Raw genomic sequence first — 144,179 nt, 5'->3', positions numbered from 1 at the left:
GAAAGTTGATGGTTAGAAAAGGAAAGGATTGAGAGGGTTCTTCTGGAGGGGGTGCTGGGTGGCTTCAGCTACGATACAAAGCCAGGCACACACTTTCTGCCTGGAGAAACTTTTGAGATTAGGCCAACTAGAACCAGTCAGGTGCCAGGATATCCTCATTAGGAGGAAAGAGAAGAATGTAGGGAATTCTTTCTTATTTCCATTTTCCCATACCCCCTAACAGAAAGTAAACCAATTTGCCTTAAGAGTCTGGCTTATACCTACTATTGTGTTAGGAATTCCTGAGCTCCACTCCCGCTAGCTGCTTGTTGTCAGGAATACCTTGGATGGAGCATAAAACCTTTTAACTCGATAGTTAGAAATTAAAAGCAGGTATTATCTGGTTGAGAGGGTACTTTGCCACTCATTCATGCTGAAAGGGAACCAATGAGTGAGTGAATGAATGAATGAAATAAAAGGCCTAAATGTGCTTTTCATGTCCACTTTTGTGCATGTGGATGTATATTGCCATCCAGCTGCATACAAAGATCTTAGTAGGAATACTTCCAGCAAACTAGAGCACACACACTCATACACCACCCTTCCACTCTTTACATGATTTATGAAGCTAACTCCATGGCAGAGGAGTTTGAGTTTTAGAGGGTTTATTAATAAGAATTTTCTGACAGCTTGGGCTCCCTTAACTTAACTGCCTTCCAGGTTTACAAAGCATGTAACAACAGAGGAGCATGTAACAACAGAGGAGCAGAGAGTACATGACGTGGGCAATAAACAAACAGTTAAAGGATCAGGCTGGGGCTCAAGTCCAGGTCTCCCAACTCCTCACACACTCCCAGGTGCCTCGCGTCTCACCGATCTTTTATTAGTCAAGCCACCGTATCAGTGTTCTTTATCTTCACACTTCCTTTAAGTTTAAACAAACACCTTATCCCATTTGAGTCTCTCTGAATTCTGAACCCTTCATGTTGTCATTCAAGTTGACTTTTGTCTCCTTTTCAACATTTCCTGTCATTTCATTAACATACATCACTAATCCATTAACAAACCAATCCTTCCTTTTGTACCTTTTTTTCAATAACCACATGACCTTTTATTAATATTCTTTGTTTCAAATCATTGGGTAGATTTAATAAATGTGAGGCTGGTACGTCCTTCAGCTTTGCTACTCTGGGGGACAGGTGCCAAAGCTCTATAAAACAGTTCAAGAGGGAATTACTGGGATTCGTGAGTGAAAGTTAAGCACAGGACATTTTAGGTTTTTCAGTTTTTTACATTTTGGTGTCTTTATCATTCAAGAGAAAAATGTGAATGTCACAACTGCCTCGTTAATCAAGTAGTGAAGACTAAAGAGAGCAATGAGTTTCATCTTAAGTTCCAAAATCAACTGGAGCGCCAGCTAGGGCCTGTGGCATGATGGCAGAGCTCAGACGAGATAAGCAGAGTTCCAATGCTGGCAACTGCCTCCTTAATGTTGAGAAATCTTTAGTTCAAACACAAAACTTCATCTTTGGTTACTGTTTCGAGCCACACCATCACAGAGAAATGTATCTTTAAACTGGGATTCTATCTATTATCAGTCATCCTCAGGCATTTTTCCTTTCTGCTTGTAGTTCACCTTGGACCCACATCCTTCCATTCATACTTTCCATGGGGGAAAATATGCCTAGAATTAATGGAACAAGTGGTGCTCGGTTACCAGTGAAATAAGCCTTATTTTTTATTGTATAAAAGTATACTGTTAATTCATATCAGTAAAACGATAAAGTCATATTTTATAAACATGAGTCTTGTAAGAGACAAGACTAAAGAACATTGATGAACCTTCAAGGTCATCTAATGGGAGGGCTGTCACTTGCATCAAATTACAAGGGTAATGGGACTATCGAAATGGTCTTCAATATCCAGGTCATGGGAACCTAAGATTATGCTTCCAAGAAGTGTTCCTTATCTGGCACATAGCGTTATCAGAAGACTTAATAGCTTATACCAAGTCTTTAAAAAGCTCTTAAGGACATTTTTTAGTTTAAAATATGCAATCTGAATTTCTCTCTTTCTAATTGACTACCTGAGATATGTTTTTACTGTAAAACACCAACCAAATATAAATGTGATCATGACTAGATACTACAGACAATGCCACTTACTGCTGCAAGTTTGTATAGAAACACACGATAATTTTTCCAGGTGAGTGAATGAACACGTTTGGGACATTCTTTGGGAGTATTCTAAGTAGGTCTTGGTTATCAAGTTGGCAACTTTATTGTTGAGGAATTTTGATGTTTGATGCATAAAGAAGGAGAATATATTCCTATAGAGAACATAGTCTTAAAATCTAGTAAGTAATGGGGAAAAAGCCAACAACTAGTAAATGAAGAGAAAAATTCCAACTTCTGTTGAGATAAGCTAGATGATCTGAACTTAATTCATTTTCTTGTCCCTCAGAATCTTATTTTGACAAAAAAAAAAAAAAAGTGGAATGTATAAACAGTATAAAGATGAAAGGAAAAATCACATATAATTTATTCATTCAGAGATGTTGGCTAACAATTATTTGATTTGTTGTCTCTTAATTCTTTGCCTTCTTTCATTGTTTTGAAATTTTATATTTGCATGAAAACAGTGAACTGTTGATAAAATCACCTCCTCATCAGTTTAATCAAATTCGTGCTCTGTCAAACCTCTCATTTTTGAACATGTAAGGTCATCGTTGGGAAAACCTGTCTATCTTCTTCCAGTGCCAATCTTGAATTTAAGGACCATACTTACACAACCAATTTTCTCAGCTTTCTCCATAGTTTCATTGTGGAACTATCAAATTGTATCCAATGGTCTTGGGCAGAACATAAATTACAACCCTCAATAGGATGCTTATTAGAATAAGAACAAGTGTTTGTTGGCTGCTTACTATGTGTCATCTTGCTTAATCCCCACAAAAATTTCATAAATGAAGATAGGACCACATATTTCCTCTGAATTAACTGGGTACAGGGGAGATAAAGGTACTTTTGCAAAGTCACACAGCTAGTAAGCAGAAAATCTGGGATATGGATGTAAGTCATCTGACTCCAGAGTCTATATGTATATAGACTCAAAAACTATATAAATTTAGTTCTTAGGTACTTCAAATCCTGTATTTTTAGGGGGCATTCCAAGCTGGCTTTTGCAAAAAACCTTTCTGTTTCTATTTGGGGAGGTGCTGGCATCTCTATTTTTATGTCACCACAGTATTTATTCTGGTGCCACAAAGTTCATTAGATTTAGCCAGTTTTATTTAATCTTAGTAAAATCTAAAATTTGTGCATGGACAAACTTGAATATAATAAGAATTCTAACCCTTTCACTTTCAACCTTTTAAATTATTCTCATTGGTTACCTCCCCCCCCCCCATCTCCTCCTTGACTGGAGAAACTCAGGTCCCTTTACTTTTGTCCCCAAAGTGTCCCCAAGGAAGGCGTTAAGCATGTGTGGAGATCCATAAGCCCCCAAGCCTGGCCTCACAGAAGATCCCTGTCTTGTTAGTTTTTCTTGCATGGACTCTTCCATGCTTCTGGGAAGTAAAAAAATAATAATTGTCTCAAATTTTCCTATAACCATTTCTAATATTTTCCCTCAGGGAATAGTTTCTATTCCAGCACCTTCTTTCCATTTAACTACAGTTTTGTTTTTTCTTTACATAAATATGAGTTCTGATTCCTGTATGTCTGAAAGCACATAATTATATCTCTGGTTTATTCCACAGATACTGAGCACTGTTGTAGGCAATGAAAATAGAGAGATGAGCGATACAGTTCCTGTCCTAGAGGAGCTGCATGTCTAGTGGGAGAGAGCGAGGCTGGGACAGAAATGACATCGCAGAATAATAGGTGCTATGATTGGACTGAGTGTGGTGTAAACACAGCTCAGAGGATACACACAGATGCTGGGGGTGTCAGGGAAGCTGCTCTCTGTGGGGGAAAAAAGCTCACCACATAAATTTTATTCATAACACGACTTCCACTTCTATTCTTGAATTTTTTTTTTTTTCTCCCAAGCTCCGTAACCTCAATGACAATAGTGTACACACAGGAAAAAGGCAGAAGGGATTGAAAACCGTGCTCCAGAAAAGCAATTCAATGTTTCTTTTGAAAATAATGAAAAGAAATATATCAAACTCAGCAGAACACATTTTATTAATAGAAACAGCCATATACAACCCTGGGTGATTCAATATCAAAAAGTAACAAAAATCCTACAAAGATCTGACATCACAAGAAGATAATAATTTGCCCTGGCCTGCATACCCTGACAGGCCCCAAATTGAAAATGGAAACACAGACACGCGGCCCGTGGGGAGTGGTCCATGCCCTTTCATGAGACGCTGGGCCGCGTTGTAATTTCACGTTGCTAAGCATCGCCTGCCCTGAGCTGAACCATCTCTGCTGGAGTCCTCTGCTTTCTGCAGAAGCTCAGTGGAAATTACCATTCTGGAAACTTCTTCCTTTTAGGAGAAGCAGTCCAGAATGATTCCGTGGAATGCTAGTGATCTGTAAAATGAATTTCAAATAGCAGATAATTTCTGTTTTCCCTATAAATGTTCAAGTCACAACGTGCTCACATTTTGTGCTTTATGATATTGTATAAGCTTCATGGATCTCGACGCTTTCATGGAGCTGGGGGTCCCCTCAAGTGGGGGAGCTATACTTTAATTTTTAGTCTTTTATTTTAACTGCATTTTCAGGATGTGCCACCTTTCTAGGGCTCAGTTATTCTGGGGCACTGCTCTCTCCTGTTTCCTGTTACTCTGGACTTCCTTGGAAAGAGCAGCCTTTGAGGTTAACAAGAGGCACCGGATCTGTGTCAGCAGAACTGGACCTACGTAGGTGGTTCCAGTGGAAATGGGTGTCAACGCCATGGCTGTTCTTCATTCCATCTGAAACCTAAAATGCAGTTTGTGATTTACTTGACAAGATTAGTCATCAAATATTAAGGTCAGCCTACTTCAGTTCTTGTACTGAGCTTCAAGGCCAGGGCACTTTGTGACGACGGCTTTTGTATTTATGGGGCGCTTAAGCATAGGTAGGATTTTCTGGGTAAGCAGGGGGGAGCAAGTCAAGGCTTCATTGGAGAAATAAAGGAAGAAATGCCTATGGAAGGAGTTGGAAATGTAAGATTTGAAAAGCAGTGCACAATTGATGGATGATGTCTTGAAAAAGAGAAAGTTTAGTTTAGAAGCTGTAAAAAATAAAAGTTGCGGGAGGTTTATGAATAAGAAAGTGGCAAGATGAAAAGTGCTCTCAAGCAAGTGCTGAGATGGATAAAAGATCCTGCGAGGAGGGGGGAGGCAGCGTACGGGTGATAATGTTTAATAATTCACACGTGGAGGAGGAGGGGGGTCTCACACAGTGTAGTTTGCACAAATGCACAGGAAAGACGCACGTTAGACCATTTCTGACTTGATCCAGGAGAGGGGGAAATTGACAGAAAGGGACTGCGAGCTTTGAACTTGGGCAGAGGAAGACATTGTGGAGCCACTGGGGAGCCGGTGGAATGAAAAGGGCTGAAGTGGTGTAGTGCATTCAGCATGCGCAGACCTGGGGCTTGAATGGGACATTCAGTAATTGGAAGGTTTCCGTAGAAGGGAGAAAAGGGGAGCAAAAAATATGAGAGGGATCCAAAAATCCTGTTCTCCCTCCAGCCTGAACAGGAGTTTAAGAAAAAGTTTTTGAAGGGTTGATACTTCTGAACCTGAAAATTCTGAGTAGCAAAGAACTTCCTTATCAAAGATTCCTCATAGTCTCTGATTTATGCTCAGTCTTAGTTTATGTAGTATAATTTGACTAATTGATCTCAGGATACCTCTGACTCAGAAAGCCATGGTCAGAGATGAGAAGAACTCTATAGTCTTGGAGGTTAGTTTTAGCCCTTCGGTTTCAGGGTTTTTTATTACTGAGGGCCTGGCTCTAATTTTTCCACCATGGTTTTTCTGGAAAGGAACTGCAAGAATACAATGACAAATATGGATTAGTAACCACAATAGTTCTCACTCCCAGGTGCCTAGTAGAATCCCCTGGGGTTTTTTTAAATAATGCTGATTCCAAACCAGTAGAATCAGTGTCTCTGAGGGTGGTATCTGGACATCACTGTTTTGTAAAATCTCCCCAGGTGATTCTAATGTAGATGGAGTGTTGAAACCACCCGACAAAAGGAAGCGGTGACTCTGAACCTTAGGTGCATATTGGGATCACCTTGGCAACTTTAACAAATACATAGATACCTGAGTCCTGTTCCCAGGGATCCTGAGCATTAGGAGTTTTAAAAAGATCCCAGGTGACAGTGTGCGGCCAAGGTCGATGGCCACTGAGCAGTCCCTGGTTGTCTTAAAGCACATTTCCCAAGGTCACTCTCTCAAACCTGTCCAGGATGGAAGAACTAGGGCCACTGTTGGACAATGTGCTTGTTATTTTTGCCATCAGCATAATGATGTCAGCTAACTTTTGGTCAGAGTTTTTCTTCCTGGTAATAATGATGTAAGAGGCAGAAAAACATCATTAGAATGTTCAGATCTCAGGTTGAGTTTGTTTGTTGGCAGTTGGAAAGTTCATGTTTTAACTTGTCAAACTGCACTGATTTTGAACTAAAACCATGGAGACAAAAAATGTCATTTACCAGTGCTGCTCTGGTGGAAAATTCTGCCTAAAATTCTGTGACAAAATGAAATGTACAAATCATAGTCAGCAACTCCAGTTTGCCACAGGAAAATTTAGGATTTAACAAAGATTCTCCTCCAATATTATAGAAAGAGAGCTACACATGGTACTGTCTCACTCATTCCTTTTTCTAGTTTATATAGATATATTATTCCAACCTCTCTAAATCTATATACGTTTTAGATTTGTTATGAATATCTTTAAAGAACAACACAACTATTTGTGGTCTTAAGTTGTTTTTTAAATCCAGTTTTATCTGGACTTGTTTAATATACTACAAATCTATGAACTGATATGCAGTTAAAAGGAAATACTTTCCCTGCCTGGAATGCCCTTTCATTTATTAAAATGCTATTTCTCACCCTGGCCAGTATGGTTCAGTGGTTGGAGCATCAGCCTGGGAAATTGCAGTTTAGATGGGAGACAGCAAGTACAAAGGTCCTGAGGTAGGAATGGGCTTGACACACTAAAAGTATGAATTAGGGACTAATGAAAGAATGTCAGACTATTTCCTAGCTCTTGGAACAATGGATGGCGCATAAAACATTCCCTCTTCTATGAATTAAATGTTAAGTTTTAAGAACAAGAACTTTCCCTCCAACTTTTTGTATATGTGCGATATATCAACACTTTTCAATGACAGCGATGGGAGGCAAGTGCATGTGGAGCAATCTGACTCCAGTGACTGTCTCTGTGTTAGTGGCCAGAATGTATTTGGCTTAATTTATTCTACTCTAGGCATGTATCTTTTCCTTCTCTTTCAATACTAGGTGTATTCCTCCAGAAACTGTGTCCTAGCTTGAGGATGATGTCAAGTACAAAACAGATGAACTTGAATTAAGAGTGCTTGAACAGTTTTATATTTTTTCTGTGCTTCAAATAAACTCTCCTAATCCAAATGAGCTAGGTAGGACAGATGTTATTATCTCCACTTTATAGTTGAGATAACTGGGACAGAAATTGCATATTTTTCCAAGCCAATCCAAGTATACATGTTTTTACATAGGTGATTTTAAAAAAATGGTTTGTATACATGGCAAATATATACTTAAGCTTTTGTCATGAGATTCTATAATTTCAAGGCAAGAAGACCTTTCAAGAGTTATTTTGGCTGTTGAAAGATTGTCCCTTTGCAACATTTTTTTTTTTTGGATGCTTTATCAAACTCATATGTGAAGATGGCCAGCCTATGGTGAATTTCACACAAGTTTGAGAAAACGTTGTTGTAAAACTGTAGTTGTGTAGCATATAAGTTACTCAAAAAACAATGTTAAAAAGGATATGATGTTACGATTAATTTTACCTGTGTTACCTGCAGAGAGTTCATTGTCACAGTTCGTTTACTATGCACTTTCAAAATAATGTTAGACCAGTTATTTTAGAGCCCAGCCAGAGACCATGTCACCAATGATAGATGTGGTAAGAATTGCCATGCTGGATGACAGCCACCAAAGGGAGGTTTCCTGAGAGATCATTTGCAAAATCAACCCCCACCAACTGAACAACTATTCCTAATATCTCCGATCCTTCCTTAGCAACTCATTCTAGCCTTATTATTCTTAATTGCGAATCTTCAGGTATTGGGGGCTGTTTTATAAAAAGCAACATACTCTGCTTACCTATCTAATTTGGGGTTTTTGTGCATTTCAGTTGTATCTTTCTTTTCTTCCTCTTCTTTTCCTCCTTTGCCACAGAGTCCTATTTATTTTTATTTCTAAAATAAAAGTGATCCCCTTTCCTGTTGGCATTAATAAGGAAGTGCATAGCAGGCCTACTAGGACTGTGCAGGGTGCTTAAAACTAGCCAGCACAGCAAAAGCCACAGAGAGAAGGAAAGAAACTGGCTTTGAGGTTCAGCTCTGGGCTGCTGAGTCAAGCTTGACTTCAATCAGATTTTCTCTGGACGCTTCAGGCAAAAGGTCCTTTCATCACCATTGAAACAACAGCGTACCCAGAGCAGCAGCAGCAGCAAGCTGTCCTTGCTTTCTTTAGAACTGGCACTACTCTTCCAATTTTCTTGAGTCTGCATTGAACTTTATTCAAGTTCAAGAGGCATTTTTTTTTTTTTTCCTGATGCATATGCATATTTTACAAAGTCTAGCATTTTGTATGTATTTTGTATATATTTTTTTGCCTACAGTTATAGTTAGAAATTATTTTTAGAAAACAGTTTATGGTGATTCCTATATTTTTTCATGGCAGACTAGAGTCCATAAACTTTGGGTTATTTTGCTTAGCTATTGATCATATTCCATACTGAAAAGAAAAACACGCACCAAAATCGAAATTGATATTTGTGTTCTAATCTTATCAGAGGAGGTTGGAGAAGAATTCATATATACATATATATATGACTCTCAAAATATGTTAATAGGATCACTTGGTTATACCAAGGATTAACATTCTTAAGGTGATAGTACAGTAGTATTCACCAGGCATTCTGAAATAGGCCGCGCTCATTTCTCTCTGTTCGCTTGCCAATAAGTTCCATCACTTAAACGATGTCCTAGGGCCAAACTCCCCACCTGGGGAGGAAAAGTACAGAGGTTTGATGTTGTCATTATCTCCAGGAAACTTCATCCAGAAGTTCTAAAGCCAATAATCCATCTCTCACTGCCCCTCCCTCCCCCAGCTGTTCCACACACAGACACTCCCTGATTTAATAGGGAAAGAAAACAAGAACACCATTCAGACGTTTAGCAATAGGAGAATATATACTTCTGTGTGTAAACAAAAAACTTGTCTATTAAACAATGTAGCTCAAGCTTTTTAAAAATGAAAATAATTCCAATATGTAATATAGCACCACCATAACCAATTTTTGACTATATTCAATAAAAATGTTCATGTTTTTTCCATAGAAGAAATGTAAATTTTATGTCCTGTGTTCAAACTAAAATTATTGTAGCATTTTCTCATGGCAGCTAGGGGGTAAGTAGGCAATATTGGAGGGTGTAAGGTTTAGCAGTTGAGAGAAGGGGTTTTTGTTTCCAAAAATCTGGGTTCATATGTACAGCTCTACAGTTTACATGCTGTGTGACCTTGGGCAAATCAGTTATTATCTGTATTTCTCAGTTTCTCACTTGCAAAATAAAATTTTTAAAAAGTCCTTCAGCCCAGCTGGGCGTGGCTCAGTGGTTGAGCATGGACCTAGGATCCAGGAGATGGGGGTTCGATTCCCGGTCAGGGCACATGCCCGGGTTGCGGGCTGCAGCCGATCAATGACTCATCATTGATGTTTCTATCTCTCTCTCCCTCTCCCTTCCTCTCTCTGAAATCAATAAAGATATATTAAAAAAAAAAAAAGTCCTTCAGTTATGCTAAAACAGTTCATTGCAGATGCAAAGAACCTATATCCATCATCCTCTCATTATATAGGAAATTGGAATAAATTGATTGGCAAATTTAGGGAAGAACAATGAGAAGTTGGAAGGAGATGCAGCTTTAAAAATCTTGTGTCAGCAGATCTGTTAAATTACCTGGTAGCACAATTTTGATTACCTACAGGTCCAAAGTAGGTACTGAATTCAATCTGCCTAATGATATGGGGTTTAAAAAAAGTAATAAATAAAATCATTTTCCATCAATGCTAAAAAAAAAGAATTATTGAGTGAATTTAATGAAATTAAGTCAGTTAGGTAGTACCTAACTAAATGCTTCATGAATGTTGACTATTATTATATTTTGTCATATTTATATATTTATATAAATACATTTTATTTATATATTTTATTTTATATAATAAATATAAATTTAGTTCACACATTTTAATTTACATATTAATATAGTATTAATATTATATATTTAAAAATATACTGGAAAATATATACTTGATAACATATTATTTAGAGACCCAATGTCAAAGCTTGTACAAATGATATTCAAGTCATGACCAAATGTAGCCCTGTCCTCCTTAACTCTTCCATGCTCCTGGAGAAAGTGCTGGTGGGTAGCTATGTTTTAACAATCAAGAGTGAAATGTTGTCAGAGATGGTCCCTACAAACTAGCTGGGACTCATGATAGATCCAGAGGGAAGAACGCCACCTACTGAACAGCAGCTTTCAAAACTTATCTCTTCATCATGAGAACTTAATGATCATAATAAACTTAATAAGATGTACCACTTTACAATCATTAATTAGTTAATCTGTGAAACATCTTTGTGAAGTAGAAAAGGGTCATTACCCCTATTATTATTACTCACAGGATTCAAAGATAAAGCTGTTGAGACTTAAGCCATGACTACCCAACATCCAATGTTCAACTTCCTTGGATGACTCAGGGAAAATCTTATCTGGCAATAAAGATTGGAATTTAGTGTTCGTGGTGAAGTCCTCAAGTACTTCACTAGGTTTCACATTCTCTGTTTCTATCTGCCTTCGAGATCTGCAGAGCTACTGATCTCAGTTCATACTTCGTTCTTCTAGTCAATTATTATCAAGAAAAGCAACACCATAGAAGGAAAGACTTTCCTTTTTGTTGTGTCAGCGGATAGTCCAAGAAATTATGGATGTCTTCAGCTGGTTTTTGTATATGTGTTCTCCTAGCTTTATGAAGGTAATAGGTCTCCTACTTCTCTTTCTTGAAGGTAAAAGGAACTTGATCACTTTCCAAATTTCCTGATATTTTTCCAAATTCATGATCACAAGACAAGTTTACTCTGGATTTCTTTGTATTGCAAATATATTCTCCTCTAATAGGTTTAATTAGAGAATGCATCCTCATTCATCTGGTCTTCATTTATGCCCTTATATGTTATAAATAAATAAATGTGTAACCTACAGCATTGTTACACTGAAATTGAGACCTCAGGGTAAAACTGACTTTATAGCACCTGGCTTGACACAGACTCTGCTTTCTCTGAACTATTTAACTTCAAACTGTAAAGCAATTTTACAACATGTACCAAAATCAAAGCAGAAACATTGAGCAACAGTATGTTCAGTAAGTTTAAAGTTTCCTAGTTTTTTTCATTTAGTCTTTTCTCAATTATTTATTCACTCAGTAAACATATATTTAAAGGCCTGCTACCAAGAGATGCACCAAATATGGAAAAATCATATAGTGACTTCAGCTTCTAAACATTTTCAAAAAGGTGATCAATAGTATAAGATAGATAGAGCAGAGCAGTGGTTAAGAAAACTGGTTGAAGACTCATTTTAGTCTAAATTCAAATTTCCACTTTGCTACATTTGCCTCCCTGAGCTTAAGTTTAGTCATCTATAAAATGGAAAGTGGCCCGGACGGGCGTGGCTCAGCGGTTGAGCGTCGACCTAGGATCCAGGCGATCGGGGTTCGATTCCCGGTCAGGGCACACGCCTGGGTTGCGGGCTCGATCAGTGACTCTCTCATCATTGATGTTTCTACCTCTCTCTGTCCCTCTCCTTTCCTCTCTCTGAAATCAATAAAAATATATATTAAAAATAAATAAATAAATAAATAAAGTGGAAAGTGTAAATAAGATAATACAAGTAATGCAATTGATGTATTGATTAAAGCACTGCAGTGTTAGTAAAGGCCAACTAGATTTTTTTTTTTTCCTTTTTTTAAATTAGGGACTCCCTTTAGATTTACTTGGAAGCAAATCTTTTAACTAGACCTGGTATATCTTTAGGCCAAGAACTTCAAGCCCCCTTTCTATCTGTGATGCAGTGAACAAAATTGCCCTAAAGGGAATCTGGGTATTTGTTTTAGATTACCTAGATCATTGCCTGAGACCTGGAGATGTCCCCTCTCCTAGTGGAAAAGACTACAACCAAGCTCATCTTCCCAGCAGATCTGAGCTACCTCCCCAAAATAAGGGTTCTACAAAATTCTATTTGCCTTATTGATTTCAGATGCTGGGTAGCTGGCATTACCAGACAAATCCAGTAAAAATCGGTATTCTCATCTACAAACTACTGATTTCCAAATAGTGTGTGTATTGTCCCACTGACAAGGCTGCTTTCTCATTTTTACCCTATAAAAAGCTTAAACAGCAAGAAGCAATAGCCTTCTAGTGGAACACAGACCCACACTACAGGAGGAGAAGCTCTCCGGACGTTGTGTTTCTCTCTGTGGTATAACAGCAGTCAGAGGACGCATACCTTCTCTCCTCTGGCTGATCCAGCCACACAAGTTTTTCTTTTCCCAGTAAAGCCCATTCGCTGTGATGATGTGAAATTCCTCCTGAACCCTGGCTGCACCACAAGTGGTGGCTCCGAAGGGACTCACCTGATACACATTGCCAGCATTCCCAGGTCCACCCCATTTGGGGGTCTTACCCCATTTTCCTGTCCTTCCAGGAATTAAAAAAAAAAAAAAAGGAACTTATTCACTATTATCATCACACAAAACTTTTATTGATTCAAAGATAGTAAAGTCTCTTGATTAAAAGAATGCAAATAATTCGGTAGATTTAGGAATGTAGCCTTTTTTAGTTGTTATTTCTGTATTAATGAGATAACTTGTTTTGTCTCATTCTCATGGGTGGAATAAAGAGTATGATTCTAATCAAGTTCACTATTTTGTTTGGAGACATAAATGAGCAAAGCTATTATAACATATTTTTCTTGTGCTATAAAGTTAAAAACAATAATGCCTCTAACTTGATGAAATATTTGTATCGTGCGCATACATGTTTTTTTAGGTAGATACAAGAAACAGTGGGGCACAGTTTAAAGAGGACAAGCCCTGCGGCTAGTGTGTAAGATTTGAATCCTGTCTTTTTCAGTTTCTAGCTTAATCTCTTTTTGCCTCACTTTCTTCATCTATAAAATGTGTTTAAAAAAAGGTATAACAATTAAATAAATTATATATATATAAAGGGCTTAAAATCTATGCTATATATTATTAAAAAATATATGTGTGGAGTTTGAATTCAATTTCTTCCTTAAAATTGGATTATCAAGCTCCATATCTTCCCTTTTTAACTTATTACTAGTACGTAAAAAAGCTATTAATTTCCATATATTTTATAACTTGCCATCTTAATAAACTTTCTTAGTAATTCTAATATTTTTCAGTTGTTTCTCTTAGGTTTTCTAGGCAGGTAATCATCTGTTAACAACAATATTTGTATCCTCTTTCTTATTTGTTTTTCCTGTCTTATTGCAGTGTCTAAAGCTTCCATAACAGATTAGACACTGTAGAATCAGGCATGTGGGGTAGTCTGTATTTGCAGCTTCTCTCTAGCCAGAATTATGCTTTTCCACTCCAGCGATGCCCAACTTAGCTGTGTGACTGCTCTGGCTAATAATATGTGGGACATTTTTAAAAAGAAGTTATAAAAGCCAGACTTAATTTACTATGTTCTCTTTTGCCTTCTTCAAACAATTATCCATACCCCAGGCAGAGGCTACTGTAAGCCTAACTCCTGAAGTGAAATCATGTGGAGCAGCATTGAGCTGACCCTTAATAGGCATGTAGCATCAGCAGGAAACAAACCTTTGTTGTTGCAGGCCTTTGAAATTTGATGGTCATTTGTTACTGCAATATACATCCTTGATTTAATTTTTCTTCTTAGCAACCTCAATTTTGTTATCCTTAGTGCCTTTTAAGCAAAAATTGTCTTGAATTCCTTTCTTCTCTCCAGATTAAAACTATTCCCAAATTATAAAGCAAATGCAGTATTATTCTTATTTCACATTTAGGATTTGTACGTAATTGACATGAGGAGAAAACTGAGCATAAGTTATCATAAAATTAAAGTTATCTGAGCAATAAAAAAGAAAATACTCTGGTCCAAACTTACATTTTTATCTAAATTAGTTGAATGAAGTCAGAGAACTATTGCAGTACACTCAAATTTCTGTTGTCATTATTTAGGCATCCTTATTGTATTGTTTTAAAAGAGATTTTTTTAAAAATCAGTGGTTATCTTTGGAAAATATAACTGGAGGGTTAAAATTATTTTTTATGTTCTTGTATAACTTTCAGATTTTCTACAGTGATTGTATACATTTCTTTTATGATTAGAATTTTTAAATCTTTAGAAATGGTACCAGGAAGAGTTGGGTGTGAGATGTGTAAAATAATGAGGGTTTAGGCCGAAAATCTCAACACGATAAAAGCAGCAAGGACAGTTAGGAAGTGATGGCAACCGTGCAGATGAGAGATGGCGGGCCAAGGCAGCAGCAGTGGGAACCAGAGCATGAGCAAGAATAGGGTCAAATGGATTTGGTATTTGCTGATAAGGTAGAGTCACATGTGACAGAATTTGGTGATGGACATGGGATGATGGTGAAGGTTTAGTTAGGGGGTTTAAGGGAGAAAAAAAGTTTGAGATTACACCCATGCATTGATTGAGGTTACTAGGCAGATGATGCCATCTCTAAGATAAGCAGAGACAAACGCAAAGAAGGCAGGAATAACTAATTCACAATGGGGCAATTTTAGTTGGAGATGCCTGTGGAAAACATGCGAGTCAGGCTGGATAATTTCCTTCCATGTCAGATGACTTGGTAGAATTTCTATGGCTGGTAGGTAATTGCTACCCTTTGCATCCAACAACAGCGTTGGGAAAAACCGGAGTTGGCTTCAGCAGAACATTTCTGAATATTTTTGTGGTACCTTTTCCTGTTCTCAAGCCTATTCTGAAAAGGTTGATTTCACATCCCTATAGGCTAAATTAGTAGCAGCTATATATAGCCCTTGGGTCATACTTTAATCTTTCATCATTCTATTGACTTGAAAGTAAGGAGCAGATTGAAACTTACTGGTTACTGGTTTTGGCCTCTGCGTTTTCTTCTATGGAATTCTATTCAGATTTCGTCTTTTGGCCATATAGGCATTTTCTTATTCAGGGCAGCAGTCTTGATGCTTCACTTTGCAAGACCCGAGGGTATTTCCCTCTATCTTTAGGGGTGTGGTAGAGTTTTCAAAAGTATCAAAATGAAGTTGGTTTTAGTTCATTGGAGTTTAACAATAAAGTTCTTTATGGCGTATATTTAAAATGAAACACTTTCTTAGGCTTAGCATGGGAATTAGAAGGTGGGCCCTTACTGTTCTAAAATCTTATACTTCAACTCAGTGAGGAATAGGAGAGAAGGCAGGGAATCAAAATCTCTTCCTGGCTCTGTTGCTCAAACTCCTTGCCTCCCGGTTCCTTGATCCATAAAAAATGAGGCAGGTAGTTGCCTGCCCCAGCTCCGTTACACTCGGTTTTGAATTTAAATGTGACTACACATGTGAAAGTGTCTAAAAACTACACCGCACTGTACAAATATTGGTAATTTTTACCATTCCTCAATTATCTTCTTGTTCTTCCCCTCACTTCTGGCCTGTCTTAGGCATCTTTTCCTGAAACGAAGAAGAACCATCTGGCTATCGAGCAGGTTAGGGAATAAGAAATACACTTCTGGCTGTGTCGTAATTAAATGCCTGGTAAACATCAGAGCCAAACAGGACGATTGTTTGTGGCTTTTCGAAGAGTTTTATTTCTTACGTGATATGTTACATTATGTATATTACATAAGATTAATATTTAATTACTATATAATAAAAAGTCAATTTATTTTAATAATTTAATTATGCAATTATAAATGATAATTTAATTCATATTATAATATGCTTAATAATATATTGACATATATTATATATTAGTTAAATATAATATAAAGCCTTTAAGATGATCCTTTATAATGTCTCCATGACTCATAATTTACTATTTTTAAAATGTTCACTTTAGTACCTATAATTCTACTACAAAGTGATAACCATTGTTATTATTTTGCTATAGAAATGTGCAGCCTTAGTCTTTTTCTAAACACATTATTATTATTCTATACATAAATAATGGATGTTTTTTTCTTAAGCATAATTGGAATTGTATTTGTGTATACTATTTTGTAATTTAAAAATATATCTTACAATTAATTACAGACATTTTCTAAATTATTAAGTATGAGCCATATGATTGCTGGTAGCTTTGAAGTATAGTTAAGTGATTGAGTCTACTTCCTTATACTGAAAATTTGGATTATTTATGATTTTTATGTAAATTTGCACTATGTATGTATTCATATATAACATATTTCAAATACATACATAGGTACATACATCGATAATGTACCTTATTGCAATTCAAAGCTTACTTAGAATGTTAACATGTTAAACAAGTACATTGATCTGCTCTGATTGGCATTACAATCTCATACAGACTTTCCTACTCTCTCTCCTCACTTTTCCCTCTCATGTCTCACCTTGAACTAAGTGGGTTTGGAGAGATTATAACTTACACTTCAATATTCTCATTTGTGAATCTTAGTTTGCATACACGATTCTTTCCTTACGATGCACACACATACGTTGTCAATTTGCACACCAGGTTGTACCATTCCCAGCAGCAGTGTGTGAAGTAAGTGCCTATTTTCTGCCCTCTATTATTAAAAGACTTCTTTGTCAACGTGAGTTGCAAAAGATGGCACAGCAACACTGTTTTAATTTTCATTTCTTTGACATAAGTTAAGCTGAACTTTTTCTGATCCATGGAAGTCTTTCTTTTTCTTTTGTGAATTGATTCTTAATACTATCTGAACTTTCAGATATTATTTTATCTGAAAGTATTTTTTAATTTAAAAACTTTATATATTGACATCTGCAATCCATATATTCAAGTATTTTATCATTCTGTCATTAATCCACTTATTTTGTTTCTCAGGCTTTCAAGCATGCAGGCATTTTACATTTTTGCATAATTTAGCCTTTTCTTTAGAGTTTCTGTTTTGCTCAGATGGTTAGCCCATCTTTTTATAATCTAGGATTGCATAACTATTTACCTATATTTCTTCAGTGTTTAAAAATCCCTATTTTATATGTAACTAATTTAAATCATTTTGGAATTAATAATGCTTTTAAATGTAATATAAAAATCTAAATTTTTCTCAGAATAATTAAAGCTTTCTTTCCAGGGCAATTTGTCATATAACATCTGTTTGAATTTTTGATATTAGTACAACTCTCTTCGAGCTTCATCCCTCCCAGAAATCTTTTTTTAAAGTGTTATGTCTGTCATCCTATCATCATTGCCCCAACCACTCTTTATTCTTTTGCTGTTTTTTCTCCATCACACTTTTCATTACATGACATTATTCTTAATATTTTGTACACTTACCTGTTCATTGTCTGTTTCTCTCATAAGAAGGCAAGCTCCATGAGGGCAGGGACTTTTGTGTCTCTTCACTACTGCATCTGAACTCTTTGAAAGGTCCTGCATATGAAAAGCACTTTGCATACAGTTATTAAATAAATGAATACTTAACTGCAATGTAAATTTTCTGCCTTTCATGTTATTAGACCTTGTAAATACTTTCTCCCTTATTCCCCATCTTTCTCCATACAGTGGATCTGATAAAACATGGAATAAATGAATCATTTTACTGTCTGTGCCTCTTTTGAGTAACTGAGTTCATTTGTTTATTCTAGATTTCTCACTCTCTTTCTCTCTCTTTTCCATGATAGAAATTCTGAAAAGGTTATATATTTAATTTAAGTAGTGATTGAATATTCTTTTTATATAGATTGGTAAAGTAAATGATGTTACGTAATTTACTTTATTATTTCAGGTGCTCTTAAGGAAACAAAAGCAGCAAACATGTTGATTCTTCTGTAAAAGAAAATTTAGTTTATTTATCTGGTTTTTCATTTTGTTTTATTTTTTTAAACCCCTTAAAATGGATTGTTATCGTAAGAGGGCCTGATGTTATTTATTTTTAATTTTATTTTCCATGCAAGCTATTTGTCCTTTGAAAGAAATTGGCAGTTAATGGCACGTTTTTTCCTGCCAGTTCTCGGACACATAAAACCATGATAGAGGAAGAGAAGGAAATCGCTCTGACAGGCTGCAATGTTAACTGATTGCTCAGCGGAGACCTAAACCTACATTTGGTTTCTACAGGCTTTCGTGGAGTGTTTTTCTCTGCTGTAAGGAGTTGCAATTGGAATTCCATTTCACTGCTCTCAGGCTAATTGGCTCTATATTATCACAGATCCACGTGGGCTCGACTGAACGTCACTTAGGAAAGGGTGGAGTAGGCACACAATGCTGCAAGGAACTGTGTGTAATTTATTAGGGGTAAGGTCTAAGGGCCAGCTACACAGGCCTTTCAATTTTCTTCCAGATTAGAAGAGAATTGAATCTCTAATTCATCTTACTAATGAATGGATTTAGCTTAATTTTTCTAAGTTTAGATTTTGTGCAGGAGCCCAAGGATCTTAAGGTACCATAGGTGCCATAAACCAATCATGCACATAAGTCAATATGATATTTTTGAGCAGCCTGTTTTCCTATGATGGCAATGTACCTGGACCGTCAACTCAAAATAAGGTGACAGAGCCATTAGAGGAGGGGTTCATTTATTCTCTCCCAAGAAAGATGCCCTGTCTGAAAATAAAAGGTGATTGAGCCATAGAGCAAGTCTGTGCACACCCAAGACAATTTCTTTTGTTTTTCATTTGTTTTTAAAAATCGTTTTACCCTCAGTGTGGCAAATTTTGGGCAACGTTCATAAATCTTGTCCTATTTCCTCATTGGCACAAAGCCAAGGAAGCGGAGATGAGGTTCTATTGTGAAGAGCTGCCAGGCTATGGGTTCAGGAGCAGTACATTGCTTCTCACATGCAAGGTCAGGGAGCCCATCAGCATTTCCTGCTCTGTGTTTGCCACCCCTCATCTCCAGTGGACAGTGCAGATGTAATCCTGAAAAGCTGTACAGGAAGCCAGGTGACAATCAGACCTCTGCAAGGTGGGCCAGACTGTTTTCCAAGGTGGTGGGGCCCCTGGCAGACTGTTCAGAGCTGGAGGATACCGAGTGGCTGCACCCTGGCCACTGTGGAGAGGAAGCGTTCCAGGTTCTTTCCCAAGCAGGCGTTGAAGAAGGGAGGAAAAAGAGTTTGAGAAGTTAGTTCTCCTCTTCCTGCCTCTTCTTCCCATGCCCACATCACTCTTTCCCTCCGGGAAGAGGCTGATAATGTGGAGAGGCGGTGTGGGTGGGGCACATCTCCAGTCACCCCAAAGTAGGGGGAAATAGAAAGTCTCCAAAGCTGGACTATAGTTTTACTCTGTTATAGTTCATGGACTCCTGGGACATGTCTGGCTGTCATTTGAGGCAATTTGGAAAAGAAAAAAAAGGGCAGGGGAAGTACTTTTGCATAAAGTAGATGCTTAATCTAGACTTCTGATTGAGGAACACTATTTTACTTGGCTTCCTTAGCTGATTAGGGGCCTGAGAATGTGACTATGGTTAGGGAAGGTAAGTTCTCAAGATAAGTTAGAAAAAAATGATTCCCTTAATGATACAATTAAATCAAGCAAATATATTTGATGCACTTTTGAAAGTGCTAAATCAATATTCTGTGTACAGTTCTACGAGTTTTAACATACACATGGATTGTTGTAACTACCGCCACAAACAGGATGCAGAACAATTCCAGCATCCCCCAGATATCCCATCCCGCTGACCCTTTGTAGATAGATGTACTGCCCCACCTGTAATAGCTGAATTAGGTAAAGAGTTTTACATATAGCTGACACCAGAAACACTATCCCTAAAAGAAAAAAATTAATAAATTGGACTTCATTAAAGTTACCAAGTTTGCACCTTTTGAAGAACACAGTGAGGAATGAAAAGACAAGCCACAAACTGGGAGAAAACAGCTGCAAATCACTGGTCAGACAAAGGATGCAGCATTCAAAGCACTTTGAGAGAGAAAATTAAATAAGGTACCATCTTTTTCTACAAGAAACTGGAGGTGAGTGAAGATAGAGATCAATAGGTAACAAACTATATATGAAGAAGGATGCAATTAATACTAAAGTAACAGTGATATCTCAACAAGGCAGCAACGTTTGAGGTGGGGAGGGAGCTGGTTCCAGCTTATAGAATTCAGGATGGCACTATGGGGGCCGGGAAGCTGGTGGGAAAGGGTTCCAGAGGAGGAAATCACAGAAGAAAAGCTGTATGCCCGGCCGGGCGTGGCTCAGCGGTTGAGCACCGACCTAGGATCCAGACAATCAGGGTTCGATTCCCGGTCAGGGCACATGCCCAGGTTGCGGGCTCGATCCCCAGTTGGGGGCATGCAGGAGGCAGCCGATCAATGACTCTCTTATCATTGATGTTTCTATCACTCTCTCTCCCTCTCCTTTCCTCTCTCTGAAATCAATAAAGATATATTTTAAAAAAGAAAGAAAAAAGAAAAGCCATAAAAGTGAGAAAATACTGCGCATAAACAGGAAAACACAGGTAGTCCACTCTGACTAGCCCCCAGTATCACTTCTGTGTTGCAAATGGCAGAATGAGAATGAACATAAACCCTCTAATACATATAAACCCACACTTTAATATTTCTACCTTCTAAGGCCATAGGAAAAAATAATAATAAAAGCAGTTCTTCTGCAAGTAGAGGTTACTCCCTAAGAGTGGACTCACTGCTTAGGGTGAAACATAGAAAACCATTAAGGGTAATTTAAAACCAACTGAAATGTCAAGATGGTCCATTAGAAATGCAAATGCTAACTGCACTGTGATAACCACAATAAACAAAACAATGAAACCAATTAGAAGGGACTTTTGAGACTTTTAGGCTTTGATTTGTTATAAAGACAGAAAAAGACCAAATTGTTTGATTTTGTTTATCTTCTCCCAAATCAATAATCTGAACGGTTTTGAAATGTCTTAAATGTTTTGGGTTACTTAGGCCCCGGCCAGGGGCTCATTTGTTGTAAGACAACCTGCAATTGGATCAGTCTCCATAAGCCATTTTTCCTGTGTGCCACCAAGTGTGGACATACATGAAACATCATCATCCATAATACTTAAGTATCTTTTCAGAGTCCAGAGTGCTGACATTACACAACGGGACCTTAAGTGCCTTTTTTCTACTGGGCAAAATTCCTGAAAGAACTGATTCTTTTGCTATTGGTCAACTATTGAGAGTAACATATAATTAGCATATAGATTATGTTAAACAATAAATAAGTGTCAGAATATAAACTTATGCCACTTTCATGCTTATAGATATATGTCAGGGTTAAAGGCTGCATTTTTAAATCCTGTTCTATATCTTCTTTAATAAAAAATAAGATTGTATGCATTAGGAAGCTTTGATGCATGTCATTTACATTCATTTTCATCCCAGATATATTAGTTAGATGTGAAAGAGTTTACTTAATTTACATTAACATTTTTTAGAGTATATTTCTGTGTGCTTAAATATGTACATAGATGGTTTGTAATCCCAACTACAAACAGGATTCAGTATAGAGCCAATATCCTCAAAAATTCCCTCATTCTGACTCTTTGTGACTAAGCCCTGACCACTGGGTTTGGCAAAAACTATCAATAAAAGAAAAATTGGTAAGTTGGATTTCATCAAAATTTAAAAATTTTGCTCTTTGAAGAACACAGTTCAGAGATTTGAAAAGACAACATACATATTGAGAGAAAACATTTGCAAATCACATATTGACCAAGAATTTATATACAGAAATAAAAACTCTCAAAACTCAACAGGAAATAAATAAACAACCTAATTAAAAAACAGGCAAAAGCCCAGCTGGTTGTGGCTCAGTGGTTGAGCATCTACCTATGATCCAGGAGATGGTAGTTAGATTCCAGGTCAGGGCACATGCCTGGGTTGCAGGTTCAATCCCCAGTGGAGGGCATGTAGGAGGCAATGGATCAATGACTCTCTCATCATTTATGTTTCGGTCTCTCTCCCTCTCTCTTCCTCTCTCAGAAATCAATAAAGATATATTTAAAAAAAAACAACAAAAACAGGCAAAAGATTTGCACAGAGACTTCACTAAGAAGATAAAGGGGAGGCAAATAAGCAAATGAAGCGATCATTAGTCATTAAGGAGATACAAATTAAAATCTCAATGAAATACCATTATACACCATAAGAACCACTAAAAAATACTAACCATACCAAGTGATGATGCATGTGGAGCAACTGGAACTCTCTTACATTGCTGGTAAGAATGTAAAATGGTTCCAATACTCTGGAAAACAGTCTGAGAGTTTCTTACACGTATGACTCAGCAACCCCACTTCTAGAAATTTACCATAGAGAAATGATAACTTAGAGCACACAAAAATCTCTACATGGGTGCTTATAGTGGGAATTAATCACCAAAATCTGGAAACAACTTACATATCTTTCAAAAGGTGAATAACCACATTGTGGTACATCCATACGATAGAATACGAGAAATGACATGGCTGAATCTCAAAATAATTATGCTGAGTCAAAGAAGTTATATTTTATTTAGTGCTAATGAGCAATCTCTTAAAGAATATCTCTTTTCATTCTTTTTATGAAATATTTTTTTTTCTCATTATTTCAGGTCTCAAATTGTTTTTCCTTTCCTATCCATGGTGTTTTATTCTGAAACTCTCACCTTAGTGGCATAACATAATCACCAATTTATCATTCTCTCAGATTCTGTAGGTTAGGAATTCTCTTCACCATGAGACCACATTTTCCCAACAGTACCTAGGATTTGAGTTTTGCCCTGAGGCCATTTCTTATTTTGAGGACACTTTGCTAGCAGTTACACTCCCTCCAAGTGTGCTGTTACATTTCCTAAGTGCAGGAGGTCCTTAAGTAACATCATGTCGTTAATGAGATGCCTCAGGAGCTCAACTCTTGCTTATATCAACTAGCCTATGGTAAAATTGATTTTGTTATACGTTGTTTCACTGCATTTCCAAGACCCTTTCCATGATGTTAAATCGGATTTAGTGTATACATATCTTCCAAATTATAGTCAAAAAGAGTAATTCATTAAGTATATCTCTTTTACTTTCATTTTATTTGTGTGTTAAAAGCTGCATGACACCTTCAACACTCATTCTAAAATTCCTCTTGCTTTGTTCTTTGAGTTTACTATGTCTTCACTTTTCTTCCATCTCCCCAGTGACAGCCTCCATGAGGCCCAGGAGGCTTTCGTCCATCACTGGATTCCAAATCCTATGTCACAGTTTTAGATTTAGTTACAGCAGAACCCACTTCACGGAACCAAATTCTGTTCCAGTTATTGCTGTATATTAAACTGCTCTGAACTGGAAGCTATGAAGCATCAACCACTTTATTATGCTCGTGTATACTGTGGGCCAGGAATTCAAACAGGCATGGTGAGCATGGCTCGCTCCTGGTCCACGTTATCATATCAGAAACATGTTGATGGTTGGGATATGATTCAAACAGTGGGAAGCTGGGTTGATTTTAAGGCTTCTATCACATATCTGGGTCTTGGGCTGGGATGACTTGAAAGCTAGTGTCATCTGAGCTGAAGCCATAGCCGCTAGATGTGGCCTCTCAGTGTGGCTAGGGCTTCTCACCGCATGACAACTGGGAACACCCAGTGAGTGAGCAGGCTAAGGGAGCAGGCGGAGGCTGCATTGCATTCTCTGACTTAGCTTTGGATTATTACGTAGCATCACCTGTTCTTTGCCATTCGAGCCATCCTTCCTCCCCCCAGCCATTAAAGTCTGTTCTTGAGAGTAGTTACCAGTCCTTCCAAACTCATGGGTTAGGAACATAGATCTTACTTCTCATTGGGAGAAGTGTCAAAGATTTAGGGGTCATATGTGAAAACTCCTCTTGTGCCCATGACCGCACCCACCTCCCATATTTGCATCTCTCCTGAGATCTGTGTCTCTAACCTTGACTTTTCTCCTGAATTCTAGACTCACAATTCACATGTTTAATAAATATGTTACTTGAATTCACCAGCACTAAACAAACTAACAGAAATAGACCTACCAGGGTTATATTTAAGAGCATCTATCCTAATAAGAGTACACAAATTTATTCAACACAAGATGGTTTAAAATACTAAAAAGGCATAAATAAGCAAAATGCCCAGTAGTAAAAGAAAATACAGTATACCCACTAGGTGAGATGGAAGGAAGCCACGAAAAATGATAAGCATAAAGATTATGTAACAATAACTTTGAAATATCACACCATGCAAAGAAAAAGCCATCTTGCTATGTGCACTTCCACAATAATTAAGAGCAAAAGATATGCATAAAAATACTGGAAGAAAAAATATTGAGGATAATTGTATTGGAAGAGGTGACATTACGGATGATTTATTATTCCTCTTCTGTTCTCCTCCCAATTTTCCTTTCTCTTATTACATTACTTTAATAACCTAAGTATGTATTTTAAAAATCAAAATGAAAACAAACTGTTCCAAACTAAACTTGTCATTTCATACCTCCTGCTATTCTTTTGTTTGTTTTCATTCTTTCCCCATCTCCCTTAAAGCCACTATCATCCTCTTAGTGATCTAGGCTGGATACTTCAGACTTCATTCTGTCTTTTTCTTTTTAAATAGTCTTTAGATATGATTAACCTCTGAATACTCTGAATTCTACTTCTCCAGTATCTTTGCAATGAATAATTGTTAAATAATTAACGGAATAGATGTAAAATTACTTTTAGAGTTATATAGAACTATACTAATAGATATAGGGCTCCAATCCTCACTTCACCACTGAATGATCTTGTGTAAGTTTCCTAATCTTTCGGGACATTGGTTTGCTCATCTGAAGTGTGAGTTTAGTATACTTTGGATATAATTTTGTGAGAGTTAAACTACACTATCTACATAAAGGCTAGCACAGTGCCTGGGATATAGTAGACATGTAATAAACAGTAGTATAACAATCTTTGGATAGAACCATTTATACTCATGCTGTTTCCTAACACTTCCATGAGAAAAACACACAAAACCACTCGTATGTGCACTTAAAAGCAGGATAATGATTGAAATAATTTTTTCTGAATACATTCTCATTCACTCTAATACAATGACAAACCAACCAACCAGCCAACCTCAGGTGGCTGCAAAACAAGTTTACCATCAGAAATAAGACTCAGAGAAAAATCAATAGCCTTGTGGTCAATATTAATCTCCCATCAATAAAGGCCCATATCTTTCACTCTTTATGGTAATTGTCCCACTGATCTGCTTAAAGTGCTTAAAGTACTTAGAGGGGCCTGCAGATAGCATCTTATCAGGGCTCTCTGAGCAGCAGAGTCAGGGAGCTCCCAGGAGCTGGGGCTGGTTCTCCTGAAAGTTTGATGTGACAAAGGGCCCTTGGGTTTGCCAGTGGGCCTGCCTTTCCTCTCTGCTCTCCGAGGTGAAGGTGGCTGTCCTTCCTCCCTCCGAGGCTTTCAGGGTTCACTGAAACAAAGTAGGTGCGGCTCACCACTTAAGCCAGTGTTATTAGGAGTTTCATTGCATGTGCTCTGGAAGGCCTTTGACATTAAACAAATTACTTTTCTGGCAGCAAAAGACTCATCTTCTCCTCAGAAATCTATTAATATGCACACTTAGAGGTTATTGGCATGAGGACTGTTGTCCAAATAGCCCAGTTTCACTTCCAATAAAAGCCCACTATTCCCATAGAAGTCTTACTTCCATCAGGTGACTTGCTGTGTTCTCCAAATTAACATTAAGTCTAAGAATTTATAGATCCACTGTCAGTGGTTAATATTGGTTTGAGATGCTCTGCAGAGTATAAAGACATGACCTGTGAGGGGTGATGTGTCTCTTTCTAGCTTCTCTGTGGCTTCGCTTTCTTTTTCAGCAGCCCACCCCCACTCACACCTCAGCACCAGCATAGCATTCGGCAAGTTATGGAGGCAGGAATCCTCCCTGAGCTTGGTGCTTCCAAAAAAGCACACTTATTTTTGAAGCTGACAACCTATATGAGGGATTTGTAATTGAAAAATGATGACTCCAAGTTTAACACACACACACACACACACACACACACAATCATGTAAAAAATTAATGTCCAATGGGTTTGTTCATTTTCAGAACTATCCTTTAGACTCTATATGGAATTCAGCAATGTACAGGATATGTCATTTTCTATAGGCCTATATTCTATTTCAGTTAGTCGACCACATTTTTATATTTTACCCAAATCTTTCCAAGCGGCACATGCTGTTTGAAATCATAATGACAGACATTACTTTGATGTTACTTTTCATTCTTAACTTAGACATCATTCACAGCTGCTTCTGCTGCAATTGAACAAAACACTTAAAAAAGGGAAGATATTATATAAATTAAATTTTCATTGCTCTGTAACCTATCAAAAGATTGCACCATTTCTGATTTACAGTTAGGATTGAAAATTAACTTCAAAAGGCAAGAAATGGAAAAGTGGAAGTATATTCTTCCCTGGCTTATTACTGAAAAGGGAGAAGTGATGTAATGATAACAAAAAGGTTTCTCTTCTTGAACAAAGCAAGGAATATACATTCTTCTTGTACCTGTGTTTATATCCATTTATACGTTTTTTCTCCCTCCTAACCTTTTGGATTCATAATTATGTTGCAAAACAGGCCTTATAATGCCATCAATACTACACCCTGGATAGAATCATGAAGCAACAGAAATGAGAGCTTGTAGATACATCAAGGGATCAAAAATGTCCAACCTTTTGCTTTCAGTAAAAGTAGTAATAAGATAATGGTTTCTAGATGTGACACATATCAAAGAGTTTATCTGTCTAATTTACACCTGGTTGGTGGTAAAATGAACCCAGAACCAAGTCATCTCATTCATTAAGTTCTATGCTTTTCCTGTAACTGCACAAGAATCTAATTTTGCCATATCAGTCAGTGTAAGAGTTTCATTGGGAAGTTGATTCGGTGCCCCCAAGTGCTGAGACCCTCTGGTTTCCTTGTTTATCTAAAGTTTACTTCCACACCTCACAGGTCCTTACCTTTGTCACCCTGGTTCATTGGCTCCCACTAGCACAGCTGTCTTTGCCTCGTCATAGGTGCCTCTCTAAGATCTCACTTTTGGTGTTCTCATGTCCAACCACACTCTCTTTACTTGTCATTTCTTTCACTTCCCTGTACTCACTCACTTTCTTTTTACCTCTTCTCAATCTTGTCTCCTTTCAATTATTTTTTCTTAACTAGACTGCTCTGTCTCAAAATCCACACCATTAGCCACTTACACAACACCTTCACTAAAATTCTAGACTCCTCCATCTTCTTTCCTTATGCAGACGGTTTTTATCTCCTGAAGACCTCCAGGACTGACTTGGTCATGGCTGCCCATCTTCATAACTTCCATGCCCTTAGGTAATTTTGCTGTTATAGTTTCTTTCCTTCATTTAAAAAATATTAAAACATATTTTATGACAGTTTTGCTATAAAGATGCATATCATCTTTAACCCTAAAAGTTTATTTTCTTTTCCCCTCTGACCTTAAATTAAAACATTTTCCTCAGCTCCTAAAAGTATTCTAGGCAGTGGGCTCTGTATCTACTCCACCTGATGATTGATAAGTTGGTCTGGGATTGAGCCACAAAAAGATACAGCAGATTCAATAGTTTTGGTTCATATTATTTACTTTTTAAAGTTGCTAAAATCTATTAAATATAACAAATGTTAGAAAGTGTAATTAATGCTGAGTTTACCATTTAAAATCATGTGATCTTTATCAAAATCTTGGGACAATTATAATTGTAGGTTCCTTGGTTGTAAATATCATTGTTCTTAAATATAAATTTCCTGTAATTTGAAATTCAATTACAAGAATATTTAATAAAGGACAATGCACAAAGTACTTTCTAGGTGCTGAACATAGAAAGTTGAGTAAAGCACTGTTCTAGCAGAAAGACAAGGTGCCGATAACCATGAAACTGGACTAAGTGTCAATTCCAAAAGGCAAAAAAGACCTGAGGGTTCAAAGTTTAGAGAAAAAAAACATTCTTTTGGTAGTATCATTAAAGGTCAGTGAATTATGTGGCATTTGTTGATTTCTGATTTAAAAAATTATCATATTTATTGTAAAAAATGTACACATTTATAGCCCCCCACATGTATAGTCTCCCCCACTATCAACACCACTCACTAGAAAGGTTCATTTTTTACCAAGGATGAACCTTCATTGACACATCATCATCACCTTATATCCATGGTTTACCTGAGGGCTCACTCTTGGTGGTGTACTTTCTATGGGCTTGGACATATGTATAATGACACATATGCATCATTATAATATCATACAGAGTAGTTTCGCTGCCCTAAAAATTCTCTGTGCTCTGCTTCTTCTGCCCCCAACTCAACCCTGCAACCATGGATCTTATTGTGCCACAGTTTTGCCTTGTGTTACATCTTCTTAACCACTCATCTTATTGAGTGTTTTATTTTGTCTACTAGCTTTCAACTTGATAATGGGTAGAGAAATATACATCTTTTAATACTAATTGTATATATATATATTTATTTATTATTCCTGTACTTTTTACTTTATTTTCTCAACCTTTTAGAAAAATATGAAGTAATAGTCAATTCAGTGAGAATTCCTCCAATAATTCACTATATAAAAAATTTTTATTTTATTCACATATAAAATCAGAAATAGTAATTTCAACCAAATATCATTTTGGCGTCCATTTATAGTAGAACATTATGTGAAAAAAAGCAGGACTCAAAATAGTATATGAAATGGTTACTTGTGTGATGTTTTTTTGGATAATTTTTCTCTATTTTCATTTTCTATAGAATAATTATCACGTTAAAAATGAAAATAAATCACAAGCACTTCTTGGGTTATTAAATATTGTTTAAGTGATTCCATCTTGTATATTCATCAAAATTTATTTGATTAATTGTCTGTTGTGAAATATTTAGGTTGGTTTTTCTAATATAAATAAAGTTGCAATGAACATTTGTATACATAAAGATTTATGCACATTAGTGATTCTTTCCTTAGGACAAGTTCTCAGAATGATTTTACTAGGGAAAAAAAGTATAAGCCTTTTAAGGCTGACTAGTTACAAGATGCTATAAATTTTAATTCCTACTAGCAGTGTATAAAGATACCTGTTTTTCTTCATCTTTGCCAACATAGGAGTTTTGAAAAAAAATATTATTTCTTTAATTTTTTGGAAATATAATAAATGAAAATATTTCTCATTATTGTTTTCTTTAGCCCTCCTTTCATTTTTAGTGAGGCTAATTATTCTTTCATAGTCAAAATATTTTTTCCAAAATTGCCTACTCATATTCTTGGTTTTTCCCTTTGCTTTTATGGTTCATAAGTTTTTTCTCCCCATCCCTCAAAAAACCCACAAAAACACCCACACCCTATTACCCCTTATTTTCTCCTAATTCTTTTATGTTTTTACTTTTTGAATTTAATTCTTTAATTGAGAGAGTAGAATTTTGATTGGTGAATAGGGTGAAATAATGAAAGAATTTTCCTGCTGAAGGAAGAGCAGAAATAAAAGGCAACATGTGTGAAGATGTCCAATATTTTGGGGAAATAAAAATAAGCTAAATTATATATTTAGGTAACAGCTAATATTGAGCAAGGAGAAGCAAATAGAAAAGAAAGAGATACACTGCCATTTAGCACAAGGGAAGATATTTCTAGATCTTTCTAGTGAGCTTCTGATCTATATATCCATCTACATATCTGTTATGTCCACTTGGATGTCACACATGTTATTTATATTAACACTCATGCTTATGTCCAGATTTACACTCATATTCATCCTCAACATGATTAAAATGGAAAACCTGCAGTCATCTCCCCAAGCCTGTGTTTCCCATACCAGTGACAGTGCTCCTCAATTATTGCCTGGCCCAAACCCCAAAGCTGTCCTTCACTCCTGCTCGCCCAGCCCGCAGGATAACATCCTGTCAACCCCATTTCCTCAATAGTTCCTGACCCTGTCCAGCTTGCTCCATGGCTCCACTACCTCAGTTGTGGACCATTACCTTAATGCAAATGCAAATAACTTTCCTCTGTCACCCAGACTAAAGCACCAGTTTCCTACTGGGTCTCCTTGCCCATGGTCTTGTTTTTTCCCAAGTCATACTTCTCAGAGCAGCAGTGGTGAATTTCTAAAATGGAAACCTTATCATGTTTTAAAATTCTCTAGTTGTTTCCAATTTTCCTTAGGAAATAAAAACCCCTGATGACTTTTATGGTCATCCAATCTAAGATAGCCCTCCAATCAGTCTAAATCCCATCTCCTGAGATAATTTTCCCATATTTTTACTCCATTTTAGGTGGCATTGTTGACTTTTTCTTTCTTTCTTTCTTTTTTTTTAAATCCTTACCTGAGGATATATTTTCATTGATTTTTAGAGAGAGAGTGAGAGAAACATTGATGTGAGAGAGAAACATCTATCCCTTGCCTCCCAGACTAGCCCTGACTGGGAAATGAACCCACAACCTTTTGACGTACAGGATGATACTCCAACCAACTGAGCCACTCAGGCAGGACTGTTTCCTTTTTTAAAAATAGGATTTTTGGCTCTCTTTACTAAATGTAAAGTTCATGAGAGCAGGGACTAGCTTTCCTCTTCATAGCTACAGTATACTCTAGCATGTGGAAAGGTGGCTGGCACATAGTAAGTAGATACACATGAATATTTGTTAAGTGCTTTGAAAACACTGAACAAGGCAGGCTACTTACAGCTATTATTGTTTATTTATATTTCTGCCTTTTCTAAATTTCAAGATTTTGACTATTTTTTAACTGAGCTGTTATTGACCTGTTAAGACTCAGCTTTGAGGGTATATTATTGGGAATCTTTCCTGATTCTCTTCTTGTCAGTCAGTGGGTTTCCATAGCAATCAGTTGTAACAATATTGACCATCCTATTTTGTGTCTATTTCTTCTTGGTTCCTGTGGTAGACAGGAACCAAGGAGGAGAGGATTTATATCTTACTTATCATTGTATCCCCAGGACTTGGCAATGTGTTTGGTTTATCATAGATGCTCAGTACATACTTATTTTAAAAATAAATTATAATATGTAACATTTATTATATTATCATTATTTATAATATTTAAATATTATATTATAATGATATCATATTAAATATAAATATATTTCTATTAAGTACATCACAAAAATGTTCGTTATGAATAACTGAAACAAAAATAGTTAAATTGTGCAGAATTTTAAAAAGAAAATGTAAGGATAAAAATAGTCATAAATAATATTTCTAATGCAAGTGGTTAAAATAATATAAAAGGATAGACTTCAATTATTAAGAAAATTCCTTGATAATATTGGCTGGTTAAGTTGTTATATAATAATTCATGTGATTACTTTTTCAATGAACGTTACATTGGCTCATTTCTCTGTTGTCCCCTAAAAAACAAGAAAACCAAACAAGAATTTCTGTAGGGAAAAATGCTTTATCCAAGAAGCTCTTGGCTAGTGGAGAGATACTTTCTTGCTGCTAAAATGATATTGAAAACTGTTTTAGGCATTTTAAGATTTTAGTTATTTCTGTGATTTCGCTGAAGCATTTTTTGAAGTCAGGATCTCCATTTTGGCAATTCATGGTCTACCTAATTGGTGAAATTTGGTGAATTTTAGCCAGTGAACTGAATCGCATTTACATTCTTTAGTTTTTGTTTCGTTTTTAATTCTGCAAGCCTTTCTTTGGGAAGCAGGCAAGCTGCATGTCCACTTAACTGTTAGGGTGGCTTTCATGGTAGGGTGAATTTATATACACAGGATCTACATAACAATGAAACCAATGACAATGGGGGTAAATGGCATCTAAAAAAAACCCAACAAGGCTATTCCATAAAACTACAACTACTGATTTGTTAGTTTTTTAAGATACATTAACCGCTCCCCAAATATCCTTCTGTGCTGTGCCTGTATAATCTTTGCCCTCTTGGAGATGTCTTTTGTCAAACATTGGCATAGGCTGAAATCTTGGCTCACCTGTAGTTTTATTGCTCAGAATAATTAATGTACCTTCTCTTTCAACAAAGAAGAAGAGATATTTACTTATTGCCAACTTACTTATCGAGAAACAAAAATGCTGCTTGTTTGTGACTCTCCATTTGATTTCAGGAGAAATATTGGGGCAGAAGATAGATAAATAGATTGATAACATCTTTTAAAATAATAATTGCCATCATCAGAGTTAACATATTTTGACAGGTTAGTATTATTAAAAGCCATTAAAAAACAGCTGTTTAGCTGTAGGGAATTTTACTCTGAGGCTGAATCCAAAGATACATGTTGGTATTTATTCAGTAATCAATCATAGAAAGAAGAGACTTCAAATTTTAGTTGGAAGTTTTTATTTTTATTCTTTCCTTACTCCTGGTCTTTAAACCTGCTCTGAGGAGAGCTATACATGCCAGGCTAGTGCTCATCAAAAGCCAGCAATCACAGCTAAATCAGCATGCAAAATGCCACTCAACCTTGGGCCTTTATTAAAATTTGCTGGGACTCAATTTGAGATAGCGATCATTCTTATTAAAAAGCAAAATGTAAGATAGTTTTTTTATATAAATCTCTGGATGGAATGGAATTGTTAATCAGCATAGGCTGATGTGATTTCTCTGTTGCAAATCCTGCCGAGGGCTCAGAAGTGGCACATTACCATAATTCGTAGGCTAGAGCTGGCAGCTTGAAAAAGACCTGCAAGAATCTTTAAAATGCTTAAGCAAAGCTGCAAGTCACAGCAAAACAACACAGTAAGAGCTGCTACTGGGTGTTTCTCCTGTTATATAACGAAGTTTGGGCCTTTTCCTCATCACTGACTTTTCTGGATGCCTCTCTTGTTTATGTTGCTGGGCGTTGTTTATAAACAACCTCACAACGTAGCATTTCTGCTGCTGTAAAATCCATCCATTTACTACCATGTGCTGGGTTGGCCGTGGAGGGTGATTGAAAGAGCTTGGGTTTTTCTTTTAGTACAGAAAGTGGAGCCAATCAATTAACCACATGCACTTAATGCATTGTTTGTCTCCCCATCTATATTCTTCCTCCTGTTTGACATCACCCACTGCAATTTTTGTACTTGAAAAAATAGAACAGCTTCCAAAAGATAGAGAACGCTTCTTGGATGCACAAATGGCCTGCTTATGGAATGCTCATTTTTCAGCTCTAGAAAATATTGTTTGATCTGGGGCCCAAACCTTAGATTGAATAAAGTCAGAAAGTTATCTCATTTTTCCCCAGAGGCAGGATGACAATCTCTCACGGTGTTTCCACTGGGAGATGTCAGCATAAACTGCAATGGATGCAACTCAATGTTTGGTGGGAGGATTGACCAACAAAGGCCATCGACTTTGTACTAACTAATGGCGATCTGACAGAACTGTAAGAACTTATAATAATTTTGTAGGTGTTTATGTCCACATGCAAAACAATATACACATCTTTCTTCCAAAAGAAAACTTGGAGAGCTAAATTGCTCTCAAAAGATATGTCTGCTTAGGAGACTGGATGTCTGAGGGAGAGAACTGCTCGGTGTTCTGGGACATGGAGGTGTCGGATGGGATGGAGGGGTATCTTTCTCTCCGTCTTTTGGGTTATAGCTTTGCATTCAGAGGTGTTTCATTTGAACACTAAACTATAGAAAAGCAAAAGACTCAAACTGTTTGTCAGGAATCAATGCTAGAGACAATGATAGGGTCAAGCCGACTTATCTTCAAGAGGCCAAAGGACAGACTTCTGGGCTCCTGTAAGGGCACTGGGTGGGCTGTGACTAGAGACTTAGCAATTTTGAGAGCGTATTTCAATGCACGTCTATCAGGGGATGAGCACATGGGTTTTAATGGACGAATACAATTCTCTTTCTTTCATGGCGGCTGAGTCATGTGGCCCTGATTAGATCCCTCAGGTATACTCAGATCGAGGAGCCTTTGATGTAGTAAAGTGATGTCTAGAGTTAGGGAATCTGAATTAGTTAAAGTTTGAGCTGACATCAGTTAAATGTGTTGGGAATTTATCAACTAGTGGTGGGGAAATCGGGTGGGCAGATTTGGAAGGTAACGTTAAAAATGGGAACAAAATTAGACAAGACCCAGAAAGGAGATGGGAGCCCAATTCAAGTAGCTATTCTATCTGACAGGTCCCTTTGACATCCCATCCGAGTCCCTCATTAAAGCCCAAGAGCTGCAAATGGTTTTCTAGTTAAATACGGCAATCAGATTAAACCGATGAGGTGATTCTAAAGCCCCCCAAACACATTGCGAGGACATTGTTTTAGAGCAGGGGTGCTGGGGGCTTGGAGCATACAGTGCCTGCCTCCACCCACCCACCCCTTCCCATTCCCTCCTCTAAAACCCGACTTGATTGCTTAGCGTCAGCGTGCACAGCTGGACTTCACATCCCCCTTTGCAGGGGCTGCTTCTTCTGAAATGCTGGTAGTATTTGTCAGCCTGGAAGTGTCTTGAGGCTGCTTCTGGGAGATACAAGGAGGAAACTGATAAGGAGAGCATCAGAAGGGCAGTTAATTGCCTCCAGTCTCTCGGTGCCGGGAATATTTAAAATCTATGGGATTAAAGGCAGATTAAAAACTGTGGAAGCAGGGGCCCAATAGCGCTGAAAGATCGCAATCAGCAAGGGTAATGGCAGAGAAAAAATGAATGTGGCAAATAAAATGACAGATAGGAAATTCAGATCCGCTTCTAATGCTCGAAGTTCCATCTTGTAAGCACAATTCATCTACGTGTAAATCATTTTTTGGCTTCAAGCTTATCAGCCAATCGTTGAATTAAAAATGCTCTTTCCTTGGAGGATTAAAGAGGTTGATTGAAGTCAGTGTGAAAACTGGCTAATAAGTCTGGAAATGTCAGGAGGGGGCTTCGGAGGAACTCTGTACTTTTCTCTCAGTGCTATGAAACAGGAAGTTTGTGACGCTGGGTGTTCTGTTACTCTGAGAAATGCTTTCGCATTTTCTGTGGGTGACGAAAGTGGCAGGATGGAGTGTTTGGATTTACAGGGTGAAGGGGATATAGACATTTAGATGCATAGTGGGAAAATATGAATGAAAACAATGGCTACTCCCAGAAATCATTTCTCTAAAGGGGAGGCTTACAAATCTGAGGCCTATCACGTTAGCACTAGAGTCTATTTCAAGTTGTAACACTGTGCCAAGGGTATTTGAATTTGGGACCATCATTTAATTGGAACACTGATGTTTATTTGGGCTCCTGGATTAAAAATGTTATACTTTAAAGTGCTAGGGGAAAAAATACTCCAGTACATAATTTCTCAAAGCAACTGAAATACTAGAGATGAAATAAGTACTTCCTGTACTTTGCTTCCTAAGGCAGCTTTTATTTTCAAATATGTGACTATCTACTATTTGATTCAAATTTTTCTTAGAGGTGGTGTTGGCAAGGAGTCCACCCCGCCCAGGTGTTCCCCTTTCATTCCAAATGCCTAATTGAACAAGGGAACTCCCAGAACAAGCACCAAACTGAGATAAGTTTGTAGGACTCTGAGAAAAATGTCTTTACTTTTACTTTATTATTTTTTTTAACCCCCATCTGCCACAAATACTGGATACTTACTCTGTGTAAACCTTGTGCTGGGGAGCTTTATGTTCAATGTCTAGAATCCTCTCACAGCATTGTGAGGTAGGGTTATAACTCCTGTAGAGATGATGTAACTGTGAGGCAGGGAGGTTTGCAACTTGCTCAAAGTGATCCTGGAGGCACAGGGAGAGATCTAGACTCCAGCCCAGGCCTAGTCTTTCCTTTCACCATACTGCAGTCTCACCTCCTTTTGCATTGTGGAGAATAGGTAACGCACACACACACACACACAGCGTAATATCAAGGCGTAGTCTTAAGATACAAGGCTGACTGATATTGATCCCAGGGCACACCTGAAGTGACAGATACCTTGCCTGATTTGAAGAATCTTGGGAAAGTCACTTCAGCCAGTTCCATCTTTGATTCTTAGGATGTCACCATTGACAATTTGCTTCATGGTGTTAAGATTTTCCTGTCAACTCAACAGTATTTAAAAAATCCTAATCTCTCTTGGTAAACTAACACATCCTGTTCTGAATACTTTAATATATACACATTCATTAGGTTTTGGGGAGGCTAGAAAGAGTGCCAGGACCACCAAAACCCTCGCAAGGCCCGGCTCTGCTGGGGTAGTACAGTCACTACTCAAGTTACTTACTGTATTTTGACCAGTCTTACTTCCCTTTCTTATCCAATGAGCTTACTCATATTTACTTTTTCTGTTTTCACTCTTTAATGTGCACAAACATTCTAGGAGTGGGAAGAATAGCCCATTAGACACTTTGATTTTGACTGTGCTCATTTGGTTGACTTGGTAAAACTGGTTAGTAGGCGGAGTTCATCCTTGATCTTCCACACTTGCCCTGCATAGAGGTAGGGAAGCTGTTGTCTGGAACTCATTATTCAGCTCTACTCTCTGGTCCAGCATCTCGAAATCCCTCCCAGAAGTTTTCTTTCTTAGTTCTCACACTTCCTCAGTCCTTACACATCTAATTTGGGACTAATCAGTGCCAATCAAGAGCAGAGAAAGAGCAGTGAGATGAACTGGTTTTTTTGTCTACTAACTTAATTCCTTGCCTGAATCCCAACTTCTTTATTTTTTGACTAAAACTCTGATGATTAATCTTTATTTATTTTTATAAGTGTTTTATTCTGTTTGAAAAGCATCATGTGTTTGTTATTGAAGATTTGGAAAACATATTATAATAATACACAAGAAATTGAGAGTCTTCCAATCCTGTGATGCAGGGATAATCAGCATTAGTATTTTTGCAGTATATATGTTTTGTTATTTATGGTCAAATAAAACTATATTTAACTTAGTTTTAGCAAACTAAGAATTAACTTTTATTCAGCATTGTTACTAATTTTTCACATACTATATCATAAGTATTTTCTAATGCCAATAAACATTCTTCAACATTGCATTTTAGAATTGTAGGTGCATAATTCTACTATATGGATGAACCATATTTTATTGGCCTAATCCCTATTAATGGGCACAATGTGCTGTTTCCAATTTTTTGTTATTATAAAGAAAATGCAAATGATCATCTTTTACATGAAACATCAATTAGTCTTTTATACATTATTATGATCAAGCTAATCTTATTTATTGTAAGGAACTTAGAAAATGCATTAGGCAAAAACATTAAAAGAACCTGTCATAATTTCTATCACTGAGAGATGGTCATGAATATTCTTCCAAACTTTTTCTATAGATGTGTGTGTTTACAAAACTGAGATCATTCATATAGGTGAATTTATTTATTAATTCAATATTTAATTCAATAGTTCTATAGAGTAGGTACTATGATTATTCCCACTTTACAGATGAAGAAACTGCACAGAAAGGTTAATTTAGGAAGTCATAGAGCCAGGACTCAACCACAGACTATGCGCTTTGGACAACAGGCTCAGAGTCCCAGAGCTCACAATGTGCCTAGGCCAGGGTCTGGGAACCGGAGCCTGACAACCATGTGACTCTCTGATGACTTGCGTTTCTGGGCCAATAGCTTCCTGCCTAGAAGGCCTTTGGTTCTCATTCCCTGTTCCCTGAGGAGTGTGCTCAGTTAGCTTTACCTGTCCACTGTTTCTTTCCCTCGGGGACATACTCTGCTAATCTGATAAACTAATCTCTGTTAATGAGACAATGTGCAGCCCTTCTAGGGTAAAAGCATATTTGCATGTGAAAGGAGGTTTCTGGAGACTTTTCCCTTGCGTAAATGCGTGGGAAGCTGGAGAGAAAGACCTCTGGGGCAGTGGATTCTTTTTTTTGTCTCCGAAAGGGTGCAGTTTAACTAAATCTCTCAAAAGTTTGATCCTTACATACAAAGAGTATATTAACACACAAGGCTTCTTTTACAACAGCCAGTCTCTGAATGGCTTCTGCGTTGGTAAATTTCATTTTAATAAAAGGAGTCAAGAAGTGTTCCCCATAAGTGTATTTACTGTATCCTTAGAGTAGAGAATATATGCTTAGCAATCTTCAGAGGGTTTGAAGTTGAAAAAAGATGGACAGTCTTAAGGGCACAAGGGCTGTGACAACAAACAAAACAAGAAACACTAGATTTTTCTTAAAGAATAGAGCCTGGGAAATAAATACTCTTGACCCATCTTCCCTTTCAGTGGCTGAGAAAGATTCATAATGGTCATTTCTGTTTGGTCATTTATAAATATGAGTTACTTCTCGCTCAGACAAATAGGGAATATTTCTCTCCAGTGATAGATTTAGCCATTTTACACAGCAGATAAGACTGGAATGGATAAGCACTGGAGAAATTCAAGCAGAAGGTCAGCTTTTGGAAAGATCCTGGACCTTAAAGTAAACGAGATTACAGAAAGTCCTGTAAATTGTTCTTGCAGCAACTACCACTTTGCTTTACATTTACCTTTAATTATAACCTTAGTAGAAGGGCAGAATGCTTTTGCATTTGCATCACAAAAATCTTAGGATTTTAGGAATTTTCTATTTATTTTTTTTTTACATTCTGGTAAGGTAGGTTCTGCCATACCCCTGGGGAGCAAATTCAACGTTTATCTCTTTGAGTCCTGGAGGAAAAAGCCTCAACATGTACTGGTTTTCTGAGAAAGGGAAATAGCATACAAAGCACAAACTAGGCCAAAAACATTTTCATTTTTGAGGCAGGCACTGCATTCAGCAATTGCAAGGGGACAACAGACTCGTTCCAATGAATATATATCTGAAAGCAAAGAAAAGGGTTTGTTGGGACCTGCCAGGATACCCTCCTAAATCTCCACCCTTCCTCCAATTCAGACTGTTGGAGGTACTTGTTATGTATGTTACACTGGCAGATACCTGTTTATCTGCTACATAGGTTAAAATAAGTCCTATGTCAACCACTTTTTGGATTTTTCATCATAAACTCCCAAAGAAAGAGAGAAATGTTTTCTCTCATCCAAATCAGAGTTCCGATCACCATCCCTTCTCTCATTCACTGAGCTTAAATGGAGAATTTCAGATGCTGAGAGATCTTCCATGTGCCCCTCCCTCTCTCTGCAAGTTGCCTGCTCAATCAGATGCCCTGTGGTCCCAGAATAGGCTCTGATGATGGGAATTAAGCAGCTGGCTGCTCCATCTAAGTACATGGCAGGCTGTGTACCACCTGTCTGCCCTTTTTTACTTGCAAAATGGAAATCTTTCTAAGCGCTATCATTTTTGACATTGCTGTAAAAAACTAGTTTTAGTGATAAGATGAACCAAGCAGAATGGAAGTATGGGATATGTGGTAGGGATATATTTTTGACCCCATATTTTAAAACTTTGCATGGAGCAGACATATCTAAGTAAAGTTGGGCCTTGCTGCTTAAAGGGAAGATTAATATCCAATAAATTACTTCCCAAGTCCATAGTCCTGAATTTTAGTTCTTAATGCACAATTCTGTGCTCTATCATGGAAAATCAATTCATCTTTTTATTCTATTTTTTTCTCTTTCTCTTTTTGATTAATGTATTTTTATTTTCACAAATGTCTCAAAGGTCCTTGCATATTATGAAATTTTAAATATGTTATTAATACTTGGATTTTCTTTCTTTTTTTTTTTTTTTACCAAAGTCACAGAGTTTTCCTCTCTGAACATTTAAAAGTATAATAGAGTAAAATATTATCATTATTTTAATCCAATCTTTTCTGGAGGCATTAGAATTAATTTCACCTCTGAATGTCTACTTTAGACCTCTACTTCTCTAAAAACACAATCTGAGTTAGGTAAGAGAGATCCAAAAATCTCTGCTAAAATGGGACATAATATATTCATAGGTACTTCATTAAGACACTTCTTAATTTTAAAAATTGTGACCAGATGAAAATTAGAGAGTTCCTTTTTCCCTTTTCATATGCGCTTCTGCATTTAGGGTCCAGTAATGAATACATTACAGGGTTGGATGACAGAATGTGGGTTACTTTCTAATTTGAATCTTACTGTGTGATTGATCTTAGGACATATTTTAGTCCATCTGTCTCATTTCTTCACCTACAAAAAGATATAATGTTATTGCTTTTCACCCTTAAGGCTGTGTAATTTGCAAAAAGAACTTCACTTTCGAAGTCAGGAACACCTGAATTGGGGGTTCATTTTTTCATCTTCACATCTGCTTAATATTTGGCAAATTCCTTAAAACCTCAGTTTTATTTTACTCACCTATAAAGTGAAATAATCATATTTTGACCTTAGTTTTATTATGGGGGTTTAATGGGACTATATCTGGCATACAGTATATGCTCAGCAAATGTCAATTTCCTTCATCCACTCTTGTTGCTCTTGGATCATTGTGATACCATTGTAATTAACCTACTTATCAATAACAGGAAAGGAGAAAATGGAAGACCAAATATCATAGGCAGGCCATTAGGACAGCTTCATCAGGAAGCTACAACTTTACACTCCTCAGGGATCCAATGGAGAGAAGATAGACGCATGCCCAGTAAAGCTGGGGTGATATCCAGAAGATACTCACTTGTCAGTCACACCTGGGAACAAGTCATTGGCCAGAATGGGTATGGCCACTGCAAGGGTGCAAAATTTGGAATATTTACTCCCCTTAAGAAAGGCACTCACTCTCTTGGTTTCTCTTGGCTGCTCTTGTTGCTCTTGATTTCTCTTGGCTCTTTTGGGACTCTTGTTGCAGGGGCACACTCTCTTAGCTCCCTTGCATTGGCCCACACACAATGGACTAATGGGCTGCAACTAGGCTGATGTTGAACTAGACCCAGCTGCAACATGGAAAAGAAACTCTGGACACTGGTTTTGCTGTTAGCTTTACTGAAATCCCATCTACACTTCTTCTATGACTGGAATGGGACTTCGGAAACCCAGGGATTTCATTCCATGCAAATAAAAATCACTCATCCTCCCATGCAAGTCTCAGAAAATTATTTTTTCTCTAGATATTGTAAGAACTCCACCCCCAACACTCAGTGGGGAAAGGGATACCCTAATTTCCCCATAGCAGTTGCATCTGACAAGAGTTTATGATATTGCAATGGTACTGTTAACACTTCTATGGCACTTACTAGGTGTTAGGCCATTTGCTCAGCATTTGACATATATTATTAGCTCATTCAATCCTCATAATGACCCTATGAAATAGATGATATTATTATCTCAGATTTGCAGATGAAGGAACCAAATACAGAGAAATTAAGTGAGGTTGCAAAGCAAGGAAGTAGAGAAGCTATGGACTTGAATCCAGGCTATCTGGTTTCTGAGGTCCCACTTTCAGTCACTAGGCTCTGTGACACCATTGGCAAGTCTGGCCTGTCTGAACATGGGCCAGGCCGATTACAGCTGGAAGTCCCTCTGAAAAATCTCTCCCAAAGCCACCCAAACTGTTTTGAACACACATATTCTTGGCAAAATATGTTTGGGAAACACAATTAAATCAATTGATTTGTTGTGAAGCTTTATTAGAATGTCTTGAGAAGGCATCTGGTATACTAAATGCATATCACAAATCTCTAAGAATGTGTGTGTGTGTGCATATGTGTGTGAAATACAATAATACTTAAAAATTAGTTGATCACACACAAAAAAATTAGTTGACCACATAAATTTCTCTCTCTCTCTCTTTTTTTTTATAGGATATTTTAGAGAGAGGGGAAGAGAGAGAAAGAGAGAGAAGAGAAACAATAATGTGAGAGATACATCAATCAGTTTTCCCCTTACGTGCCATGACCAGGAAATGAACCCGCAACCCTTTGGTGTACAGGGTGACATTCCAACCAACTGGCCAGGTTGAATACATAAATCTTTTCAAGGGAAAACTTAGTTGTATTTCGGAGCTGCACAGTTGAAAACCTGGGCATGTAATCCAACTGTCTCTTCTTAGGGAATGGGAAATAGATATTCAGAGACAGGATGGAATTTGTTCAAATGGCAGAAAGTTGGTGGTAGACTTTAGATAAGAGTCAGGTGTCGGCCTCCAAATCTAGTGCTCTTGTCTATGCTACACCAGGTAATCATGCCCAAGGAAAAGAACCACAATATTATTTTCCAGTGATCCTGCCTAATTCATTTAGTAGATTGACTAGAACTCACATGTGGCCTTACATTGTAATATTTTAGTTTGTTAAAAGGAGACAGTCACTTTATTTATATTTATTTATTTATTTATTTATTTATTTATTTATTTATTTATTATATCTTTATTGATTTCAGAGAGAGGAAAGGAGAGGGAGAGAGAGATAGAACATCAATGATGAGAGAGTCATTGATCAAGCCCGTAACCCGGGCATGTGCCCTGACCGGTAATCGAACCCCGATCCCCTGGATCCTAGGTGGATGCTCAGCCGCTGAGCCAGGCCCGGCCAGGCCACAATGTCACTTTAAAGTGCATAATTAATGTAGTTCACAATTGTGTTATTTTCCTGGTTTTCTTACTCGGGCTTCTGTGTAGAGTTCTTAAAAGCCAGACATCAGCCTTAGGGCTGGGTCTTGCTTGGTGATTCTGCTTTCAAGTGCTTGAAGATCACATCTCTAAACCCTTCCTTAAGAAATGGTTCACACAAATATAACAGCATTAAAACACAATTGTAAAATCTTTGAAACATTTTTAACCCTACCAGAGATTTGAATATTACATTTGAGGTGTTTAACAAACACAGGGTGTCACATAACAATAAAAGGTGAATTCTGAGTAAGGAGTGGATTGACAAACGTGGGCAGGTCAAATCTGAATGATATGGATGGAATTACAGCAGTGCTCATAATTCTGTGCTCACGTTTCTGAATACTAAGAAACCATGGGACTTGATTGGAATCAGTGGCCTGTTCTTCATTAAGGAAGAAAATTGTTTCAAAGGAAGATATATCAAAGCCAACTAATTTCCCAGCGTACCCCAATTCTGTGATAATAATGCTAAGGCATCCTTAGTTGTTAGATGGGGTTTTGGTGACAAGCAACTCAGAGTTTAAATGTTGGAGAATCCTGTGTTGTCATTCTAATTTCAAGGGGGTAGAAACATTAAAAATTGTCAATCAGTCAGTCAGTTAAACCTATGTAAACAGGACGCATATAAGATCGAGATTTCTGGAGGAGAGAATCTGAATGGGAGATGAGGTTAATCCCCTGTCCCCGATTCTTCTCCTGAAATCACGGTGGATTTACAGATGTTTCCCTGCAGCTCCAGTGGGTGACTGGTTCTGTAACTGCCAGTGAGCAATGGCTGTGAGCAGCCTGCTAACAATGATATATTTGATATGCTAATGAAAAGGCATAATACGGAGCAGGCTGATAAGACTCAAGACCAATTTCAAGTGAGGGTCACAGTGGGCGGATAAACAATGATCGAATTCATGAATTAGATTTCTGTTTCCCTTGCCTTTGTCAAAACTAAACATTTATTAATTAAACCCAGGAAGGCTAGTGTGTGTTGATGAGCAAATTAGCACATCAAAACCTTGGATAAGAGTTCATGAGAATCCAGGGCCTGGGAGGAACCTGGGAAAAGAAACAGACACTGGCTTTTCCAGTTCATTTTGGTGTTAATCAGATAACAGCCAAGTGATTTGCTAAATCCAAGGCAAAGACTTTATATAACAAAATTGCCATTAATCAGTTGAAAGTACTTTTTAGATTTTTCTTTTTATTTGTAGGATCGATGACGGGAAATGTACAGAAAATGACAACAGGAAATTGGTAGTAATTACCAACAGATTATAACTATTTCAACTCACTGGCTCTTACAGGATATGCACAAATGACAAATTTTACACAAATGTGGATAAATTGGTGAAACTGTTTTCTATGGAGATTCCCTTACTTTTACCCCTGGGGGATTATCTTAACTATCTGGTTCTGGGTTTTCTGAGTTTGTTCTCCAGTTTTCTTCAAACTTCAAAGTTTTAGTAAGTTTCATAGATATATCTTTCCAAAGCCAGCTCCCTGGTGTACACACAGTTGATAAAGGATTTAAGTAGGATTTACATTTTCACAGGGGACTGCACATCATTTCACAATCTTTACTCTTGGCAGCCATCGCCTTATTTCTTCTGCTTTTGGCAACCCTCTGGCTTCTCCTCACAAGCATTTTATTTTAAATTATTTACTATTTCTTGTTACTTATTTGCAGCCTTTTCTTCTTGCATTCTTGGTTACAAACATAGACAGAGGGTAGGCAGGCCACCTCACTTCTTTGCTTTGATTTCTTCATCAATAAAATGAGCAATGACTCTGTGAGTCTTAACATTGGCTCAACATTTAGAATTGGCTGAGGAAATTCTGATTTGATTGTCTTGGAATGGGGCCCAGGCATTGGTAATTTTTTAAAAAACTCCTAGTAGATTTTAATAAACACCTAGGATCAAGAGACACTGGATTTCTAAAGCCTTGCTACTCAGAGTGTAGCAAATGATTCTCCATCTCAAACCATGCTTCTAAATATGTTTATATATTATGTAATATTTAAAACATTGCCTGAATTACCAATAACATCATACATACATTCATTTCTTGAGCAAATTCTAAATAATGCTCAATAGCAGGTATTTCCTTTATAAAATTATTTGATCAAGTAATCATCATTTCCCCAAATATCACTTTTTGCAAAGTTATAAGATAAATTTTATAGTTAATTCAGATATTTTTCCAGAGTGCCTTGAGAAGTTCTTCCTTTCCTTCTGTTTATTCCTCTGTGATTCTAGAGAAAAAAGGATTTGGGTGGTTAAGCCAAAGAAGAAATAAGAAAAGAGAGAAATTTGTACTCTTATAAGTTCTTAAGGAAAAATAATACTTGAACATTAAAGATCTCCAGTGTGTGGGGATGTAAACAGTGCACACTTAAATGTAGAGCAACTGAGGAGGAAAACATAAAGCTTTGTACAGATGTTCTTTTTCTTTTTTGTTTTGTTAACCCTAACTCAAGGATATTTTTTGCATTGATTGAAAGAGAGAGAGAGAGAGAAGAATATTGATGTGAGAGAGACACATTGATTGGTTGCCTCCTGCATGCAGCTCGGTCAAGGCAGGGATTGAATCTGCAACCCCAGTACCTGTCCTTGACTGGGAAGTGAGCCCGAGACCCTTTGGTGCACAGACTGACACTCTAACCACTGAGCAACACCAGCCAGGGCTTTGCACACATTTTCTAAGTGCTAGATAGAAACAGTGGGGGGACAAGACCAAGGTACTTTATAAATGCATTTTTATATTCTCTTTCCTATGTGAACTAGGACCCTTGTTAATCAGGAAGAAAGAGTACAAGTTAATATGGAAAACTTGGTTTCTCTTATTATTCTTAGCAGAGCTTAGTATGATTGAGAACCAATATTTTCCCTTTTTGATAACTTGTTGGATAGATGTTACACATAGAGGTGAGAAAAGGAGGGTTACAGCTCATGTTGACATCTAACCTTGCCAGTCTTGGATGAAGTTTTACATGGGGCCTGGGACTAGAATTCAAATGAACATTCCTTGTTAGGGAGCAATGGTCACCTTTAAGAGAGAAGCTTCTAGAAGTTAACCTAAGGGGCATGATGATTTGGGACTGTGTTAGGCAGAAAAAAATGACACCCCACTCCCCCCAAAAGATATATTCAATTTTTAATTCCCGGAACCTATAAATGTAGCAAAAGAGTGAATATCACATTATAGAGCAAAAAGATGTTGATTAGATTAAAGATCTTGAGAGGAGGAGCTTATACTGGGTTATCCAGGTGGGCCCTAAGTGCAATCGTGTGTTTCTTTTTGAGAGAGGTAGTAAAGATGAGATAGAGAACTACAGAGAGAAGAAAACAATATGGAGATGGAGACAGAGATTGGAGTAATGTGGCCACAAACCAACGAACACCTGCCTACACCAGAACCTGGAAGAAGCAAGGCATCCATTCTCTCCTAGAGCCTCTGGGAGGGCTGTGGTCCTACAAACAGCTTGATTTCCTGCTTCTGTTCTCCAGAGCTGTGAGAGAATAAAGTTCTGGTATTTGTTTACCAATTACTTTCCACTAACGTAAGACCAGCCAATGGTCTTAAACTACAACCCAATAATATCATCCCTATTGGGTAGATGGTAAGGCTGAGGCACAATTAGATTGAGCAACTTTGGGTCTAGGTTATGAGACTCAAGAGAGTAACCATTCAAGAAAAGATATCTTAGGAAAATGGGGTAGGAACACCACTTAATGGACTAGAGGATTTATTCTTCATCATTCTCTAGGTGTTCAGGAGATAATGTATTCTGGGTTTTGCAGGTCAATCATCAACTGCCCAGGTATGTTAACTAGTCTCTGGTTTATTAGTTTTCTAGCTGCTGTAAGAATACCAAACACTGGGTGGCATAAACAGCAGAAGTGTATTAATTCTCTCACAATTCTAAAGGTTGGAAGTCCAAAAATCAAGGTATCAACGGGGTTGGTTCCCTCTGAGGGCTGTGAAAGAAAGATTCCTTCCAGGCCTTTCTCCTTGGCTTGGAGATGACTGTCTTCTCCCTGAGTCTCTTCACATTGTCTTGCCTCCATGCCTGTCTGCCTCTGCATCCAAATTTCCCCCTTTTATAAGGACACCAGTCATGTTGCATTAGTACTCACCCTAATGTCCCCACTTTAACTTGATTACACCCTGGCCGATGTGGCTCAGTGGTTAGACTGTTGGTCTACATACTGAAGGGTCACAGGTTTGATTCCTGGCAAGGGCACGTACCTGGGTTGCAGGTTCGATTCCCGGTCAAACAATCGATGTGTCTCTCTCACACTGATGTTTCTTTCTGTTTCTCTCTCCCTCCCCTTCCCTCCTTCTCTCTCTTTCACTCTCTCTGAAAAAAAAAAATGGAAAAAATATCATTAGGTGAGGACAACAAAAACAAAATAACATGATCACATCTATAAAGACCCTATTTCCAAATAAGGTCACATTTTAAGGTAATGGGGATTAGGACTTCAAGATTTTATATATATTATATATATATATATAATATATATATGTTATATATTGTATAAATATAATATATATATATAATATATATTATATATATATATAATCTTGAGAGAGGGCGAGAGAGAGAGAATGGAGGGACACAGTTCAATTATAATACCTGGTGACTGGAGAAGACTAAGAAAACTCATTGCTGATTTCCTTACTCATCTTTGCCTGTGCCTCTATGTGATGCAGTGCCCATTGGGTTTAATCTCCCTTTTTGCTTGGCCCTCATTGGAGCTAGAGGTGGTCATCAAGTCAGCACTCATGACCAGATAGACAGCTCAGACAACTTACTGTAAAATGACACATTAACTGCCCCTTGGAAGTCTTAGGTATTGTTTCCTGATGATTTAAATAGTTTTGGAGAAGCAGTGATGATTGCTGGTTTCGGGGGGGGGGAATCTGCTGGATATTGGTAAAGCAATATATCCATATTTGGGGAGCGTATCAAGTTAGAAAATCTGCCTAGTCTAGACTTCATATTCAACAGAGTTAGAGGAAGACTGGCTAGAGCTATAAGGAAAAGAGCCCACTTCAATTTGACAAAGCCTCCCCCTTTCCCCCAGGACTAGAAGAAAGTAAGAATGTAGCATTCTCAGTTGTACCCTCCTGGTAATCCAAATGTTTATGGTTCATTATGCAATATTTTTCTATACAGTGCTTTGAGGTCTTTAAAGGATTCCCAGTCTAAAGACTGAATGAATAATGATTGATTTTAAAAAATGCAAAGCTAGTCTGGAATGGAAAAGGCATTGAAGCTAGAATGTGGCCAAGGAAAAACACAGGTTGGGAAAGAAAGCCTCACGCTGAGATGGAGTATGTGGTTACTTAGTGCAACCTGAGGGCTTCATTGATCAACAATATCACTCACCTTCATGGACCATGTTAGAATTCCCCAGTGTTAAAATGCCCCATGAAAGATTCTTTTGGGTTAGGTTTGGCACAGTGAAAAGCCCATAAACAGTAGAGTCAGACAGACTTGGATTGGAATCCTGAAACTGGCATTTATTAGCTATGCGATCTTAGGGAATTTACTTAACCTCTAAAAAGGAACATTTTGGCTTACAGAAAAAGGATGTTGTGAGGATTAGATGAAACAATCTCTGTGAAAACACCTTGAGTAGTGTCTATCACACAGTGGGGTATCTGTGTATCTGTATATCTTCTCCATTCCCCACCAAGAGACGATCAGTAGATTCCAGAATGTTTTAAACTACAAACATTCTAGAGGGAGTGATATATAAAGACACAGATATGTTAATCTTGGTTTCAAATAATCCTGAATTGTTAAATTGTTTTCCTTCTGAGTGGAAAAGGCTCGAGCAATACGAAAACATCAGAAGGTGAAGTTGGGGCAGGGGTGAGGAAGGGGGAGGGGGATGCTTTGTGTATTAGAAAGTAGAAACTTATTTGGGCTAAAAGATATAAGGAAAGGGTCTTGGGATCTGGAGAAGAGCTACTTTTATATGTATTTTTGGGGGGAACAGAATAGTGTTATTACTTAAAATCCTGTATGTCATTTCTAAGTAAGTTGTTGCCTTACTTTTTTAAATAAAGTATAGAGAAAATTGAAATTATGAACTTTATTAGACCTAATTATTTTGGCAAATAAGAAATTAAGATTATTCCCATTTAACTATAGTTAAATCAAACTCGACTGAAAAATAAAGTGATCTAATTTGTGACTAGTTTAAATAAATGTTCAAAATGCCTAGTAGACACTGAGAGGCAGGAGACCTTCATGAAGATTTTGTGGCAGTCTGTTTCGGTTGCTGCAATAAAAATGTCATATACCGAGTAGCTTAAACAACAAGCATTTATTTCTCACCTCCAGAGCTGTGGGAAATAAATGGAAGTCCAAGACCAAGGTGCTATCAGACTCTGTGTCTGGTGTGGACCCACTCCTGGTTCCTAGACAGCTGTCTTCTTGCTGTGTCCATACATGGCAGAAAGTTGGAAGGGAGCTCTCTGGGGTCTCTTTTATAAGGGCACTGAGCATCTCTCAACCATCACATTCTGGGTTAGGATTTCAATATATGAAGTTTGGGGCAATACAAACATTCACTGTGAAACAGATAGGAAATTGGCAAACTGGATCATCTTCATCTTACCTAATCACCTATAGTTGTGGAAGATTAGCCTCAGACTGCTGTATATCAGTAATGTGAATGTATATAGTAGCTTTTCTATTCTCAATGCCATGCTATTTGTTTAAGTAACAAAAATGTAAGCTCAGTCAAGGCTTTTAGGATGCAGAAATAGAATTTTTGGGCCTGATTTCTTAAATGTAAACAGAACAGATTTGTGTGAATTTGGCCTCCTCAAAGTCTGGATCTTTTACATAAATAATCAGTTTGTGTAGACAACAGAAAATGTAAAACTTTACTACTTTACTCTGGGGCATCACCACTACAAGCATTTAATAATCAACAGAGACTGATGGCGTAGAGGTGACTAGTGAGTGACCATGTCCCACATTTCTGATCCCTGTGGAATGTCTACTTTCAGTTTGAGCACAACCCTGTTTGACAAGGTGAGGCAGCGTGCTGTGCCAAGGGGAAGCCCGAGCTGGGATGTGGCCTCAGCGGGAGAGGGCTGGGTGCTAAGCCTGCTCAGCAGAGCGTACAGTGCCCATCATGGCCCTTTGTTCTGCAAGGAAAAGAAAACACACATTCTTGGAAAGAGCAGGAAAGTGATGTTCCCACTTTATAGCCAGAGGAGGAAATGGAATCAAGGTCAAGTTCTCTAATGACATCACGGCAACTCCTTTCCAAATCATCTTAGTGAGTTTATATTCAGCTGTCTTCCTCATGCCTCAAGATGCAATTTGAATGTGATATTTGACATGCTGCTTTTCTGAAGCAATAAGACGTCCACATGATTCTCTTTCGGCCACAGGTGATTGGCTGCTAGGTGTTACATCTCATCATCGCATTTCAGGTATTTAACCAGGAGTGGCTCAGTTAAAAGTAGCAATTACCTGGGGGAATTTCCTAAAGCCCTTTTAGATTCTTTAATTTCAGTGTTGACCAGGAATAAATTTATTTATCTAGGAATGCTAAATATAGCGGCTTAGTATTAAGTGACTGACATCAGAAGCAGTTTACTTTGAGATTATCAGCTGTTTATTATAACCAGGAAAGTAATGAGAGAAGCTTGAAGAAATGTTTTGAGGAAGATTTTCTTTTTCTCCTCTATATACAGATCGCATAAGACCGCTCTGCACAGCTCAATTCCCGGGGTTCCAGATATTTTTTCAGGGCAGAGTTACGGGCAAAGACACTCTTCTGTTGACTTAGAATCTCCAAATTTTCTTTTCTAGACTATTTCCTGTATGCGGACCTAAGTATCATATCCTTCCTTTTCTCTCTTTCTACCCATATTTAAACCCTGACACAAGAATGGAGGGTAAATGACTGTCACTATTTTAAGTATGGTCTTTCCCGGGGATATTTTGCATTTTAGTAGGAAACCAAATCTTAAGCCAAAGGACTGAAATTTTAATGATATAATTTCAGGAATTAACAAATGAACTGGAGGTACTATGTTTTGACAGTTGGACCAGCTGGCTAAAAAGTTACAGTGGTTCATAGTTGCAGTGTCTATAAAGCCATTATTTTCTAGGCCAGATTTTACTTTCAATGTTTGATCTTGTTTATCCTCTGAATGAGTCTCAAAGTTCAGGAAGTTCCAATTTAAAAAAATCATAATCAAATTAATTAAATTGCAAAGCTTTATAATAAAACTACACTCAAGAAACAAAAGCCCTCTGTCAGGTTATGTTTTCCAACTAGGGATTCAGAAAACACAGATATCAAGATTAATATTTTTCCTAATTATTTGCAAATTTATCTTTATAGCAGATTGAAGCTACTAACAGATTGTATCTTTAAGGCCTGGCGACAATTTTTCCAAGAAGTCCACAAACATTAGTTTGGAATCCATTTATTTGTTAAAAGAAAACATTCTTTCTAGTGGAAGTTAGGTATGTTTCAGTCCAAGTTTTTCATTCAGGGTCTGTCAGGATCCATTTGCCAATGGATACAGATGCTTTTGGAAGCCTTTTGCAAATGTTAGTGTCACGGTTCACTTTAAGTGAACTCTTTCCTTCTTCTTGCTCACACTGTTTGTGTTTGTGAATGGATACACATGGTGGAAATGTGAAAAAAGTCAAAGAAAGGCAAACTTTTTTTTAAGAGACTCATATTGTTCCTAAATCCAGCATTTTATTGATCTGATATCCCAGCATTGTACAAGTGTGACTTTGGATTTTACGTAACAATCACTGACTGAAGACCTACTGTGTATCTAGCATTCAAACCAAATACTGAGGATAAAGAAGCAAAACAAAAAATGTCTCTGCTGTCAAGCTTATAGTCCAGTGGAGGAGAGGGGCAAGTAAATAAGCATAGTAGTGTGACCAATAGGACTGGGTACAGGATTTCAGGGGAGAGAAAGTTGTTCCTTCCTAGGCTGAAGTTGGAGATAGTTCTCATTATCCCTTGAGAGTCACTTTCTCTACAAGGCAGTGATCTCCAAAGAGAGCAGGGACATGTCTTTTCATTTCTGGCACATAGTAGGTGCTCAAATCACATCTATTGACTAGCTAAATCAAAATTGAATGACTAAGTAAATAAGTAAATGTCAGGCACAAGGATTATAGTGATGAGAAAAACTGTCACAGGTTCTGCTCTCATGGACTTTAATGGATGACCGACATTAAACAAATGATTGGTGAACATTGTCATATGCCGTCTGAGAAAAAGTACATGGTACTTTGAAGAAGGTAATAGGAAAAGTGATGTAGTAGGGGTTTCAGGATGGGATCTCTGCCTTCATTCCCTAAATTATTCTGTGTGCATCCATTTGTTAAAAAAGAATTCTGGTTTTCTGGTGCCCATAGAGCTAATGAAATGCTGCCTCTGCAATGTTGTCATCGCCATCTCAATGGGCCTTTCAAACAGTGAGAAGTCAAAGTATCTAAAAGGGTGCAGAGCTACGACTTCAGCAAACTTACCCAATAGAGTGCACACATTGCCCTTCTGCTCACTTGCTGTTATGGGCTAAATCTTGGGCCCTCCGATTTGTATGTTGAAGTCCTAATCCCAAGTACCTTGGAATGTGACTGCATTTAGAGACGATGTGACTAGTATCCTCAAGAAGAGATGAAGACACAGAAGACACACAGATGAAGGAATGACTGTGTGAGGACACAAGAAGAAGGCAGCCATCAGCAAGCCCAGGAGAGAGGCCTCAGAGTTGAAACTAACCTTGCCGACACCTTGATCTTGGACTTCTGGGTTCCAGAACTGTGAAAACGTTAAGTGTTTGCTGTTGAAGACACAGGTCTTTGATATTTTGTTATGACAGCCCTAGTAAATGAATATACTTGCTAATAAAAATCTATTTAATAAATAACTATGTATAGCAGATTTTGGTCTCACACTTACTTTTGTTTCAGTCATGAGGTTGTGGGTAGTAGCTGAACTTACCTACCTCAAAGTTTCTTAGTGGATTTTGCTATTTACCACATAGATTTGAAAGCAGCACAACAAAAGCGTGGCTTAGATCAGTTCACAATAATGGTGATAGAAGAACAATGGCTCAAGGTGAGCTTGGACCAGTCAGTAGGCATCAGATCACATGGGCCATGTTGAAAATTTAATTTTTTTTTTCAAATGGAAGCCTATTCTAGCATTCTCATCAAGGAAGTGGAATCATACAATTTATGCTTTATAAGATTAGTCTGGTTGCTGCATGGAGAATGATTTGGATATGGCCGAGAATGAAGGCAAGAAGACAGTTACGAAGCTATTGCAATCTTTCAAGAAGAAGATGATGAGATGATGGTAGATTAGTGTAGGATGGTAACAGTGGAGATAGGGAACAAGTAGAAATATATTTTGGAAGGAGAATTGGCAAAAGTTGGTAGTGAATTTAATGAGGAAGTTAAAAAGAAGTAGATGTTAGGGAAGACTTCCAGTTTTGTGGCATAAGGAAATGGATGGGTGGAACTGCTATTTATTTAGATGAAGAAGACAAGCAGATGGACAAGAAGAGCAAGGGTTCAGATATGGACCTCTTAAGGTCAAAAGGCTACAAGACATCCAAATGGAGCTGTCAAGCATGTATTTGGATATGTGAATCAGAACCTTCCTGAGAGAAGATGCCAATTTAGAGAAAGCTTAAGACAAAATTTTATTGGAGAAGTAGTGGCTAATTGCTATTTTTGGGGGCTGCCTGGTACCTAAACTATCTTCCTGTGTTTTTGGAATTCAACTCTTTATTAAATTGGTTGGGGACAGAATACCTCACATGATACGTATCATAAATATCACATGCTTGGCTTTGCAGCCTCTCTTGCAGGTATGGGTATACAGTGTAGGTTCACCAACCAGTTACCCTTGTCACTGGGTATAGATTCAGGAGCTAGTGGAGAATGTTGAGTTTTTCTTGGCAGTTTTAGTGGTGGCAACAAAACTGGATTTCACATTTAATGGGCACCAGGGTTAGCAGTAATGAGTTTGTAGCCCCGTGGAGTTTCTGGAGCAGCAGATGGGGTGGTACCAGTCACAGTGTCCAGTGCTTGACTTCCTGATAGAGGTCACCTGCCTTTAAGAAACCAGCCAATCCTTTGGGTATTTTTTCTAGCAGCATAGTTCTGAGCCTCCCACTAATTCTGTGAGTTACTCATAATACTTAATTTGAATTATTTGTCATTCACGTGTGGTTACTGTTCCTTGCAGAACCCTAACTGATTTAGAGGAGAAGAAACTGGCAGGGCCCTAAAAAGAAGTGGCTAGATATAGAAGAGGAAGCCATGACACCAGGAGTGAGGGGTAAAAAGTGTGAAATGCTCCTGAGAAGTCAAGTCAATGAAGGGTGCTGTCCACTGGGATTTATTAATGTGGAGACAACTCAAATCCTTAGTAAGAGAAGTTTTAGTTAAGCAGTAGCTGTGGGAGATGAGCAAGTTAAGGAAATTTATAGGGACAACTGTTTTGAGAAGCTTGACTGTGAAGAAAAGGAGAGAGCTAGAGCCATAGCTTGAGAAGCAGATGAGGGCAAGGTTTTGTACTTTAGGAGTAGAGGATACAAGTATACTTAACATGTGGCACATAGCAATACTCATTAAATGCTGGTGAGTGAGTGAGTGAGTGAGTGAGTGAGTGAGTGAGTGAGTGAATGAACAAATGAGCTGAGTATTGAAGGATATGTAGGAATCAGATGGGAAGATAAGACTTTTTTGGGAGAGAACATATAAGAGTAAAGTTACAGACGTCTGGTAGGGTGTGGCAATTCCATCCACCACAGTTGCTCACTCACTTTTTTTCCCTAGTGATGCATATATTTGGTGCCCTGAACATGATTATTATAAGCCTAACAGATAAGATATGTTTGTAATAAGAAAAGTACTTAAAGTGATAATATAATTTCAATGTTTTCAGTGTAAACTTGGTGAGGAGACTGATGCTCAGAAAGGAATGACTTCATCAAGATCACCCAGGAAGGCAGGATTCAAATTCAGGCTTATCTCCCATCAAATGCTCTGTTTTCTTAAATCTAGCCCACAGAATCCATACAGTTCAGTACACTCTACTACTTATCATGAGGTTGACAACTATACTGATCACCCCTAGAAACGTCGATGTGATGGGGTTTATAATCACTCCAAATCAGTTCATATAATGTGGAAATCTGCAAATAGAACTGACTAGCACTTTGGGAAAAATGCATGTATAAGTATGAAAATATTCTCCTATGCTCCTTCCACTTTAATTCCTTTTGAAAGGCCTAGAGACACCTGACTGCCTCACCTCAACATGAGTGAGAAAGCTCTTTATTTGAGCCCCATCAGTCTGTTGTGATGCCAAAAGCATCATTCCATTTGCCTGGCTCCAGTGGAAATGTCTCAGAAAATCTGACTTTCCAGAGAGACCCTGCCCGATTCCCAGTGTGGAGGGGTTCGTAGCTCACCGCACTGAGGATCCTCTGGGAGTGTGTGAGGAGGGCTGGCCGTCCTGAGCACGTGCAGTGGTTGCCATTCCAAATGAAAGAACTAGTTTGTTTTGTGTTTTAATTATCTCTTCTTACAAGATCTACCCAGCAGTATTGCTCCACACGGCTTCAAAGAATTTAATTAAACTAAAAAAAAAAAAAAAAAGGCCCTGCTTTTGTTGTAGTTACTTGCTGGAATGAAATCAGACCGATTGTGCCAGTGTGTGGAGATTTTGTTTTTCTCATTCTCACAGAGAAACTGCTATTAAGACTAAGGACATAAACACTTAGGAGCATAATACTTTTTTTTAAAATTTTTATTCCATGGAGGGTCTCCCTCATTGCAACTGACCGGAAGAGGGCAACTTCTAGGCAATGAGTACCTTTACTTTCCACAGAAAACACCAGAACTCTGTAGGCTAATTGAAGCAGAATTAGGTTAATAGGGAACTTGAGTGCACTTTTAGTGCTTCAGAAAGGCCACATAGAAATAACAGAAGATATTTGCAGTAACACAAAATATCAGCTCTGGAAAGTTTTGAGACCCTCTGGTCTAGCTTTTCTGAAGGTACAAGGGGAGAGACAGACCAGGGTGGTTTAATTGGCCAAGCGAAGTTGCTCAGCCAACAGTGGCAGGAGACTTTATTAAACAATGAACACACCATTGTCTTCAAAGAGGTAATACTTGCCTATTGTAGAAAAACTACTCATTATAGAAAAGCAATACATAAAGATGCCTCAAACACTCATATCACCTAAATACCTAGAAGATCTTACTGTCAGACTGTTTCTCTTTTTGTCTCACCTCCTTTTATCTCCTCTCACTCGATCTGAGCCTTGGCAGAGAGCAGATGAAAATGAAAGCAGACTATGCTGCTCATTAGAAGTCTAGATAAAATGTTTGCTGCAGAAGAGAGGTGAAGAAGGAGTCTTGCCTCTTAAGAAGCCATCCAGCGTCACATATTTTTATTAAACATGTTCTTGGTGTCACCACCATTCTGGACCTTTGTAGGCAGAAAAATGAAAGAGAAATTGTACCTGCTTACCTTCAAAGAACTTACAGTCTGGTTGGCTTCATTAGCAAAGCACGATGTATTTTTTAAAAAATACTAATTTCTGACATATTTTTTTATATTTGAGAAACAGGAGGAGCAAAGGTGAGACAGAAAAGTTAACCTTTCTTTCAGTTTCATCTGTTGTAGAGTAAAGGTTTGAGTGGTATTTAAAAGTCAGAAAAAAGAACAAACATTGCTCTTGGGTATTTCTCTTAGTTACTCACTTATTTTTTACGTAATGCTTTTCTGTATCACCCCACTGCAGATGCCAAGATATAGATAATAGTTTCTCTACTGTAATAGCTTTTTTTTCCGCATTGAGGAAATGTATTTTACTTTTACTAAGGCCTTCATAGCTGATAACGGAATAGTTGGTATGTTCACTGAGTTGTTGATTTCTCCATTCACCAGATAGTTATTGAATATCTACAATGATTTTGGTGCTAGGTGTTTAGCAGGAAACCAAACAGCAAAGCTCTGACCTCATGGAACTTATATTTTATGTTCAATTCTCTACATGGTGTAGAAAAATGGAAAATTAATTCAATCTCTCAATTATAGAAGTATACTGTTTTCTATGCGATGTATTTGAAGGGTGTTTTAGACACCTTTCTTAACAATGCCTTGTCACTGCACCTGTAGAGATGCCTTAAATTCCACCAGCTTTGCTCCTTTAAAAAGTACCAAACCCTCTGAGACAGACAACCGTCGAAGACTTAGCGGCTGACGGTAATTAAGGAAAAACCCAGTAGATCATTTTTAACCTTATAGGTGGCTCTGGATCAATCAAGTGGGTAGCAGGCGAGTTTTGACTGGAGGGTGGTGTCAGGTGGCAAGAGAGGTGAAAGGAGAAAGTCTCAGAGCCAGAGCCATGATTTGGGATGACAGGCTAAGGGGACAGTGCGAGGAGGGACAGGGGGCATGGAGCAACAGAGAAGGGTGAAGAAGTGTGAGGAGGAGGGCACCAAAGATAAACTCATCCATTCACTGCTTTTCCCCAGGTTGACCTTGACCCCCACCCCCATGCCATTTTGGCAGTCAGCTAAGCCATTGTTCTAGATGGCAGGGGGCTTTGCTGTAGGTCACTTAGGAGAAACCACAGCTGCCTGGTGACCTAAAGTTATAGCTGGGAGAATACAGAACTATTACTGCGTGTGACGAAATAGCTTCTGCCTTGTTCTCACAACAAATGTTAAAATACTGACTCATTTTGCAGATTCCCAGAATGATCACCTATAGATTTTTCTTTTGCTCGAATTATATACGTTATCATCTCACCATTACGTTTTTGCTTTGACTGTGGGACACGGTCTTCGGTATAAAAAGTCTGTGGATATAATTTTCTACACTAGGAAAGGTCAATCGCATGCAGCTTTTAAAAAAATGAATAAAGTAAACACGGATCCTCAAATGACGATCCCACTTTCCAAATTTGAAGCTGGGGAATTATTATTTTCTTCAGCAGACTGTGTACACGCCTCTGGAAGCGCAGGTTTAGAACCGAAATGTTGACACAACCTTAAAGTCTCACAGCACGAGCGGTGTTGTGCTAATAAATCTCGTCCCTAATCCTTGGAGAGAACTTAAGGCAGAGATTCACTTTCTATATCAGGTTTCATTTTACTGAAAGGCTTCTGAAGATAAAGCTCATAAACTACGAAGGGGCAGATACAATGTGGGCTAAAGGGTTAAAGGGCTGGAGAAAGCTTTGTAATTCTCAGAAATGGGAAACAGATGTTGTTTGACATTTTGAAGCACAGTTTCCTTCTCCTTTGCGCACTTTTCTGCTATCATGGTTTTCAAAGCAGAGATGTATTACTGTAAATGAGAATGGCTTTGCAATGAGTTTCCTGCCTAGGGAACAGAGGGACCTAATATTAAGACTAATTTTTTTTAAATATAGTGCCTTTTCGCATAACAAAAAAATCAACAAATTGTGTTAGGGAAGCGAATGGCTTGGGTACAATTTATCACGAAACCTCAGAAATTAAATAACACCTCGTGAAAATGAGTAAATATAATTGGAAGGAAACACTGCGTGAGCCTGGAACTCTCCTGCATATTAATTTCTGCTGCTCGGGGAACTGCCCCGACTTGCACCGCCTGCTGCTGACTTCTGTGCAGATAAACACCTGCAGCTGCAGCTTTGCAGGTGCAGGTGAGACCGGGGACTTGGCATTTTACAGAAGGAGGCGAGGAGGATAATGGTGACAGCAAATGCTTAGTGCAGGGCGTGCAGCACACTGGGAGGCAAGACGCCAAAGGACCCAGTGGGCAGATGAAGCCCCAGGGGACCAATGGCCTCCCCCAAATGGAAGCTGTTAGAGGAGTGGCTGGGTGTAGGGAGAGACTGGGCTGAGGGGAGCCACTGAATGAGCCGGGAGAGCAGCGACCCTGCTGGAGTGTTACAAGCTGTGGAAAGAAAACCTCTTCTCTGTCTATTTAACTTGCATCCCTGCTACCAGCGGTGATATCTATTCCAGCTTACTGAGACATAAAGCACGACCTACTGCTATGCCGGCCCTTTCTGAGGGTTGGTTGGAGAGGGGCGTGAGATCAGAGAGGAAATGAAGGCGATGCAGTGAACTGCGTGCGGGGTTGGCAGCTTGCGTTGGCAGTTTTCCCACGGCCATGGGACACCGTATTTAAGCAAAAGGTGTGGATTTTCTGTGTCTTATAAAGTCCAGTGTATGGAACTATACTTACTATACAACATTTAATACTTAGGGAACTAAAATAATAAAAGCAACAATATTAGCAATGATCTATGTGTGTGTGTTTTTAAAATTGATTTTAGAGAGAGGAAGGGAGAGAGGGAGAGAGAGAAACATAGATGGGTTGCCCCATAGACACCCGGATGGGGATTAGCCCGAGACCTTTCAGTGTATAAGATGACCCTCCAACCAACTGAGCCACACTTGCCAAGGAAACTATCTATGTTTTATAGATAAATGTAACTAACTGACTAAAGCTACCATGGCAGGTGGGCTTAAAAAACCCCACCAAACAATTGGCTTTTTTTAAATGTGGGCAGAGGAAAGCAGAATGACACATTTTTATTAGCTGTGCTTTCTACTCACAATGAAAGAAAGGTGTATCTAAATATTGAGTCTTAGCTCAGGTCTCACCTCCTTGCTGAAGAATTCCTAATAGCCCCAGCCCTCCACAGCTTGTCTTTCCTGGATTGTTGCCTAAGTCATCCACTTGTTGATAAGAATATTACCAAAGCCAAGCACAGAAACAAAACAAAACAAAAAGAGCAAAACATATTGAATAAGACATGTATAAAACCCCTCACAATGCTAATGACAAAAGTAAATATTGCCAAGTGATCTTAGAGAAGTTGATTTGGATAAATTAGCAACAAATACTCAAAGTTTAAATGTTGTAGGCACACATATGCCAATAGTTAGGTATATTAATTCTGAGATCATTTTTACAGTTCTTATCACTGTTTCATCAGAAGCGATCAAATTCTCTTGGAAGTGGAGGGCCAATGCCCGATAAAGCTTTGTTTTGTTGTGGAGTCTTCTTAAAAACTCTTTTGCTTGTTTCTCCTTTATTATTACACCATCCATTTTGGCATTTGGTCCTATTTATTTCTAGGTCTTTCTTCTGTGCTGCTTTCCTGAACACACAGTGAATTATACACCCTGGCATTTGCTTGAGATTCTGTTTGTTCCTCAAGGACAATGTCTTAGTGGAACACCATATAGCATTCGGTCAGCCCTTTCAGCCTTTCCCTTTCACTGGTTATGCGCAGGCACCTCTGCATGCTGAGCTGTTTTGTTTGTTTGTTTTTGTTAATCATCACCAAGGATTTTTCTCCATTGATTTTTAGAGTGTAGAAGGGAGGGAGGTAGGGAGAGAGAGAGATGTGAGGGAGAGATGAGCCCCAAACAGGGGCCGGGGATCAAACCTGCATTCCAGGTACATGCCCTTGACTGGGAATTGAACCCTCAACCCTTCAGTGCTTGGGCCGATGCTCTAATCACTGAGCCACGCTGGCCAGGGCTACATGCAGAACTTTTTTGGTAGTCACTTTGAGTTCATCTATCTTAAATATTTTATTATACTATTAAGAAATCCTTAGGATAAAAAAGTTACCATGTAGTTCAGTCACATGCATAAACTAAAAAGTAAAAGACACCTTCCCCCATCTGGGCTGGCCTCCTTAGCCAGCCAAAATCCTACTTCCCAAGGCATTAAATTTATATCAAACTATATTTATAACAGAAGCCATATTTAAATCTAATGTGTGTAATACATATGACAACGCGTCTCTATAGAAATATTTTTAATGCAAATTTATATTTATTTCACTGAAATTACAGTCACGACTAGTTTCCCAATGCAATAATAATTTCATGAGTTCTCTCTTTATAATCTTTTTATTCCTTTTAATCCACACTCCTCTCCACTTGTGTCTTTTCAGCCTCTGCTATTCTTAGCTCATGGTAACTATCTTAGAGGCAGGAAGGAAGAATTTTGCCCTGTGATCTCTTTACCTCCCCCAGTGCCTTGTATGTTAAGTCAACATCAATAAATATTTGTTAATGATGCTAATGATATTTGTAATGAAATGAATCCCTAGAAAATATAGAAAAACATGATATTTATGAGGTTTCCATTTAAGCCAAACACACCATGGGAACCTATGGTTTAAGAAGGCAAGCGACACGTATTAAATATTTAGAGGCACTACTGTTTCTCAAGGCAGTCACGTTGCCTCTTTGGGCCCGCTGTCTGGAGTGAATGTGTAATGGCCATACTGTGCTCTGGGGTCCAGAGCGGAACCAATAGCATAGCAATGATATTATAATTTTCTCTAGAAAGAAAATAAAAGCCTCTGTCTTTGTGGCATAAAAACATCTATATCGGACCAAAAGCCTTGCAAAATGAGGATCTGAACACTGCTAACAGAATGGTTTCTGCTGTGTCCTTTCTTCATGCTATTATCCTTGTCACCAGGGTTCTGTCAGTTGCCAGGATTTTGGTTTCTACAAGCTGGTAATGCTTACTGGGCATTCCTGTTGGCTAATGGAAATGAAGGAACGTGAAGACCTTATCCTCAAACATGTCTGGAGAAGGCAGAGGAACAACTGAGATTAGGTCTAGACCTGGAGAAGAAGCCCAAGGCTTAGACCTGCAATATGGGCCAAGAAAAACCATACTAAAGAGTATACATTAGTATTACTGTTACTTGTTTATTAAGGTTGTGGACTATTGCCCATGCCTTTATGTGTATGTGTCAAAATTTTGTTAGCATACGCCCCCCCCCGAAGATATGATTGAACAATAAGTTTTATTCTAACCTAAGAATTGGACATTCTTGGTGGAAGGATATCCCTGATTATCTGCCTCTAGTCAACTTGATACTTGTTGCAGTTATGGATGTGGAAAGCACACAGACTCCTGAACTATGAGAATCAGGAGACCAGAGTTCAAGTTCCACAGCCAGTTGGCTGTATAAACCTGGTCAAATGAATTCATCTCTCTGGGTCGAGGTCCACAAAACATGAAAGGTGAGTTAGATGAACTACAGGATTCCTGCCAGACCTAAAATTCTTGATTATTATTATTTTAATGTGAATTCTGCTCAGTACTTCCCAGCTCACCACTGGCAATTACTAATTCGCTTGCAATGGGAAACAGTCCATCAGAGCAAGTATTAAATAGCTCTTTGCTTTGCAGTGACTTGTCTTAGTGAGCATTGCCCAATATTCAATAAGAATCTTAGTGCCTTTTATCACTAGGCTACCTCTTGTGTCAGGAGATATTTTGCCCCAAGAAAGCTTCTTGGCTTTTTCTTTCACCTCCTGCAGGTTTTTGTTCAAATGTCCTCTGCTGGTGAGTCTTTCCTGTCCCTCCTGTGTTAGTTTAAACCCACCCTCATTTCAGCACTTCCTACTTCCTTTCTCTGCTTTATGTTTTCTCCATAGTACTATCACCATGAGACATACTGTATCAGCCAAGATCCATTCCAAAGGCAGGAACCACATGATTAAATTAACAGAGATAATTTAATATAAGAGTTTTAACCAAGTATTAGAGAACTGAAAAGGTAAAAAAAAAGAAAAGGCAATTGAGGGAAGCAGCTAAGGCTGTGTTTTGGGTTGACTTGTGTGTTTCTCAACATTCACGTTAAAGTATTAACACTCAGGACTTCAGAATGTGGTTGTATTTGGGGAAAGGGCTTTTAAAGAGATGATTAAGTTAAAATGAGGTCATTAGAGAGGTCCCTAAACCAATCTGACGGTGTCCTTGTAAGAAGAGGAGATTAGGACACAGACACAGAGGGAAGACCAGGTGAAGACACAGGGAAAAGACAGCTGTCCACAAGCCAAGGAGATTGATCTCAGGAGAAACAATTCTGTCCACACCTTGATCTTGGACTTCCAGCCTCCAGAACTGAGAGAAAATAAATTTCTATTGTTTAAGCCACTTGGTCTGTGGTACTTTGTTATGAAATCCCTAGTGGACTAATACAGGCTTGGAGAACAACAAGATGAGGTTAGGATAATTAAAATTTAGAGGCATGGAAGAGGGGCTCCTGAGCTGAAATTCTCACCTCTGAGCAGGGGGCACTGCTTGTCTGGGGTGGGTGTCTTCAAGGAGGTAGGGTGAGCCTGGTTTTTGAAGTGTGGAAAAATTGCAAATTGGAATCACTTGGTGCTTCTGGTATCAACTGTTGTTGTCAGGGTGGAGCCATTGATGGGGAGCTGTTGACAGGAAGCAAATGGGAAGGAGTGGGTTCCCTCTTCCTCCCCAACCATCTAGTCTCTTTCTGGCACCCTGTGTTAGGAAAACCTAGCAGAGCAGCTGGCCCAATGGAGATGGAGACCGTTGGGCCCCAGCCCAAATGAAATAGAGAATTTCAAAGACAAAAGCTTAATAAAGTTTTCTCCAACACTTTTTGTTTTTGTGTGTGTGTTTTTTTTTTTTAATCTACCTCACTAGAGGTAGATTAGCTCATAAGGGAAGAAACTGTGTTTTATTTGCTTACTTCTGGATCCCAAAGACTGAAGGGAACCTGGAATGTATTGGGATAAGTATTTATTAAATGAATGAATAAACATTTTCGACATTTTGAAAGATATTTGGGAAAAAGTGCAACAGTTTACCAGTGAGAAAACAGAGGTTCAAAGAAACTAAATAATTTTGGAACTCAGTAAGGATTTTAAAGCCATGACTTTCTTCCATCAGTCAAAAGAGCATGGATCACAAGATAAGGTAGGCTGGACCTTTCAGACACTTTGGAACCTTTGAGTAATTCTGCTTGCTGTTTTTATGGGAATTCATGTTGGTGGTTCAATTCTATGTTTCATTTCAGAATCAGGACGTGAGAGATAATAGTTTTGGCTAAAAAGAATTTGGTTGACAAGGAATACAAGGAAGTATGTGAGGATGTTAATAAAATATTTTTGGTGATGTCCTAAGTAATTCTCAGATAATCTCAGAAGGTAAGATCTATGATGTCCATTTAAAAAAGAGGAAGCAAAACAGAGAAAGTTCAAGTAATTTACTCATTGTGTTCAGCAGCTTAGTGGTCAGGTAGGTATCTAATAATTTAAGTGTGTATCCAGGTGTGAAGTACCAGATCATGATAATTTCCCTTTAGGTTAATTACATTAGACTAGCTAACTAAAATTCTGCTATGATATGTTTTTTTCTTTTAAGGAAGATGATTTTCAATTGCAAGTATCTATCCATCTTTCCTTCTTTTGTCTTTTCCTTTCGACTTACCCATTCTCTTCCAATTAATGCATTTATCTTTAACATTTTCATTATTAGGCATTAATTGAAGATTTCCAGATTCATTGCATATATTGGGATTATATTCTGTTATACTCTGATATAAATATCCTAAAATAACAGTGGCTTCAGCAAGATAGAAGTTATTTCTGTCTCACAAAGTAGAGGCATTGCATAATGTTTCTCTGGACATCCACAAAATTCTGCCTTATATCTCATTGACCAGACTTTAGTCACAAAGCCACACCTAGCTGCAAGAGAAGCTGGAAATGTAATATGTTAGCTGTACGCCATATCAATATCAACAAAATTGAGATTCTGTTGCTAAGGAAAAAAGATCAAATAGATGGCAATGAACAGTATCTACCACACACACTTGTCTACTTACTGCCTTCCTCTGCTTCATTGTGTATCTAATTTTGGCCCTTTCTGACTCCTTGGATGGCTTGATGATTTGGCTATTAAAGAAATAGCAAAGATTTGGGAGGAAGAGGAAAAAAGAGTTTAGATGCCCCAAAACTCAAAAGGCTGAAGTTCATTTATGAAGACTTTAGAGCTGATAATGGTGATAAAAGTATAGGTAACATTTACTGAACATTTACTATGTGCCAAGATTTATGCCTAAATATTTTACATATAACATCACACTTAATACTCAAAGTAAACTTACGAGGCAGTCATTATTATTATCACCCTCATTTTATACCTGGGGACACAGTCTTAGAGAGATTTGATAACTCATCTAATTTCAATGGCCAGTGATGCTAGAGGGTTTTTTTAAGCTCACTGAGTCCAAAGGTTGAGTTCAACCACTATGTTCCTCATGAGGCAAGATAGTAAGAAGTTAGGGAAATTTCTTGACAAGTGGAAGAAGGGAAAGTGAGACAAAATAATTAAGCTAGGCCAAACAATTTGAGCAATTTATAGCCAGCTAATAATCACAAAGTTTTGTCTTCCCTAACGAAGAACACTTAGGAGCAAATGGTTTTTGTCCTGGGGCACACTGGCCTTGGTCCCAGTCCCTCTTCAACAATTTTCTTTAAAAATAAAACTAACCAGAAAAAAACCCTGACCCCACTATACACATATTTCAGTAAATCAACATATTGAAGGACACACCTAAAAAGCTAATGAATATTCTCTTAAGACCCTCCCTGATACCTCCCCTTGGATTCCCGCTGGCCAAAGAAAGATAAAAAGCCTCAAGACAGCCCAGCTGGGCGTGGCTCAGTGGTTGAGCGTCGACCTAGGATCCAGGCAATCCGGGTTTGATTCCCGGTCAGGGCACATGCCCGGGTTGCGGACTCTATCAATGACCCCCTCATCATTGATGTCTCTACCTCTCTCTCTCCTTCTCCTTTCCTATCTCTGAAATCAATAAAGATATATTAAAAAAAAAAAAAGCCTCAAGACAAAGGGCCCACAGTGCTCTCTCACTAGAGCATCCCCATACCTTGTATCCCTGCTCCCTTTCTCCTAAACTCTAGTGGTACCCATAAGACTTGCAACCAGGGGAGCAGCAGGCAGTGGCATCTCGTCCCGGGCTTACCTCCTTGTCTCCAAGGCCCTGTTTTTCTCCGACTTTCTAGTGAACTAACAGCAGCCCCACCTTGACTCACTTCTTTTACTGTGACTTCTGTTTCTCAGTGAGCCAAAGAAGCCCTACCTAGGCTCTCTCCTGTTGCTTCTTTTACTGTAAGCCTCTCCTTTGTTTCACTGTCCCCAGCTTTAATAAACATACTCTCAAAATCACCTGGACTTGTGTTGTGAAACCTGCCCTGCACAAAGTCAAGAACCCACACAGTACTGGCTGGCCTGAGGCAGACCAGCTCTGCCCCGTCACTGTCTGAGAACACTCACATCTCACAATGTGAAGGATAAAAGGACAGCCAGGAAATGATGGGAAGGATCTATTTTGAAGTACCTATGGATAGTTCCTTTCTCTAAACCTTCCACTAACAACGAATGTTGGTGACCATGTTTGTGGCCTGAATCCTGCCTCTTTATGCACACCTGACTGGCTCAGGAATGAACCCCACTCCCTCCTTATAAACTGCCTCACGATGATTCCTTTCCTTGGAATATCCAGTTCGATTATGGAGGGATTGAACTGTGGGGGAGCAGAAGCAAAAGATTTAGTAAAGTAAGCAGGAACTTCCATCTGCTGGTGGAAAGAGAAGAAGGTGTACAACTCCTTTGCTGAGGTGCTAGTACTGACTTGAACTCAGAACTACTCTCTGATTCTAACTCCCATGAGTCATGACTGGAAACCAGAGTTTCATGGCCTCTGGAGTCTCTGTTAGGCTTACAATAAACTCTTTGTATTCCATTTCATTTAAGTGTTTCTGGTTTTTAACAATCATAAGGACCACAAGTATAATTGACCTGCATCAGAACACATTTGTCAGAGTGTAATGGTTGGCAGCACGGATTCTGCAGCCAGGCTGCTTGGGTGCAAATCCAGCTTCACCACTTATTAGCTGTGTGGCCTTGTGTAAATTACTTTACCTCTCTGACTCAATTTCTTTACAGAATGATGCATTAACTGTGCATGACACATAGTTAATATTATATCTGTGTTTATATTGTTATTATTACTCTGTCTGTGTTTCTGCTTTGAGAAAAATAACCTTTGCTTCTGAGCATCACAGAGTCAAAAGAAATAGTAATTATAAAATAATAATAAGAGCTACTATGTACTGATAGTTCATTATGTGCCAGAGATTGCTAAATATATAAATTATTTCATTGTGACTTCCAAAGACCTGGGATGGGTTTTATCCCTGTTTTCAAATAAGGAATTAAGGCCCAGAGAAATTAAGTAGTTCATAGTCATTAATAGGAGATCAACTCAGGGTTCACATCTAGGTCTGATTCTAAAATCTGTGGTTCCTTCTCTGGACCACAAATCACCATGTACTTGCTCTGTGCAAAGTAGGCTGGGGAAAATTGTCCAGGGTCCCTGCAGTCTCTAATGAGATATGCCATATAGTTCTCAAATACTTTGCATTTGTATAGTCCCTTTTTTGCATTATGAAATTACTTTAACATGAATTATTTCATTTTCTGTTGTATATCCTAGAGTTCATTGGCATAAAAAGCATGTTAAGTCTTTTGGACAGATAAGAAAAATTCACTCAAGGCTAAGTTAATATCTGTGAGTGTTTTTTTGTTGTTCTTTTTTTCTCCCTCTCTCCTAGATCTGACCTGTAAATGGCCCATTTTGTCCGGATGTTGAGCACAGAACTTTCAGATGATGGGCTGTGAATAGAGTCTGTGACTGGTGGTGGTGGTGTAGGAGGAGGCGGAGGAAGTGAATGATAAAAAAAAGAGGCAATCAATGTTTAAACAATAGCCCAGCATCAGCAAAAGGAATCCTCATGCACTTCAGAACTCTGCTTTGTGTGGTAGGAGCCAGAAAGACCACAACCATAAACTGTCTCATGTCTTTTAAATCTATCTTGGCAAATTAGCTACTCGATGCTTTCAAATGTGCTTGGGCAGCTTGTAATGACTGACAGGCTGGGGAAACCTGGATTTTTATGGAATAATGGTTTTAGGGAAGAGAAAAGAAAATGTTCTGATTAGATGTCATTGAAGGCTTTATTTGTACTATTCATGACACTAAATTATGAGGATACCATCCTGACTTGATCTATTAAAAGGGTTTAAACAGGCCCCAGAATGACAATGCAGGTTTTATATAGTTAAGCCTAAAGTGGAACTGGTTTTCATCCAAATTGGCTTGAGGGTGGGAGGTTAAGTTTGGTGTCAGGTTTGAGCAGACACCGGTACTACTTCCAAAGCCCTAGGAAAATTTCTAAAGAGTCTTAGCTCCAGATATCTCTTATTATTACCTTTATTGCCAGTTTTCATTTCATGTTTCCTTTAGTAAACTTAAAGCATCTTTGTAGTCAGATATTTCAGAGTAATGGACATCAAGATTTAGCTAGTTTTGTTTCTTTACAATGAAATGACATTAGTATTCCACACGTTATTGCAAATATTCCAGTCTGATAGACAAATATTTTAAGACTAGTGAGAAAATCCCACTTAACTTCCTCTCCTGGGACATGAAAGGTTATTAGAGAACACAATGCTGGAGATGCTTTTGTTTCAGTTCAGGCATATTTTGTTTCACCATCTAGGCAGTAACCATGGTTGACTACATAATATTTTTGTACTTAGCTATGCAACGATTTCTTCACATGGCCTTGCTAAGTAACACTTGCGTTCTATATTCAGCCGAAATGGTGCTCCTATAAGCAAGGAGGATAGTAAGATTTTAAAATATGGTGGTTTAGAAAGTTATACATAATAGTTTTTATTTCATAAACATCTAATTGAAAACATTTTAGTGTTTCTTGTGCAATATCTTTCATTCCTATGAACACAGTGTATCGTGTAACAATTATATGGTAGAATAATCTTTTTTTTTTTTTAGCATTTAGAGTTTGCAAAGCATTTTTACATGCTACCTCAATAACAATTTAAATTAGTTATTAGTACCAATTTACAGATGAGAAACCTGAAGTTAATGTTTGATGGGGAAAGTAATTTATCTAAAATCATGCAGATGGCACGTAGGCAAAATTTAGACCCAGGTTGTCAAACCCTTTCATTATTGTGTGAGGACAGCCGGTCAGGAGGTAGTTATTTAGGCAGATATCAGACACAATGGGACAGAGACCACCAGAGCACATGGCATTTCTCCACCTTCCTATATAGGAAGCCTTAAACAAGATGCTACTCAGTCAATTCAAAATCAAATGAAAACAGGTAATTTTATTCATAGATGAGCTCCCAATACCTGTTGTGTTAATCTTCTTCCTTTTAAATGTTTTTATCTCTCTAGTTAAAATCGCCATGGAAAAGATCTTAACTTTGTGTTTCCAGCAAAAGTTCAGATTTTTATGGGTAGATCCCTTCAATGTTTCACAGGGCTCCCTGGTTTCCCAATGAAAGTTGCACAGCATCGCCTTTGTTATCGTGGAGTGGCATGCTCGTAGAGATAGATAAACCATACAATTATGGGGTAGAGCTATAATTACCTCTGCTTTCTAAACCACAGTGCAGGATCTTTATGCTACTTCCTTTTGAATGTGATAGAGTTAATTGTTATTACTATGCTATCATGTAGCATTAACTAATAAACCCAACTAAGCTACCTAGTAATTCAAGAGTCATTGCATAACAAAGAACCTGAGGACTTAAAGCGTGATCAGCGTTTATGAAATGCATGAACTGCTCTCACCACTGCTGTAACCCCTCAAACTGTTGTTGCTGGCGTTCAGCTCGGGATTAGAGCTCCCGTAAAGGCCTCAGGGCAGTGCAGTGTCCTGAGCCTGGTTTTGAAATACCTGGAACATCACATAGGCTTGAAGCTCTAGCACAGCTGACTCAACAGTGTAATGTCACTCACTGTGCTGTTTGTGTGTGTTTAGGAAGAGAGCTTAAAGCTGGAGTTTTTTCTGTGCAAAGATGGACTCAGGGCATTTGGGAAAGGAGTAGGAGTGTCTTTATGTTCAATCAACAGGCAGGACTGCTATACTGGTAATATTATCTAGTGGAGAGATAGAAGAACTGGTTTGGAAAAGTTAGAACTCCTGTTTATCCCACTCACTCTGACCTATCACCCAGTTTTTTAGAAGTGTCTGAAGCCAAAGTTTGGAACATTTTCTCGCTCCTTGTAATGCACCTTTGAGTCGTAGAATAACAAACAGGTATCTTCCCAATTATACATTGTACCTGGATCTATGAGTCGATGTACCTTCATATCAGTCTATCTGGGTATCTTTATATCTGTGTATATGTTTATTTGTGAACTTATGTATCTCCTTTTATATCTTTATGGGACATGCTGGCATGAATAGGCCCAGATTACTAACTCCAGCCTGGAGTTCATGGATAACAAGAGGAAACTGGAAAAGGGCCTTCATAGTTTAGAGCCTGAGGCTTTCTGACTTTCCAGAATCCTGTAACGTTCCGCACCGCGCCCCCCCCCCCCCCAACACGTCTGTGATGTCTCTTACATCTGTCTGCTCCGATTGCATCTATGCCAGCTGAGTTCTTTACTAACCACCAACTGGAACATTATGACAATATCACAAAGGAGCTCCCTGCCTCCTCCTCCTTTCTAACATCCGAAACCACACGTCCTATCTCCTGCTCAGACACTGTCAATGATTTCCTAAAGTTTATCTGGCTGTTCAAAGCCTTTCCAGTTTCTTTCTCCTCATGCCCTGGTCAGGACCCTTTAAGTCCCACCAGAGTGGTTGCTGTTTTTGAGATATTAGGTAGCACCTTCCTTCTTCTGTAGCACTCCTTTTGCTAGGCCTTCCATCTAAAATATTTTCCTGCCCATCTTGAATGACATTTCTTATATGAGAAGCCTTCTTTGATTTCCCCCAAAGAAATTACCTCAGAAAGGCCTTATATATACCCTGATTTAAATTGATTTAATCCTGTTGCAATCATGGGCTCTCAATGTTACAATTCTAAGTGTGTCTCAAATTTGGATGCTTCTTTTTTTCACCCCATTGCTATTGCTTTAGTTTAGGGGATGTCTCCTTTTCTGTAATATTGCAAATTATATTCCTTATCTCCTATCTTCCAACCTTCCACCCATATTGCTACTGTAGTGACATGTTTAAAATGCTAATATAATCATTTACTTATTACTTCTTTATTTAAAATCATGGTATAGGAAGAGGAAGTTTGGGTAGATGAGTGAGGAGGAGCTATCATAATCTATGGGTTTAAAGTTTTATCAAATTTTCGATAATTTTAGCCATTATTTCTTAAAATAATTTCCCTCCTCTTTTCTCTAGTTTGCAGATTCCAATTGCATGTATATTTGGCTGCTTGTGATTTTCTCACAGCTCAGTGATGTACTGTTCTTTTTAAAAAAATTCTCATTTCTGTGTTTTACTTTGGACAGTTTCTATTGTTATGTCTCAAGTTAGTTAATTTTTTCTCCTATAATATCTGATCTGCCATTAATCCATTTCACACATTTAAGTTTTCATTTCTAGAAGTTGGATATGGGCTTAAAAAAAAATATTTTCCATCCTTCTACTTAACTTTTTGAACAAATGGAATATGTTTATAATGATGGTTTTAATGTCCTTGTCTGCTAATTCTAATATCTATGTCTGTTCTGGGTATGTTATGATTGATGAATTTTTCTCTTCATTATGGATCATATTGTCTCTCTTCTTTGCTTGCCTGGTACTTTTTGATTAGATATTAGACAGTGTGAAATTTACATTGCGGAATGCTGGATTTTTTTTATTTCTGTTCTGGGATGTAGTCCAGTTACTTAGAAACAGTTTGTTCCTTCTGGGTCTTGCTGTTAAGGCTTTTAGGTGGATTGGAGCAGTGCTCACTCTAGGGCTAATTATTCTTTCCTACTGAGAAAAGAGCCATTTAAGTACTCTACCTGATGCCCTGTGAATCTTGATGCTTTCTAATCTGGCTTTTGGGAACTATTCCCAAGTCTGTGTGAGTGCCAGGCACTGTTACCTCTAAATCCCTTTGGATGGTTCTTTTCATGGTCTTGAATTGTTTCCTCACATGCATGAGCTGGTCAGTACTAAGTCAGATACTAGAGTGGGTGTTCTCTGCAGATACCTGGCATTCTCTCTCTGAGCTGCGCTCTCTGCTCTGATACTTGGTCTTTAGAACAGGACTGCCTTGGTCAGCTTAGCGCCTCAACGCCATCTCCATGACCATGCAATATGTTAAGCCCCACCTGAGTGACCTCTCCCTGCACTGTGGCCTGGAAGCTCTCTCAGGGCAGTAATCTGTGGCTACTATGAGGCTCACTTTGCTTTTCATCTTCAGAGGGTCAGTGTCCTTCATTATCTGGTATACATGCTCTTACAGACCATTCTTTCATATGTTTTTGTCCACTTTTTGGTTGTTTCAGGTAGGAGGAAAATTTGGTTGCAATTAGTCTATCTTGGCTGGATTAACTTTATTTGAAATTCTATTTTCACATTTATCCTCAAACATATAATTTTTAAAATAGAATTGTCTTGGGTGAAGGCCTGGGGTTGGGTGGGAGCCAGATGGGAGGGGGCAATGGGGGGTGGTGAAATGGGGGACATCTGTAATACCCTCAATAATAAAAATAAATTAAAAAAATAGAATTGTCTTATTTTCCAATCTCCTTTTAATGTTTTTATCTTCTTTGTTTTCTCCAAGAGAATGACTGCAACTTGCTAGAGCAAAGTGAGTCTTCTGAATGACGAATCAATTGTTCTACAAGCTTTTCTCTTCTTCTTTCTCCAAATTATTGCCTTTCATCATTATAGAGTTTTAACACTGACCTACAACTGTCCTTGGCAACACTTGTACGGCCATGTTTCCCTCTGTTATCTCTTTGTATCATAAGATATTTCATTACAGATAGAATATTTGTGTAAGATATGGACTAAGAAGGTTCAGACCAATATTTACAAAAGTAATATGCTTTGGGTAAGTTGAAATCATATTTTTAAAAAATATATGTATATCTTTATTGATTTCAGAGAGAGGAAAGGAGAGGGGGAGAGAGAGAGATAGAAACATCAATGATGAGAGAGTCATTGATCGGCTGCAGCCCTCAACCAGGGCATGTGCCCTGACCGGGAATCGAACCCCGATTGCTTGGATCCCAGGTCGACGCTCAACCACTGAGCCACACCCAGCCAGGCCTTTTTTTTTTTTTTTTTTAGAAATCATATTCTTAATATTTTGTACTATTGAATAATGTTACTATTATCCTATTTGTAATGGTGGATTCATATTTGATTCTTTCTTATCTCTCACTATTACCTGATATCTGATGTCTAATTATGTCCATTGTATTTCTATAAAATTTTCTTTTATTTGTGTGTCCCTGTGTATTTCCACTTCCTAGTTTAGGCTCTAATAAAATATTCCTTAATAGCTCTAATAGTATCTCTTCCCAATCCCCTGTGCACACCCAACAAATCATCAAATGTGTTGAGCATATTCTGTATTTTAGGAAATGTTAAAAGCTGGCTTGGGATGGATCGATAATACTAAAGCAAAGCTTTAACATCTGCCCCCTCCTTGTCCAAAACCCTTAATGCATTCCTCTTCCAAAAAGAATTCTTTTCAAATTTCATTGCACAACAATCATAAAATCTTATACCGCCTACATTTCTGTGAAATAAAATTTCGGTCTCTTTATACATCAAATATCCTCTTTGCTTTACTAGACTTTGATATCATGTGCATTTTTTATTCCCTCCTTCAAGTTCTAACTCAAATGCCTCTTCGCCACAAAGCTGAAGTTGATCACCACCAAATCGGGGGTTTGATTTTCCTCATGGGATCTTCCACTTTTTACCATATGGTATTTATACTTATATCTTATTTCTTCCATTGACTATAAAACAGTTTGAGGACAAGGTTGGCATTGGGCTCATATTTCTATTTTCTGATATGTTTTGCACTTAATCGTAGGTGTTCAATAAAAAGTTGGAGAATGGATGAATAAATTAAGGCAATGGGTCAGTTAAATGATTTTTGTCAAAACAATTTCTAAGTGAACCAAAAACTCAGGAAAGTTTTATCTGGTGCCCACTTGTGACTATGGGAAGAAATGTAACTCATGGCTCTTGGTCTGGGGAGAGGAGAATAGGGCCTGTGGGATTTTTTGACGGTTTCCTTTTGGATAAATGCCCATGACTATATTAGCAATTCAACACTAAGCCTCAATGGGCAAAACATCAAGATAATTGATATAGCAGAATTATAGTCCAGTTTAGTGTTCTTCATATATCCTTTCAGAACTATAGTTTTAGAAGTTGAGCTAAGACCAAGATGGCTTAATAACAAATGAAGACATTTGCTTGGCACACGTTGAGTACAGTTATTTTTCTTTAAAAAAAAGTTATTAATAGGTGCGTTTGAGGTCACAGAAGTGAGAAACTTTGAAAATATTTTAGAAAATTTAAAATTTTATTTAATAAACAAACTCCTAGCTCTGCCACTTTCTATCAGGGGTGGGGAAACTTTTTTTTTTCTGCCAAGGGCCATTTGGATATTTATAACATAATTCATGGGCCTATAAAATTATCAACTTAAAAACTAGCTATGAAAAAAGCTCCTAGATTTATTGGCTTTCTAGTCCTGCCTGCAGTTGCCTTGGCAGGGCCAGACCAAATGATCTCATATACGGCCCTTGAGCTGGACATTCCCCATCCCTGTATCTAGCTAGATGACCTTGAACCTTAAATTAACTGAAGCCTCAATATTCTCATCTGTAAAGTGGGAATAATTACACTCCTTAGTATTGTAGGAATTACTTAATTATTTTGATTAAATTTTTATTATGCTAGTAAGCATTATATAAGTTCTAACTATTGTTATTATTATTATATACCCAACTTATGAAAATATTAAATTTGCCTTTTTTTTCCTTGCTTAATTTTAGGTTTTGTGAAACACTTTATTTGTATGTTGCAAATGTTCAAGCTATATTTGTTCTCGAAATGAGCAAGTCTAGGCCTTCTCTCCTGCCTTGTCATGGGAGGGGCTTAGACTGGAAGGCATTCTGTGACAGTGACATTAAACGCTGAGATGAGAGACTGAGGAGGAATCTTTTCAGGAAGGCCTTCAGGATTAGAAGAGTAGCTCATTTGCATCATCTTAGATAGAATCTTGCTAGAAGCAGTAGAAAAGACTAGAGGGCTGATGAAGTCATATCTATTTCATAATTTTAAAATTGCAAATGTCAATCATTGAACGATACAGACAGTTATGTCTCCCACCACATTACTTGTGTCCAAGTTAACTGCTTGAAAGAATATTGATTAAACATCTTTGGGGGCTTGACACTTGCTAGTCTTCTATAACCTAACATTTCAAACAGCAGGCCCTACTTCCCTTCAATAATGAAATATAAGACAAGAACTGGCAAAAAAAAAAAAAAAATTGTAAGAAATATAAAAGTAGTCACTTAAAGTACTGAGAGGCCCCTTTGTTTCTGAACATACTCCTTTCATGGTTGCTACAATGCCTGAAACTCCCTAGTTGTAAATCTATTCTTTTGAGGTAACTCATTTGAGCAGAATTGTCTATCCCCTTTTAACTTGGTATTAGTATAAAGAGGGTAAACTTTAGCTTTAGAACTGTTAAGACCTTAGAGATGTTCCCTTGGCAGTGAGAGGACAAAACAAGGCACGCAAAAATTTTAATTTTCCATGAAATAAGGAGGAGCAGTATGCTGTTTGGGTAGAGAACACAGGAATTCTTATGCAGGGAGGCCACAGAGATTCCGAGTGGCTTCCATAGCCAGAGTTCAGGGTTGGAGGCAGGTAAAAGTAGAGACAGGAGGCCTAGAAGGTGCTGAATTGGAACATCTCTGGTTTCTTTCTATTGCTAAAGCAGGTCTCATGACACACATATTTCAAATGAAGGTATTGAGTTAGAAACAGTGCTTCTCAGTCCACTTTATACTCACCTGGGTGAGAATATACCTTCGCCTGGGTGAAGAAACGGAAGAGAGGGTTGGGTGTGCATGTTGGTGGGATGAAGACCTGGACAGGCTACAGTCAAGGTGGAGGGCACATGTGGGTCCTTATATTTGCAGAAGCTTGCCTTCCATGCCTGTGGGGGGCATGGGAGGGGGGTTGAAGATCCCCTTTAGCTATAAGTCGCTTGAATTCTGTGTACTGTTCTCAGCACAATATTCTGCCATGTTGATGTGCTAAGTTCACGAATTTGATTGAAATTTATGACGACGACTATTTTCAGCAACTTAAAACTACCATAGAGTATACGTGCATGTGATGTGATAAATTGAGCCAATTACAAACCAACACTGGAAAAACACACAGGAACAGAATTTAGCACTTAGCCTTCACTTATCTCTTTATTTCAAGTTCCAGAGGTTTTAGGGTCTGAATTATCTACATGAATTGTCTCAGCATTTACCTTCAATTTCTGTATGGAGATAACTCAAATTATGGCCAACATTGCCAATGCCCCCAATCTCTTTTTGACTTCAAGATAATAAACATCTCCTAACAACTTAACAAAAAAATCGAGATGCCCTTTTCACTTTGACCATACAGATGGGAAAATTGTAAATAACAGATTCTTGACATGCTTCAGAAATAAAAAGTGATGAAGAGTTCAGTCGTCTGATTAAATTCTCCCAATAAAATCTCACCCAGCCCATTCTTACCCCAGGGATAAAGGGCTGTGCACATAATGGACATTATTTCTCTTTTGAACATACTTGTATCTTGTCAAGATGCCATCAATACAAAGACTTTGACATTTTTAATGCAGTGATTGGGAAGCAGGTTGAATTTTTCAGTCCTCCCAGCCAATATAAGTCGGTGTGAGATACTTAATTTCTATTTGAGACCCTTCGTTTCTATTATAAACAGATCCCGCAGTGGGAGATAAATTTCATGGTAACAGTTTGGACTTTTTTATGAACCACCTGCAAGTTTTCTGCAAACAACATGTTTTATGGGAGCTCAAGGCAATGTTCACCCATCAAGACCTGACAGTAAGAGGAAGATGGATGGGGCCTTATCTCAGGCACACATGTAACCTTCCTTGTCCCCTGGCCTGACCTCCCTCTGCACTCATTTATGAAAATGATTCATCTTTAAAGAGCTTCCTCGCTCTGCCTGCAGGCTGTAGATCTTTTTGCACTGGACCTGCGTAGGCTGAGGTTATAAACTTCAGTGTGTGAGCCATTCGGAGGGGCTTAATTTTGAATATTGGAAGAAGGAAAATGCACAATACGTGTGTTTCCTTAAAGGAACAGTCCTGGGAGCATCTTCCACAGAAAGATGCTCCAAGGGATTCTACCCAAAAGGCTTTGCTGTGATTTCACTTTTATTTATGTTGCTAAAGTGTTGCTACAGTTAGCACATTTAAATAGAGTATGGATTGAGCTTGGAAAATAGTGCTAGCATGAGTGGTGGCATGCACATGCCACCTTCTACGTGCAGAAAGAGACTCTGCAGGTGGTGTTCCATGTTTGTAGAGAGCACTGCAAAAGGTGTTATTTGTGTGAGGACTAGTGGAAATTGCTAGGTTTCTTTACAATATTCTTTTGAGCTGAAAAGCCTTAGAAGGTTAGGGTAAGAACTATTATCGAAGGGAATAAAGATCTAAATGAAAGTAGAAATAGAAAAAGAGAGAAGACTATATGAGGTGGGTTATCCATTGGGGTTGAACCTATGGATTGTGAGAGCCAGAATTATTTTCACAGTTCTCGAAAAATTGGGTCTTCCATCAGAAATATGACAAGGCACCCAAATAAATAAATAGGCATGGGAACTTGGAGAGAGAGAGGGGGAGAGAGAGGGAGACAGAAGATTTAAAAATGTTGATATAATGGCTTTTAAAATTCAAATTTTTTGTGAAGCAAGGTTTAAGTAGAAATGAGATGTCCTCAACCTGGGGTAGGCAATTATTTTCTGTGAAGGGCCAGCTAGTAAGTTTTTTGGAGGTCATGTGATCTCTGACTACTACTCAGCTTTACCTTTGTAGCCTAAAAGCAGATATAAACAAAATGTAAACTCATGGGCATGGCTGTGCTCCAATAGAATATTATTTAGGACACGAGGGGCCTGAGTTTGACCTGCTGGCTATAGTTTACCAACTTCTGTCTTAAACTACTCTGGTTTATCATCAAACTTCAAACAGACCAGAGACTGTTTCCATGTTCCTACATGGAGACCAATGACTGAAAGGAAGCAACAACTAAGGAGCAGCATTTTGCTATGTACAAGTAGCAAAAATGAGTCCAACAAGATTCAAGATGGTAAGTGGTATACTTGAATAAGGGTTCCATGGCTGAGCAAGGATGGTAAATGTAGGCAAGTCTGCTTGGGACTTTTAGTTTTTCAAATGCACAGAGAATGTCTAAGAGAAGATGTAGGAGGTGATATTTCCCACACCTGTTTGTCCATAGAACCTTTTCGTGCTCATGCCTTTACCATCTTTGGGACTCCAGGGTTCCTTGGACCACATTTTTGGTCAACACTGCCCAGGTGGGTTCTCCAGGGAGGTTTGAGTCTCTGAGATTTTCTATCTGCTCTGCCACAAGACAACAACTGGATTATTGCTGTAGGAAGCCAGATGTTAGTTTTACATAGTTGCCTCAGACCGTTCTCCCAATCTTCAGAAGCCAATAGAGTAAAACTTTTTCTATGTCTCCTACCCCGATGGCTGTTTTTCTTATGCCAGTTTGCCCTTCTCCGACAGGTTTTTAGTCATGTGTTCCACTCGCTTAACTGATAATTGCAAAATAGAAGTAGAAAATAGTTATTTCACCCTATTCGAACTCTTTCTAAACTCTACTTAGAGATATCATGAAAAGACCCAGAAAGAATAGCTGTCTGGAAATCTCTGATGCTGTGAGGTCCTATTCTGAGAAACCACGTCCTAAAATCTTACCTTAAGGAAATTTGTTCATCTTCATGAAGAAGAGTGATCAAATCCAATGGCTATCGCCTTGGCCAGTGTGGCTCAGTTGGTTGGGCATTGTCCAGTGCACCGAAAGGTTGCTGGTTTGAGTCCCTGGTAGGGGGCATGCTGGAGGCAGCTTATCGATGTTTCTCTTTCCCTCTTTCTTCCTCTCTCTCTAAAAAAATCAATTAAAAAATATTTTAAAAAAACAATAGGTATACTTCCTGTCTCCATTTCCTCATTTCCCATCCCTCCCTCTAAAAACAACAACAGAAAAACAAACAAACAACAAAACAATGGCTGTGGAAATTTGTAAAGTATGACAGTGTTTCCCTTGTATGATGTTTTGTGTCATGGAGAGATGACTAATTCAGCTCATCTTTACTGAGCACCCTCCATGTTCATGGCACAAACAAGGTGCTATGGAAATTAATATAATTGATAAGATACTATTCTCATCTCTGAGAAGATTTAAATTATGCAGGGGTTAAAAGAGTACAGTCAAGCAGTGTTTTTCAAATCAGGGAGTCCTGAAGGTCTACAGAGCTCCTCAAGGAGTGAAATGAAGGGTCTATGGATCTCTCAGCCCTGCTTCAATCATAGTAGCTCTAATGTTGTCTATTTTATTACTAGAAAAATAATAGTCATTGGAGTCAGAAAAACACATCTCTTCTACCTACCATGGTGCAACTTATTTCTTCAGAGCCTATTTCCTCATTTATCAAATGTGGAAAGTACCCAGGCTTCACAGATTTGCATAAGAAGCACCCAGGTCAGTTCCTGGCACACAGTAGTGCCTCAATAAAGGACAGCTAAGAAAATAAAGTCAAATAGGAGAAAAATCAGAAGAAAATCACAAAGTGTCTCTTGTTTTATATCAAGAATAGATGGACTTAGAAAATATTTGTTTAAAAAATTGAATGAAAAACTTAAAAACAGAATGAATGAGAGAAAAGATTGACAACCTCTGGCTGGGAATCAAAGAAAGTTTCATAAGACTAGGAACATTTGAGCTACACTTTCAATCCAGCTCTTGAATATAGATCGAGGGTCTCCTATAACCAGTTAACTTTGATAGAAGAATGACAGATGTAGCTTGGACTACTTAGATTCCTCAAAATCTATGGGAGTCCTTTTAGTGTATATAAGACCTAGAGTCACTATAAAATGTCAGGTGATATTATGAAAATATTTTCCTAGAGAAAAAAAGGGAAGGGTGGAGGGTTTGGAGAGAGAGAGAAAGAGAGAGAGAGATTACAGTTTTAAAATATAACACACAGGTGGGTACTGGAAATATTGGGAAAACATGTTTAAAGTATATGATTGTCTAACCACTATGCTGTACAACTGAAACCAATACAAAATAATATTGAAAGTGAATTATAATAAAAAATATAACATTAACTTTATGAAAGATAACCCTAATTTCGCTATTTAATTTTCCTTCTAAACAAGTGCAGTAACCTTGGCTGGTTGCAGCTCAGTTGATTGAGAGTAGTCCCATGCACCAAAAAGTCACCTGTTTGATTCCCAGTCAGGGCACATGCCTGGGTTGCCAGCTCGATCCCCAGTATGCGGCATGCAGGAGACAGCCAATCGCTGTTTCTCTTTCACATTGATGTTTCTCTCTCCCTCCCTCTCTCTGGCCCTCTCCCTTCGTCTCTCTCTAAAACGCCCCCAAAACAATAAAAACATATTAAAAAAATAAGCAAATGCAGTAAATTTTCTATGAACCTTTACTTCATTATCAAAATAAGTAGGTCTGCAATTATATTTTGCAGTTAATAAATTTCTTCTTGATAAGATTCTCTAAAATATAAATTACAACAAAATATTTTTGAGGTCTGGGACTAAATTTATTCCAAATCCTCAATCCCCAAATGTCTAATTGAATGGGATGGCTCTTTTTACTATATACTATATACTAAAAAAACTTTCAAGGTAATACTGTAACATCTGATGATACAGATGGACAGAGGCAAAACTAGGAAGTTAAGAGTGGAGGGAAAGGAAGAGGTGAGGCTGAGAAGGGTCTTCTGGTTCTAAGTAAAGACAAGGAAATTCATACCATTCACTGTTGTCTCCTCCACTAAGAATCAGAGAAGGCGTTCTGTGATTTTCTTTCAGTATTTACTTATTTAAGTATATCTTCTCTCCAATTCTCATACAGTGAATTTAATTAATAATTCTAGCTCTTTTCCTATGATTTCCTTTGCCAAAATAATAGTAATATGGCAATATTGTGAATTTAAAAAAATCATCACATAGAGCTTGAATTCTGTTGGGTCCCACTCCCTTCCTGTCCATATCACCCTGGACCAATTACATCCCCTCTCTCCCCACCACCCTTATAATTGGAAGTTTCTAGGGATATTTCATAAATGTGAAATAGAAAAAACCTCATCAATGTGCCTCTCCTCAGAGTTAGGGAATTTCTACCTTTCATCTAGCTTCAGTCTGTCCCTGATTGGGCACATCTTGCCTGATGGGGTCCCTGCCACTTCGGTCATGCACTGCTGGGACCAGGCTCCACCAGGACAGTTGGCTAAGCCATTATGGCTTCTAGGCACCTGATTCAACTAGGAAATACTGTCCCTGCAGATCTACCTGTTCTCAAGGGGCTTAATCTGAACAATGCTAAAGAATGCCATTTTCCCCTTAATGTGTCACCTTCCCTAGGTTGACACAGGAGTTTTATGGGGGCCAGGCTGGTAGGCAAGTCCATGGACCAGACACTGTGCTGTCAGAATCACTTGCTCCTCTAAAACTAAGACTTACTAATTGGGCCAACCTTGTTTGCATGATTCTCTCCATTCATGTAATAGCCTTTTAGCAGGAGTTTCCTCATCCTTCATGCAAATACATATACATTTTTCCATTTCATTATTTCTGTAAGTGCACCCAGGCACATCTTTGAATGTTAGGTGTAGTTAAGGCTCAATTTGAGATTATTTCCACTTTATATAAGAATAAAGGAAGTAATCAGTGCAGTAATAAGGGTACTATTTTCAGTTAACTTGCTTCAAATATTGAGTAATGGAGAGAGACAAATCTTGGGGTTATTTCTAGATTCACAAATAAATAGTTATTTTAGTTTAAAAGAGAACAAATAGAATCTGGACACTAGAACTGAAAGGAATCTGAGAGATTATCCCATGAAACACTCTAATTTTACAAATGCAGAAACAGAGGTCCAGAGAGACCACACGCTTTGCACAATGTCCACCAGCTATGCTAGGGCAGGACTGGGTCCAGAATTCAGGTACCCTAGTACTTGGCCGAACAATATTTTTGACTGTACCATGTTGCCCATCTGAGTTGTGTAGGCACCCATTCTCCTAAAGATTTTATTCAACATTTAGGTAGAAAAAAATGAGGGCTGTTCCTATGCTCCACTTTTCCAACGAAGCAGGCGTAGCTGCAGGCTGACGTGTCGTGCTGCTCTTACAGCGGAAAATCTGCTAAGGACTCAAGGCCAGGATGCCTCACCAGACGCCTAGCCCAATGTCTCCTTTCTCTTCCTCCTTCAGACTCACTGGCTTTTGGCCAGGTCTTCGTTATTGCTTTGTACGTCAGCAAGAGAAGAGGCAGGGGAAAAAAGCAGATAAAAATCAAAAGAATAAGTGCAGCCCTTTGGGAAAACAAGCCTGCATGAGGGCTTGGGTAACCCGCAGGGTGCAGTTAGCTGTGCTTGCTGTGTTCTTATGAAGGAGGAGATACGCATGCTGAGGTCTGAGCGCACTGGTCTTTAGCTGCAGACCTCACCGGTGAACACTGTGGCTTTTTGTAGGAAAATTTCATCTATAAAATTCTAAACTTAATCACCACATTGTTTTGGGTGTGATGTCTTGTACTATACAGAGATTCTTCATTTCTCCAAAAAGAAACTCTTAGTAGAATAATTCTTTGCGTGCAGCGCACTTTGCATCACATATCTGTTCTCTAAGATGAGGTGCTCTGTAATCAGTAATACGTTTTGCACTATTTCTTTCTAAGGTATTGACTTTCAGACCTTTGCTCTTGGCTTTGAAATGTCCAGTGAGTCAAGCTGCCAACTTGTCATTCGTTTTTGTAGCATTTGCACAGTGCCTTTCTTCTTTCCAGTGGTCCAGGCTTCAGTACAGAGATGCAGAGCTGTGTAATCACTGTGTAGAAGTGAGTTGAAAAATGGACACAGAGTGATAGAAGAACCTGCCCAGGCACTGGCTCTGAAAATGCTTTCACCTTCCGTCCAGTTTCAGTGTTAGCCGTGCTCTAGAACTTGCCTGGTGCTTTGCATCCGCAAAGTTTTTGCATATATTAGCTAATTTATGGTTATTACATGCTTGCCAGATAAGAGGTACACTCATGGTGGATTAAAATATTAGGGGATTCAGAGGCCGCCACAATATTAGATCCCTGGTACCCTCAAAATGCCTCCAAACAGAAGTCCCTTCAGTGGTAACTAAGTCTCTACAGCATTCCTCTTCCAAAGCAGATGCTTCCTTTGCTGGTTCCAAATTTAAGTCTCAAAAAAAGTGTGTATTTTAGCAGAAAGAAAACCTGAACAACTGTAAAGTATCTTTCTACCCACTGAGCTGCTAAACATGGTTACACTTTTTCTTTCACTTAAAAAAAAATTAAGCTAGGGTGGAATGGGTCATTGGGGAGAAAAATGAACATCTGTAATATTTTAAACAAAAATAAATAAGTAAAAATTAAGCTATAATTCACATACAGTAAAAGTCACCCTTTGTAGTGCATGCTTCTGTGTGAGTTTTCACAAATGTATTCAATTGAGTAGCCATCACCACAATCAAGATATAAAGTCCATCTTGGTGTGCGAGTCCATCACGCACACCAATTGCCCTGCCAAGCTCTTCTCCTGCCCCAACCGCAGGCAGTGCTGTCCCCAGAGTTGTGTTTTGGCAAGACTGTCATATGTATAAATGAAATCATATAATATGCAGCCCTTTAACTCTAGCTACTTTTGCTTACTGTAATGCTTTTGAATTCACCTGAGTTATTGCCATGTGCTAGCGGTATGCTCCTTTTTATTGCTGAGTAGTATGCCATTGTCTGGATGTACCATGTTAGTCCATCCATTCTGCATCTGAGGGACATTTGGATTGTTTCTAGCTTCTGGTGAGTGCAAATAAAACCACTATAAACATTTGAGTCTAGGTTTTTTTGTGGACTTAAGTTTTTTTTTTCTTGGGTAGGGTTATACTTAAAAATATTTTTTCAGGTGGAAAAATAAGGATGAATATGGCACTTGAAGCAATGTACAGGAGAAATTGTTATTGGCCCGATACTTAAACTTTTTGAATAAGAATCGCTATAGACCCTAACTACAAGGCACCCAGAACAAAAAATGGGTCTTCAGATTGCTTCCAAATACCTGACAACTTAGTCACTTGTCCAGTCACTTTACAAATACTGATGAAGTGACTATTATGTGTCAGCCATTCTTTGCGCGCTGCTCTTGATAATGAGGAGACAAGGATGTTTCTGAACGAATAAAGATGCACATTTGCTGCCTTTATATACCAGTAGTCTCTATTTCCATTACTTTTTAAAAAAATCTCTCTCTGAGAGTGAGAGAGACAGAGAGAGAAAGAGGAGACTTTCTCACAGATCTCCTGTATTTTCTGGCCCGTAAACTGTGACTTGCGTTTCTACTATCTGTTCATTCCTTGGGATATTTCAGAAAGCTTTCTTTACTGCAGGCACTGAACTCCCTTATTATGCCCCTGTCTCCAAATTGGGTAATGGATTGTAAACCTATAGCCGACTGGTGATATGAGTGTCATTGGAGTAACTGAGGAGGAGGCTGCCTATTGGTAGGAGGAGAGATCTTTGGGGGGATCTACTAAGAAAACTCACCCCCACTGTCTTGTTACCCATGTGTAAGATGCTGCTCTTAGTTACCCATTTTCTTGTGTTAAGCATTATTATAATTTACTAAAATAAAATATCCCATTGTACTGGAAGAAAGAGTATATACACTGTTATTATCTTACTCGTGGTAACTAAGACAAACCTGAAATCATGAAGGTGCTTTCAGGAAATAGCTATGAGGAGGGGATAAAAGAAAACAATAATATTAGGAGCTTAGAAGTGGGGTTGTGTAGAGATAAACTCTGTCTCCTTCACATTTTGCCTATGATTGGTTTCCAGGGAAAAAGGGGACAGAATTGTGTGTCCAGTGATCTGTCTATTCCTTCCCTAGTGTGCTTACTTTTATAGCCAGATCAAGAAATTAGCTGGGCCAATAGGGTCATTGTCAGGTCTTCAACTCATTGAATAATTTTGTGGCTCTAGAAAAAAATAAAGAAAATATTTAATCAACAAAGTTGTCCCATTAATGGTAACTGGTTTGGGAAGCAGGAAAAGTTCTTAACCTAACGAACCACTAAACAAAAATGTAGAGAAGACATTTGAAATAATGGGGCAGCCTCACCATAGGAGTCGGGCATTTACTTTTCTGCTAATGTACACCGAAGCTCAGCACTTGGTGCAAACGTGTCCAATTGAGATACATAATTGTCTACAATTATCTGAGTATGATTATTTGGTTTCATATCAACACACTTGAGAAATAACAAAGAGTCTATTTCTTCTGTCAAAAGGGCCAGGATCTTTCTTGCCATTCAAGCCCACAGGGGCTAACATTTGGCTCCAGTGACATGGAAACCTCGAGATGACAAGTCAGGCATTTTCTGGGAACCATCACTCACTCCTTTTCCTGATGAATTGTCATGCTCTTCTGAGAACATAACCCATCAGTCCTCTGAAATAGAGAATCAGATAACTCAGTCATGCTCAGTTGATTTGCCAGCCGATAAATGATGAACTTTACAGACGTTACCTGCCCACAAGTCTTTTGAGAAAAAAACCGGCCAGAGCCTGAGATAATAAGGCAATGGGACTTGGAGCAGGGTCATGGTTTTCCTTGGCCCACAGAGCGATAGTGGTAATTTCTGCATCTTCATCAGCATCCTATTCGTACATTTCACCTGGTCTCAGCACATGCTGCTATAACGAGCATGCTCAGAGGGCACCACCGTGCCAGAGACACAGTAAGTATTTAATAAATAGTAGAGAAAAGAGGCTCACCATGGTGATGAGAACTGTGCTCAGCGGTTTAAGTAAAGCAGCATTCCACGCACATGGTCTGATAACTAAGATCTAGGAGATAAAATGAGATAAAATGCGGTTGTTCTCATTCACGGAGGTTCATCATGAAGGTTTTGTATCTCTTTGTTCTCACGCTGACCTATGAGCACTGCAAGCAGCATCAAAAAAACCTAAAGACAGGCGAGCGAAATGTTGGTATCTTGCAGATTAGGAGGCAGTCGATTCCTGCAGGACGGTGTGCCGGAGGCGCACGGCAAGGATTCTATTAGGAGCTGAGCAAGTGAGACCTATTTTTTCTAGAACGTTGAGAATATGCAGTAAGTGGAATTTCTTTTGGTGGGGAGAATACTTGGGGTGTGATAGAGCGGTAGCATAGAATGAGGAGAGTGGGGATACTTACAGGACTTTTGTATTTGCCTCCTAGGTAGGGACTCAGTCCACAGAATTGCTGAGGTAGCTTCAGGAGAGGAGCTGTTTTAATGCTCTTGCCTGGGGTGATGATGATGTTGATAACAGTAGCAGTAATAATAATAATAGTAGTAATAAGAAGACTTAACATTTATTGAGAGTTTACAATGTGCTAGGGAGCTGTGGTAATTGCTTAGCACGTATTATTTAATTTAATGCCTACAACAACCACCCCCGTGAGGTAACTACTATTATTACAATGAGGAAGCTGTGGTTTAGGGTTAAGTAAACTGCCCAAGGCCACATAGCTTGTTAAATGTGAAGATTCAAACTAGATTCTGAAGCTGGAATGTGTGGGTTCAAATGACATAAACAAGAATGAGGGACAATAATTTTTAGATGAAAATAAACACTATATGAAAATGGCAGAAAAAGGACATCGTGATTCACATTTCTTTCCAAATATCTTTGTTTTAATTTTCTTCCAATCCTTTAGATCAAGGGTCAATAAACTGTGGCCTGTGGGCCAAGCCTGGCCTGCTGCCTGTTTTCATAGGGCCTGTGAGCTAAGAATGGTTTGGACATTTTTAAATGGATAGGGGGGAAAAAATCCAAAAAAGAACATTTCATGGCACATGAAAATACTATGAAATTCAAATTTCAGTGTCCATAAGTAAAATTTTATTGGAAAACACCAAAGCCCTTTGGCCTGCACAGCCTAAAACAATTACCATCTGGCTCTTTGCTGGAATAGCTGGCCAAGCTCAGCTTTTGATTATTCATGGTAAAGGAGTTTAGAATAAGGGCTTTCACTTTTTATTGCTGGGTTGGTATCCTATGTCTCTCATTTGCTATGGCAGCTGGGGAAAGATCGTTTAACCTTTCTCTGCCTCTGTTTCCACATCTGTACAATGGGGCTAATGGCACAAACCTCAAAAGGCTGTAATAAGGATGTGAAATATGATGCTTCATGGAGGGGTTTAGAAGGATGCCTGGCACAAGGTAGGAGCACAAACAAGTGTTAGCTATTATTGTCCTTATTATGCTAGTAAGTTTTCCCTATATTCGTCTGAATCACTCTCAACACCTAGTGGCCCCAAGACTGATTAGTTCAATTAGGGAAGGCGAGTCTCTTCTCACCACATCTCATTGACCTACATTAGGAGAGCTGGAACGGTTGGTTTCCTTGGCTCTTCTTGCCTCAGGTCAGGAGCTGGTGAGGCACAGATAACAAATTCCCACCTCCCATCTCTTCAATTACAGCTGGCTCTAGCCTCACTGCCCTTGGACTTAAGCTCCGGCCAGTATAGCTATTTGGGCGGGTGTGGGAAAATCCCTGTGGATTTGGAGTCTAAAGCACGACTTGCTAAGTGTGTTCAGAACTACAAAGGGCTAGAAGACTTTTAAGGCTTTGCTTGGGTCTATAAATAATACTGAAGGAAACAGGCTGTCTTGTAGGTGAGAGGGGTGGGCAGCTGTTTCTATGAGGTAAATTTTAGGGGCTCCATCACCAGCTAGGCCATATCAGCTCTACTGACTGTCATTCTCCCTTCAGGGATGCACTGATGGGAAGGGGAGGGGACACCTGGAAGAAAGAGAGGGAAGCAGCCCCAAATTTCAGCTTTGCCTACGTTAGAGCTGGATGGGAGTTGTCTATGTTATGGATGGAAGATATGCTAGCAAAGAAGATTTCCCTCTTAGAGCTCCTAAGATAGGATCTTTCTAAAGCGTTATGAATCTGACTGTTAAGGGTAAGGACCTGACATGACTTTCAAAATGGGCCATTACCAACTAATTAATCACTGTAACTGGACTTTTTATCACAAAACAGTAGTGAAACATTCTAGTTTCTTATTCAAAACCCACTATTTACATTTATCCAATGCTTTAATCTGTCTTTAGCTTATCTTTGTTTTGTTTTATTATATTGTACTAGAATGGAATTGGGAGATTTAGGATTATACGTCCTAGTTTTTTACTCAATCATTAACTTTCAAGATGACTTTGAATTTTTGAGACTGTCAGTTAACCATCTCCTTAACTTTTAAGGAAAGAAAATAATGTATCCAGAGGCATTGTGGTTAAATGTATGGATTCTGGGTTAAAATCCAGTTTACCCAACTCATACCTTCATGATCTTGAATAAAGAAAGTAGCCTTTCTGTGTCTCGTTTTCCCCATCTGTAAAATAGGATGGTGGTGCTGTCTCTCCCAGGAGATTGTAGAGAGGATAAGTGAGCTAACTTAGGTAGAATGCTTAGAAAGGAAAATGTTATCAGGCTGTTTGTTTTTGTTGCATTATTACCTCCCAAGGAACGGTCATTGTGCTTAGCACTGAATATATTATTACAATGAATCCCCACAGTGGCCATCTGAGATAGGTATTAGTCCAGTAGATGACATCATGGCTCTGTGAGGTTGAATAATTTGCTTAAAGTCACACAGATGGTAAGTAAGAGAGCTGGTGTTGAAACCTAGTGTGATGAGCTGCAGAGCCCGGCACTGTCTGTGAATACCCTCACAATTCTGAGATTCATTGATTCTACACTCAGACAGACTCTAATCATGCAAGCTATGTTAATTACTTGAATAATTAATAAGTTAGCACACTATACTTAAATATTTTCATGTTTGCCTTACATTCTGTTTATTAAGAAGTTAAAATGCTAAGTCAAATAGTGAATTATGTTTAAGATTAAGCTACATGACTTTTAGGACTAAGTTTTTAGTTATTATTATTATTTTTGCCCACTGCCAGGCACTCGGAAGAAAAGCTGTACACATTTCATGTCTTATCTCTCTCCTGTGAGTGCCAAGCAAGCGAACCTTATATAAGCTTGTAAACTCAAGAGTGAGTGTGTGGCCACATGGAACCTGGGATTGAATGTTGGTGGAGGTGGGAATGGGAAAGAGAAAAATGTAATTAATTGCTACCAGAGGAAAAAGTTGAACTGGGTGGAGGTTTAGAGTGATTCACCTGGCTCTTTGACTCAAGGAACTTAATGAGTTTCTGCAACGCCTTCTGATAAAAGTTTGGCCAAGGAGATGGTATTTTACTCAGGGTGTAACCACTTGGAGCCTTGATTACCACTGAGAAGCAGTGACTAGCATTTCACAAAATGATGATTCAAAGATTGAAAAGCAAAGGGAAATTGCTCACCTAAACTGGGTTGCTGATTTAGGACTCCAAAAAGCACACACTTTAGCTGATTAGCTTACCAAGAATTAAAAAGAAAGAAAGATTTGAAAATACCCAGGAGTCGAGAAAACAACTCAGAAGGAAGAAAAAGAGATCAAAGTAGAGGACACAAGCCTTTGTTAGAAAAGCATCAAACTCAAATAGCAAAAACAATGCTGGAAACAATAGACTTACCTCCCAGTGAAAAGAATGGATTTAACAAGCACGGGGACTCTTTCACAAGATGTTTTAAATCACCGTGCATCTTGCTGTACTTGCAATCACTTATTTAGTGTACAAAACTTGGGACATATCCCTTGCTATTAATTTTTAAGGTAATTTTTGTTTATCTAATTCCATTTGGTGAGTGTTCAAAAGGGGAAAGCGGGGATGGTCCCTACTCACCAGAGGTGTCACTGAAAGTAAAACAACTGTGTTAAGCCTTTTCTTAAAAAGCTCTAATGGTTTGCAATTGAAAAATAGAGTTCATTAGCATGGCATTTCAATCTTTTAAAAACTGGTGATGGCTAGTTTTTTGCTTTGTATCTTATCATTTCTTCTCACGAATACTACAGTCTAGTCACTCCAGGGTGTTTGACCTTCCCTGGTGGCCAAGAATGTTCTTAGGCTTTGGCTTCTCTGCCCCTAACTCCTGCCTGGAATGTTAATTCCAAATTTTTCCCATGCCAAGAACTTCTATTTTTCTTCAGGAGCCAGATCCTGACTCTTCCAAAATTTTTGTGCTTCAGATGCATTTTCCCCCGTGCCCATTTAGTAATATCCAGACACTTTTGTGTGTGTGTGTTTACATAACAGTACGCATATCTCAAAATTTATTTAACATTTTCTCTAATAGGTAGGAAGTTGCCATTTTTTTCTCTTATAAACACATCACAATAAATAACCTTGCACATAAATGCTGCTGAGCTTTACTGATATGTTAAAAAAAATTGTAAAAGTAAAGTAACTAGGTTAAAGAGTTTTAATATTTTTAGACCTTTGGTACACATGCCAAGTTGCTTTCTGTAGAGGTAGAGACATTTACATGTCTACTGGTAACACAACAGTACTTGTTTTAACAGATCCACATCAACTCTGGGTCTCATTCTTAAAAAAATAAAGAATGAAAGAAAAAAAGTTTGCTTATGTTGTAAACAAAAGTGATGTTTATATTTTATGTATATTCCTTTGACTGGTAGTTAGGCCATAGTTATTTTTCTATGACTAATGGACATCTGTATTCCTTCCTTCATGAATGGCCTTGTCTGGCCATTTATCCATTTCCCACAAGACAGTGTTTATTACTCTATTGTATTCAAAATAAGGAAAAAACCTATTAAAAAGAAAAAAGAAAAGAAAAAAACCTATTGAGCTCTTATGATATTCCAGATACTTCCCACTGATCATATCTCGTAATAATCTCATGAAGTATGCACTATCACTTATACCCACTTTAAAGATCAACAAGTTGAGGCACAGAACCGTTAAATAATCGCTTAGGCTGGCACAGTCAGGAAGAAATATAAATTCTAGCAGCCTGACCCGAGAACCTTTGATCTTATCAAGTACCCTAAACTATTTCACTTAGCACTTTTTAAGTCAGGCATGCTGAAATAAGACCTATATTTAGTAAACTTCATCTTTTTTAGGTGTACAGCTCTATGCATTTTGACAGTGTATGTAGTCATGCAATCAGCACTATAGTCAAGACATGGAATGCTTCCATCACCCAGCACTTTCTAGTCAGTCTTCTGCCTCTGCCCTACTCCCTGGCAAACACTAATCTGCTGTCTGTTAATATAGTCTTGACTTTTCTGGAATATAATATAAGGGGGATCAGCTTTTAGGCAGCTTTTTGAATCTGCCTTCTTTCCCTTAGTGTCATGCTTTTGAAATTCCTCCATGTTGTTGCACGTATCACTAGTTCATCCCTTTTTTATTGCTATATTGTATTCCACCCTATGGACATAACTTATTTTTTGCTGTGGCTTTATTTTTATATTTGGATCCCCCATTAAATAGTGTCTTGGAGAGTACAGATGACATCCTGTTCATTTTTGAGATTTCCAGTCTTGACACAGCACTTGGCACATGGCTGTGGTCCGTAGATTCACATAGTATGAATGAAGTGATAAAGGATGACGGTGAATGATATGCAGTCTCATCAATATTAAGACAAATAAAAATCATACAAATTTTAGGTGTCTTACCTACCAAACAAAAGGTCATAATTTTAAAAATCATTGAAGGCTGGGCTAAAGGGGATTGCACATTCATACATGCCCATCATGGTGGCAATTATATGGTGGTTGTATAAATGGATACGAAAGAGAATTTGGGTGAAGTATTCAGAGCAGAACTATCTGTAAGGCCCTTAAGCTAATTTTAAGCTATTCAAACACCTCCAAATCCGAAAAGGTGTAAGCTAACTATATTGACAGCATGACTGAATATTGTGTAGATTAAAAACAAAAATATTATGACCATTGTTACATAAAAATAAATAAAAATAAGGAAGATCAAAGTAATTTAGGATCAGTAAGGTTTCAGTAGTCTTTAAAATGTATAAATACTTCAGCTTGTAATTTAAGAAATAGATCTTGAAAAGTTCTTTCCCCAAATCATATTTATACTATATATACACACACATTTTTATCACCTGCATTATTACTGAAATATTATTCCTAAAGTAAAATAAAACTCTTTTTATGGCAATGATAATTCTGATGTTAATGTAGATAGCTATGTTGGAACAAAAGAACGCTTTGAACACAAACCACACCATCTGATATTGTGGCTCTGGCAGTAACTGTCTGCATCAAATTAAAGAAAATGGAATTAACTTTACAGATTTTTCAGGTCAACTTCCTTATCTACCTCTTTTCTCAAATATAAGTTTACCTTGATTACCAAATATTTTGTGTTAAATAATTTAAACAAATTAATTAAACATGGATTCTAATCCAAAAATAAACAGAGTAATAGGGATCAGTGTAGTATACTTTCTTTGAAAGATTTCCTGTTTGCTTGGGTACTTGGTTTTCTATTTAATTCTAAATCCTTCCTCCTTGGAAGACTCTTCTAGTTTGGTGAGGGCCATCCAAATTATTTCTACGTAGGGAGCACGGAAATCACATTACCTAAGAACATTCATGCTAAGGGTTCAGGCTGCATGAAAGTAAAACTAAAATCTTTGGTATTCTAGCTAGCTCTATCTTTTGTGACCTTTTTCTTTCAAAACATCTTTAAACATATAAAAGATTTTTGTTATTATCGTGCAGTCAATTTTGACTCTCATGGATTGCCTGTCAGATCAGTCATTTGTTTGGGTTATTATTACTTTTATAATATACCTCTGTACAAAGCTAGTAGGAATCTTACAAATTCTTCTCCTAATAGATAAGAAAACTAACAGGTAGGGCATGACTTGTTCAACTATAAAAAAAGCAGCCCTAGATTAGGGTGAAATCACATCTTTGACCATACAGTCCTGGTTGTCTCTCCGTAGGGTACATTCTACTCTGCCTTCCTGTCAATAACCACTCTGGCTCCTTGGAAGATGGAAATATAATGAACAGTCTGTCAATGTTATGTGAGATTAAAGGGAGAAAGATGCCCGATGAACCATGATTCATAGGAGCTTTGGATGTGAAGACTGAAAGGATTAATGGCACACCTTAAACAGACTTCAATGAGCCTCATCTAACTGCTAGTGAATGTATGAGGTCAAGAGTAACTGAAAATTTAGAGGAGTGGTGCTTTCCCAAGGAGTCCAAAGTTGTTGGGAGGCACCATAACCACATGCTTCAATCTCACAGTATTTATCTACAACATTCCAAAAAGTGAAAATGATGCACATCATTTAATACATTGAGAATTCCTAATGCAGAGTAAGGACAGACAAATGTATTAATTTGAGAAGATTTCCTGAAATAAACATGATCCATAATACACAACAGAATGGAAGGTAGAATATTTTAAGATGAAGAAAAGTATGTGCAGAAGAAGGGGAGTAAGTTATTTTTTTTTTTTAATTGAGGGTACATTATATGCCAGACACTATGGGCAGTGCTCAGGTGGAAAGAATAACTGACACAACTTGGTGAAAAACTGGCCCTGTTCTGAAGGAGGTTTCAAGCTACTGGGGTGCATAGGCAAGTAGAAGGCAATTACAAGAGAGCAGAAGAATGTTCCATCAGGCTAAGTGCAGGGTACCAACCAGTCAATTTTTGGAAGAGAGTTAATAGGGAGATATTCCAAGATACCTCGACATCTAAGCTGAGGCTTGAAGGAAGGAGAGGGGATAATTTGGGTAAGGGAGGTCGTGGCTGCATGTAAAAGAGTTTGGATACAGGGTTCATCCTACATTTTACATCTGCTTTGCAGATGGAAATAGGGAACCAATGAAAGATTGAAAGCCTAGGATTGATAGGATTAAGTTTACATCTTAAAGGGATTACTCTGGTTACTGAATAAACTATGGATTGGAATGATGCAAACTGAAGATAAGGAGTTTAGTTAGAAGACTACGGCAGTAATCTACACAATGGATGGGCTAACCCCAGCTCTTGAAGATGGAGATTTATGGAAGTGTATGAATTGATGAGATGGAAAGGGGACAGAATTAGCATAAATTACCCTGTGGGCAAGGTGACTTCCAGGTTTTTGTTTTTGGCTACTGTATGAATGGTTGTGCATGCTCTAATATAGACAACACAGAAAGAGTTGTAGGTTTATGGATGGTGGGGGGAAGGGGATGAGAGAGAAAGAAATGACAAGTTTAGTTTGGGTTTTCTTAATTTTGAGATTCTTTAAGAAGTGTCTTAAAGGAATTTAGCAATGAAGAAATGGTAAAGATCTGGATTTAGGAACGAGGACCATTTACTTGAGGACTTTTAGAAGAATACAGCAAGGTTTTAAAGAGATATGGATCCAGGGATATAATTTATGCTAACGTATGGTGCAAGAAACTACAGGGAGGACAGAGTGATAGTTTCAGTGTGTTGCTTTATATTAATCCCCAAGAATCAGGGCTTCAGTGGTGCTTAAAGAAAAATTTAGAAATAGTAGTGCTTATTGAACTTAAAGCTACTAACTGGAACAATGAAGGATCTGATTTTGGTGCCATCATTAATTTCACTTCAATCATTAGCTTCCAGATAAAGTCAAACTTTCATCTGTAAATGAAAATAACAATAACAACCTGATATATAGCACCATTTAAAATTGATCAAGTATATCTCAAAACTAACACGAGTCTTGGTAATTTCAGGAGCTCTTCATTGTATCTGATAAGGGATCTCTAAAGGTAGTAGTATTTCTTTTGCGTAACAATGAACATTTACACTCGAAAGGTATTTCACTTTGTATAGACACTTTCAAAGACATTACATCATTTGACTCTCACACTAGTCTTGTGGAAAAACTAAGAGTAATTATTATTCTTTCAATTTTACAGATGAGAAAACTGAAGCTGCGGATGTGAAAGGACTTGTCCAAGATAATTCACTATCTAGAAAGTGGCAGATTTGCAAATTTATTTCTGGGACACCGATGGAATTACACTTTTTATAACTATTCCCTAAAAATCCATTGCTCTCTATCTTTGCGTTGTGATTAAATAATTTTACTCCATCAGTTGAATTTCTCAGATTAGCTAGAACAATCAACGTCAGACATATGCAAAGCACTGACTGTGTAAAGCAGCGGACAGACATAAAGACAAATATACAACATCTCTGGGAACTGATAATTTACTTGAGGTATGTAAAATAGAATTGCCTGGTTAATTAAGGAATAGTTACAGCAATATAAAATGGTAGCAGTAATCCAAGAGATCTTACAACGTGTGGAATGGGCGATAAGTACTGTAGAGGTCATTTGCAAAAACTTCATGGAAGAAGCATGACTTAATTTACCTTAGGAGATGAGCAGAGAGAAAAAAGAAAGCACTTCAGACCAAGACACAGGGCAAAGGCCAAGATAAGAGAAGTTGGAGATATGCTTGGCAGTCAGTAGACTAGGTTGGTTGGTGTAGATGGTTCATGCAGTGATACCATGTTGAAAAACCTATAAACCTCAAGTGAGCCAGAGGCTGGAGAGCCTTGAAATATCGATCTAAGGGAGTCAGTAAAATTGTGGATTTTTTTTCCTAAATTATTTTATCAAATTATTTTTTAAATTACGCGATCAATTCAGTGAAAGATTTCGGAAATTCCACCGCAGTGATTAAGTTGGTTAAATGGATTGATTTTGTTCATTTTCTTAATCACAGTGTGAAAAAAACTTCAGGGTCTGGCAATAATCAAGTAATCAGAATTTTATGCAGAATCTATGTGCTATTTTCTATTAAATTGCTAAGTTTTCAAAAAAGAATTTAATGAGCCCCTTTGGAAACTGTTTCAGCTGCCAAGGGAGGCGTACCCTTTAAACTTCTGTTGGGACTTTCCTGACAATTTCCTTGAGGTTAGCTTCCGTTAGACAAATTGGGATCAAGGACTAACACATTGAAAATGGTAGCTTTTTTCAGCAAGAGAAAGCAGTTGTCAAAGCTGAATAGAAAGTCAGAAAGTTGAGCAAGTCTTTGGCATATAGTTACAGGAGATTAGCACCTCTCGCATTGTGAGTTGCTTGCTTCACACAAGCAAACAAACAAACAAACAAACAAGCAAATAAACACACACTAGTATCTAAGGAAGCTAAAGCTGAGGCTACTTTTAAATGGTATCAAAACCACTATCAGGAAAAGATGACAAAGGTTACTGTATATTTACTGATAGTTCCAGTCTCTATCAATGGCTGACAAGTTATATAGCCAGTAGACACCTTTGTGTTATCTCTTGGCATTATGGGTAATATTACAACATTGAGGATGGCTTAGCACGAGCAGTGACAAGAAACTAAAACCTTCTGCACCGACATATGATTATGTAATGCTCAGAATGTGCCAGAAACTGCCAATCCTGACGAATAAGTTCTGAGCAGTGGAAAGGAAAACGCATTATCTGCACCGGGCTCTGAGACATGCATTGGGAGACACATTTCATGGGCCTATAGGAGCTCCATGGTTGGTAGCACTTCTGTGAAGGGAGAATACTTCCCAGTTAGACAAAGGTTTCACTATCATTTGGTGAAACTGAGTCAGGCGTTATTTGCAAGTGAACTGAGTCAGAGGTACCCATATGTATAAACAGCCAATTCTTCCGATTCCATGGAAGAGGTAATTTCCTTTTCCAGGACACGTGATGTGATGAACTATGGTTAGGGAAAACTCATTAAAATCCTAGATTCAATTAGAATGGGCATTAGGAATCTCTAAGACATCTTGAGCGTGCCCTAGAGACTCTGCTCCATGTCCACAATCTCACTCTCTGCAACGGCACTGGGAAGTAAGGCATTATTATTCACATTTTATAGATGTGACAATGATGTACAGAGAAGCAAAAATGTTTTGCCCAAAGTGGCCTAGCTGGCAAGTGGCAGAGGCAGGATGAAAACCTTATTTGAAGTCTGCAAAAGAGGCAGGGGATGTGGAGCCAAGGGAAGAAGTCACTCCTGAGGAGGCATAAAGCAAGTGGGGAAGAGTTTGAAGTCAGGCTTACACAAGAGGCATTGCTGTAGTCAGTGCTGATTACTTGGCCTGATACTCATTCTCTGTCCACCTCTGATTTGGGAGACAAAGTAGTTCTGGATACCCTACCACATTCAGTGTGCTGTGAGTGATGCCAAGCCAGGAGAGATGAAAGGAGGCCAGCAAATTAACCGATAACCAGTGACATTTTGCCCATAAAAAAATTATCGGAAAATTGATAATCCCCCAGGCTACACTATGCTAATGATTTTTGATAGAAATAGTTCTAGAATTAAAAGCTGCCCCGAGGAGTTTACTAAATGTAATTCAAAGATTTTTAGTGACATGACATCATGGTGGTGTACACGGACTGCATTTTGTGATCACAATTATTTACTCTCTTAATGTCAGACTCCTTGTGATCACTCTTGCTTACAAGGTGATTTTCTTCCAACAGCATTTTTCCTTCCTAATTTGAGCACCTAATTTGCTACAGTCAGAGAAACAGGATAAACATGGTAGTTAGAGTTGCATGGAAAATAGGAATCAATAAAGCCTGAAGGCTGACCAGCAAGATGGAAATAAGCTTTGGTAAATAAGACCTAGGAGGGCTCCTTGTGGCCAGAGATTTTGGGAGGTTGTGTTACTGGCTGTATCCATACCATGGTTTTCCCAAAGGTTGAAAGAATTCATGAGGCCACCTACTCTGACCCTCTCCAAAAGGAGACTGTGACTTGGAGCTAATAACAGTGGCTAGCTAATATCTGTTGAGGATTTTTGATGGTCCAAACAATATTTTATGCTTATAATCTCATTTGCCCTTTGCCACAGCCTATGAACCAGAAACTATTATTATCTTTCTATAACAGATAAGAATGCAGAGGTACAAGAGATTGAATAACTTGCCAAAGCTATGCAATTGAGAAAGGATTCAAATCAACACAACTTGGCTGAGAGGGGCCTTGTAACCACCATGGGGCAACTTGAAGTGACTTGCCTGAGGTTAATCAGGAAATCAGTGAAGGGCAGAGATTAGAATTCAGGTCTTCTGATTCCCAGCCCAGGGCACTGTAATTTGTGCCCTGATACCTAAGTCCAGTGTAATTACACACACACACACACACACACACACACACACACACACACACACACACACACAGAGTCATTCTGGCTTATCACCTTTTCCAAAGTTATGTTTCAAATCATCTGCTCTCTAGTCCCTCATCCCATCTTGGCACCACCTTATAATAATTTCAATATAAGAGTCTGGGTAGGATGGGGACTTGGGCTCTTATGCAGGATAATCCTAGGGAAAGTAATCAGTAAATATTTTAGAAAGAAAATATCTGGAGGAACCATCCTGAGTATTAGTTTCATAATGAGAGACCAAAGTTGGCAAGTAAAAGTTTTCATCAAGCTGGTAAGTTCAAATACTTTTTAAGAAGAGATTTCTAGCCAAAAGTTAATCAGCAGCTAATTCAGCCATTCCAGTCTTTCCCAAAACTTTGTGACTGCTGGTCTCCCAAGGTATCACCTTATTTCTTCTATCAAATTTCAAAAGATAAAGGTAGTATTTGCATCAGACTGCCTCCCTCTTCTGAGATTGCCAGCAGTTGTCCTAAGTATCTTCAGGCTTATTGTGCCAAGTTAAAGCTTATTTGTAAAAATGACTGGCAGTTGGCCTCCGTTCACATTTCTCCAGTAGCTTTTATTAAGAACTCAGAAGGTATCTACTGCACAGGAAAATCATTAGTCTTGATGAAAATTGCATTTAAGTTACCAACTCTGCAAGGTGTTATTCTTACTCTGCCAAATCAATATCCTGCAGTAGTTTCACGCATATTTGTTTACCCCTCATTAATAGTGTTATGATTTTGAAAAGATTTCCAGTATAACATTTCTTTGGTCAAGTTTAGAATGTATACAGGATTTGTGTATCTGGTATTTTGGACTTCAAATATAATTGTTTATATTAGAAAATGCTAGGGTGGTTAAAGAAATAATGCCAGTTTTGGAAAGAAGTCAATGAAACCTCTAGTAATCACCTAGTAAATCACCTAGTAAATTAATGAATACAGCCCTTCTCTTGGACTTATGGGCTGTCATATATTATGTGTTATAAGAGGGAGATGGAAAAATTCCCTTCTGTCTTCCTAGAGGACTGTCTTTCTTAAGTGGGAATTCCTGTGGCCCCAGAGATATGCTCTCATCTATTACTTCAAAAATGCAAGAAGGCAGTCAGCTCAGCGTGGCTGAGAGAAGCACAGGTCAAGCATAGCCACAGGCGTCGGAGAGCAGGTCCTTGGCTATTTCAATTTTCATCCCTTCTTCTTTTCTTCTTTTTCATCTTTTCTACCTTGCTCAGGCCACATTTGTATCCATACACAGGTGAAATGTATATTAGGGGCTGGTCCTTAAACAGGAACAGTGTCCTTTAGAATGAATTTGCATTTATTCCTGCATGCCTCATAGACAGGCATGCACACACACACACAGACGTGCACATGCATGCAAGCACACAAGCACAGACACAAACAGCCACATTGTACAGATACACACAAACACATACAGGCACACTTACGAAGAGATGCACAGAAATGCACATGGACATAGAGACAGACACACCCTCAGACACACAGACACATACAGAGATGGACACATGAATGTGGTCACATGCAGATATGGGCACAGAAATTCAGACACAGAAATGCACAAATAAAGACAAAGACACAACTACATGTGTAGGCCCTCCCTATTGAACTGATGATGATCACAACTACTTCGGTGAAACTTTTATTTCTCTCAGTGTGGGAAATGGTAATGGTAGCCAGAAATTAGGGTGTATGACTTAGGTTAGGTGTAACTTTTTACCATGTGCACTGTAATTACCGTCACACGTCACAGTATGAGAAACACCTCCTGGAACCGAGTGGCCTCTGTGACCACACTGACAGCAGGAGCCACTGTATTTCAGAAACAGAGTGAGAAGGAAAACCATGGCCAGAACAAGGTGACCAACACCTGAAAACAGGCTGTTGGCCCTGCCCCGCCTCCGTCTGTGAAATCTGGGAGCCACACTCCTTCACACGCCGGCACGGCCTGCTCTCCTGCTCTGCAGGGAGGAGAGGCAGAGACGATCAGACAGAGAAGAGGCAGTGGGAACAGGCTCCGATGCTTCTGAATCCTAAACGTACTTGGATGCACCTTATCTAATTGCAGCTACACGGCTGCAGCTTCCTTCTTCAGTGTGGCTATCCAAGTTTCCATCTCTGTATCTGCTCTGACAGATCTTTCCGAAACAACTTTCACCGTCATATAGAAGTGCTTCCTTTCAAAGCTGATTATTAAGTCCAGGGAGTACTAGCTTATGTACTCACTGTTTCTCAATTGGAGTTCTGTACCAGACATTGTTCCCTAGCATTGCGGTTTGTTTTGATGGATTGAGTGGGAACATTCATTTGCTTCCTGAAGTGACAGTAGACACCTAAGTGCAAGATAGATCTGATAGTGAGGAGGACAGGGGAAAACCCAATAATAGTTAGATATAAATAGTAGCTACCACTTGTTGATCACCTATTTCATGTGGGCCTCTATGCCAGGGGCTCTGCATATATTATCTTAACCTTCACAGCAACCCTACGAGGCAGGAGGCTGTTATTTAAGTTACATGGATGAAGAAACTGGGACTCAATGTTTCTTGCATATGAGACATATTTTTTCACCTGAGGCTTTAGATATAGAAAATTTGAATGGATTCAGATTCTCAAACTATCATGATGGATTCTGGGAAATCACTCTTTTCAATCCATTTTCCACTTTTTTTCACATGACTCTTTTATATTTAGAATTTTTGCCCAGATTTGGTTTTACAGATGTGCTGACCGCAATGGACCTTTACTAAGCGATGTTCCCGCAGTGTTTTCAGTGGAATGGTGGAAAATACCAGTGTATGTCTGGAGTCAAGCTGCCTGGATTTTAATTCTGACTATGCTACTTACCTGCTGTGTGGGCTTGGGTAAGTCATTTAACTTTGCTGTTTCCTAAGGTTCTGGTCTATAAAATAGGGGTAATTACAGCACCTATTTCACCCAATTGTGCTGAAGATTGATGAATTGATCTGGGCAAGACTCTCAGAACTGTGCCTGGCACATTGTAAGCAACCAGTTAGTGTCAGTTATTAGTATTATTTTTAGTCATAATTTTGGTTCCTCATTTCCTTATAAATTACTGGAATGTCCCTTCTTTGAATGTAAATGTGAAGAACGAAAAAAAAATTAACACATGTCTCTGTGAGCTGAATGCTAAATTGAGAACATAGCCCAAGCAGCACCTTCGTTATGTAAAGAAGGGCTACAGAAAAAGAGTGTGGTCCCACAGGGCCCTCCGTCTCAGGCCTGTCTGATCGGCTAGATTATCTGGCTGAGCTTGTGAGAGTAGTGGAAGCATTGGGAGTGTTCAGGGCCATTTCATTGCTTTTGTTAAATGGCATAAAGGTTGACCAACTAGTAGCCTATGGCAATAAGTTAATCAAACTGAGACTTGACTAAGAGACGGGTCATAGTAATGTAACAAGAAAAACGGGCATGGCATTTGAATGGCAAGGTTGTGTGGGTGGGAGGCTTCTTTTTGAAGTAACTGATGTTATAACTTTATTGCACTATTATTTCAGTCAAGGGAAATATCTCTGTGACAAGCTAAGACAGAGCTCTAAAACAATATATGCTTACTGTTCTTTTTTTTCTTTCTCTTTCTCCCCTTTCCCTTCCTTTTCTCCGTTCTTCCCCCCACCCCCATCCCCCTCAGGCTCCCCACCCCTTTTTTCTAGTGGGAAGTCAGCTCTTCTACATTTGTGATAGCCGTTGAAATGACCTTGGTAACCCATGCATTAGAGGCAGTTGCAAAAGTGTAGGTTTGTTTCCATCTGCCACAGGGTTAAAGAGACATTCCTGTCAGCGCTGAATTGTGAAAAATGTATGGTGGATATATTGTCTGAACACATTAAATCAATGTTAGCAACAAGTATAGAATTGCGGAGAAAGTTTGGGCTCAAACAGCTAGACATAACAAAGGAACTTCTAAAAAAACGACGAGCTGAATGTAGCCTTCACTTCTTCATGAACTTTGTTTTTGTGAATCTGCACTGACTTGTTACAACCACTATTACTATACCCCTGGAATGGCAGGCAGAGGAAAACAGAGCCTAATTACCCAGTGTGCTCAGGGATTCTTAAACACCCCTGCCTCATCCCTAGGACAGAAGGCGGCAAATTCAACACCAAACATTTCTATGGAGAAGGGATAAAACAAACCATATAAATTAAAAACTAACAAAAAGAAAAATACCTCTTAATGTTTGTTTCTAATGCCACTTCCTCTCTGATGATAAGCTCACCTCTCAGTTTTGCGTTGGGTGGAGAGTATTTTAAATGAATTAGAGAGAGTCAGGAACTGCGGTTTGTCAGGGTAAATTCTTCATATTAGAAATTATTACTGTGCTACCTTCAACTGTTCACAGTCTATGATTTATTTCTTTCCCAGTCATCTTAGGAGCCTGTGATCTTATTTTTCTCAGGAATCCTGTGGGATATATTTATTGCTGTAGTTATACTTAAGTTGTATACTTTTCGTGTGTCACTTGTTTTGGTGAAGACATCCTGTCTGCCCACAGAGATTATAAACTCCTTGAAGGCCAGACCATATCTTGTACTGATTTTACTCATGTGCCAATCTCCTGCATACAATAATAGATTCTCCATAGATATTTGATGTCTGAGTGATAGTAGATAGACCTTCTTTTCCATGTGGCTATTTAGTCAAAAACAGCAGGACAGATGTCTCCTTTCCAGGGGCTGTGTGGTTGCCCTTTACTGGAGTTTTCTGTTGTCCACAAAAGGAATACAAGATGCTAGTCCCCTGTCTGGTCCAACCTTCCCCTGTCCTAGAGATGTGATGTTCCCACACACAGAGCTATTCACAACGGGAGCAATTCCAAGTTTGTTTCACTTGGGAGTCCAGGAGAAATTATGCTCTTGCCTATAAATTCTCAGTGGATTTACAACTTTGCCTTCCCTATACTGGTGCTTGTAAGGGTGGGGATAAAGACATGAGAACGGATGAAGTGTAAGCTCCTTGGGTTGCTGTCTGGTCTCCTTTCACTCACCTGCAGCCAAACCCAGGGAAGTAAAAAAAAGGCAGACAGAGCTTGAGGGTTAAACCTTATTTTCACAACAAATGAGGCCCTCTGAAGGTCTCAGAGTGTTGTCTCCGTCTGTAGGGAAAGAAAAAAATGGAGAGGCAGCTACATATCCTTTTAATCTCCATTTGGAAATAGAATTAAGGTACTATCATCGACTTCAGCCTATGAATATCATCTGAACAATTTTCCAGACCCCCGCCTTTTAATTTTAAAGCCCATCTTTGAGCAGGAATGTTCAATCACAACATACAGGTAACAAATACGCAAATAGACAAACTGAATTTATCACGGAGTGTTCAGGTCATCTGCTAACCGTTCCAGGTATCTGATTCCAAAGCAAACATATCATATAGCTATTAGGATCCCTTAGAGGCATTTAAGCGAAGTGAAAGGGCAAGCAATGATCTGTGGCACAGATTTTGCCACTGCAGTCAAAGTCACTAAAAGTTCTGGAGCTGGAAATTTCATTTGGTTACTTTTGCATTAAATTATTCATTATGGTTTTTTCTTTTGTGAAATTTTATGGAAGTGACAATTATTTAACTGGATATGCAGATAAAGCTAATAATTATAGTAATTACAGTTTTCTCCCTGATTGCCACTGGGCCTTGGTTTTTCTGGGATAGTGTCCAGCCTCACAGATCTGAAATGAAAGCCTCTTAGAGCTCCTGTGAGTATGGGCCAGTCAGCCCCCATTCCTCAGTTTCTTTGTACTAAGATGATATGAAGTTATTGGTTTATTAAATATTATGTCTTTTTTATACATCCAAACAGTATTTCTATTAGTAGTGGTAACAATTTATTCAAAATAATACTTTGGAAAAAATATCTACAATATTAATTAACCGATGAGATAAAAGCTAGCTCATCCATGCCCCAGTACATCACCTTTGTGTGTATTTGGTGGATATGGGGAGCAGAAAGGGACATTAGAGAGGAGCTATAAGAGCTATTACATGGGAAGAGCTCACATCACATAAAGTTTGTATGAACTAATCTAACTGAACCTATCTGTTTTTATTTTTACTTGTTTGTTATGTAAACTAATGCATAGGCAGTCTGGATAATTTTGTATTTTCTACAGAAAAATCAGAGTTATTAATCATTGTGGTGTGTGCTATAGTTGGGTACAGTTTTTAGTGAAAAGGTAAAACAAAAGCTATTTCCTTTGCTGTATTGATTGGTATTTCTTGGCTTTATAAAGTATAATATTTTCAATATAGAAGTAATAATCCAGAAATGAAAGCACTCTATCTTATGACTGCACTATTCCATCTCGCTCAAAGCATCTTTTATCTTTAGAAGTTGCACTCTTGGATGTCTACGTGAATATCTGTATAAATACATATTTTGCTTAGGCTCACATCTATATGCTATGTTAAATTCATGATACCAGGTAGATTCTAATGAAACAGCAAGTGGCTACTGGATAATTAGATATCATTATATAATTGCATAATTTTTCTTTCATTTATTTAACAAATTTTTTGACTGCTATATTTGAGTTTCTTTAGTTACAATTTTTATGCTGTTACTTCCCTAAAGCTTTTGAGACAGTGTTTAAAAATGTTTACATATGTGTGTTTGTGTATGTTCACACTGGACACCAACTGCTGTTTATTGTGCTATCTCTAAATCTATACTCCAGACCTCAGGCAGTCTCTAAGGAAAGAGATCCTTGCTCTTCTTGGGGCAATATCATAAAGTTTCCTCTCTCTGTGATTCTTGGGCATTTTGTGTGTCTTTTTTTTTTTTTTTTTAATATTAAACCTATTCCAATGAAATTGGATTCCCCAAGCTTGCTTGATCATAAACAGTGCCCAAGATGCCCTAAAAAACTGCATATATTCAGGAGTCTTCTTTGGAGATTTTGATTCCTTAGGTCTAGGACAGTGCTCAGGTGTGTGCATTTTTAACAAGCATCCTGGGAGATTCGAAGGCTTCAGCAGGTTTGAAAACTGCTACTGAATGAAGACTAAAGTCACTGTATTCTCAGAAACTAGGTAGTCATGAAGAATTAAGCTGATTGAGTTAGCTTAAGTAATTTTTAAATCAGTACGTTAAACATTCTACTCATGTCATAAAATTGGGGGGAAAATTCTTCTTTTTGGCCTTTGCAAAAACTGTAACTTCTTAGAGGGGAGATCCAACAACCATATTAGGAATTCTAAGACCAGGCACCGATGATTCTCCTTAGAGTTACTGAAGATGAAACCGACTTATTAAAATGACCAAACTCAGTCACTTGCCTGAGTCCAGGCATCTGGCAGAAATAGCCTCACAGGCCATTTTCAATTTCATCTGACAGTATTCACACTTAGTTTATCACCGAAAGCATGGACAGGACCTGGGAGATGCCGTTTGCAGAACTTCCAATCACTTGTGAAAATTTAGAATTATAAAGGTGAAGGGCGGAAATGCCTCTGCCTCCACGGGTGACCTCTGAATATTGAACTGCCGCTTTTTCTCTCCTTAGCACTGTTGTGAAATAATGGCCAAGCTTGTTTTTCTTGCCCGAGTTTACCACAGCCTAGCCCACGTGCACAGACACTAACCCGACTTCCTTAAAGCACACACACAAGTTTACTGGATGTTTTTCCCTCAATTTTCGCAATTTTATTAGTCTTTAATAAGCATTTTCTCAGAGCCTGGCGGTTTCTGAGAGTTTTAAAATCATTTTTACTAGCGACTTCCAAAACACACACCTGTGCGGTAAGTCTGTGCTTTCAGCCATGTTTTTACAGGACTTGTGTGACCAAAAATAAAAATCAGAGATGTAGGATTGTACAGCTGAGCTCCGTCCTGGGCTCTAAGCCCAGGGGGAGAGAGGGGACTTGCCTGCTTGCTCACGTCTGCGTTTCGTAAGCTGGGCAGGGGCGCGGGCCCGATGTGCAGGAGCTTCAGGCCCATCGTGTTTCCATCAGGAAAACCTCCTCAGGAATGGGATCGGCCGTGTTTGGGAAAACAAAGTCTCCAGCTTCATACGAATGAAGGTGCGGCTTAAAAACAAAACGAAACGACAGCCTTTTAAACAACTCCTGGGTCGTTGTAGCTGCTGAGAAGAAATTCGGCCAGGGGAGTTTTCAGTTCAGACATATGACAAATTAGTATAATGATATAATGACTTGTGTACATTTTTTTCTTTACACGGAGGATATTTAATTGACTGAAATGAAAGCTTCTGATTAAGATCTAAGAATTTTTATTAATAACTCTGATTCTTCAGCCCACTCCTAGCAGCAGTCCCTTACATGCAGCCTCTTGGCGCTCTCACAAAAACATACAATCACAATTCCAAATGAGTTTCCAATATTTCATTATTTAACCCTTCTCTGACTCAAAACCTCTGTAGTCGCTTAATTGTGTCATTTTATTAGGCATTTGAAAACTTAAATTTAAAGACCTAAATGTAAAGAGCAAGACCCTTTATTTCTTGCTCTCTTTTACCACACTTCGGATACATAACTGGGAGGAAACGAAGCTATTAATGCTGAATTAATAAAGACTATACTCATATAAAGTAGCTTCACTAGTAACATTTATAAGCTTATAAAAGCATAGACTCTCCTCCCCTCCAATCAATATTTAAATTAATTGGTAACAATTCCTTTCTCATTAAATATGTTTTTAAAAGGAGCAATATTTTGGCAAATGGAAGGGAAGGCTCAAGTTACAAAGGTACTTGTTAAATTATTTTTATTTTCATACATTTATATTTCTACTTTATTTGTATGTTTATTTTATTTTACTTTTTACAAAATTCTAATGTGATTTTTGTGACATTAAAAGTTGAATTTATTTCTGCCTTTGTTGGACTGAATTTAAAGCTGCTTCTTATACTTTAACTTTTATGTATAAGGTAATAAAACACCCAGTGTAGCAAATGGCAGCCCAAGTCAATAAAAAAATCTCCAACATAAGGAATTAATAAAAATAGAAAATATGTACCTATAGTTAGTGCCCTCTTAATTTAGGGAATTGACTTATTTTATCAAGGCAAAAATAAATATTCATGTTTAGAAAAATGTATTTTCTCTTTTCCTATTCACTAAGTCCACAGATCAAAAGCAAGCAAAACATATTTCTGAGACACATAAAAAAATTATGTGCATGCATCTGCAGTTTTATATAAAGGTAAGTATATGACAAAATAGGTTTAAAATTTATAAAAATGTTTTCAGCACAACTACACATACTACCATGTATATTAGTATATACTTAATTACTTTGTGCTGATAATGTTTTTATTTCACACATTATAAAAATGTTTTATATTTATCTTAAATTGCAGATTTCAAAATAATGCAATTAAAAAGTCCATCTATATTAGTAATTATTCTATTGAACAACTTTGGGCTGCTTGTGTGAGATAAGATAATTTCAAACCAAAAACACGAATAAGCTAAAATTTCTTAAGTTTGTTGAGACTTTTATAAACTAAATAGGGGCATGATAACTTTTAGATCAAGTGTGCTGCACTGAGATGAATTATTCTTTTTGTTGTCCCTCTTTTAATTAATATTGATCATCATTATTATTGAAAAATTGACTTTCCTAATACATTGTCTTTTTACAGGACTTTCCTTGTACATCAGTGGGTGGCCCGAGTGCAGGTGACCTATTCTATTGCAAAAACCTTGTCATAGGCAGAGTGGCCTGGGCTCTGACAGGTTTTGGCTCATGAATTAGGTCTCACTATGTTGCAATTTCTTCTGTGGCAGAACGTTCAAACTTACTGTAAACACCCAATATATTTTTCTGTGCAACTGAATGGGAGAAAGGAAAATAGAAGCAAACTATCTTATAGAAAATTGACCATTTCACTGGGACTAGGATTGGTTTTCATAGTACCCTGTTAAACTCTTGTACAGTGAGTGGAAGAATTTTAGCTGGCAAGTAGTGATTTCACCCAATATAAGGGATCTAATAGTTCAATGCATCATTCAAGAATGACATGAGTAAAGATATAATTAACCATCATTGCAGTCAAGCTTACAACACATCCTAGGAGTAAATATATTTATGTTTTTCAGAATCTTTGAAACTCAGGGCCAGTCATGAGAGTCAATTGCTCAGGAAGATCTTTAGAATGAGCGCTCATTTCCTGGGGCAAGAGGGTCGGACTTAGTTAATTCACGTGCAGTAATAAGCTTGACGGAACGAATTCAAAATAGTAACCACGTATCCAAGGAACACAGAATGGAAAGTGTCACTGAGACCAATCTGGTAGCAGTGATTCAACACATACATATCAAGGCATTACCCCAGAAAGAAACACACAGACCCCTTCCAAATTTCTCTCTCAAGGCATGCACATGCAAACAAAGAGAAATCCAAGACTCACAGTTCATTTGAATTCACAAGGGAAAATTTTCGGGATGAATGTTGCTTTGACGTTGTCTTACTGATGCAGAGGGAAGCCAAACCTGTTTTTAATTGCAAAGCCAAATGGTTTATGCATGGGCTCTGCCATGCTTGTGAGAACATGTTGCTTTTATAGCCCCCTCCCCCTCCACGAACACGAGACGAGGCTTGCCAACACTGTGTTTGAGCACAGTCACATTTAAAATGAGAAGTCTCCCAGGTATTTTTAAAGGGGGAGGTGTCCATCTGTCAGAGATGTCACTGTAAGTGGATCTATCTGCCTATCTGTTACCACTTGCTAATTATGGATTCGGGTGATAATTGTCATAAATCTTGCCACAAAATGTGCAATAAAATGTATTTTCTAGGGGTAGAGGGTGATGTGTGGCAAGGGATGAAGCTAGAATCTAAGGGCTTGTGATCAACAGATCACAAAGCCTGTGCTATGGAGCTGTTTCACTGTTTAATATTCCAATGAATACACATATTGTTGCATGTGTCAGGTTGCTTCGGGCAACATTGCTGGCATTCCATCATAGGCATGGTGAGTGTACACAAAACAGAGACTGGAGAGAAGTTTCTCTTCCGATGGCCAAAATGAGCCTTGAGGAATACGCTGTACTTTTAGAGCTGACCTGGAGAAGACTAAGAAAGAAAACAGAATAAATGACTAATGAAATAAGTGTTTGTAAGGAACTGACCAATCATGGCAAATTTAGATCCTAGAAAAAATTCTGATATAGCTCTTAAATATTTGTTGTTCCAAGATTACTTGCAGATAAGGAAGGAAAAAGCCAGGAAAGAAGTGCCATATACGTAAGGAAAATCTATGCTCTTCTAAAAAAAAGTTTGACAATAAAAGAAGGTGTAACCTAAAAAGAATTTCTGCTTCTGTGTTCAGTTCTTGAAGTCCTTGCTGCCACCGGCCGCTGGCTCATTAACTGCCACTGTCACCTTATCTCCTAATCTCTGTTCACTCTTCTGTCACCAGCTCTCATCTACACACACAGACACACACAGTCCATCACTTTAAACATTAACTTTACACAGTTTGCAACCTGAGTCCAATTGTTGGGTGTAAGAAATCCACTCTCTCCTTGGAGGAATAAATTGGTACCTTATTCTAATATTCTATGAAAGACTGAGTTTTCTTAAGGGCAGAGATGTTGGCTTATTACCCTCTATCCTCAAAGTAAGTGTTCACTTAATATTGAAAAATAAAGGATTTCTTCTAAAAATGTTTCCTCTGAGAAGTAGAATTTTAAGAGAAGGTGAACACCTGGCCATCAGAGGACCAGGGTGCTACTGAATGTTGATGCTTCCCACTTTTGATGTGATTGAGCCAACTGGTCTAACTCTTGGCCAACTAGAAGAAGGGAAACATAATAAAGAAAGTATAGTTCCTACCTAAAGTATCCTATATTCAGATTCAGACAACGGAGCCTAAGAAAATATATGCCAAATTCCCTATTGCCACAAATGCACATTTAACGGGCTTTACAGGCCAAGGCTTAGTAGTGACTGGTTCATACAATTCCAAAGGAAGAGGAGACTAGAGCTTTCTAACCCAGCATTCAGTACAAAATGTTCTTGGGTGACTTATTTTTTTTTGCCCGCTATCTGCTCTGTGTACATAGATTGGTATGACTGTGAGTAAGAACACAGACATCTGCATACTTTGCTTACATTTCCCTCTTACCTGGAGTGCTTACCTTTTACTTCTTATCATAGACTAGAGCTACATATGTCAGGCTCCAGCTCACCCATGAAATTTTTCTCAATAAGAGAAGCAGGTATTGAGTCATAGCACTTACACCTATTGACCACCTTAGGAAAGAGCTGCTTTATAGGCTTCTCTGGTCTTTGTCTTAATTAAACATTCAAGGAATGTAACATTAATTTAGAACTTAATGTTATAAACTACTCAAAGACAAGAATAATTATAAAATCAGTTATGTACTATGCATCTACAAAATATACAGCAAATATTATAGAAACAACATGCATATATCACAATCATACTCTCTCATATATCACTATCACACTTATTTAATAAAATGAAGAAACTGGAGTTCAGAAAACTTGAGTGGTTTGGCTAGAGGCATGTGCTAAAAGCCAGTTTGGGAATCAAACTCTGGTCTATAAAACTCTATATTGTCGTTTATGTCTTCCATTTCTCTCTCATATAGGTGGCATGATAGACTGAAAGGAGGCATGAGATGGAAGAAGAGGTTTGTTGTTGGTTGCTAGGGAGTGTTGTTAGGTAGAATCAGAGTATTTGCTTTTGTATTTAGTTTAATGAGATAATAAAATGACAAGAAAAATAGTTATCTTTGTAATTAGGGACAGGGAAGAAAGGGTATTGTGTATGGGGAGGTGTATGAAGGGGGGTGAGGAAGTGGACTTTGGGAGGAGAAGATGTAATTTAGTTTAACACTGTTTGTGGATGACTTGCCATCTGCCAGGCCCTATGTTCAGGGTCTGGATGTGACAAGATGAATGATACTGGTTCCTTGTCTTCATCATCCAAGAGCTACTTGGCAGTTCAGGGAGGAGTAAAAACATAAGAATCATGCCAACATAGGATAAAAAGTAATCTAGTAAAGCTCACCAAAGACTCTGAGAACACAGAGTAAAGTGGTTTAGTCCAGCCAAAGCAAGGGAGGTGTAGGGAATGAAATAACAAGAATGAAGGATCCAGTCCCTCCAAAGCAGTGGGAGCATAAGTGGTCCTGTCTCCCCAAATACACTAGGAGTTCCCCGGACTACATAGTGACCTAGGGCATGTGGAAATGAACTCGAACATAAAAGGGGTGCCTCAGAAACACCCTTGTTCTCAGGCACATGGAACTCATCAACTAGGGCTGGGTACATACATAATTTGCAGACACAGTGCAAAATAAAAATGCAGGGCCTCTTGTTCAGAGAGCAGGAAAAAAGTGCTGTTCCAGATACTAAAATATAAAGCTTATTTCTTTCTTTCATAAACTTTCTCTCTCTCTTGACTGGTCATGCTGTTATTTGCTATTTGTCATTCTAGGTAAAGAAAACTTTAAAATTAAACTATTAGCATGAATTTTATCATTTATCTTTATTTTGTGCAATGCCAATTTCAGTGCAAATATAAGAGAATTTAACAATTACACATGGCATATTATATCTCTCATATATGCATTTGTAGTTTATTTTTACCAGAACAGTAAAAATGCTGCAGAAAACGACCTCAGCTACTTTTATTTCAGTTCTTGATACATGCACATTCTAGCAACATAACACCCTTATCTTATGCTCTCCTGGACTCTTTCTGAATCCCATACATCATGGGTCATGGGGCATCACAAATGCTATATGTGAATGGGGTGACAAGGGATGGAGGCAATATTGTGTGAGTCCCCTCTGCTCACACATATTCTCCACTGTCTCGTTGATGTCACTTACAAAACACCCGTTCAACGATAAAATTAAGATTTTTGAAAAGTGACAGCAGAGCATTAAATCAAGCCCAGGGTTCCTTCTGAGCATGGAGTCTGGGGTGATCGCACAGGTTGCAAGCCTTGCTGTCAACACAATTTCATCTTAGACAAAAAAGCAAGGTCAAAAGATCAAACTGAATTCCCTGATCTTTGACTCTTAGGCTGAGAGATCAACCATCCTTCATCTCGCAAAAGTCCAAACCAGAAATACAAACTGATTATTCAGAGGGAAGGATAAATCATTGCGGAAAATGTATTAGGGTAAACTTGAACAGGAGACCAGCTGGGCGTGCACACACAGCTTTGACCCTCCTGTCCATCCCGTAGGTTCTTTGCACCAGATAGCTCAAATTTTTCTCATTGATAATAATAGGTAAGGGAAGAATGAGGGTCCTCTGGTTGTTTCTCTATTTTCTGGGAACTCAGACGACAAGATAAGGAGCCTGGAGAACAAGGGAGAGGGAAATTCTGGGAATATGCTACACTGCTTTTCTTTCCTGCAAAAAATAGCACTCTTGCATAAATTGACTTTTTCCTACTATGCTAGATTTCCAGCTACATGCTGTGTCCCAGGCAACTTTTGGTTCAGTTTCCTCCTGGTCAACCATACTTTTTAATTCCATGTGCAGTATACTGCATGCATTCCCTGGGCATTAAAACTCCCTGGTGCCCAAATCTAAGTTGAGTTATCCTTGAAAAACCCCACTTTTTGATAGATGTTGATAATTCTCTTTTAATGTATTTTTCCTAGTACATTGATTGTCCCAGTTTTATTTTTTCACCAGCTTGGCAAAAACGAATGAATGAAATCTACATTTTGGGAGGAGGAAGAGCATGATCTTATCAGTAATAATATAATTAGTTAATTGTTATTAAATGCTTATTATGTGCCAGACACAGTTCTAAGCATTTTACATACATCAACTGATTTTGACACTAACAACTCCATGAGGTTGGTGTTATTGTTAAAACTATTTTAAGGGCAACGGTTCTTCAGTCAGGGTTTGAATCCTGGTTCAGCCAGTATTAGCTGGGAGGTTGTGGGCAACTCAATCACTCTGTGCCTCAGTTTCCTCATTAATAAAATAGTAGTTGCCTCAGAAAGTTGTTGCACTAAATAAGATCATAGGTGTAAAATGCCTAGAACAATGTAGGGCACATAGTAAGGCTCAATAAATGTTAGCTGTGCTTATAATTTTGTTACTCCTTGTTTCCCAGTGAGGGCTTTTTGTTGAGTGACTATGTACCTTAGGATTAACTATTTAATCTCTCTGGGCTTCCTTTTTGTCATTGCCCAAGCTGGAAAAAGATGGGAATCTGGTGAAGATTAATTGAGGTAATACGTGGAAAAGGCTCAGCACAGAGCTGGACTTGGAGTAAATGCTTGTCCATAATTCTGAGTGATTTATTAGGAAACCCTTGCCTCATTCTCACTTCGCTGATTCTTGATAAAACGATGATGTTTCCTTTTCTTTTATTGAGAGCTAATTGACTTACAGCATTGTGCAAGTTTAGGGTGTAGAACAACAATTTTCAACCAGTGTGATTTAGGATTTTTAAAATGTGCAATACCTGACTGTTTACTCAGGGATACTGACCTCATTTCCCTCAGATTGTCAAATAAAAAAATGACAACAGCCAACACAAACAGAGCTGTCTAGTAGGAATGAATCAAAATATACATATTTTTCTTTTCAGATTGGCAAAAAATATAATAATTTTTTGGTGTGCCACACAATTTTAGTAATTATGTGTGGCATGAGATAAAGAAGGTGGAAATAGCTGGTGTATAATGTTGTTGATGTGATACATTTACATATCGCAGTATGACTACCAATGTAGGATTAACGGACACCTCTGTCACATCACATATCATTTCTTTTTTGTGGTGAGAACAATTAAGGTCTACTCTCTTAGCAACTTTGAAGTTTATAACACAATATTGTATTGCTGTTCATTAAATCTCCGGAATTAATTTATCTACCAGTTGTAAGATTGTGCCTTAATGTTTATTCTTCTTGAATCATTAAAATATCCATGGCATCTTACATGTAGTCTCACACTAAACATTTTTTCTCCTTTCTCTGTAGACCCTGAGCTCTGTTCAGCTTTTCCTTTTACTGTTTTTCACCCCCTTCTCATCAGTAAATTCTACTTGCATTTTTATAGCACATTTTCCTGGCACCTCCCACCACACCAGGGCTGTTTTCTGTTTGGATCTGAGCAATGACCCGAGTTTGAAATTAATAGGTATCTCTGAGCTTCACCAGCATGGCTAGCCTGCATTCAAAGAAAGCCTTAGGGAGGGTGCAAAGGATGGAAGCTGGACACTAAAGAAAAAGTTTAAGTTATCAAAGTATGCTCAGAGATGGTAGGTTTTAAATGTCCTTGCCTTTGACTGAGATTTTCTGCTCACTTTCAGATGTATGAAATACAATGGTGACCACTAACATTGGTTTATCATCTCCTTCCTTAGTTTAACATTGGTTTACCGTCTCCTTCCTTTATCATAACTGCTGTTTCCTTTCTCTTCTCCAAGTTTTTTCCTCCTATTTTATAAAGTGAAGAAAAAGAAACCTCATTAGGTAATTTCTTTAGATATATTTCAGATTTAAATTCCTTTGTGTATTTTACTGAGGTTGAAGCCAAGAGTTAAGTTTATTTCTGTCTCTTGAACACTATTCCTGATCAATAACTCATAATTAATAAATTTAAAAATAGCCTGGCCGGGCCTGGCTCAGCTTTTGAGCGTCAACCTAGGATCCAGGCGATCAGGGTTCGATTCCCAGTCAGGGCACATGCCCGGGTTGCGGGCTCGATCAGTGACTCTCATCATTGATGTTTCTGTCTCTCTCTCTCCCTCTCCTTTCCTCTCTCTGAAATCAATAAAGATATATTTAAATAAATAAATAAATAAATAAATTTAAAAATAAAACCCTTTAAATTCTACTTTAGGGTACTTACCTCTTTTTGCTTAGTTTGCCTTGGAGAAAAATGGTACAATAACACTTTATTGTGGAATGTGATTAAAATGGATTAATTCAAGTTTATAAAGTAAATTGAATTCAAGTGGACTACTTAAAAGCTACTCTGAGTAAAACCATCCCATATTTTACAACTTGAAATGTAATTCTTTCTCCAAAGCAGGTTAGTTCAGAGCTAGTAATTCCAGTCACTGGCTTTATTTATATAACTGCTCAGGCTCCATCCCTGACTCATCTTTTCACCATCCCAGGGCCTCATTTGTTCAGACTTTACATGCCACAGGCTCCTTGAGTCATCTAATTGAATGACAGAGAGATACTTTTTCCACACCCTCAAATTTATATTTTTAAGAGCATATGAATATAAAATTCATTAGAAATGAACATTTAAAATTTACAAGCTGCTTCATGAGACTGATATTTATAACCTTCACTGAGAACTTATATTCAAAATATATCAACAGCTATAAAACTTTTTTATGATATAGTGGAGTTCTCTCTTAGGAAGCAAAGGTCTTGGTTTAGCTACAGTTCCACCAATATTCTATTTTGTGATCTTGTGTTGATTTCATATCCCAGTCTCCTCACCCATGAAATTTAAAGAATAATATTTAGAGATATAATAATTTAGAGATATAATATTTAGAGATATAATAATATTTAGAGATAGTGTGACAATGCAAGAATATAAAGTATGTGGGGGGAGCTTTGCAACCCCACAAATTAGTTAAGCCTGTAACAAGTGTTATTAGGATCACCTCCTGTACTCTATATATACAGAAAAAATTGAAGATCTGAATAAATTAGACCCCTCCCTTTTTTGTTATAACGACATCTGATATATTGATCAGATGTCTAGGACAAAGTGTTTTTAAAATATTTTTTGGTTTGCACTTTCTTGCTAAAACCTCATTTTTTTACTTCACTTCATATGTTCCATCACCACCTGAAATATTTACTGCTAGAATCTTGCTTAATTGTTTCTATGAAGAAAGAGGCCTATAAATGAATTCCGAAGTTATCTTAAACAAAATCTAACTTGCTCTTCTTTACATAATACAAATTCCATTTAGTTGTTAGTTTATTCTTTCCAGAAGGGACATTTAATCTAATTGGCCATTTTAGAGTTAAGATTCTTTCCCCAGAGAGCAGAGCAGACCTCCCCTTATCTCTGGTCCACGAGTTTGCATTATAAAAGCAGTAGTACAGCTGCTGGGAGGCCTTCCACACACCCCAAACACCAGACATCTCTTTCTGAATGTTGTATAACATCTCTCATCCAGACAGAAAGACCACCACAGGACAAGAAGTGGAAACTCGCTATTCAGGAAATTGTTAATATACAAGTTGAAAATGTTGATTCCAGAGAGCCTTGTACCACGACAAGAAGGATTTTAACTATGTTCCCCATTAAGTTTTTAAAAACTAATTCTTAGGAGGGATATTTTTTCTTGTTTTATTGACAAATATTTGGCATATATCCCTGTATTAGCTTAACTTACATAAGACAAAGGTAGGTTTACAGTTTTTCATATGGAAAATAAAACAATAATTAGTAAATAATAATACAAGAATAAACTTTTGTGTACTCACAACTGTAAACCTACTTTTGCCCCACCTTGTATTGTGAAATGGTCACCACCTTAGGTTTAATTAACATACCTCATTTCATATAAATAAAATAAAGAAAAGTTTCTCCTTGTGATGAGAAATCTTAGGACTTACTCTCTTAACAACCTTTCTATATATTATACAATACTGTTAACTATAGTCATCATGTTGTACATCATTCATTCACTCATTCACGATCGATGGACACTTAGGTTGTTTCCATGTCTTAGATACTGTAAATAATGCTGCTATAAACATGGGGTTACAGATATTTTTTGAATTAGTTTTTTCATTTCCTTTGGATATATTCCTAGAAGTGGAATTGCTGGGTCACATGATAATTCTATTTTTAATTTTTTGTGGAACTTCCATATTGTTTTTCATACTGGCTGCATCAATTTACATTCCCACCAACAAGGCACAAGGATTCCCTTTTCTCCGCATCCTTACCGATACTTGTTATTTCTTGTCTTTTGATGATGGTGATGGTCAATTCTTGTCAGAATTCCCAAACCCATCTCCCAACATTATTCTATGTACTGCTCATCTTTTTCAGTTGCCCACTCCATCAGGCCCTTTCTTTCATCCATTATTTTCTAGGATCTACCCCTAGGACCCACCCCAAACCTACTGAAATTATCTTAAAAAAATCCTAGATGACTCTAATGGTTACCTCGTCTCTAAATGTTGCTCCCAAACTTCTTTATTACCTTGAGTTTCCATTAAATCTATCTCACTCACTTGCACCTTCTGGATATTAAGCAAGGGAAGAAAACATGGATAACAACAGGTGGTCGTATGTTATGCATGAATACAGATGTCATGAGACAGAACAAGAAGATGGAACGTTGGGCTGAAATGATCAATTCTACAGCTGAGAAAGCTGGAAAAAAATAGTTAAAGATGGAACCAGCAGTCCCCCCCCCCAACGCAGAACAAACAAATGCTAGAAGCAGAAGTCCGGGTATTGATGAGCAGAGATTCCACCCAGGAAAACAAGATAGGCAGTGATGGTGGTGGTGACGCAGTTATAACACTTCTGGGTTACTCTTAGAGACCAGGCTGTAATTTATCTATAGAGCAATCTCTTTAGTGTGAAGATAGGTCAGTCACAAAGTATTTATGTGCTTGCTGATCCATTTGTTTTACGCCAAGTAATCCTAATGCAGAAATACTCCTTTGACTACAAATATATTTGCAGTTCTTGTGTAAACATGTCCTTTATTACCTATATGCCTATGTTTATAATTTTACCTTCCTTTTTACTGTAAACATTCCAAATAATCCTTGGCCCCACAACAAGGCTATTGCCAGTACGGTTCTCCTGGGTTAATGTTAAGCCACTGACGGCTGCTTTCTAGATGCCTCTGTCCAGTCAGCTGTGCACCCACTGAATAGCTGTGTGGTTTAGATTAGATCTCTCCAGTTTGTTGATGAGAATGTCAGGTAGGACAGAATCAAAGGCTTACAGAAGTCTAGAGAGATTACATCTATTGCATCCTTTTTATCTACAAGGCCTGTCACTCTGTCATAGAAGGAAATTAAATTGGCCTGGCATGATTTGTTCCTCTAAAAGCCGTGCTGGTTGCTACCCAGTTCGTTATGTTCTTCCAGGTGATTGCAAATTGATCATTTTGATGATTTATCTTAGTAACTTCCCTGGCACTGTGTTTTAGGCTGACCAATGTTTCTTTTTCCTTCTTTTAAAGATGGACATTTCATTTGCCCTTTACTCTTCTTTAAGGATTTTTCTTAATATATGTAATTTTTAAAAATCATAGCTGATTGAGGTCTGACAACATATTTTAAAACATTCATTTGCATATTGTTAAAATCTGTCATTTGTATAATTTTCAACAATTGACTGTTAATTCAGTCTATATTTATTCATCCTATCAACTCATTGAGTCACTTACTTAACATTTATTGAGAATCTAAGATTTGAGAAAACAAATTTATAAACAAAAAATGCATAAGCCTCTTGAGAAATATATAGTTAGTATAGGAGACATATGAATAAAGAAGTGATTATAATACAGGGCTGAAAGCTCTGTAATAAGGGTAAAACGGGACCCCTACAATAGGCATTGATTCCAATAAATTCAGCACACTTCCCAGAAGAGGTGATGTCTAAAGTGAGTTCTCATGGCTCAGCAGGAATTAGTAGATGTTAGAGAAAGTGATAGGAAGAGAGAGTAGAACAGAGAGGAAGGGATTCGAGGCAGAAAGAATACAATTTACAAAGATACAGCTGTTAGAATGTAGTGAGTTTGAGGGCTTGTGGCATGGCAGTTCAGTAGTATTAGAGCATAAACTTTCTGTGGCTTAGTCATCGGAGAAGCAGGATTGTAATAGAGCTGCCAATTATGGCAGTGGTAGACCATGAAGATCTTGAGTGGCAACCAAATAAGCTTGGGATTCTTGAGTGAGATGAAGGGTATTCAGGCCTCACTCAGCTAAATTTTTATTGAGTAGCTATTTTAATAACATGGATGGTCTTAATATCAGAAGGAGATAGAAAAAAATTTAGGATATACTCTCACTCCTCAAGCACCTTGCAAAGTACCGAAGGAGTGAGGATTTACAGACACAAAACAATTGCATTACAATATAAGTAGTTTAGGTAAGGGCCAAATAGGTCTCTCAAAGAGTTACTGAAAGTTCAAGAGCAATCTTGAGGTTGGATTTTTGTATTTTATTTAAATTAAAGATGCAGTAAGAAGCACATCTGGCTTCAATTACTTGGGGATATTCTAAACATCATGCATTCAAATTATAAATGACCCTTGTATGTCAACAAGTGTTGACTACCAGCCACAAACTTAGTTTGCCATGTTCTTAGTCCCACTGCCATAGTAAAGATTGGAAAAAGACAAAAGCAAGCAGGAACAGGGGTAATTCTTTTTCTGATAATGATAGATAGTTTAAACCAAACTCCTTTCTGAGAAAAAGTGGACTATTTGGAAAAAAAAAAGTTTTAAAACTGATTAAGGCTGACAGCTGTCAGGGGAGGAGGTGGGCTGTGTGTGTGTTGTGCAGGGTGGAAGGGCTGAGCAAAAAGAAAAAACTCATGGATACAGACAACAGTGTGGGGATTGCTGGGTGGAGGAGGGTGGGGGTGGTGGAGGAGGGTCAGGGGGATAAATGGTGATGGAAGGAGACTTGACTTGGGGTGGTGAACACACAATACAATGTACAGATGATGTGTTATGGAATTGCGCACGTAAAACCTGTATGATTTTGTTAATCACTGTCACCCCAAAAAATTCAATAAGAAGAAAAATAGAGAAAAGTCTGCTTAAATGTACTGAAGAGATGATCAATAAGAGATGAATCACTGAGCCAAGACCTGGGAGAGGATGGAAGTTTAAGGTAATAACCCCAGTTTTGAGGATGTTTATAAACATAGTGTTTTCCCTCTCTGTCTCCCAAATATGGAGAGAGTAAGTGGCACTTTTGACAGCCTTTTAGGGCTCAGGAACAGATACTGATGAGCAGGAGTCACTCAAGCAATGGACACCTGTGAACACTGTTACTCTAGCTAAGACCCTAGGGGCTCCATCCCGGAATATGAATGAATCAGGTGTAAGTTCTACAACCAGAGAAGCTCAGCTTTGCACCATGTCAGTCCATAATATTAGATTAATAGTTTCCTGGAGCTTTAGTACTTCCAGGCACCTTTATAGAAAATGTCAACAGAAGAATATACATTCTTTTCCAGGGGGCATAGAACATTTTCCAGATAGACCATGTTGTGAGAATAAAATAAATTTCAAAAAGTAAAAAGATTGAAGTCATAAAAAAAAAAAAAGATGTTCTCTTACTACAATGAAACTATATTAGAAACCAACAGAAAGATCTTTAGAAAATTCTCAAGTATTTGGAAATGAAAGAATATATTCCCAAATAACCTATGGGTCAAATGAGAAATCAAAAAGAAAATAGAAGAAATTCTGAATTGAAGTGAAAAACAAGATATAAAAATTTGTGGGATGCAGCCAAAGTGGAGCTCAGAGAAAAACCTGTAGCATTGAGTGACTAATTAAAAAAGAAGGAAGGCCACAAATCAATGACCTCAGCTTGTAAATTAAGAAATGAGGAAAGAAGAGGTAAATAAAATTTGAACTAAGCTCACGAATAGAAGTACTATTTGAAGAAGAACTTGAGGAGATAATTTGCTTTAATAAGTATCGAGACATATTTATAAGAAACACTCATTAAGATAATCTAGTCCCAAGGACATAGAATAGAATTAAATAGAGAACTCAGAAATGGATGTATGAGTACTTGGACACTTGTTTTTGACAAAGTTAAACTGTAGAGCATTGGGGAAAAGGTCATCTTTTCAATAAATGATATTGGATCAATTGGTTAGCCATATGAAAAAAAAATCACATTTAACCCCTATCTCTCACCATACACAAAGCTATTTCAGGTGGATTGTACTGAACTATAACTTGTGAAAGATCATGTAGGAAAATATGTTCATGATATATAATGATTTCTTAAGTTAAAAATATATAATGTATAAAAATTACGAGCCACAAAGAAAAGATTGAGAATTTAGATTACATAAAACTTAAGAAATTTCATTCATCAAAAGGCACAAGAATGTAAAATGCAAGCCACAGAGCAGGAAAAAATTTTGGCACATGTAACTAGCAAATACTCAATATATAATGAGCTCCAACAAATTAAGCATGTGAAAGACATATAACCTATAGCAAAATGGGCAAAAGACTTTAACTGGCACTTGTTAAAAGAGGATATACAACTGGCCTATAAACTTCTAAATGTGTTTAACTTCTAGTAATCAGAAATGCTATTTAAATCACAATTGTATAATGTCATTCATTCACCAAAAAGGCTAAAATTAAAAAGACTGACATTACCAAGTGCTGACAAAGACAGAAACATGAGAACTCTTGACCCACTGCTTGTGAGAATGAAAATTGGCACAACCACATTGGAAAACATTTTGGGGTTATCTATTATGATTAAGCATTTACATTCGCTACTACCTGCCGTTCCACTTCTTGGTATATACCCAATGAAAAGTGTGAATATCATAACCAAGAATGCTCTTTTCAGGATTTTTTTTTTTTTTTTGCTTGTTAAAAACTGAAAACAACTTTAGAACCATCGACACTATAATAAACATGTCCGTTGGAATTTGTATAGCAATGAAAAGAATTAAAGCTCTGCTCAAAACCACAGTTGGATGTCACAAACATGATGTTAAACAGAAAGAGCTACACTCTAAAAAATGCTTAGGTATTATCCTATTTATGTAAAATTTAACAAATAGGCAAAATTTTAATAAAGAATTTAGAAATGTATGCATACGTAATAAAGCTATAAATAAGAACAAGGAAGTGATAGCTATACAAGTATGTCGTCAGAATACTGTTTCCAGTGTGGGGGGTGGGGCAGCAAGGCTTTTGAGTGGGAGAAGGTCAAATAAAGTTTCCAAATTGCTGGCAATGTCTTATTTCTTGAACACTGAGGAGTTTACATGGATTTTTAGTTTATGGTAATTCATTGAATAGTATACTTATAGTGTGTACTTTTCTATATATGTATTATGTTTTGCAATTATTATTATTTTTTATGTGGAGAAAAAGAAAAGAAACTAGGAAAATCAAGAGGACATTAAGTGCAAGTGACCTTGTTGAGAATTCTAAGTAAGCCCTACACTCTCTTCTTTCCACACTGGCTGTTTGCTTTGCACTTCTTCCTGAAATATTACATGTAATTTCACCAATTATAGCTTCATTCTGGCATACTAAGTGCCTTTTGTAAAAATGCAAATACCTCTGGTAGTTTGAAGGGCTGTCATCACAAGTCTCTTGTTTCTAAGTCCCAGAATTCTAACAAGCCTACAATGATTCCTTTTCATTTCACAGGTTAAGTTGTCTTTTCTGAACTAGACAAGAACTTAACTGCCATTTATAATATTGTTTCTGTAGAGATTCAATTCAGATTTAAGTTCCAAAACAAAGTTTTGTAATATGATCTATTTGTCATCTGGGGAATGACTATACAGTGACTAGCATTATGTAAAGGAGAATTGATAGGATTTAGCTTTGGGTTAACTGGGCTAAAGTTTGGTTCTAGTAATTATTAGCTACTTTACTGTGATAAAAAATATTATTTTATGAGACTCAATTCACTCTTGTGTAAAATGTGGGTAAAAAAGCTATCCCCAAAAGATATTATGGGGTTCGAGTTATATAAAACATTATATAAATGTAAGAAATAGAGATTCAAGTTCACAACAGAAGGAAGAAAATTGGATGTAAGAGATAAAACAGACTAATAAGACTGTCTTGTAGGAGTAAATCATTGTTTCATTGGCTGAGTTTCCCTCTCTCACACTGTCAGTATTTTGAGCAACTGCCTCATGCTTGAATCTCTCTCTACCATTCTCAGAGGCTCAGACAATACACATGGAATACTTCTCACTTAACTTTTGAAAACCTTTGTGAATTCATCATCCATGTTTGCATCTGAACTTCTGATCTGTAATTTCCACAGGGAAGAGAGAGTGCCTGGCATATAATCAACTACAGATATTTGTTGAATTTGTTTAAAACTCATCTTGAACCTCTTTATGTCTACAGCCTGAACCGCACCTTGAGATGGAGTGATCTGTATGTGCCCTATCTGTAGTGAAAGTGTGCACTTCTACTTCTCCTAGGATGATATCATGGGATTTAGAATAGTCTCCCTAGATTTAGGATGTAAGAAAGGTGACCCACATCATTTGAGGCCGTAGTGGACACTGAGGGAGGTTTTGAGAATTTTTCTTTAAGTTGTCAAGCATGAGGCAACATATGTCTAATGACTTACTTACATAAAGTACTTGGTATTTTTAAAAATAGAGATGATGCTACTGACCTATCATAGACTTTATAAAGGCCTAAGCCTCTATGTAATAATAAAAAGTTAGGTCAATTTTTGATTCTTTCTGCCCAGACTCATTGACATCTCATGACATGAGAGGCCTGTAGCCATTGTGAGGGGTGCACTGTGTGTTGACAGTCATTTCACATGTGTTAATACTCTCTGGTCCATGAGGCAGACATTTCCTCACCTTGTCCTTGCTAGCTCCATGCCAACCAGGTTAACTGGCAGTGCCACAGACACTTAGAAGCAAGAGAGGATCAGAAGCCACACGCATATCTTGTTTGTAAATAAAACTTATCTTTTCCAGCAAAAGCAGTAGTTGTATAACTGTGTGAAATAAAATAATAATATTTAGGCTTTTCCATTCCTCTGAAACTTCTGTTTTAAAAATTCTCGTGTAAATCATCTAAAACCCATTCATATGTCTTCAGTATGGTTTAAGACACTCTTCTCGCTATAACTGTGAGAAAGAATGGTGGCTGTAAATTGTGTCTCAGGATCTCTGGAGAGATAATAACAGGAATTGAATTAGCTATGTAGGCTATTGGGCTTTGGTCTGGTGAACCATTTGGGCAAATAAAAGAATCAAAAGGACATGCCCCAGTGGCCCATCCTCCTGGGAATCTTCCAGCAGTATTTGTGGAGCTCTTCCTAGAGATCCTTCAACAAGCTATTTAATTTACTATTTAAATTTAAATCAGAGAGGTACTTAACTCTTGGATCCTGGCTTTGGGTACTACATTAATCAAAAGCAAAGACATGTTGCATTATTTAGGTCTCTTAAATTTGAAAAAGTATATCTTTTCTATTATACAATCATATTTTTCATATGAGAGAAAAATCTCAATATATTTATTACTCTCTCCACTACCAGATGGTTTACCTTTTAGCTAAGGAATGAGAGGGCACTGAGAGAAGATGTAAATAGAGCTACCTTTTGGATGGTTATAGTTTTGGTATCTTTCCTGGAGGTTTTCATTTTCTACTTTGTTCACATGGATGAAGAAATAACCTGGTTGTGGTTGTACTGATTTTGGTCTGAAGGGTCAGGATAGCTTGTAGCTAGAAGCATAGTTAGTTTCATGGTGACTCAAAATTATCCTGGACTTCAAAGGACTTCCTCTTCTCTCTGCATGAAGAACTCTTTAAAGAAGTCCTTTTTCCTTTTACAAGGTGAATGCTTCAAAGCACGTGGGAGGAGTATTTCCTTCTCAGTGTTTACCTTTCAAAGGTGAGGAGTTCATAGACATTTCCCTGTTTGTACAGTAGAATCTAATCGTTGGCTTTGAGGCTCAGGCTCTCTTCGCTGCTGTTCTACTGTCAGGAGTTTCCCGTGCTCATTTTTCACTTACTGATGCACTAAAGAAGCTGTGCCAGGAACCCGAAGAAAGCCGCATGAAATTCCTCTGGAGTGTATTTCTGTCAACATTGTATATCACTAAAAAAAGAACTCGGTTCTGTTTTCAAAGCCTTGCTTTCTTTCACAGGTTACAAACTGTTCACTGAGTGGCCAGGAATGACAGGCAAAGTGGATGAGTGGGAAAGTCCACATATTTTCTCCCTAGGCATGAGTGAAGAAAGACCATAAAATAATGTAACAGGTTTTTAATACATCCACATGGAGTTATACATTCAATTGAGTTTGAGACCCTCAGTTAGGAAAATCTGGGGGATGCTGTCTGCAAGACATTCAACAATGTGCAGTTTTGGAAACATACTGATATTGCACTCAGATCACATGGTTTATCATTTTATACTATTTGTGACGTCATTTTATCTGCCTTAGGGAGCTCTGTGAGTGTGAAAGCGGGGATTTTACCATATTAGTTCAGGACCTTGTTTTCAGTATTAGAATTATGCCTCATTGAAAACAAAAAAATTTTTTTGCATTAATATGGAAGATCTCTAACTTTTGAGTAAAACCTTATTTTTGGAAACAGCTAAACACAATTGCAATGGAATTTTGTACATAATTGATTTTTGTAATATTATTTAGCAAAAGTAAAAGATAAAAAAAATTAATCGTAAAAACTGTCTATCTATACTATGATCACAGTAAATAAAAGAATGTCATACCCAGAGAAAACCAGATAAAAGAAAACACAGTAAAATGTTATAGAGTGGTAGATTTATGAATGATTTTTACATATATTTATAGCAGGAAAAACTCAATTCATATTTGGAAAAACAATGAAGCAGATTTTCTTTTGCAGTGAATACACAATCTCTGCCTGAGGGAAATTACAAGCAAGAAGATCAAAACCGTTTTAAGCAATGGAACCATCATTGCAACAATGCATACAAACTGGGATAAAGATAGCTGCTGTTTATTGAAACGCTACTATATGCCAAGCACATTGTTCCATGCTGCATGCAAATGGTCTCTAACCCAGAAAATACCCTTCAAAGTGAACATCTTAATTTTAATTACCCCTTTCAGAAACTGAAGTGTAGAAAGATGAAGTGACTTTCCCAAGGTCACATGTAGTGTGTGGGATTGAGAGCAGGCCTTTCCACTCTGGAGCCTGCACAGTCTTTCAGTGACATCAGAAAGTCTCTTCCTATGTCCAATCAGTCTTCCCATTGGTCAGAGGCGACTGCCTTGGCATTAGAAGTCTTTTATCACCCCCTCCAGCTAACCTTCTTACCTTATTCCCCCTTCTTTCCAGTCAAAACCAGAACTCTATCTCCCCAGGCTCACCTCCAACATTTCCAAACTCGGCCCTCTTCCCCAAATTGCCGGCAAGGTTTCTCATGCTCTTCTATCATTGTATAGCCAATTTAAGATGTCCAAAAACATAAAAATCCCTGGACCTCTCCAGTCTGTTGGATTTGTGCCTACCTTTGAATTTTTATTGATTTTACTATTCATTGGACTTCTGTTTTTTGGCAGTTTTTACATTTTTTCATATCATGGTGTATATATGTCTTCCGCCACAGGTGTAATTTTCTCTTCTTGAGGTCAGGCATATATAGTTTATTTAGTTTTGCATTTATGTGGCATACCATAATGGTTAACAGAACAGAACCTGGAGTCAGGACAGTGGCTCCACCACTTTTTGACAGTGTGGCCTTGAAGAAGTTATTTAATTTCTCAAATTGTAGTTTCCTCATCTGTAAACTGTGGCTAATAATACTAATAACTTCATAGATTTGTTGAGAAAATTAAACAACACAATAAGTATATAGCAAGTATTGGCATATTTATAGGACATTGAAAGCACCCAATAATTATTATTATTATCATTAGTCATAGTATTCTTATTAACAAAAATAAACACAGGAAACTATATAACCACCAGAGAATGACCAAACTTAAATACAACCTCAGAAATATTTTCACATCTGTTTAGATCTTTTTAACATGCATAGGTATCTTTGTTTTATTCAAGAATAATTTACATTTATTTGTACATCCATATTGCTTAACAGTAGTAAATGTTTAAAAAGCACTTGATACGCATTTTAAAATGCATATGAATAAATATGACCCATCTCAAATAATAACCAAAGTAAGGGGGGGAGGAGGAAGAACAGATACAAAAGAAAAAACAAACCAGGAAATGGGAACTTTCAAAAATAACATCATGGTTGGTATTGGAGCACTGATAAATTTAAAAATTTAGGCAGACCTGTGCAAATAAACTTAATAATAATATGTGGGCCTCTTTAGTGCCATGGTCTTTCAAACTAGCAATTCACTGTGGAAATGGATGGGACTCAGTTGACTTTCTTACTTGTCCATTGGTCAGTAACTCACATATATTTCTCCTGGGGTAATTATTATTTGTGACTCATGTTTCCAAGCTAATAAGTGATTCTAAAACACTTCCCGAAGAATCAAGATGCTCAATGAGGCAAGCTCATTCCTTATGAGCGTTACTGGAGAAAATAAACAACCTACTACACTAAGCCCCTGCCCTAAGTGGTACCCTAGCACATGAAATTCAGTTTCAGCCTCAAAAATGTAAAAAGTCACATGCAAAGTGATTCTGTTTTATTGACACTAAAAGAAAGTTACCCAGCATCCCAAGACAAGAAAATAGCTTTGGAATTTGTAAGCTCTCAGCTTCCACCTGGAGTTGGGTCTGTGTGGGTTCATTCTGCTTGAGGCTTATGCCTGAGGTTTGACTTTGTGAATGGAAGAAGGAAGGTGACAAGTTTAGGTTACAATCTTGAGTAATGAGGGCGATCAATCAATTGTCCTGGCTATTACTAAAAACAGTCAAGTATTTAAAATACCAATCTGAATTGCAGGGGGCTCTTATGGTGATAGGCTTACAAGGAGCCAGAAGCTACTGTGCATTAAATCCTGTGTATGTCTGAATAACATCACTAGTCGTGGAGCCATCTTTTACATGGGAAACTGTTATATTGTTCAGAATTGCTTCCACTATTCCTGCTGATGAACAAAGTGCCAATATTATTTATGATATGGTAAGCAACACACACAGTGACTCAGTATGGAAAACTCCCCTGAAAAGCACCCCCTGAGCAGAACACATGGGTTATTCTAATCAGTGAGAGGCAAATGCATAAATATCCTGCCTGCAAGAGAGCCACTTCAGATTGAAAGGCACACAGGCTAAAAGTAAAGGGATGGAAAAGAGTATTTCATGCAAATAAAAACAACAACAACCAAAAGCTGGGGTAGCAATACTTTTATCAGACTAAATCGACTTTAAAACAAAGGCTCTAGTAAGAGACAAAGAAGGACCCAGTAATCCCATTTCTGGGAATTTACCTGAAGAAAATAAGACACTAATTGAAAAAGACATATGTGTCCCTATGTTCATTGCATAATAATTTATAATAGTCAAGACACAGAAGAAGATAGGTGGATGAATAAAGAAGATGTGGTACATATATACAGTGGAATACTACTCAGCTATACAATCTAATTAAACCTTGCCATTTGTGACAAGACCTGGAGGGTATTATACTCAGTGAAATAAGTCAGACAGAGAAAGACAAACACCACACAATTTCACTTATATGTGGGATCTAAAGAACAAAATAAAGGAACAAGCAAGACAGAAACAGTAAATACAGAGAACATTTTGATGGCTGCCAAATGGGAGGGATATTGGGGGATGGGTGAAAGAAGGGAAGGGATTAAGATGTGCCAATTGCCAGTTATAGAAATAGCTGTGGAGTTGTAAAATACAGCATAGGAAATATAGTCAATTATATTGTGATAACTATGCATAGTGTCAGCTGGGTAATAGACTTATCAGGGTGATCACTTCGTAAGTTATATAAGTGTCTAATTAGTGTGTTGCATATCTGAAACTAATATAATGTTGTATGTCAACTGTAATTGAAAAATTTAAAAATACACTTTAAAAATAAAGAAAAAGTATAAAAAACTAAAAAAAAGAAAGATGCAAATGTTTTAATAAATAACACCAGATATCATTTATTGGAACTTGTAAAGTGCCAGATACTTTACAGGACAACTCATTCTCACTTTAGCCGGAGTGATCTTCCTAGGATGAAAATTCGCGTGTCACCACTCCATGGCTTCTCATGTCTTCAGGACATGCTCCCAACTCATTCTGGCACAGAGAATGCCCGCCTGGATCTGAGTACTTCTTACTTCACGCACCCACTCCTCACCCTCCTTCTTGCTGTCTGCTGATTACTTACTGGTCTCCAATGTGCCCTGTTCCAGCTTGCCCCCAGGCCTTGATCAGTTTTGAGGCCCTCTCTGTTTGGCTGGCTGTTCCCCCAGCCCATTCCTTTTTCTTAACACCGACTTCTTTTTGAGCTATCCTCTTGGATGCCATCCCCTTTGCAAAGCTTTCCCTACGCATTCCTTCCTCCCAAGAATAATTTAGATTTTTCTCCCAGATATTCCTGTAGCTCTATTTTTTATAGAGATAAAATTAATATATCACATTGTATTAATTTTAGGCATGCAATATGATGATTTCATATTTGTATATATCACAGAATGATTACCAGAATAAATTTAGTTAACATCCATTACCACACATAGTTCCAAATATTTTTCTTGTGATGAAAACTTTAAAGGTCTGTTCTCTTAGCCACTTGTTAATATCCAATAAGGTATTGTTAACTGTAGCCACCAGGCTGTACTTCCCCAGGACTCACTTACCTTATCCAGCTGTTTCAACACTGGCAATGGGAGGGAGGGCTGAAATGAGAGTGTGAGACCCGGTTGGGGTGAAGGGACAGAGAATATAATTAAGTGCAAGTAACAATAGTGCGATCAGGGAATGAAGAGCTCTCTCCTCCCTCCCCTTTCACGGGACCTTCACTTGCAGTCTTACCCCACAGAAACCATTCTGGGCAGCGAATAGGAACAAGAGTGAGGGTGGGAGCGCCCAATAGTAAAGGGGCTTTTAGTGGTGAGGGGGAAGGAGAGTGGGCAAGGAGGAAAGTCCCACTCTACAACAGCGGGGGAAAAGGGGATTTACGATCGAGAACCATTTTCTCATGATGACACTTTCTGGGGTATGGATGAATAACTCATATTTTAGTAAGCTTATTACCTAGGAGGTTGTTAAAATGCAGATTCCTAGACTTTACACTACGTTTTTGATTCAACGGGGTAGTGGGGCCTAAGAATCTGAATTTTTAAAAATAACCCAGGTTCAGTAGTGCCTTGGTTTTCCAACGTCTCCGTTGATGAACATTTGGGTTTACAAATGCTGTGAACCTGGAAGTACATGCTTCGGTTTTCGAACACGCCTCGGAAGTTGAACATGCCACACGGCTTCTGCTGAGAGCAGGATCCTGAGGCCCAGCTGGCAGCTGCTGATCCCTCAGTTTTCGAACGTTTCAGAACTCGGACAGTCTTCTGGAACGGGGTGCATTCGAAAACCCAGGTACCACTGTCATTTAAACAGAGCTGGTTTATGTTCCAAACTTTGAAACTCATTGGCTGTCCCTGTTTTTGAGGTTCAGAAGTAATTTTGTGGTCTAAAATAGTCAAATGACCTGTGCTTTCCTTTAATGCATGGAGTTACAGTCTATTAATTAAACAAGAGCACTTAATTTAAAATATGTTACAGAGAACAAAAGACCTCTTTTTGCACATCTAAAGCTAATATCATTTATCTTATTGTTGAAAGTTCTATGATAATGTTTGCCTTTTCTCCAAATAATTGGCCTTGTGACATTCTTCTATCTTCATTTTTAATGGTTTAATATGATTTTTTCTTCCTGTCTCAGCTTCCTATGTAATCCACTACTGCCTGTTAAATCAGCGTCCCTTCACAGCAAAGACTGAGGCTGCTCTTGTGAGATTCAACATTGTTTTCCTATCTGACCTCGCTTTCAGCTTCATCTACTTAGTTAAATCATCAGTTGGGTAGCAGAAATTGCCAGGATGTCACCCAGTGGGAAAACCAATTCATGAGAGAAGGGCGAGTGCTGTGTGTTTGACTATAGAGTATCTCTTTTTCTTTCTTTGAGCATATCTGTCTCAGCACACCTAGGTATTCCTCCCCAGGGTTACGAGGAAGTTTGAATTACCCTGCTCTTAATTAGCAACGTCCTTTCCCCTTGTACTACAGGTGATCATGACTCATTCTCTTGTATGTATTCCTAAGAGAGAGACTCACTGAAAAAGGACCACATCACTGCAAAGCGAAGAGGAGGCTAGCGGTGAGGTGCTTGAAAGATAATTCCTCTCCATTGTTCTAGGAGGTTTTTAAAATAAATGTTTCTCATGATATAATCCCACATCCTCCAGGAGTTAGGAATGCTCTTGTTCGGTGAACTTAGATGTTTCAAAGAAACATCCCCAACCCCTGACATTTAGGATATCTAGCCTAGCCTTTCGTTTAACTCAATTGGTCTTCATCTGTGTATATATCTTATGAAGAGCAGAGCATATATAGGCTCCGCTGGGTCTACACAATTTCTGGAGTTTGTGTATCTGTATATGTGCCTTTGTGTGAGGAGTTCTTAAATTGCATAGGTTTCTCTGTGGAGTGTATGATACCAAAAAGATGAAGAACCATTGAAATAAGGGACCGACACATTGGCCCATAAAAAGTTAATGCCGTGTTGTATAGCGGTATTCTTCAAGGGGACTCAGAGTTAATTTCCACAGGAAGCTAAACTTAAAAGGGAAGGTTCTTCCTCCTCAGGAGGACTCTTATTTTAGAAGGAATTGCTTGATGTTTCCTACTCCTGGAGCCTAAGTGGCCATCTATCTCTGAATTAGATTCTGTGAAGCGGTTCTGTGATCACCCACAAGAAACAATTGCAGGAAGTTTAATGGTGATTAACTCTCACACTCAATTCTAAAGTATAACTTTTTAAAGTGCATTCTGACTATTGATCAGTTTATAAGGATGGAGAAAGAGAAAGTGGGTAGTAGAAAGATATAACATAAACCCCCCACCTCCACCCCTTTCCTGCACTATAAAGCTTCCTGATATAAGAATTCTTTATTCAAAAAATAATGCTATAGTCAAATGGGTAGGTTTTTGGCTCTTGTGTAAAGGCATCAAATTTCAGATGGAGGTTGAATTGAAATGGGGATTTTAATGATCCCTTAATTGTTTTCATTATTATTTATTAGCTGAGTCTACTAAGTTTGACATTAAGAAAAGTCATCTGGAATACCCTATAGAATTTAGATTATGACAAAACCAAGTGCTTTGGTTTTTCTCATTTCTATAATGAGAATAATAATACCATCTTTTGCATGGAATTTATGTGAGAATTCAATAAATAATCTAATCACAATGTTTAGAAGTAAACCTGATCCATATATGTTCAAAGTATATTAGCTATGATTATATTACAGTATCTACTGCATTTAAAAAATTGAGAAATGAAACAATGGGATACTTGAATTAACAATTTTCTTTCATTTTTTTGTTTACTCTGGGTTTGATTTTTTAGCGTTTTGCTGGATTGTGGACAGAGTAAACTTTTGACTAAATAGATGTTGATTTTATATTTTTCTGGATCCCTTTTCCTGACCTAAGAGACTTCTGTCTTGAATTCAATTTTCTCAGAATTATATTTCTTATAGCTCAGCAATTTTGTAAAAATTGTTTGTCATAAATGCTGCTCAAAATTTTGTGCTACTCTGTAAACCATGATAGGTCTTATTCCTTGCTCTTAATTAGGGCTTCTTGGAAATTATGTTTACTGGAAGGAGAGATTTGACTGATAGAACTTTGGGACACATCGAGAAAGTTATTTTAAAGAACAATGTGACTTTCAACATAAAGACTGTAGAAACACCATTCTGACCACGCATGGGCATGATGAGCACACATTGCAGAGAAAGTTAAGGGTCAGCCCTTGGCCCCTGTCTGCCTGGATTTTGTATCCCAGCTCCAACTTACAAACTGAGTGACCTTGAACAAGTTATTTACCCTCTATGTGCTCACATTGTCTCATCTCTAAAAAAAGAAGAAAAAAGGAAAGTACCTACATCAGAAAGCTTTTGTAAGAACTAAAGCTAATATGAAAAGCTCTTAGAATAATAAGAGGTACCTGATGGGTGTGCTTATGTAAGTGTTTGCCCTTATTATTTCTAGAACAATCCTAATTTCAGTTCTGTTTTCACAAAACACATTTCTAATCAGAAACTAATCCTTTCTCAAACTTGACTCTGAGTTCAGATTTATCAGGACATTTTTCTATATGAAAGCTGATTTTTGTTTTCTCTTCATCTCTTGCATTAAGATGAAAAGGATTGAAGACTTAGATGTAACTACAATCACTGAAAGTTTTAACCCAACATAATGCAATGCAATAAAGCATGGACACGTTATGATCACTTTTTTAAATAATAAAAATATCTGAGACCATGTGATTCCATTTCATCAGAATGGGCAATAAACAGACACATTGCCAAGGAAACCGATGTTAGCTGAGTAGCTAATAGGTCTTTTTCTAAAGCAATACAAGCACGAAAAGTAACAGGAGCAAACCAAATTCTGCTGACATTCTTTTAGATCTCAACATGGGTATAACCAATTTCCTCAACTCACAAGTTTCTCTTCCAATTTACTTCTCCTGTGCCTCTGTCCCTTGTCTTTCTTATATGTTTAGGGAGATGAGATGAGTGGAGATAAATCACTTGCCTAAAGCTTGAACTCAAATCAGATAAAATTATCTACTTACAAGAAAACTGTACCTTACCCCCAAATTTGTGTCTGGTCACAACCTCTCAAACACATCTATGCCTAAGTTTTCCATTTTCTCCTTGCTGAGGAGCAGGAAACAGGTTTTCTTTGTAGTGTCTTATATCCATGACCTGATGAATTGGCCTACTGCAATCCTGCCTTTTTAGCAATTTGTAATTAACCTGTGAAACCCATGATGATAAAATATTACTGTGGCACATAGAATAGCATGTTTCTAATAGGGATTAAATATTCACCTGTGAAAAAGAAGAGCCTTTGTGGTTGCTCTACTTTGGGTAAAATTACAGACCTATCAATCTTAATGCCACAGAGCATGAAATCAGGAAGTATTTCTCCCTCCACAGAATATTGTATTGCACAGTTAGGCGTATTTTGAGAGCAAAGTTTCTGCATGGGAGAAAAGGGTGGAAAGTAGAAGACACAAACTACAATGAATTCAATCAACCTTCCAATTATGATTTCTGGGTTAGCTGCTGTCACAGGTTTTCAATCTCTGCCCTTGGGCACTGAGACTGATGAATCACAAGCAACGCTCTCCCATTTCTCTATTGTGGCCATCATTTAAGTTGTTGACATGTATCTTCATGATGATATGACAACATGGAAATACCCAGTCCGTGGTTACAATATAACTTAGAAAGTTTTCTTGTTGTTGTTCTTGATTTTGACTAGCTTGAGAGAGAAGAAAAAAATGAAAGGATGACATTAGTAACTTGATGGCTATCTTTTCAGCCAAGTATTTTGCTAAGGTGGAAGATTAAATCTTATTACCAAACTGAGAGACTAATTTTGTTTGTTTGTTTGCTACCAAAGTTGTTAACTGATTGATTCATGGCCGGGCATTTTTTTGGAATGAGAACTATTAACATATTAAACACAAATCAATCTTGATATGCGAATGCTTTTGGTGGCTGCTATTTGGGGGAATGACAGGAGAAGCTCTAAACCTGAGCTACTTACTACAGTACAGGTGGCTAATGAGCACTGAACTGTGGCTTGTCCGAATTGACGTATGTTGTAAGTGTATAATACACACAAGATTTCATAGACTTATTATGAACAATATTTCAATGGTGTATATATATATATATATATATATATATATACACATATATTGCATGCTAAAATGATAATATTTTGGATATGTTGTGTCAAATAAAATTTACTATTAAAACTGTCATATTTCTTTTTTACTTTTTTAAATGTGGCTACCCAGAAAATTTAAAATTACACATGTGACTCATACTTGTAACTTGCATTATACTTCTATTGGACAGCGGTGCTCTAGACAAAATGATCTAATTCAGCAGTTCAAAGTTCCAAGTTAATGATCTTAGCTGGGACAAGCACCAAAGAACATTTTTCAACATGAGTACAAGTCAGGACATCATCTGTCTTCTTGTAGATGGAAAGGAACAAAGTATCTTAGTCCAAAGGACTTCCTTGCTGAAAGTGCTTCACATTTTCCAAATGTCACCTGTTGAATATGCACATAATCAGAAAGACAATTATTTTAAAATTAAAATTCTGGAGGCAACACAGCTCTGTTTGGTGAAGATGCAAGTTCTACCTGACACACAATGCCATTTGTTCATGGTAAGAGAATTGCCTGGAGGCGATCATTACATAATGATGAATTGAGTGTCTGTGTGTGTGTGTGTGTGTGTGTGTGTGTGTGTGTGTGAACACAGGTGTGCCTGACATTTCTTGTAAATCTTCCACTGATCAAAAAATCGGGGGATTTATCCATTAAGTCGTGGTGCTGAAAGGCATTTTTAAAGTGACACAAAGTGGGATAATTAAGGACCCATTTGAACTTTAAGATTCAGTGATCAGGTACCTTAAATTGGAATGCATTATCTTGAAATAATTTTTAAATTAACATTTGATTGTCAAAGTTCAACTGAAGTTGAGCAATTAACTGGAATCATCCTTTTAACATTGATGCAATTATTATGTAGTACCTAGATTTGGAATGCCAATCAATCATATGATATTTGACCAATATTGTGAGCATGTACTTACCTATTTAAGAGATTTAATAAGTGACCTTTTTTTCATAAATCCCCCTGCATTTCTTAAACATAAGTTTTAATTACTGTTTGGGAGGAGATTAAAACCTTAACATAATGCACTGAGAGTACAAAAATAAAAAGAAATATACATGGCATGAAAGCACGAAAAGCCGAGCAATGAACAGGCTTTGGGGGCTGTGAATTGTAATTGTAGTTTGATAGTAGATTAGTAGTTCATTATTTTTTTCATTTATAAAAGGTTGATAAACTTTGTTATCTAATTCATGGGGTTTTTTTTGAAATTGAGAAGCAATAAGCCCCAAAGTATTAAAGCATTTGGCACAAATAAAAGTTCTATATAAACCAACAGAAAAGCAGTGAGTGATGAAATGAGAGGTTTTCACCTCTGATTTATGCTCCAGTGAGATGTAAGATACTGTCAGAGGATGCTGGGCAGAGGAGTTTATTAAAGAGATTCAAGGATCATCTTTTCCTGGGTTAATCAAACTGTGAGTGAACTCAGAGTAGATAAATCTATTTAACTGTGAATAATTAGTTGAGAGAAAACCATTTTCCCCACCCCCAAATTATATACATTAAGGACCAATATATAGTTCTTGATTTTTAAATATAAATACATAAATAACAATGATAAGTAGTATGTTTCAAGGTCCCAAGTCCCAATGTATCCAGTAATACAAGATGCTAGTATATAGTAATATGGCAAGGATATAAACTGTAAAAATGTTCTGACATGGTACTATATAATGTTTGTGCTTTATAGGGAACTCAGGGATAAAGGCTGAGAGAGGGCTAGGAAAAGAATCTAGCAATCAACCAAGCAATAATAATTGAATTTATACCATGGCCCACATTGCACAAAGACAGTTGACAGTCCTCATCTAGATGAGGAGTCATGACATAAGACCATTACAAATTACAAAACAGCATATAATTAAACATAAACTTGTGTAGTAAAGTAAAATGATGTGATACAAAACTGGAGAGGGTGCAGTGGGTGAGGAAATGAGAATAGCATTTAAGGATCCAGGGTAAGAGGGAATACAATGAGATTCGGGAACTGAGTAAAGCTAAGCTCAGTCTTGGCTCTATGCTTACTATGAGTAGGATGGGAGTGTGCAGTGTCTTAGAATCAGAATACCTGGATATGAGATTAGGCTTTTGTCCTGAGACTTTGTAGAACTTTGGGCAGATCTTTCACCAATGATGCAAGTCTTAGTTGCATCATTGGTGAAATAGGAAAAATAAAAGTCTGCCCTGCCCACTTCAAGTGTTGTGATCGAATTAGGTGATAAGTAAATACACTCTGAAGGCTGTGGTTTGAGGTGGCAGAGCTAGTTAGGGGAATGGAGAGGAGCTCAGCGTTGTAAGAGCTGATGTTGTATGGTAGTAAATGGTAAGAGAGACATTGGAGAGTGGTGTGGGCCAGATCTTGTAGAGCTCTGGATGTTCTGCTATAGGAATCACATACTGTCCTGTCAGTTACAGGGAAACATTAAAAAAAAAAAAAAATCAAGCTGGGGAGGTTATAATTGTATTTGCATTTTGCCATTTATAATGACCACACCCCCAGGGAGTTGGCAGGTGTGTGAAAGATAGGTGAGAACAAAGGCAGGGAGATCAGCAAACTGGTCATTCATTGCAATGATTTCAGTGAGAACATGAATTGGGGCAATGTCATTTTTGACATACAGGGGAGGATGACTTTGTGAGCTCTTTTCAGGGAAGCAAAGGTTTAAAGTGAAGGCATTAGTGAAACTGGGGCATCTACAATGCCACCCAGATTTCTGTATGGACAAGTTGGTGAATACAAGAGAAGCACATTTATAGGAAGGGAGAGATATGATTGCTATTTGGAACTTGTTGGGTTTGAGGTGTTTCTAAAACATCTAAAAATAATGTAGAAGCATGGATATCAATAGCCTACAACTCAAGATTCTACAGAATGCATTGTATTTTAACATGATAAAAACAGCCTGGAACCTTCATACACTGCTGGTGGGAATGTAAAATGGTGCAACCATTTTAGAAAAACAGTTTGTCAGCCTCTCAAAGAGTTTAACATAGAATTGCCAATGACCCAGAAATTCCTCTCCTATGTGTATCCTTGAGAGAAATGAATGAATACCGTTTGGGCAAAGGAGAGAAGATTAGAAGTGGAAGTTAGGATAAAAGTAATAAAATAAAATAGTAACAGGCTCCTGTATGACTGAAGATGCTAGCAGGCCATGACCTAAGACACTGTCACATAACAAGAAGGACACAGGCTTTAGAGCCAGGTGGCCTCTGTTTAGATCTCAACTCTGCCATCTAATTAACTGAGTCACTTTGGTTAGACAGGTTATTTAATCACTCTGTGCCTCAGTTTCCTCATTTCTAAGTGACAGGTGACCATAGTAATGGACAAAGTATAGTGCTTGTCACTTGCCTTCAGCTGTTGTAGTGGCTGCTGAGAGGTGTTGCCCAGACTCTCCTCAAGACTGGAAAGTCTGCTGGGATTGCTACAGAAGGGAAGCCCTCAGCAGGCAGCCCTTTTCAAGAATTGCCTCATCTGAAGACAGCAGCCTCATCCAAAGTTACCCTTCCTTCCTGGGGTGGGCTACATTCAGTTCAGGAGATTGCAAAGCGCTGACTTCTGTCCTTGCTGGAGACACAGGGGAAAGAGTAGCTTCACTCTGCTTTCCACGGGGAGGCACCACAGCTCAACTTCTCTCCCTGCTTGGTCCTGCTTCTCTCTCTCTTCCCTTCCATAGACGTTGAACCCAAGAACTCTCCCTAATAAAGTCCCTACAGTCTAATCCCTGCCTCAGGTCTGCTTTCTAGGGAGCCTAACCTGTGGCAGCTGTTACTACTATATGAGACCTATGGTTAATTAAATTCTCTGAACCTAAGAGCCAAAGTTTTACAAAAATACATAAAGTGAGGGAGAAAAGAGAAAGGAAGACAAGAAAGGCACTAAGGAAAGAAGCAGATTTGAAAAAGAATGAACCAGAACTTTTACAATTATATATATCTCTAAAATCAATACCATTAATACCCAATAGTGAAAATAAAGAGTGACTTAGATGCAGCTGAAGAAAGAAATTACCTGGAAGAGAATACATTATGAATAAATTACCCAGAATGTAGCGCAGAGAGAGAGTGGGAAAATCTCAAGAAGCTAAGAGGATGAGAATAGAAGGACCTCTTAGATACGGCTATAGGAAGAGGAGTTCAAAAGGAAAGCCTAGAGAATGGGAAAGAGGAAATATTGAAGAAGATAATGGCTAATAATTTTTCCAAAGTGATGAGAGGTACAAATCTTTAGAATGAAGTCCTGGAAGGATACATAAAATGCCTCTGGCCATCTAAGGGTTAAGCTGCAGAACACCAAAAAATAGATCTTAAAAGCAATTTAAAGGAAAAGATTATTCTAATAAAGGAGACAATTATAATGACAACAAACATCTCAAAAGCAACAGTCCAGAAAAGAGCAGAATGACCTCTTCTTTGAATTCAGGGAAAATGCATGTCAGTTGAAAATTCTATATCCAGCTATTCTATTATTCAAGAGTGAGGGAAAAGACTTTCTCAGACTGGGAGACTATTCATAAGCCCTAGCTGAATGGCTTGTTAAAAATGATTTTGGGCCCGGCCGGGTGTGGTTCAGCGGTTGAGCATTGACCTAGGATGCAGGCGATCGGGGTTCGACTCCCGGTCAGGGCACATGCCCGGGTTGCGGACTCGATCAATGACTCTCTCATCATTGATGTTTCTATCTCTCTCTCCCTCTCCTTTCCTCTCTCTGAAATCAATAAAGATGTATTTTTAAAAAAATGACTTTGGGAAGAAACTTAACTGAGAAAAGAGTCATGGGCTGACATGCACTAAATAATTTTGGTCAAAGAATTTGATAGTCATATGGGTAAATTTAAATTTAAATAATGATAATAACACCGTAAGATAACAACAGTAGCAACAGCAATAACAATAATCATGACTGATTTCAGAGGGTTAAAAATAAGGAAAAGATGAATAGACTATGTAAAAAAAAGAGAGAGGCTACAAGTGATATATATAAAATGTTATATACACTGTATATTATATATACTGCTTATATATATACACATGTATATATACACATATGTATATATGTATGTATATTATATATACACATATATGTTATATATGTGTGTGTATATATACATTTGTGTATATTATACATGTATACAATATATATATATAACATAACTGAGTTTTAGTATATGACCCAGAGACTATTACAAATCATTGAGGAATGGATAGACTATTTAAGAAGTGGTTTTGGGATAATCAAAATAGAGAAACATCTCTACCTCATATATAAAGCCTTAAATATGAAAAAACAAAGCTTTAAAAAACTTTAGGTAAGAACATGTTTGTGATATTGTGTGAGGTAACAGTTTTTCAAGCAAGACTCGAAAATTAAATATATATATATTTAAAAAATACCAAAACATTTGGGTAAGAAGATGGGAAGGGGGAGGGGGAGAAGGAGAGGGAGGAGGAAGATGGGGAGGGGGAGGAGGGTGGGGGAGGAGGGAGGAAGAAGATGGGGAGCGGAGGAGGAGGGGGAAGGTGGGGAGGGGATGGAGTTTCCTATGATAACCAGCATCTTTAGAAACATCTCCATGTTGTTGTTCTTTACTCAAATCAGTCACATTGTCCATAAAAATCTGTTTTTAGTTTTGTTCTTTCTGGGTTTCTTATTGCCTGTTTTGGGGTGGCCGCTCTGAGTCTCTGGCTGGGCATTTCCCACCCGTTCTTTGTAAAATACACTCCTGCCAGTCAGTATGCCCTCATGAAATCATCACTTTAACATGGAGAAAGACGCTTGTACTACCTGTATTGGAATTTTTTTTCAGTTTGTAAAAGAAGCGCTCAATTTAGAAAACAAAATGTTGGTTATTACTCTACCGCTGACTTAACTAATGTCAAAAACTCCATTTTTTCTGAAGTCAGACTCTGATGAAAGAGAAAAAGGCAGATGCTACCTGTGCCCTCAGGTCTCTGTTTTCCGACCTGCACTTCAAAGTCTCAGGTGGTAAACACTGTGGATCCTTAATGACTATATCATTTGTTCCGACGTGAGTCAGCAGAAGTGGGTAGTGATCATTGTCTGATTATGCCTGGCAGGTGTTCAATCATAAGTTGCATCCCTGCTCCAGGAAGATGGCATTCTTCCACTTGCTTCATCAGAACTATACATATTCATCTCCCATCCACTCAGCAGGGTGTTACCACCTACAGTGCTCCCTTTTCTCTCAGTACTAACATCCAGTTTCAGGATTGCTAGCACCTATGGAATTGAGTGTTCAGAGGAGCAGAGACTAGTATTTCTTCAGCATGTTAGTTATCCATAAAATAGGCAATGTGATCAATTAGAAAGATTCCTGGGCAAAAGAATCAGACAACTAGGGCTTGGTTCCATTCTCTTATTGTAGTGAAATGAGAAGTCAATGTCATTTTAAGATAAAGTCCTAAGTCTTGGAAGAAATTTCAAGCTTTCTGGAGTCTTCTATAGGCTCTGTCCATTCTTCCTTCTTTTGCTATGTGCCCCAAACACAGGGTACGCATGTTCACTTTCCTTTGCCCTTGACCACACACTAGTGGGAACATTGATAAGCATTTATCTATGTAAAACTTTTTATAAACTCCAAAGTTGAATGTATATATATATATATTCATATTAATCACAGGAAATTGTTTTTCTTTCCTTTTGCTGTTATGTATTCCTCTACACTTCTAGCGATTGGCACCCTTTGCCTCATCACCTTGTAAACATTTTCTTTCTGGCTTTCTTCCTAGGATTTTTCCCCCTTCTTGTCTAACAAGCCTTCATTGTTGTTAATGATCTAGAGTGATGAAGACATTATTTGGTGCCATTTACCTTCCCCTTTAGTGGGAAGATGAGCTTCGCTTGTGACAACTAGAACAGGAGATCACCTCAGGCAGAAGACACAGGGCATTCCATGTCTCTGCAGGCCACCGTGGCCAGTCCCTGTATCTCTGTTTGTGTCCCTAGCTGAGCTCACAATTTTTAAGTCTGCCCATGGACTCCCTTAGACATTTATTTGTCATTGTATGTGTAGCGAGGTCTTACCCTGCAGCAACTGAGCTCTGGGGAGAAATTTCAGGTTGCTGGGAGAAAACATAGTTTGAAACTGGAAGATCTCAATACCTGCCCAAACACCAGGTAGGAGATGCCAGCTGCAGTGACTCATACAGACTCACTCCTCATTACAACAACTCTAATGAGGACAAGGCAAACTTTTGCTCTGAACAAACAAATGATTCCTATCCTTCAGATAGCAGTATGCGTTCATGAATGGCTGGTCTATGATCTAGTCAATAGTGTATTTAAAACAAACAAAAATGGCTTTCTTTTATGTTTTAAAAAATATTTCTACTCATTATAGAAAGTTTGGAATGCACAGAAAAACATAAAGCTGAAAATAAAAATTTGCAAATTCCCATTACCCACCTCCCAAGAGCAACAGAACATTTAATGATAAGAGACCAATAATTCCCATCCCCCACCTCCCAAGAGCAACAGAACTTTTAATGATAAGAGACCAATAATAAGTAATAGAAATTGTCAATCTAATGCCAGGCATTGTGTGGACATCTCAGTGACCTAGGCAGCGTGGCTGTACAACTGTGCTCTTAATCCCTTGTTGCTGACAATACTCTTTGATATATGTGCTCTAGGATCCTAGAATAATCATAATGTTAACACAATTATAATGATGGTTTAGATTTATTAGCCCTTACTCTGCACCAGGCACCCCACATGCATTGTCTTAGTTAATCCCACAATAACCCCTTCAGGTAGAGACTATTATCACTGTCATTTTTCAGATCAGGAAATGGGGCCTAGAGAGGTGACACACTTACTCAAGACTAATTTTACACAGTTAGTGCACAGGGAAGCTGAGATTAAAGATATATTTTTTTAAAAGGTGGGGGAAGGGAGGCTTTTGACCAGAATCTTTCCCTTTGGGCACTATGATGAATATGTATTGCTTTCCTGAACTATTGGAGCTAGAAGGGATCTCAGCAGACAGCTTTTCCAAATTGCTTATTTTATGGAAGGACAAATGAGAATCAGAGACATAAAAAGCTTTTCAAAAAGAAATGGAATCAGTTAGTGGCCATAATCAGCAGCCTGGCACCCTGGGCTCCAGTTGGTGAAAGTGCAAGAGATGTTTCTGGCCCCTGGGAAGTTCAGGGGAACAATTTTATACCAGTTCCTAAATATCTTGTCTTATATCATTGTCTCTGGTCATCCTCTGTGACACATACAAATATTCATATTTCACTTATTTTTTCATATGGTAGGAATTCACCCAGGAAAAGTGCAGTTCAGCCTCTAGGATGTTAAACTCCACTTCTAAGAAACTAAAGGCAGTGTCTGGAAGCCAAAATTCCAATCCCACATAAGTCATGAAATGGACTTTTGGCTCTCCAGTTCCAAAGGGTAACATACTGCTCATGAGCAGAGGTAGATCACAAGCAAGAGAAAAGAGACTGAAAACTAGCTTTAAAAACCTTTTTTTAAAGCTAAATAGATTAAAGATAATAGACAACTTCAATCTTGGCTCTGCAAGAGAGATCTGGGTGAAGTGTTTTCATTAAAAATTCTATTTTCTATCCATTTTTCAATCAACAGAAGCTCCCCCTAAGGAAGAGCAGAGAAAGGTGCAAAGGCAAAGGAACCAGGCAGTGAGGAAATATTTAAAGTCACAAGGTGAATGAGTCTCAGGAGCCAAGAAAAGAATTCCAAAGGAATCATGTGCAAGATACAATGGATTATGACTTCTCCAAAAAATGTTCTGAATGGACAAGTTTATGTTGGGCAATCTGAAGCTTTCTTCTTAAACTCCTCATTCTCTGTCTCTGCCTCTTACCCTTTTACCTCTTACATAACACATTTCTTTAATCTGATATTTGCACTGAAGAGTAGGGGAAAGGCCCACCAAATCTGTGGTGCACCAAAATTCTAGCCAATGGAATATCAGAAGAATGGCCAAATATTCTCATAGGCTGGGCTACTCATCAAGTGTGCATTGCCCAATGCAGCTATTGTGTTTTCTGAGTGCACCGTCTAGGCAGAGCCTTCTCCTTGTACCTAAGCATGTCTAGGGAAAAAAAAGGACTCCTCAGCTTTTCCTGGGTCATGAAATTTCTTGTCTCACTTCCCCCTGTAAGTAACATAGCACAAGCTCATTTACAGTTTTTGAGTGCTTTGGAGGCATTTCATAGCTGTTAAATTATTTTTTTTATGTAGGAAAAGTTCTCTAATTATTCTACTTTTTGTGTCTGGCTTTATTCTTAAAGATTAGAAATGTTTCGTAGATGGAAGAGAAATGTATATTATCAGCCAAATGTGTGTCATGTTACAAGTGACATTAGTTCCATGATTTATTTATTTTTTTAATTCTCACATGAGGATATTTTTCCCATTGCTTTTCAGAGACAGTGGAAGGGAGAGAGAGACAGAGAGTGG

This window comes from Miniopterus natalensis, chromosome 1 (assembly GCF_054644295.1).
Source record: "Miniopterus natalensis isolate mMinNat1 chromosome 1, mMinNat1.hap1, whole genome shotgun sequence".
Taxonomy (NCBI): Eukaryota; Metazoa; Chordata; class Mammalia; order Chiroptera; family Miniopteridae; genus Miniopterus; species Miniopterus natalensis.
The sequence above is the reverse complement of the archived record's forward strand: the minus strand, read 5'-3'. Positions refer to the sequence as shown.